This window comes from Hyperolius riggenbachi, chromosome 3 (genome assembly GCF_040937935.1).
Source record: "Hyperolius riggenbachi isolate aHypRig1 chromosome 3, aHypRig1.pri, whole genome shotgun sequence".
Lineage (NCBI taxonomy): Eukaryota > Metazoa > Chordata > Amphibia > Anura > Hyperoliidae > Hyperolius > Hyperolius riggenbachi.
Window position 1 is genome coordinate 317,582,942 of NC_090648.1, and position 144,179 is coordinate 317,727,120.

The 144,179-nt window shown below is 44.1% G+C and overlaps 3 protein-coding genes across 3 annotated transcripts in view; 2 read left to right on the forward strand and 1 right to left on the reverse strand.

The window, feature by feature from the left end:
• Positions 1-26,042: 26,042 nt before the first annotated feature.
• LLPH (LLP homolog, long-term synaptic facilitation factor) lies at positions 26,043-50,947 on the reverse strand. The gene is made up of 3 exons (XM_068276765.1): positions 50,774-50,947; positions 38,803-39,024; positions 26,043-26,558 (listed from the first exon to the last, which is right to left on the reverse strand). The coding sequence occupies exons 2-3, from the start codon at positions 39,014-39,016 to the stop codon at positions 26,392-26,394; spliced, it is 381 nt and encodes a 126-aa protein (XP_068132866.1). The 5' UTR covers positions 39,017-39,024; positions 50,774-50,947; the 3' UTR covers positions 26,043-26,391.
• Positions 50,893-81,682, forward strand: TMBIM4 (transmembrane BAX inhibitor motif containing 4). Its single transcript, XM_068276764.1, has 7 exons — positions 50,893-51,346; positions 58,674-58,782; positions 59,703-59,808; positions 63,702-63,735; positions 64,585-64,702; positions 65,531-65,576; positions 79,635-81,682. The coding sequence occupies exons 1-7, from the start codon at positions 51,070-51,072 to the stop codon at positions 79,839-79,841; spliced, it is 897 nt and encodes a 298-aa protein (XP_068132865.1). The 5' UTR covers positions 50,893-51,069; the 3' UTR covers positions 79,842-81,682.
• A 9,204-nt stretch (positions 81,683-90,886) lies between these two features.
• Positions 90,887-144,179, forward strand: part of XPOT (exportin for tRNA) — an 80,200-nt gene continuing 26,907 nt past the window's right edge. Inside the window, 17 exon segments of the mRNA XM_068276766.1 lie at positions 90,887-91,084; positions 97,130-97,266; positions 98,908-98,990; positions 106,034-106,090; positions 107,410-107,479; positions 110,081-110,299; positions 112,130-112,314; positions 115,362-115,530; positions 119,635-119,871; positions 120,459-120,497; positions 122,038-122,100; positions 124,824-124,948; positions 125,928-126,072; positions 127,612-127,731; positions 131,682-131,776; positions 139,567-139,636; positions 141,373-141,611. Coding sequence (XP_068132867.1) covers positions 97,207-97,266; positions 98,908-98,990; positions 106,034-106,090; positions 107,410-107,479; positions 110,081-110,299; positions 112,130-112,314; positions 115,362-115,530; positions 119,635-119,871; positions 120,459-120,497; positions 122,038-122,100; positions 124,824-124,948; positions 125,928-126,072; positions 127,612-127,731; positions 131,682-131,776; positions 139,567-139,636; positions 141,373-141,611 — 1,976 coding nt within the window. The 5' untranslated portion in view covers positions 90,887-91,084; positions 97,130-97,206.

Here is a 144,179-nt window from a genome sequence, read left to right on the forward strand (position 1 = left end):
AAAGCCAACGCTGCCACCTTCTGGCTCTATGTGAAATTTACTTTGTCTAGTTTCTCTACACTGTAAATGGGGATTTAAAAGAAAAAAAAAATCACACATTGTGCAAATACATCATTTTTTTTAAATCCCATTCTTATGTAGTGTATATTTGATAGTGTAATGATGCATGACATACACATACAGTAGCAAGAAAAAGTATGTTAACCCTTTGGAATAATATGGATGTCTGCACAATTTGGTCATAAAATGTGGTTGTTCTTCATCTAAGCCACAACAATAGACAATCACAGTCTGCTTAAACTACTACCACACAAATAATGAAATGTTTCCATGTTTTTATTGAACACACCATGTAAACATTCACAATGCAGGTGGAAAAAGTATGTGAAGCCCTAGACTAATGACATCTCCCAACAGCTAATTGGAGTGAGACAGCAATCAATCAATCAATGAGGTAAAATTGGAGGTGTTGGTTACAGCTGATCTGCCCTATAAAAACACACAGCACCCGCTGGCAATGCATCTGCACCGCAACAACAGCAGAAATTACATTCACACACATTGATACATTGATGCAGTTGTACCACTGATGTCTAACCATGACCCTCCCCCCCATGATGCCTAACCCTAGCTGGCTGACCCCCCCAACCAATGCCTAACCCTTACTGACCCCCCCCCCCCCCCACCCCAGCTCAAAGCCTAACCCTAACTGTCCCGATGCACCACCTTCACAAATAAATAAATTACATGCTTCAATAAGTTTGACTGACTTTGTAACCACAAGAGTATGATTTTCCAAATCTGGCATAGATGAAGGCAAGAAAGCAGACTCTTGTAAAATACATGTAACTTATTTCTCACATTTCACACACAAAAGTTTAAAAATGTTATGGACACATCAACTTGGATCTGATACATATATGTGTGCTCAATATATTTGACCAACCATAAATATAGGCCCGTTAGAGAGGCAATGGATAATTTTTGGCAAAGTTTCAATAACGAATGCAGGATCAATTTGACTCATGGCAATGTTGGGATTGCAACAGTCCGGTATATTCCAAAGTTGACAACACTAGCATTGATGTGAACCTCATAAGGACAAATAATACCAAGAATTCTCCACATTTTTCTAAAATGCATTAATGTCTAGTACATTGTTACTGATAATGTTGTGTTTTCAATTATCATCATACAGATATTAAAATATAATATGCACATTTATCAAAGTATAATTTCCAAATCTGCATATTACATTTTAGTACAGGATTGCACCTTCTATTTAAGTATTTCTCACTACGTTGGTAAACAAAAGTTTGCTTTCTTAAAACAGAAAGAATTTGCGATAATTCAGGTTGGAGTGAGCTTGAGATGTCTCCCAGTGCATCACTGCTGAATATATGCAAATTAACCATTGTTGCCCTTAGAAGCTAAACACACCTCCAGAACCACTGGAATGCAATGATGTGTCAACTTGTTAATTTGTGCAGAGCCAAAATAATCCAACATGCATACAGACTTTGGGCCCCTTAGCGCAGTTAGGCTGCAAAAAAGTGCCACACGTGGTACTGCCGTGCTCAGAAGAAGTAGTATAATGTGTTTTGTGGTGTATTTTTACATATACCCATGCTGGGTGGGAGAAATATCTCTGTAATTGACATATATTAGATTTTTTTTTACACACAATTGTCCATTTACAGAGAGATTTCTCCCACCCAGCATGGGTATGTGTAAAAATACACCCCAAAACACATTATACTACTTCTCCTGAGTACGGTGATATGACATGTGTGACACATTTTATTGCAGCCTAGGTGCGCTAAGGGGCCCATTTTGAGGCATTTGTTTTCTAGACTGCTCCTCACGGTTTAGGGCCCCTAAAATGCCAGGGCAGTATAGCAACGCCACAAGTGACCCCATTTTAGAAAGAAGACACCCCAAGGTATTCCGTTAGGTGTATGGTGAGTTCATAGAAGATCTTATTTTTTGTCACAAGTTAGTGAAAAATTAAACGTTGTGAAAAAACAATAAAAATCAATTTCCGCTAACTTTTGACAAAAAATAAAATCTTCTATGAACGCTTCATACACCTAACAGAATACATTGGGGTGTCTTTTTTCTAAAAAGGGGTCACTTGTGGAGTTCCTATACTGCCCTGGCATTTTACGGGCCCAAAATCGTGAGTAGTCTGGAAACCAAATGTCTCAAAATGACTGTTCAGGGGTATAAGCATCTGCAAATTTTGATGGCAGTCGGTCTATGAGGGGGCGAATTTTGTGGAACCGGTCATAAGCAGGGTGGCCTCTTACATGACAGGTTGTATTGGGCCTGATCTGATGGATAGGAGTGCTAGGGGGGGTGACAGGAGGTGATTGATGGGTGTCTCAGGGGGTGGTTAGAGGGGAAAATAGATGCAATCAATGCACTGGGGAGGTGATCGGAAGGGGGTCTGAGGGGGATCTGAGGGTTTGGCCGAGTGATCAGGAGCCCACACGGGGCAAATTAGGGCCTGATTTGATGGGTAGGTGTGTTAGGGGGTGACAGGAGGTGATTGATGGGTGTCTCAAGGTGTGATTAGTGGGGGGAATAGATGCAAGCAATGCACTGGCGAGGTGATCAGGGCTGGGGTCTGAGGGCGTTCTGAGGTCTGGGCGGGTGATTGGGTGCCCTAGGGGCAGATAGGGGTCTAATCTGATGGGTAGCAGTGACAGGTGGTGACAGGGGGTGATTGATGGGTAATTAGTGGGTGTTTAGAGGAGAGAACAGATGTAAACAGCGCCCTTTGGAGGTGATCTGACATCGGGTCTGCAGGCGATCTAATGGTGTGGGTGGGTGATCAGATTGCCCGCAAGGGGCAGGTTAGGGGCTGATTGATGGGTGGCAGTGACAGGGGGTGATTGATAGGTGATTGACAGGTGATCAGTGGGTTATTACAGGGAAGAACAGATGTAAATAATGCACTGGCGAATTGATAAGGGGGGAGGTCTGAGGGCAATCTGAGCGTTTGGGCAGGTTATTGGGTGCCCGGAAGGGGCAGATTAGGGTCTAATCTGATGGGTAACAGTGACAGGTGGTGATAGGGGGTGATTGATAGGTAATTAGTGGGTGTTTAGAGGAGAAAACAGATGTAAACAGTGCACTTGGGAGGTGATCTGACGTCGGGTCTGCAGGCGATCTAATGGTGTGGGTGGGTGATCAGATTGCCCGCAAGGGGCAGGTTAGGGGCTGATTGATGGGTGGCAGTGACAGGGGGTGATTGACAGGTGATCAGGGGAGATAGATGCATACAGTACACAGGGGTGGGGGGGTGATCAGGAGTCCCCAGATGGCAGTTTAGGGACTAAAAAAAAATAGTGTTGACAGATAGTGACAGGGAGTGATTGATGGGTGATTGGGTGCAAACAGTGGTCTGGGGGGTGGGCAGGGGGGGGTCTGAGGGGTGCTGTGGGTGATCAGGGGGCAGGCAGATCAGTGTGTTTGGGTGCAGACTAGGACACTGGGACCACCAGGGCAGGAGGCAGCCTGTATAATACACTTTGTAAACATTACAAAGCATATTATACTCTTCCTATGCGGCGATCGTCGGGTTAACAACCCGCCGGCGCTTCCGATTGGCCGGCGGGTTGACGCCGCGGGTGGGCGGAGCCTATTGCCGGTGGATGCGCGCGCATCCCAGCGTGCGATCCCCGGCAAAACAGTGCCCCAGGACCTGACGCCATTCTGCGTTACGTGGTCCTGGGGCTGCCACTTTGCCGCCGCCAATATGCAGTAGGCGGTCGGCAGTGGTTAAGGGGTGAAAAGACTGCGGTCCTTAAGTGGTTAAATACAATAAATAAATAAAGTAGATTTTAGCAATAGGAAGGTGGTGGTAGGCAATACATATGATCAATAATTTTGCAGATTAAAAGTAGACCTATCAAAATCCTCTGCAATGGCATGTGATTGGTCCAATTTCAATCTGTTGTTGGAGAAGAGGTAAATGACATTGTGGTACAAAATCAAAAGCACAGGTAGCTTTAGGGACTATACCATTACTTTGCATGGTACAGAAAGAGAGCAACCAAAATTGCCTTTGAGCCCTCTCACCCAGCTCACTCCATCTTATGCCATCAGGAGTAAGATTCCAGTCAAACGCAACTAAAACCTCCAGACACAGGCACAGCTTTTTTCCTCAGGTGGTAGCCATACTTAATGCTGAACCACGCTAGAGCTGCTAGGACTTGAAAGTAATCAGCACAGAATTGAAAATGATCGATTCTCACCTTGCTTACTGACACTATACTCACATACTGTCTTTGACTTGTAATATAAATACTGTCTGTCCTTGTATTTTTTTTGTTTGTTTGTTAAGCAACTGCCAGAACAAATTCCTTGTAGGTGCAAACTTACTTGGTGAAATAAATAAAGACAGCTTATAACTACTTACCTGACTTGATTACCTTAATTAATCAGCTATTCTAATGAAGGCTGGTAGTGATTGGTTGATTCTTGTGGCAGGCAGACAGTGATCAGTCAATTCTAGTGGCAGGTGGGAAATGATCATAATCACTCATTACTTCCCCTTTGCGTAGTAATACTACGCATGCATAAGTGAGCTGCGAGGGCATCTTGTGGCCAAATAGTAAAATTACATCTGGAATTTTTTTTTTTCCAGATTACATTTTTTTATTTTAAAATTAGTCCCTTACCTCCCACACTCCCAAATAGCTACACAACATTTTTTTTTTGTAATAAAAAAAAATAAAAAAAATAGTAACCTTAGGGACTGCACTTTAATATGTATGCAGTAAATTATGGGCTTGTAATAAGTGATGGACGCACAACTGAAAAAATGCACATTTATTTCCAAATAAAATATTGGTGCCATACATTGTGATAGGGACATAATTTAAAAGGTGTAATAACCGTGACAAATGGGCAAATAAAATAAATGGGTTTTAACTACAGCGGCATGTATTATTTTGAAACAACAAAATAATGGCTAAAAACTAAGAAATATACAAAAAAAGACACAGAGAGCCCAATATAGTGTATGTACTGCAACAAGAAGGATAAGTGAAAGAGTACAATAGATATACTCACAAAACAGGGTTACCTCCAAGGCAACCACAGTATAAGCAGGTGAGGAGATTGTCCTGTCCCCACTCAGGAATAAGAAGTCACTCTCTGTAGATAGGAAAAAAAGGGTATCCCCCTCCACCAAGGGTGGATATAAGAACTATGTAGGAGAACAGAGGCGCCAAAATAACAATGATAAAAGGTTTAAAAATGATTAGGAGGCAGTGGTGGGCTTACCTCCTGCAAGCAGACACTGGAAACTGTCAACTTACGTAGATACAAATTTTATTGGCATACTCCAAAGGGGGTTGCAACGCGTTTCACAGGTGTAAACCTGCTTCCTCAGGCAATAAAATATAGGAGCACACAACAGTAACAAGTCCGGGTGACACCAGGCGCCTTTGGCAGAGGCGCCTGGTGTCAACCGGTCTCGTTACTGTTGTGTGCTACTATATTTTATTGCCTGAGGAAGCAAGTTTACACCTGTGAAACGTGTTGCAACCCCCTTTTGGAGTATGCCAATAAAATGTGTTTCTACGTAAGTTGACAGTTTCCAGTGTCTTCTTGCAGGAGGTAAGCCCACCACTGCCTCCTAAGCATTTATTAAACCTTTTATCATTGTTATTTTATTCCTTTGGCACCTCTGTTCTCCTACATAATAAAAACTAAGAAATAATGAATTTTTTCCATTTTTTCTTAATCTTACTATTAAAATGGATTTAGAAATAATTCTTAGCAAAATGTACCACCTAAATAAAGCCTAAATGGTGGCGGAAAAAACAAGATATAGATCATTTCAGTGTGATAAGTAGTGATAAAGTTATTGGCGAATGAATGAAATGTGAAAGTTGCTCGGATGCATAAGGTGAAGCAGCACTGAAGGCTGAAGTGGTTAAAGGGAACTTAAACCGAGAAGGATATGGACGTTTCCTTTTAAAATAATACCAGTTGCCTGACTCTCCTCCTGATCCTGTGTCTCTAATACTTTTAGCCACCACCCCTCAACAAGCATCCAGATCAGGTGCTCTAAATGAAATCAGACTGGATTAGCTGCATGCTTGTTTCAGGTGTGTGTTTCATCCACTACTGCAGAAACAGAGATCAGCAGGACTGACAAGCAACTGGTATTGTTTAAAAGTTAACATCCATATCCCTCTCAGTTAAGGTTTCCTTTAAAGGGGAACTGAAGTAAGAGGTATATGGAGGCTGCCATATTTATTTCCTTTTAATCAATACCAGTTGCCTGGCAGCCCTGCTGGTCTATTTCTCTGCAGTAGTACCTGAATAACACCAGAAACAAGCATGCAGCTAGTCTTGTCAAATCTGACTTTAAAGTCTGAAACACCTGATCTGCTGCATGCTTGTTCAGGGGCTATGGCTAATAGTATTAGAGGCAGAGGATCAGCAGGGCTGCCAGGCAATTGGTATTGCTTAAAAGGAAATAAACATGGCAGCCTCCATATACCTCTCTCTTCAGTTGTCCTTTAAGGAAGCTAGAGGTGTGTCCCCCAGTATAGGTAGCCAGCTTTCCCCTCAGTATAGGTAGCTATAGGTCCCTGAGTATATGTAGTCAGTGACTACCTGACTACATGTAGTCAGGTAGGTAAGGATAGTGGCCGGTAGGTAGGTAGGTATAGTGGCCTGTAGGTAGGTATAGTGTCCGGTAGGTAGGTAGGTATAGGTGCCTTTAGGTAGGTAGGTATGTATAGGGGGCCTGTAGGTAGGTAGGTAGGTATTGAGGCCTGTAGGTAGGTATAGTGGCCTGTAGGTAGGTAGGTATAGGGGCCATTAGGTAGGTAGGTAGGTAGGTATAGGGGCCTTTAGGTAGGTATAGGGGCCTTTAGGTAGGTATAGGGGCCTTTAGGTAGGCAGGTAGGTTCGTATAGGGGGCCTTTAGGTAGGTATAGGGGCCTGTAGGTAGGTAGGGATAGTGGTAGGTAGGTAGATAGAACCCCCCTCCCCCGCCAACCCCCCCACGGCCCCCTCCGTCCCCCGTGCCTCCTCCGCTCACCCCTGCATAATCTACTCACCTTTCCCGTGGAGCGCAGAGCGGCAGACCTCTTCGTTACTTCCCTGTTCCCTCTAGTGGCCGGACCGGCTCTTACTGATGACGTCATTGTAAGAGCCGGTCACTAGGGGGAACCAGGAAGTCGGCAAGAGGTCTGCCGCTCTGCGCTCCGCTATGGATAGGTGAGTGGATGCGGGCAGGGGGGGCGAGCGGAGGAGGCGCGGGGGGGTCGGAGGAGGACGAGTGCGAGCGGCGGATGCGCGGCGATGCGGCGTCGGGATTCGGCGGATTCGTATAGTGGAAAATGGCGTCGGGATTCGAATCCACGAATCTCGAATATTTCCTAATATTCGAGGGATTCGTGGATTCGTCGTCCCACCCCTAGAATTAATAAATCCGATTCTGCTAAGGTAAAATTCAATTGGTCCATTTTCAAGTTGCATAAATATGCATACAACATTTGTATAATCCTGCATCAACTCGAAATTATTTGCATCTCATTGACCATCCATATTGTTCACCTAGTTGGCTGTGAATGATTCTGTGATCATTCACCACTGTTGTCTTCCATGGACATCCAAGTTCTTTTTGCGTTGTGGAGTTCACACCAGGTCTTGCTTTCTTTCTCATGATGTATCAAACCGTTTTTGCCACTCATAATGTTGTAGCAATTTCTTGGGTGTGTTTTTTCTGTTTTTACAGGTTAAGGATGGCTTCTTTCTCCTGTATAGAGAGCTACTTTGACCTCATGTTGTCTGTGCACAACAAACTCTTCCCCATGCAAGCACCACACATCAAATCAACTCCAGGGGCCATATGCAATTCATTTTTTCACCTGAGTTTTCTCCTAGGAGATCATTTTCATATTCTATTTAAAATAACTTTTAAGGATTTTCCAATTGAAAAAGTACCTAAAAGTAGGTGAAAAAGTACTATGAAAATTATTTTGAGTATTTTCTTGCTTGTTGGTTGTTTAAAAATCATTTTATGACGAGGTGTAAAAATATCACCTGGGAGAAAACTCAGGAGAAAAATTGAATTGCATATGGGCCCAGGCCTTTTATCTGCTTAATTGATGATGACATAACAATGAACTTGCCCACACCTGCCCCTGAAATTGCCTTTGAGTCAATTGTCCAATTACTTTTGAGCCCCTGAAATGAAGGGATTGTTTTAAGAACTGCTTTAGTTGCCTCACATTTTTATGCAATCATTTTGTTCAGCCCACTGAATTATAGTTAAAAGTCTGCACTTTTCAAACGGCATCTGAGTTGTTTCATTTAAATTTTATTGTGATGATGTACAGAACCAAAATGTGGGAGTAAACTGGAGTGCCCGGAGGAAACACACACAGACACAAGGAGAACATACAAACTCCTTTCAGATGTGCCCCATTATAAAGTAGACCCCCATATAGCTAGCCAGATGTGCCCCATTATAAAGTAGCACCCTCCATCTATCTAGCCAGATGTGACCTATTATAAAGTAGGAAGAATCAGCTAACAGTCACACATCTCCTAACATCTGTGAAGAGATTGTGAAAATAACACATGGGAATCTTACCTAATACAGTTGGTTATTCCCTCAAATCAGCAGGTCTTCTTTCCACTCGGAGTGCTTCAAAAAACATTTACAACTGGTCAAGGAGCAAAATTATATAGGGCTACTAAGACCGAGGAGCTTGATTAAAAGCATCCTCCACAAATTGAACTTAAAATAAAAAGCATATGGAACCCCAGCAAATAAACATTAAGTACCACACTGTCTCTAAAATAAAGATCAATAAAATGTCATAGACATGCTGAGAAAAGTAATGAAATTTCAAGGCAGAGAAATCAAAACATCTGAACAGCATTAACATATTTCCTTAGTTTTCTAACTTCAATGAAAATGTATAGGCGACATATGATAGCAGACATTGTTTTTAACTAGAGCTTACATTTAAGAAGTGTGCTGTATTTTGAAACTTTTTAAGTTGTGTTTGTCTTTGTTTAGTATTTAAAAGTAGCTATGAAACAAAAAGAAGAAAGAAGTACCAAAATATATCTGGGTGTATAACTGTTTTGCATTCCCAGAATCTGAGATCTGCAGTCAGGAAATGTTCATCAGAAGCTAAATCTATTGGAATAGTATTAGTTTTGTAACATATGAAGACTTCTGCCAAGTTAAATATACGGTGTGTGAACAGCACAAACCATACAATATATAAACCATACAATTAAATAATGTATTCACGTGGCAATGGAGTTCCCCTCACCACCTACCATGAATCCAGAGATCTCAGTCAGGGCTAGTTCACACCAAAAATCGCTATCGCTCTGGTGTGAACAAGCCCACACAAACACATTATCCAATCACCTTTTGAAGCCCCATTAAAAAAGATATACCATAAAGTGAAGAAGCTTTTTTTTTTTTTTTTGCCACGTTAGTGTAGGACTCACCAAATGAGGGCCACTTTGGCATAGTCAGTGAGTTTGAGCGCATTCACTAATGCTGTAAAGTGTGACCAAGAGCCCCTGTTATTTTTGATATGCATATGAAATTAAAAAAACATTATATACAGGATCTTCTAAAAAAAAATTAGCATATTGTGATAAAGTTCATTATTTTCTGTAATGTACTGATAAACATTAGACTTTCATATATTTTAGATTCATTACTAACAACTGAAGTAGTTCAAGCCTTTTATTGGTTTTCTTATTGATGATTTTGGCATACAGCTCATGAAAACCCAAATTTCCTATCTCAAAAAATTAGCATATTTCATCTGACAAATAAAAGTGTTTTTAAAACAAAAAAAGTCAACCTTCAAATAATTATGTTCAGTTATGCACTCAATACTTGGTCGGGAATCCTTTTGCAGAAATGACTGCTTCAATGCGGCGTGGCATGGAGGCAATCACTCAGGTGTTATGGAGGCCCAGGATGCTTCGATAGCGGCCTTAAAGAGAATCTGTATTGTTAAAATCACACAAAAGTAAACATACCAGTGCATTAGGGGACATCTCCTATTACCCTCTGTCACAATTTCGCCGCTCCCCGCCGCATTAAAAGTGGTTAAAAACAGTTTTTAAAAGTTTGTTTATAAACAAACAAAATGGCCACCAAAACAGGAAGTAGGTTGATGTACAGTATGTCCACACATAGAAAATACATCCATACACAAGCAGGCTGTATACAGCCTTCCTTTTGAATCTCAAGAGATCATTTGTGTGTTTCTTTCCCCCTGTTCTCAAGCACTGAAGTTTCAGGCAGCTCGTTTCTTCCTCCAAACAGCTTTGCCCTTGTCTGTAATTCTTCAGTATGTGAAAGCCCAGCCAGCTCAGAGGATGATTTATCCAGCTTGTAAAAGATAAGAGAGAAGAGAGAAGCTGCCCTAAATAAATAACACACAGGCAGTGTGCAGAGAGGGGCCTGGAAGGGGGAGTTCATAGCAGAACCACAACACTGAAAAACTTGGCAGCCTTCCAGACACAGGCTATCAAGTCTGACAAGAGAGAGATAAGTTGATTTATTACAGAGACTGTGATAGTACAAAGTGCTGCAGTAAGCCAGAACACATTAGAATAGCTTTTGGAACTTGTAGGATGATAAAAAACAGGATGCAATTTTTGTTACGGAGTCTCTTTAAGCTCATCCAGAGTGTTGGGTCTTGCGGCTTTCGACTTTCTCTTCACAATATCCCACAGATTCTCTATGGGGTTCAGGTCAGGAGAGTTGGCAGGCCAATTGAGCACAGTAATACCATGGTCAATAAACCATTTACCAGTGGTTTTGGCACTGTGAGCACGTGCCAGGTCGTGCTGAAAAATGAAATCTTCATCTCCATAAAGCTTTTCAGCAGAGAGATTAGCCAGGGACGGGGAGAATTTTGCTCCCATGGAGGCCCCACACCTCTGGAGGTAGAAGACGCGTCTTGCGTCTTCTACCTCCAGAGGTGTGGGGCCTCCATGGGAGCAAAATTCTCCCCGTCCCTGGCTAATCTCTACATGGGATGGTGGGAGGAGTTCCACATCTTTGGCGGTGGGGGACGCCTTCGGGACAGAGTTGCGTGGTACGGGAGGTTCATTGATGACATCCTGGTTATCTGGCGGGGAGACCAATCCTCGGTAGATGCCTTTGTGACATCTCTAAACAATAACCGTTGTAATTTGAGATTCACACGTATTTGGCAATGGAATCGTATTGATTATTTAGATCTCACTTTAGTGGGTGATACTGATTCTGGGGGGGATTCACACCAGAACCTTCAGAAAGACATGCGCGGGCAATTCCACCCTCCAGGCCAATAGTTGCCATCCGAGCCATACCGTCCGGGCAATTCCGGTGGGTGAATTTATTTGAGCCTGCCGGAATTGCTCGGACGAGGGAACCCTGACACGCGAGTTCTCTGTGGTGGAGGGTCGCTTGCGGGGCAGAGGTTATCCCAAGTGGATGATAGATAAGGGCAAACGACGAGCCCTTTCAATCCCTAGGAGCAATTTAGTACGTGGTTCTGCTCTAGGTGCGAAACCCATGGAAAGACCTGTTTTTGTCACCAATTATAGTGTTGAGTTTTGAGATATAAAGGGTATTATTGAGAACTTTTTACCCATCTTGGAAGGGGACAGTGATATACGACCCTTTTTGCAGCAAGGCATAAGCTTTGCTAGTAGACGTGCCCCTACATTGGGTAACATTTTGTCCCCCAGCCTTTTCAACACCAATACGGACACCACCACCTGGCTCTCCAGCAAAGGGTCATACAGGTGTGCATTTTCCACTTGTCATTATTGTACAGTACATACTAATACTCAAACAGTCAGGTCACTTACGACTGGCTATGGGTCCCCTCTCAAACACTTCATCAACTGCAATACTAAGAATGTCATCTATCTGGTTACCTGCACTTCATGCTCTTTACAATATGTGGGATGTACCACCAGACCCCTAAAAGCCAGGATAGCGGAATATTATTTAGGAGCTTCCTGGTCCACTAGGAACATCTCTAATGTAGCTAAGCACTTTCGGGAGGTACATGGTGGTGATATGTCCGGTTTTGTATTCCAGGGCATTGAGAGGGTCTTTTTTACCTAAGAGAGGTGGTGACCTACTATCAATCACTCGAAAAAGGGAGGCTCTATGGATATTCCGCCTTGGAACCAGAGTCCCTAAAGGTCTGAATGCAAGGTGGGACTTTGCTCTGGTGACATCATAAATACATTGGCAATTTTATTAACTATTTTTCACTGTTGCACTATAGTGTGTATTTGAGTCCTCACGTGTGGATTCTCTCAGATATGATTATATTATATCCTTCCATATGTTGTTCCTTTTCTTGTTTTTAATTTTATGCTTCATTTTGTATGGTTCTTAGATACAAACTCATGCATGTACAGGTGGTGACTGCCGTGTGTGTGGAGGCTGACACTTGTTCTGACTCCTCCTCTAGTAGGAGTGGTCTGTGCCCCACCCCAGTTGGTAACCACCTATTTAAAAACAGATGAGACCATTTGTGATTTTTAACTATGATTAAGGGCAAACTTGGCCCGAAACAGCTGTGCTATCACTGATATGAGGATATGTCCTAAATAAAGAATTTGAGCTTTCCTAAGAGACATCGTTGCGGACCCCTCCTTTCTATTGTTTATCTTGTTTGGACTGAGCAACCAAGGTTTCAGCACTGTCTCTACCAGTCTGCAGTGCAGCGGTGTACCCCTTCTTCTATCCATCTTGAACTTTATCACAATATACTAATTTTTTGAGAAGATCCTGTACATATATATGTCAATCAAAAGATTTACAGAGTACTCAGCGAGTGTTTGCTTTCTTACAATAGAAAGTATTTGCCATAATTCAGGTTGGAGTGAGCCTCAAGATGTCTCCCAATGCATCACTGCTGAAATATGCAAATTAACCATTGCTGTCCCTGTGAGCACATTCCCTTTGTAGCTGCTGGACTATTCGTATACCTGTCTGTGGGATAGTGTATGTGCAGCCGGTTGGTCGGATGCCTACTTCATTTTGTCTTGTGTTTATCTGGTTCTTTTGGACAATCTGGCCCAATAGATAATTATATACAATGAAGCTTGATGAATGGTACTGTATACCCGAAACGAACATGTCGTTGCCACTAGAAATGTATTTTTGCGAACGTCAACAGAAAAATAAGTATTCTTAACTTCGTCAAGCCAGATTATTGATCTCGCCAGTCCAATGAAAATATTTGACGAGCTTCAATGCTCTCTTTGGAAACAGAATTTCTTTGGATAAGAATTTTTATGAATATTCACCTTTTGTATTTTTGAATAAAGTTATATCAATTTTTTGCTAGATTTTGATGTGCTATGATGTTATTTTTGACATTCTTGTCCTTTTAATAATCAAGTGTCCCTGTGAGCTAGCTAAACCTCCAGATCCGTTTTTTTTTGCATAGCATTTTAGTAACGGCTTTTTGGTCCATTGTAGCCCCTTACACACTCCTAGTTCTGGTTCACCATGAGCTTGCTGGGTACTCTGTAACTTTGGGTGTTTCAAGTCCTACCCCATAGAGCCACATTAATCCATGTCATGCACTGATGAGGATCAATCAATCCGAAACAGTCTGTATGCATGTTGGATTATTGTGGCTCTGTATTTTTAACAAGCTGATACATCATTGCATTCCAGCGGATCTGGAGGTGTGGCTAGCTCATAGGGACAACAATGGATAATTTGCATATTTCAGCAGTGGTGCACTGGGAGACATCTCGGAGCTCACTTAAACCTGAATTGTTGCAAATACTTTCGATCTTAGGCAAAACTTTTGTAATCAAAAGATTTGAGAATGGCACAAATACTGATTTTCACAAAGTTTTCCCCTTCAGTTTTTATAGTGGCAATTTGCATATACTCAAGAACGTTATGTATAGTGCTCAGATGAATTGCAAAGTCATTATTTGCTATGAAAATGTACTTAATCTAAAAAGAAAAAATCTACTGAATTTCAGTAATGCAGCCCTGCCACAAAATGACCCGCTGAGATAATTTAAGTACCTAATCTTCTTATTAACACAGATGGGAGTGTTAACAAGCACAAGACTGGAGATCATTCTATTATGTGGATTGAAATAGAAAATTTAACAGAATGCTTTAAAAGGAGAGCGATGCTTGAAATCATTGTTCTTCCTTTGTTAACCATGGTTATCTGCAATGAAACGTGCAGTCATTATTGTGTTCCATAAAAGGGGCTTCACAGACAAGGATATTGCTGCTTAATTAACTATTTATTGGATCATCAAGAACAGAGGTTTAAATTGTGCACAAGGCTTCAAGGTGCATAAGTCCAGCAAACCCCAGGAACAACACTTAACCACTTGAGGACCGCAGCCCCCCCCCCCCCCCCTAAAGACCAGGCCATTTTTACCTAAATTGGCCACTGCAGCCTTAAAGGATACCACAACTGACATGTGGCATAATGAGATAGACATGGGTATGTACAGTGCCTAGCACACAAATAACTATGCTGTGTTCCTTTTTTTCTTTCTCTGCCTGAAAGAGGTAAATATCAGGTATGTAAGTGGCTGACTCAGTCCTGACTCAGACAGGAAGTGACTACAGTGTGACCTTCACTGATAAGAAATTCCAACTATAAAACACTTTCCTAGAAGAAAATGGCTTCTGTGAGCAAGAAAGAGATAAAAAAGGGGGAAATTCTTATCAGTGAGGGTCACACTGTAGTCACTTCCTGTCTGAGTCAGGACTGAGTCAGCCACTTACATACCTGATATTTACCTCTTTCAGGCAGAGAAAGAAAAAAAGGAACACAGCAATTATTTGTGTGCTAGGCACTGTACATACCCATGTCTATCTCATTATGCCACATGTCAGTTGTGGTATCCTTTAAGGCCTCGCTGCAGGGCCGTCCAACTCAGCACACAAGTGATTCTCCGCCCTTTTCTCAGAAAGCTCTGTTGGTGGGGTCTGATCCCCCCCCCCCCCCAGACATTTATTTTTTTATAAATATTTGTTTCATTATTTTTCTGTGTGTTTTTTTTCCCCCTGTAGCTCCCTCCCATCCCCCCCACCCCCGCCAGCCAGCCAATCACTGTGATCGGCTGTCATAGGCTTCAACCTATGACAGCGGATCACCCCTGAGCCAATGGAGGGGACAGCCATGTCACACAGCTGTCCCCAGTACAGCACTGCCTTATATCGCAGAGCTGTAAAGGCATAAAAGACAGCGGTTTCACCATCTAACAGTCTCCTAGCGGCGATCGCCGCTGGAAAACTGAAGGCGAAGCTAAGCTCCGTCATCCGAGCGGGGATGTGTGCGCCATCCCCTGCAAAACACTTCCCCTGGACTTTACACCGATCAGCGTTAGGCGGTCCTGGGAGAGCCACCAAGGTCACGCCCATCGGCGTGATGCAGTCTTAAAGTGGTTAAAGTTGATTCAGCTGCAGGATCAAGGTGCCACCAATGCAGAGCTTGCTCAGAAATGGCAGAAGGCAGGTGTGAGTGCATCTGCAAGCACAGTAAATCGAAGAGGTTTGGAGGATAGCCTGGTGTCAAGAAGGGTAGCAAAGAAGCCACTTCTCTCCAAGAAAAACATCAGGGACTGGCTGATGTTCTGCAAATGGTACAGGGATTTGACTACTGAGGACTGGTTGGTTTGGCATCTGCCAAAATGATTGTTCGGAGAAGAAAGGGTGCTACCATCAGTTCTGTCTTAAAGAGAACCCGAGGTGTGTTTAAAGAATGTTATCTGCATACAGAGGCTGGATCTGCCTATACAGCCCAGCCTCTGTTGCTATCCCAAACCCCACTAAGGTCCCCCTGCACTCTGCAATCCCTCATAAATCACAGTCGTGCTGTGAGGCTGTGTTTACATCTGTAGTGTCAGTCTCAGCTGCTCCCCCGCCTCCTGCATAGCTCCAGTCACTATAGAGATAAACACTGCCAGCTCTGACAAGCTGTTTGTCAGCAGGGTGGCTGTGATTTATGAGGGATTGCAGAGTGCAGGGGGACCTTAGGGGGGTTTGGGATAGCAACAGAGGCTGGGCTGTATAGGCAGATCCAGCCTCTGTATGCAGATAATATTCTTCAAAACCAACAGTAAAGCATTCGGAGAACTTTCATGTGTAAGGCTGCTTCTAATCCAAGTGAGTGGGCTCACTCACAATTTTGCCTAAGAATACAGCCATGAATAAAGAATGGTACCAAGACATGTTCTGACAGCAACTTCTTCCAACCATCCAAGAACAGATTAGTGAAGAACAAAGCCTTTTTCAGCATAATGGAGCACTTTGCCATAAGGCCAAAGTGCTAACTAATGGCTCAGGGAAGCAAACATTGACATTTTCGGTCTATGGCCAGGAAAATCCTCAGATCATAATCCAATTGAGAACTTGTGGTCAATCCTCAAGAGGCTGCTGGACAAACAAAAACCCACAAATTCTCCAAGCATTAACTATGAAAGAATGGGTTGCCATCAGTCGAGATTTGGTCCAGAAGTTGATTGACAGCATGCCAGGGCGATTTGCAGAGATCTTGGGAAAAAAAAAAAAAAAAGACCAACACTTGAAATATTAAGGCTGGTTTCACATTGCATACTGGCTTTTGGAGCACCCACCGCACCTCCAAAAACAGGCCTTTAAAGAGACACTGAAGCGAAAAAAAAACTATGATATTGTGATTTATATGTGTAGTACAGCTAAGAAATAAAACATTAAGATCAGATACATCAGTCTAATTGTTTCCAGTACAGGAAGAGTTAAGAAACTCCAGTTGTTATCTCTATACAAAAAAGCCATTATCTCTACGACTTTCAAAAGTCGTGGAGAGGGCTGTTTTCTGACTTTTATTATCTCAACTGTAATTGAACTATTTACTTTTCCTCTGCTAGAGGAGAGTTCATTAGTTCACAGACTGCTCTGAAAGAATCATTTTGAATGCTGAGTGTTGTGTAATCTGCACATATTAGAGAATCATGCAATGTTAGAAAAAACACTATATACTTGAAAATAAAAATATAAGAATATTTTCTTTGCTGCTAATCTTCTAGTAATTATTCATAGTACACAACCCATTCATTATATCAAATATTTTTTTTCGCTTCAGTGTCTCTTTAAGCAATACTGAGTTAGTACACGGTATTCCCTGTCTGGCATTAGGCCAAGCAGGAAGTGACACGCGTTTGTGGTCACTTCCTGCTTCGTGTATGCAGAAGTGCATGGAAGCGTATTGTAAAAAATATGCTTCCATCCATGGGCGACATTGCAACGCCGTCATTAAAGAACCCTGCATCACGATAGACTAACATGACTTTGGGCTGACGCAGATCACTACAGGAGCCGCACACTTACATAGGTATGTGCTAGCGTTAAATTGGGCACTTCCGGCGCAGTGTACCGCAACGTGGGAAGTATAGACTTCCCCATAAATTTGACGCACCACACCAGTGTGAAGGGCCCTGATTCCTTGCAAAACTTGATGGAATTGTCAAAAGCCTTTGAAACTTCTGAAATGTTTGTAGTTATACGACAATACACTATAGAAACAACTGACAAGATTTAAAAACTCAGCAGCGAACGTTGTGAAAACCAGTATTTGCCCAACTCTCAAAACTTTTAGCTACGACTGTAGAATTTTTTATAGATAATTAGACACACTGCCCCCCCCTCCGGCCTGCATTCAGTTACATTTTTCTGCTACGTTTTCTCCTAGTTGATATCTTAACAACTCATCAATAAAATGCCCTTTAAGGAACCAGCAATCAAGAAAATGATCAGAATGGTTTTGATAGTACTGTCCACCTACTCGGACACGGTTAATTGCAGAGTGCTGAAAAGTAATTTTGCAGAGAAGATGAAAAATGATCTCCTAGGAGAAAGTTTAGGTGAAAAGGTGAATTAAATAAGGGCCACTGGCCCTGGTTTTCTGGGAATTTAAAAAAAATCCCTACTTCAGGTAGCTTTCTAGCACATCAGAAATGGAGATGTTAAGATTGGTTTCCTCACAAATTTTTCCTGAACACATATGTACGATGCCATTATTTCAGAAAATGCAGAGTCACCGCTGACCAGGGCTGAATTTATCACTAGGCCCAAGCCTGGAGGTGCCTGTGTGCTGAGAGGCGGCTGTCACGGGTTCATCACCTGTGCTCGCCATCCAGCTTTGTGCATGTAGTTTAGAGAGCTGAATGGGCAGGCTGGATAGGCAGTCCCATTCAGTCCACTCATCCAGCCCTCTATACTCCTTGGTGGCCTATTCAACGCTGATGGATAAGTGCAAAAAGGGCTTGTAGAACAGTAATATTATGGCTTCAGGAGCACTTTGTTACATTTTTTTTTTCAACCAGTTTTCTTTCAATGTGAATTTTTGCATTATTTATATAGCACCATCATCTTCCGCAGCGCTTAACAGAATATATAGTCTTGTCACCACCTGTCCCTCAGAGGGGCTCACAATCTACTCCCTACCATAGTCACAGGTCTATCATAGTCTAGGGCCAATATTAGGGGGAAGCCAATTAACTTGTGTATTTTGGGGATGTGGAGGAAACTGGAGTGCCCGGAGGAAAAGCATACAAACTCTGTGCAGATAGTACCCTAGGTGGGATTTGCACCAGGGACCTAGCGCTGCAAGGCGAGAGTGATATCTACTACACTACCGTGTTGGCCAGCAGGAAAGGAGAAGACACAGCACCAGACATAATCTCAAGGTTTGTTTCGTGCCATCTGCTCCAAAGGCTTCCCCTCAATGGAGTCCAGAAGAGGAAGTTGTGATTGATGTCTGATGCAAAGACACCAGTCTTGAACTAATACTGACCTGAAAGAGACACCAGACTTGGACTACTGGTTGGAAGGCTGAAAGGTGTAGGAACCACTTACTCAGCGGAAACTTCTTGTGAGTTAACCTTCCTACATATTGAAATCCAAGAGGCTCTCAGACAGACCAAATAGTGTTCTGCCCTTTCGTGGAGGGGTCACCTCCACGAAAAGGGAGACTGTGCATGTATCCTATGTTGACAAGCAAAACTTCTGCCCTTTGTCTTCAATATCACAGAATTGCTTTTTGCTCTACAACATTCAACACAATCACTGATTTAAAACTTTGTCAGTGAGCTCCCCATTCTATCAGTCTGGCATCTATTGTAAATGTTCTCCAATTTACTGGCCTAACTGCTGTGTGCCACAAACTGAAACAGAGTTATATAGCTTGGAAATAGGCTAATCAGATGCAGCAGCTGCTGCATTTTGGATGGTCCAATCAATTGCAGTAAATTATCATAACATTGTGCATCGGGGCATGTTGCCCTGCTGAGATTCTAGGATCTCACCACTAGGGATAGCACACAAGATGCTAAATAGTGGACAGAAAAGACTAGAGGGGAACACCAGATAATAGAATATTGCAACAGCCAAAATGAGTGTTTGTAGTTGTGTTAGACATTTGTTGGGTTTTGGGGGGAAAAAGGCCATGTTTTTTCTTTCAGATGTTGTGAAGTTGTACGTGGTAGAATCTAAATATGTTTTGGATAGGAGAAGTAAAAAAAAAAAGTGCTGAGTGAAAAGCAACTTGAAGACAGTGTACTTGTACAATTAGAAGAATAACTGTACTATTTACACTTAATAGCTTTCACAGGCTGAATTTTCAGGTAAGGGAAGAACTCTGCTCTTCTCAAAGTAAACAGGTTCGACGTCCAGCTTCACAGAAGGAGGCACAGCACTGGCATGAACATATGTTTAATAAATTAGATGTTAACAGCACACAACGAGTTATGAGGCAAACTCTCCATCAGGTGGCGAAGAGCTTGTCCCGTATCATGAAGTCTACTGTGCACATGCAATAAACACAACTCCATGCTAGTGGTGTGCCTCTTCCTGTTTGAAACTGTAGTGCTTGGGGTAATATTTGACTCCTTTCTCTCTCTCTCTCTCTCTCTCTTTTGTTCCTCAAATTCACTCCCTATACAGCTCCTGTCATCTCCACTTCAAAAAACATCTCGCATCCAACCTTTTCTTACGGAGGACATGACTAAAATGTTAATACATGCTCCTATAGTATCTTGTCTGGACAATTATAAAATACTACTTTGTAGACCAGGGTTTCTCAACTTTTTTTAACCAAGTACCCCTTGTTGCTACTTCATCTCCCTGAAGTACCCCCAGCGACTGCGCAAGCTATATGATGAAAACAAACACACATGTTTGGGAGGATAAGGGTGCTGGATGAGTCTGGCTGAGGGTGCTAAATGTGGAGAGACTGGTGAAGGTGCTGGCTGAGGGTGATGGGTGGTCAGAGACAGGTGAGGTGGCTGGCAGAGAGTGATGGGTGGTCAGAGAAAGGGGAGGGTACTGGCTGAGGCTGATGGGTGGTGAGGAACAGGTAAATGTGCTGGCTGCGGCTGGCAGAGGGTGATGGATGGTGAGAGACAGGTTAGGGTGCTGACTGAGGCTGGGCCTTACCATTTTGCTGCTGACAGCACTGCTGAGTCCGGGCTACACACAAGAAATATTTGCGCTCCTGTGACCACTCTGCACAGTTCATTAAGACTGTACCTGCCCTTGTGCAGAAAGCTTCTGGCCTCTAAAGTGCGATCGGAGAGTGCGCACAGCTTGGACCATGCATGTGCAGTAGTCCATGACCCAGCTGGATCGCGTTCTTCACTGGAGAACAATAGAGGGGACCAGAAGGATGGCGAGGGACCCAACAGGAGACTGGAGGAAGACCCAGGGAACTAAAAAATCTCTTCTCCCCCCTTAAAGGAGTTATCAGGCATTCCAAAAGAAAATAAGTGCTACTTACCCCGGGCTTCCTCCAGCGCCAAGCTCCCAGCATGTCCCTCGCCGCAGCTCTCCCCGCAGCCGTTTGCTGCCTCTGCCTCCTGGTCCGCGGTGATGACGTCAGGCCGACCTGGAAGTCGGCCTGTGTAAATCACCGCCACGTGGACCGGAGCGTACTGCACAGGCGCAGTAGGTCTGCGCCTACGCAGTATGCTCCGGTCCACATGGTGATGATTGACAGCGCCGCTCGCGCAGGCGCAGTTGATGTCATCGCAGGGGACCGGGAGGCAGAGACGGTGAACGGCTGCGGGGCCACATGCCTGCATCTAGTGCTGTGCACGGAGGAGCAGGGAGACTGAGACTGCTAGGAATGTTTGAATGTAGCTTTAGACAATGGGGAGAGAACGATGCGTACCCCCTGCAGTGATCTTGCGTACCCCCAGGGGTACGCGTACCACGTGTTGAGAAACCCTGTTGTAGACTACCAACTAACACACTGGCACCAGTCATATTTTTACTGAATTTGGCTGCTCAACTCACTCATCTTACTTCTTGTTCTTCCTCCTCTCTGAGAAGCTCTTCATTGGCTACCAATTAACCAGAGGATCTAGTTCAAACTCTTAACCTCTTGACGACCAGCTAACGCCAATTGGCGTAAACTGGTCGTCTGCGGGTTACCATGGAAACCCGCTCGATCGAGCGGCCTTTCCATGTCAGTTCACGGAGGGTGTCTCCGTGAACAGCCGGAGAGCCGCCGATCGCGGCAAAATGTAAACAGGCGGGGAAGAAATCCCCGCTGTTTACATCATACGGCGCTGCTGCGCAGGCAGATCGGCGATCCCCGGCCTCTGATTGGCCGGGGATCGCCAGCATATGATAGGCTGAAGCCTATCCTTCAATGCGCAGGACGGAAATCCGTCCTGCGCAGCTCACAGGGGGAGGGGGAGGGAGGGAGCGGCGAGACGGCGGAGAACGCTGCGGAGGGGGGCTTTAAAGAGCCCCCCCCCCCGCTAAGCAAATGCAGCCGGCGGCGATCAGACCCCCCTAGCAGGACATCCCCCTAGTGGGGAAAAAAGGGGTGTAGTCTGATCGCCCTGCTGCACTCCTGATCGGTGCTGCGGGCTGTAGAGCCCACGCAGCACCGATCATTGAAAAATCCCCTGGTCGGTGCGTGGTTAAAGCGGTATTGTCACCATAAAAATCATATTTCAACAGTAACTGGTCTGAGTGTATTAAATGATAAAGATGCTAATCCTGCATTCAAAACTTGCAAAACGTTTTCTGCTGTTATGGTTTGGAGTTATCACATACTTTAGGAGCACTGGCCCTTTAGTAGTCAGTGCCAAACAGCTGAATGCTGGGGGTTCTTTTTATCTAGAATATATTCCTCCTCTTCCATTTATTTCCCTGCCTAGCCTATCTGAAACATAATCCTCTGCTCACTTGTGTTAACAAGCAAGGCTGAGGTGACTCAGTGATTGGAGGAGAAAAGAAAAAAAGGCAGTGCAGTTCCTAGTATACACCTCAGTGGGAGTGTCTGAAGACTCTGGGAGGAGGGCAGCTAATGATTACACAATGAGTAAGAGAAGGGAGGGGGGAGAAACAAGAGTCAGGGAGGATATGATGTCAGTGTTAGCTTAGCAAGATGGCCATTGCCTAGAATAGGATTTTCTGCTTTTCCTTTATAAAATTCACAGGGATCATTACGTAGCTCGCACAATACATCTGTCATGTAACCCTCCTTTGGAATCCCCTTCCACAACACATCCAGCACTCTCCAGCCTTTGATATCTCAAAACTCAAATTTTTCCCACAAGCATACGCGCTACCTTAGGCCATTCCCCCTTGACCTCTGTCCAAGTTGTACTCCTACTAGATAACCTAAAAACACATTGCCTCTACATATGAATATTGTATACTACACCCCCTTACCACCCCCCCCCCCTTTCGATTGTAAGCTTGCAATGGCAGGGCTCTCCCCCTCCACAAGATCTTGTACCAATTCTGTAGTTTGCATATTGCTGTATACCAATGTCTGTCTTATGTACCCCATGCGTGTTTCTTACTTTGCACAGCACCACGGAATATGTTGGCAATTTATAAATCGATAATAATAAAGGAGTGGTGTAACTTCAATGAAAGATTGGAAATGGCAACATGCTCCTAAATCAGGATTAAGTCGCATCAGAGACAGTGGGTGAGTTCCTTGATCAAATAGGTATGGCATCACTTCTGACCACTCTACAGTCAGTCAATAGAATGTGTACCCATACTCAACAGTATTTGTGGAAGAACAAGGATCCTGTAAATAAGGTAACAAGGAAAATAAGAAAATGTAACTGAATTTCATGTAAGAGAATGGCAGATATGTGGTCTCGAGTTGTGTGGTATTTATCCATCCTCCTATGCCTTGTACTGCAAGCAATACAATAAACAGCAATAGATGCAGCAGACTGACAACATATACATAAAAAGTATCATATGGCTTAATCTGAATGTAAGAGGTTGCAGGTGCTGCTTCACATGTGGATGCCATTTTACATGATGCAAGACTTAAGTGAGTAGGCAACATACTGCACTACTTCAGAAACTGAAGTAATATTAAATAATATGCCAAATTCAAACAAAACACAAGATACAGGACACAAGGGTACAGACATGTTAAAAGTATGGGGATAGAACATTTAATAATTAAATTAACACAGCCAGTGGCAGCTTCATACTACAGCACAAGTAGCACTTTGATGATTCTCAGTACAAGTTCACAGCACTATTTGTGCTGCAGAAAGTGAAAAAATACAGCACAAAAGTATGTTAACATTTTATTTCCCCATCACTGTACAATAAACAGCTGCATTTGGTTTACTGTATTTAAAGGACATCTGAAGTGAGAGGGGTATGGAAGCTGCCATATTGATTTCCTTTTAAACAATACTGGTTGCCTGGCTAATCCTGCTGATCATTCATGCATCAGAAGTGTCGGAATCACACACCTGAAACAAGCTAGCAGCAAATCCAGTCAAACTTCAGTTAAACATCTGATCTGCATGACTGTTCAGGGTCTATGGCTATAAGTATAATATATAATCTATCTATTGTTGGGCTCAGGCACTCAGGCAGGAATGTGCTGCTCTTCTTGTTATAGGATAGAAGCTATACACACACTCTCCACGCCCCCTGCAGGTTCTGAGTCACAGACTGAGCTCCTCTCAGCCTATCACAAGCTGGTTAAAAGCCATGTCTTGATTGTAAACACTGCCTAAAACTGGCAATTACAAGCCAGGATTGCAGCGGGGAGTAGCAGAAACAGCACAGAGGGGCCCAGGAGAACATAATGAATAGAATGGTATGCTTTTTATTGTAAGAATTTTAGAATACAGATTCTCTTTAAAGGACACCCAGGGTGAAAATAAAGTAATGAAATAAATTATTGTATCGGTCTTCCTTCTCCAAAAAATTACTTTTTAAGATAGTCCACAGGTATATTTTATGTTTAAATCTACTTTTTAAGTTTTAACTGTTTATTGTTTTTGCTCAATGACACATTCATTGAAGTATGCCAGAGCTAAAATCTATGAACTACTGACCCTTTTTATTTCTTCCCTGCTCTCAGAAGCCATTTTCTGCTAGGAAAGTGTTTTATAGCTGGAATTTAGGCACATTTTTACATTGGGGCAGCGGACGCGGCAGGTTCAGCCGATTCCCTGAAGATTTCATGCTGAAATCGGATGGGAATTGGCCTGCAGTATATGGGCAACTTCGACGAAGAGACAAATTTATCTCTAATCAGATTCGATTAGAGATAAATTTGTCTCTTTGTCCAATCTGCCCATATTCATCAGGAGTATGGCTAGCTTTGCACAGAAATGGACAGGGATAACGCCAACTGTGTTGTGCAGGGAAAGTGTGCAAAACGTCATTGCTTTTTGATGCTTTGTTGGGGCGGCATTTGCGTATGCTGAAAAACAGTTCTGTTTAATGAAGTAAAGCACTTTATATACAGCCAAGAGGGGAAGGAGAACACAGTTCCAAGCAGCAACTGAAGGAGGGAAAAACAGATCACTGCTAAGAACTGTCATCTTTATTATTGTTCATCATGTCATAATACATGGACTGTTACTGATAAAAGTGAGATACTGCAACTAAAATTTCTTCAGCACACAGTAAGAAACTGCAACACAAAGTATATGAACATATCCAGAACCATCCTGCCTACTGCACCGATTCCATTGCACAGCATGAAGGTAGGTTTGAACTTGGGGTGCAATGTCACCTGTGGCCAAGCCTCCTGCAAAGGGAGAACACAGTTGTTGATGAACCCTGACCATAGATCATGTGACCGCCAACACGAACTTGAAAATTCAGGTAAAGAGCCTCTTGTATATGGTGACTCCTTGGTGGGCTATGCAGTGGTGCTTTTACTTTAAATTTTACTTATGAGGAACTGAGGCCAGGCTCTAGGGGAGCAAAATAGCACATTAGGAACATTTGCATGTTTTTATGCCTTTGAAAACAGACTAGAATGCATTAGCCAGTAGGGATGCTTATTCAGAATTAGCAGAACTGAAATTTCAGCATTTCTGATCAGAAATTGGCATTTCTGTGGAAATACTGCAACTCTGTAATTTTAGCCCAGTCACAGAGCTTGAAAGCACTGGACCAATCAGAGAATGGATAGTCAACCCGGAAGTATTTGGCCCATCAGAGAATGCAAAAGGAAAAAAAAAAAGAGACCAAACACCCCCCCCCCCCCCCCCCACCGAATCAGAAATCGCATTGGTAGAAATTGGAAATTCCGCAGAATCAGCATTTCCGACCGTCCCTATTAGCCAGAACTTCAATGTAAATTAAAGTCATCACTTCACAATCGTTCTGCACACAAACCAAGAAAGAATAAAAAGACAGCAATTTAAAATGGGCAGATTTGATTTTCTCTTTAGCCCATTGAGATGCACCTAAATCTAATTTTTGCTTTGTAAAATATCAACCTGTAATGATGACACCAAACCCAGTGCCTGGAAACATGCCTCATAAGCTTTAGGGGTAAAACAAATTTTCATGATAAAAGTATAACAGCCCAAACTGACATGCAGGCAATAATCTATTGAACACAGTCAATGTAAGTGAAAGAAAAAGCGCATGCTTTCATTTGTTTCTTTTGACACAGAGGAAGGATGTTTCTTCAGTCCTGGTTTGTTACCTGAAACTGATTAACAATGCTGGAAGCAGATTTAAAAAAAGGGAACACTTGTAATTTTATTTCTGAAAGATGGAAGATCCAGTAGTCTGAGGAGGACTATAACATGCAGGAGTTTCAGCTCATTTCCCATACTTTAGCTGTACTTCCCTACAACATACCGTAGGAAGGTCAAATGGAAAACAACCCTATAGGAATCCATTCTTGTCTTGAAAAATAAAGAGTACAACTTCAAAAATAAGTATTCCTAATTCACTTAAAAATACTGGGAATTTGGGCTGGTTACTTTGCTTAAAATATATTCACAAGAATGCTGGAAAGCAGCTATTGCAGCTGCTATGTAGCAAGGGGGATGTGGGCATATTGAATATAAACCAAGTCTCTATGCTAACTTTTTGGGGGTTTTGGCCTTCCTTTTCTTTTTCCCACGTTGGGACTTGAGCTTCTTGGTTTGCCTTTGATTCATCCATACGGGATACTGACCATGCTGGTCCAGTAAAGTCTTCTTGCTACGTTTCAGGTCCATGTCCATCTTCAAGGAGGATGCATCTGACAGAGAAATATAGAGAAAAATAAGAACTAGTCAGGATAATGGCATCTGGCTTCAAGCATAGAAATTTTAAGTCTTGCTTTTCTTATAGCAAATTTTAATGAAAATATCTCCAGAAGACTGTATTACTAAGAGGAGCGGTTATGACAAAAATTCATGTCACATTTTTCACCCATTACCTTTCCGATGGCATGGTAACTAACATACAAAGAAAATGGCCACCATCCACCCGAATCCTCACAAGCAACCTGATTTCCTAAAGCATCTCCACAGATCTTGGAGCGTCTCTAAAGGGAATTTCATAAGGAATCTAACAAACATGGATGAGATTAACTAATGACCAGAGTGACACATCTGTATAGACTGCTTACTGCAGTGATGCCTGTAGGATAAAGCTTGTTGCATGGCTGGGAGCTGAACAGCATGTTTGTACGATTGCAAAACTTTCACCTTTCAGTCGATCTGGAATGATCATTTCCAGTGACAAATGTCCACAGTGTGTACCATGTTTAACACTTCTGGGCCCATATGTAATTCACTTTTTCTCCTGAGTTTTTTTCCTAGGAGATACCTTCTCATCTTTGATTTAGAATAACTTTTCAGGACTTTTAAATGGAAAAATGTAAGTGAAAAAGTACAATCAAAATTATTTTGAGAATTTTTTGCTTGCTGGTGGTTTAACCACTTGAGGACCCACCCTTTACCCCCCCTTAAGGACCAGCGCGGTTTTAACTGATCTGTGCTGGGTGGGCTCTGCAGCCCCCAGCACAGATCAGGGTGCAGGCAGAGCGACCAGATCGCCCCCCTTTTTTCCCCACTAGGGGGATGATGTGCTGGGGGGGGTCTGATTGCTCCTGCCTGCCGGGTGTTGCGGGGGGGCACCTCAAAGCCCCCCTCCGTGGCGAAATCCCCCCCTCCCTCTCCTACCTGGCCCCCCTGGTGATCCGACAGATAGCGTCCTGTGCAGCCAGTGACAGGTGCCGCTGATTGGCCGGGGATCGCCGATCTGCCTTACGGCGCTGCTGCGCAGCAGTGCCGTACAATGTAAACAAAGCGGATCATTTCCGCTTGTGTTTACATTTAGCCTGCGAGCCGCGATCGGCGGCCCGCAGGTTATTCACGGAGCCCCACGCCGTGAATTGACAGGAAGCAGCCGCTCGCGCGAGCGGCTGCTTCCTGATTAATTAGCCTGCAGCTGGCGACGCAGAGTCCTGCAGCTGCCACTTTGCCGACGCACGGTATAAGCGTGCGGTCGGCAAGTGGTTAAATAGCATTTTATTCACAATTTTGAATATATCACCTAGGAAACGTTAATTGCATATGGGCCCTTGTTTAAAGAATAAAATTAATCTTCTAACATTCTTATGCTACATCAAACTCAAATGTTCTCCTGACCATTTATTTAAAGCGGAACTGTTAAGCAAACCGTTTCACTTACCTGGGGCTTCCCCAAGCCCCCAGCAGCCATCCTGTCCCGCGTGGCGTTGGAGAACAGAAGCTCGTGCAGGACCAGCACGGGACAGGACGGATGCTTGGGGAAGCTCCAGGTAAGTGAAACCGTTTGCTTTACAGTAACTTTACAGTTCCACTTTAAAATTCAAAATCCGCTAGTGATTTATTTCAACTGCACAGATTTGAAGTCCTGCTGCTTGTTTATTGTTTACAGATGCTTATCTACTACCAGCAGTCCTTGTATACAAGAATGCTGTGCCAGCCTGCCCTGCCTGTCACTCTGTCCCCCAAAACTCATCAGTACTGGATTTTCAAGTATTGCTTTAATTTTTCTAGGTAGGCAATATGAATGGTTTAAACAAATAAATACCTCAGATTCCATATAACTCTGAGCATGAGTTAACTTTAATTTACACTAGATTGCTGTGCACCACACAGAGGATGAATGTTAACAGCATCACCCACCCAAATCACTTACAGGATATGGAAAGGGGAGGGTATTAGTACTCAGGATAAAGTGTTTCCTGCCGACTTCTCACCTTACTACAATGGAATGTATTGCGGGGAGGCCACTGGATGGATGCTGGGTGGTATTTAGGTCACTCTGGATTAAAGAGCGGCACTCATAGGACTGCATAATTTCCCATAATCCATTGCGATGGATAATGGGGTGAGTCCAGATGACAAAAACTGGAATTTTTCTAGCCCCCCTCCCCCCAACAGTTAGTTATTTACCTATGGACAGGGAAGGCTATGAATCCTATAGAGCCTTCCCTGTCCTCTCTTGTACCACTCGTTCCAGCACCATTATCCCCATTTTATTTGCCACCTTGGGCAGCAGTGTTCTCCCCAGAGCCATTTACCAGGGCGGGCCGCACGGCTGATCTCTTCTGAGCACCCGGCTGATCTCCTCTGAGCACCGGGGTGAAATTATCCCGTTCTGTGTGGCTCATTAGTGAGCAGCGGCGGCTGTATCATAGCAGCCAGCTGCTGTCACTCAGGGACGCTGCCTCTGCCCTCCTCCTCAGCTCCCGGCAGTTGTATGGAGGGGCGGGGAATGCAGGTGACATCACACGCAGCTTAGCTGAGCAGGAGATTGGAGAGGAAGCGCAGCTCAGTTCTCTGTGGAATGTTTAGCCAGACGCTCTCCTCCTCCTCTCGCTGTATTCATCCTGCTGCCAGCCGCTGTGCGTTTGTGAGTTTCACTATCTAACGCAGACCCTCCCGCCAGCTAGAACTCCAAGATGCTTAACCCTTTCACCCCCTGATTATCCTGTCCTGTAACTGTGTCTCTGATTCTTGCCAGACTAGACTGGTCTGAGGGGGGAGAGTGAGACGCTGTACTGACAGCCACGGACTCATACAGGGCAAAGGCAGGCAGACACAAAGTGATTAGTGAGGCACCCTGGCCCCTTGACAGCCACATAGCCAGCAATATCCCTTGTAACTGAGTGTTGTTACAACCAGCAGCCAGGTTTGAAAATGAAACTACTAAGATTTTTTCCCATGTTTCCTTTTTACATGGGTGGTGTAAGAGGGGATATCTGGTGCCATAGCATGATATGGATAAGCTGCCTGCTTATCAATATCATGCTATGGCCCAGAAATCCTCTTTCCCATACTGGGACCACCCATGTATATAGGAAAAGCTGCTAGTTTCATTGTCAAATCAGCAGAAGGGTAGTTAGAACTTTAAAGACACTTTACCTGTTAAAAGAAAATGGCCAGCTACTTACCTGGGGCTTCTTCCAGCCTCTTAAATTGTTCTAATCCCTTGCAGTCATTCCGCGCTGCTGCTTTGTACCTCTGTGATTCCCCTTTGAATGCTGCATGCATGGCCACAACGTGCCATTCGCCTCCTCCATCATCACGTTCCCGTGACCGGCAGTGTTCTGCACTTCGGGGTAAAGAAAAATTGCTACTGTGCATAGGCAAAGTGCTCCTGGCCATGGCAGCATGATCGCGTTGGTGCGAGGCTAAGGAACAGAGCAGCGTGGAATGGCGATGAGGACAACAGGAGGACTGTAAGGGGCTAGAAGAAGCCCCAGGTAAATAGCTAGCCTAATTTTACTTCAAGTAAGTATCCCTTTAAGAGATTCCAGTACGGAATCTAGCCTGTCAATTTTATGGGGGGGGGGGGGGGGGGTTGCGCGTTGGCGATAATCCACCTAGTGGCAATCAGCATGACCGTCCCCACCCGGCTGATTTTTCATGCCACCCGGCTGGAAAAAAATTCTGGGGAGAACACTGGGCAGCTTCAAAGCACACAGAATTATAATCGACCAATTACAATTTGAGTACACACAATGGTGGCGACAAGGCTGGAACAAGGTGAGCAAGAGAAGACAGGGAAGGCTCTATAGGATCCAGAACCTTCCCGATCCATAGGCAAGTATCTCTTTTTTTGGTTTTTTTTTGCCTTTACACTCACTTTAAATTCTGTTTCTAAAGAGGAAAAAAAAAGTGTGATGCTATAAAAACTAAGCTGTTAAGCCCCTTGTTTCCTATATCTGTTGGGCTCTCCAGTATTAGCATTTCCCTGCATTCATGGCTTACAGTGACCACTCTCTACTGCTTTATTATTTTAAGTTAGAAGTTCAACACAAGAATATAAATTATGTTAAATAGCACCTACTATCCTCTCAGTAAACAATAAACCTAATCTGAGCAGTCGGTCGCTGTGCAACACAGACCCCAACTCACATATCTCCAGAGTCCTATGCAGTCACATCTTCTCCTGGTGCATCTCCCATATGCTTGCTTGGTATAGTCCATTTCTGTCCACAGCCTGGGCACCAACCATAAGCACATCACGTGGCGAGGGGAAAGCGGACAGGCTAGTTTTGAGTAGGTATGTCCAATGAAATGAAAATAATTTCTACTTGCATTCAAATTTGATGTAAATTATATGCAGCTTTACACTAGAGCAATCAAACTCACTTCCTGTAAATTTCTCTTAGTCCAAGCTGCATAACATTTACATGAAATTTAAATGCAAGAAATTATTTGCATCTAATGGATTATCCCCTAGATCTGAGTACTAGCACTCTGGACATGGGGAAGGAGCCACAACAGGAAAAATGTACTTTGTAAAGCAAGTACTCTTTTCTTTCCTAGGTTTATTTTTTTAAACCTATAAACACTCTTCTTACTAGCCAACAAAGGCAGCAGGATGAGTGTACTCCTTAAGTCCAAGGCAGATACATGGAATTAGACCTTAAGCAACACGCTCTTGCCAATAAAGTAGCCAAAACACACAAGAAACTGTTAAGGAAATTCAACCCTCCAGTATCTACCAAAACCAAAAATACCAGTGTTGGTTGAACTGAACCTTTAAAAAGCCGATAACACTATTACAAAGTTTGTTTTGAGATTTGCAGTACTGCAGAATGCCCAGAAAATGTCAGCTGAAATTCTCCAGATGAGCAGTAAAATCATAAAATGCCCAGAGTCCACAGAGAAAAACAAATCATCCTTCTGTGGAAATGGATACCATAAAAGAAAATACCTCAGCTAGACACAGATTTGTATGGCAGGATCTCCGGCCACCCCCTTGTCTGAGAGAATCATGTGTGTTCATTAAAAAAAAAAAAAAAAAAAGGAAAGCATAACAGATATTAGAAGATTCATTGAATGTCACCAGTAAATTTAGATAATTACAGAAATGTACAACAACACTATATAGCAATTCTGCCAAAACAAAATTGTCTTGCTTAATTTTTTGTCTTTACCTCGACACCCTCATCCATCATTATTAGAATTATGTGTTGAGGGGCAGAGAGAAAGAGAATTATTCCCCCCCCCCCCACAGCAGAAATTGTGCTTTGGCCTTGAATAGACACTTCTTACAGATGAGAACAATGTTTTGTCCCGATTACTATTTTTTTCCACAGAAAGAGAAAAAAAAAAAAAAGGTCAACTGTGAGCCCGGTAAGATTGTTGCTCTTGCTCTATTGGCACAATCTCAGAGACTGCAAACATCTTGTTGATGCCTAAATACTGCATGATGAGAGGACTTGAGAAAAAGAACAAGCAAACCACAAACACTCATATTACAGGATACCACAATTGCAACACTGGTGGTCAATAAGAAGAGGAAACCGTTTTTCTAAAGCCTCGTACACATGCCTGACTTAAGTCGCCTGAGGTGGCCAATAACAACCGTCCCAGCCGGCAATCAGGTGTGTGTACAGCACCCAACGAAACCGGAGCGATCTACTCAACCCCATTCCCATTGTTCGTGCTGCTCCCCCGCCCTGCCGACACACATGCGTGCCGCTCATCGTCTCTCCATTGTCCCCCCCCCAAAGCAACAGCGTGTAGTCAGCTACACAGCTGACACGCATGTGTGGCACAGCCCAGCGATGTCACCCAAGGGGATCAGGACCCAATCTCCGATAGGCAACAAAACGTCAGAAATGTGTACGCACCTTAACTCAGCCTATAAAAATGGTGTAAAATGGGCTGTAGACAACATATGAATTAAAATTGAACAACACACCTGATTTATAATAATTCACAATTGATACCTTGTAGGAGGGCAATTAGGGATAAAATATAACTTTTAATTCATTAAGCTAAAATAGGACGGAATACAAATACTACTAATAGTGAACAAAGTGACCACAATTGGGTTGATAGGTATATGGTTATCAGTCATACGACAAACCTATCAATCTCCCATAATGGGAGATTGATAGGTTTGTCGTATGACTGATAACCATATACCTATCAACCCAATTGTGGTCACTTTGTTCACTATTAGTAGTATTTGTATTCCGTCCTATTTTAGCTTAATGAATTAAAAGTTATATTTTATCCCTAATTGCCCTCCTACAAGGTATCAATTGTGAATTAACATATGAATTACACTATCAGTTGGATTAAGGTCTTTAAAGAAAAATGATGAGCATGTACGTCTTGTTGGTATGTATTGTAATTGTCTTCTTACAGATGCTGAGTGCACAGACTACAGTTTTGAAGCATCTGCAGATGTAGACAAGACAAATAACATTTATATCGCGCTTTTCTCCTGGCGGACTCAAAGCGCCAGAGCAGCAGCCACCAGGGAGCGCTTTATAGGCAGTAGCAGTGTTAGGGAGACTTGCCAAAGGTCTCCTACTGAATAGGTGCTGGCTTACTGAACAGGCAGAGCCGAGATTTGAACCCTGGTCTCCTGTGTCAGAGGCAGAGCCCTTAACCATTACACCATCCAGCCACATAGGGTATCATTCATAAAGCATTTCCGCATGCGGAAATGCTAAAAACAGCTGACTTTACCGACCACTCGGCAAAGTCAGCATTCATAAAGGCTCTTTCCGCATGAAAAAAAGACATACCGAGCAGAGTGATAAATCACCGCCTTGTGCGGTGATTAACGGAACAAATGTAGCAAAATGTTAATTCATAAAGAATACCGCCAGCGGTGTCAGGTCGGAAAGTCCCGCTCCCTCTGATGTGGCGATACCAATGCAAGTGAATGGAGACACACAGACCTCCCAGGCAGCTGCAGCCGAGCGGAACACGGAGAAATGTATCAACTCGGCAGCTTCCGTGTCTCCGCCTGCCTAACGCCTGCCTACCGCCAGCCTAGTTCGGGGAATCTCCGCACTGCCACCGCACCTACACACTTCTTTATGAATGCCCCCCCAGAAGTCTAAAGTACCGGTTGCGGAGAAGAACGGTGTTTTCCCGCACTACCGACAGCCTCTTTATGAATGATACCCATAGTGTAGTGCCTGAACACACCATCGCATTTTACAGAAATGCACGAGACACGCGTTGCCACCCTAACCCCATTCAATTACACTGAGTGGGACAGCACTGTGATACGCACCAGAAATGGGTTATCAGAACAGTGCTGTACAGCGCATAAATGTGCCCATCACTCAGTGCTGCCTGCGTCTGATATCCTTGCAAACCCTGCACTGATGTGTGTTGCTGAAACCCACTCAGCAATGCAACAGTGTGCTAAGGTCCTAAATGCATTTATAAAGCACCTTTCTACATTTCAATCTCCAGTCAATTCACATAGGCTTCTTAGGAGAAGAAGAAAGACAGAACTGTGATTTACATTCATTTCAGAGATTACAAGATTGCCTCACTTCAACTTTCCCATTAAACCCTATGGAGCTTCATACTTTGCAGCGGTTAAAGCTGACAGGTTGGCCGATATTGAAAGGTGGTGAGGTTTTTTTTTGTGAAGGCCATTTTTTGACCTCCTTAGCAGTAATCCCGAGTCAGGCTCTGGATGGAAATCCGCAAGTCAGAGCGGTAATCCCGAGTGAGTTATATGCAGGGGCTGTTGCAGATCTCCCTGTGGTATGTTTTCTCTCCTTGTTTTTAGGGTCCAAAAGCTTTTCAAAAAAAATTGTGTGGCTTTTAGACCCGAAGGCTTCTTGCACACCAGGACGTTGCATTAGGTGGCACGTTAAGGTCGCATAACGTGCACCTAACACAACGTATGGTGCTGCAAGAGCCGACGATAGAGTGAGCCGCGTTAGGCGGCTCGAGTCCTATAATGTCTCCCAGAGTGGCGCTGATTGGCCAGCGGGACCACGTGATGCGGAGCGAGACACTCCGCATCACGTGGTCCCGCCGGCCAATCAGCGCCCGCCAGTGCAGTGATTATTAAGTAGCCATGTGCGCGGCTACTGTAGCTGGCTCTCCCCGCCTCCTCCGCCCCCCACTGCGCATGTGCAAACAGTCTAACGCGGCTATAGCCGCTCCAACGCCGTAGCATGCTGCACTTTGCACAGAACGTGCAGCGTTACATGTAACGCAACGTGGGCTGTGTGAACAGCCCACTTGTGTTACATTGCTGTGCGTTGGGGGAGCGTTACAGGCGCACTAACGTGCGCCTGTAACGTCTTGGTGTGTAAGCAGCCTAAATCTGGAAATAACTATAATGCCAACGAGGTTAAAAGGTGTGAATGTTAACTGAATAGTCAAAGACTGCCAATTTCTGTGTCACTGTTATACACTAAATACTGTCTATGGATAATACCATCCTGTTTCAGGGATCGGTGCAGGAATGATCCATCAATAAAGAAAATTTTTTTCTTTAAATCCATCCACCCCTGCAAAGCATCTTTGTTTGACAAAGGACTTATGCCTATCTTTGGTTCTCAGGAAGTATTGCTGGTAAGTCCTTGTTCTCTGTCACAGTGTTGACAGACCTTTACATTTGCTTCTTTTACAAATGATCAGTTTGAAAAAATTTGTTCAGAGACTCTACAGCAGCAAAAAATGACCGGTATGTGCCACAAATAACAGACAATTTGTATGATTCACAAAGCTTTTTCCTATGTTTTCACCTTACCTATGTTACATTTTTAAAAAGAGAGTCTGAAGCCATTTCAATTACCTGTTTTCTTGTCCCGCATTAAGATCAAAACTGATTCATTGCATCCCCGCGGCAGAAAGAGGTATGTATCCCCCCCCCGAAATCTTGGGGCAAAATTTCAAGACTTTCCAGATCATAGATTTTGATGCCAGGGGAGGCAGAGATTTGCTCAGTAGCTCTGCCTCTAATCCAGTCAATCTTCGAGAGGCGGAGGAGATTGACTGGAGCAGAGGCAGAGCTACTGTGCACAGCTCTGCCTCTTCCGGGAAGCAAAATTCTGAGAATTTTGCCCCGGGGATTTCGTGGGAATACCTCGTTCTGTTGCGGGAATGCGGCGAATCAGCTTTGATCTTAATGCTTAAAGGAGTTATCAAGGCTAATTTTAAGAAAATAAGTGCTACTTACCTGGGGCTTCCTCCAGACCCAATCTCCCGGCATGTCCCTCGCCGCAGCTCTGCCTTCAGCCGCCGCTGCCTACCGGCCCCGTCAATGACGTCCTGTACTGCGCGAGCGGCGCTGTCATTCACCGCCACGTGGACCGGGAGGCAGCGGCGGTGAACGTCTGACGGCAGAGCTGCGGCGAGGGACATGCTGGGAGATTGGGGCAGGAGGAAGCCCCGGGTAAGTAGCACTTATTTTCTTACAATTAGACCGATAACTCCTTTAAGAAAAAAGCGGAATAAAAACAGGCAATTGAAATGGCTTCAGACTCTTTAAGCTCCTGAAGAGCAAAAATATAATAAAATTAAGATAAGAAAAGTAATATTGAAATGAAGTTAATCGGGAACAACTTACTTTGACTGATGAGAAGATATCTAAAATAACACTAGCGTCACTTTGCCAAATTCTTAGCCACTTTCTTTGACTTTGAAGGCTGGTGCACGCCTAAAAGCGGTAGCGTAATTACAAAGTGATTTTTCTAAGCGATTCTAGGCATGTGCCTAGCGATTTTCTTGCTATGCCTAATGATTTTTGGAGTGTTTTGGTGTAGCAATTTTTTTATTTTTTTTGTACAGTAGAGCTGAAAGTGTACAGCTTTTGTAAAAAACAAACAAAAAAAAAAACCGCTTGGAAAATCGCTCGGTTCTGACGCTTTATAGAGCAATTTTCCACTTTCCTATAATTAAAGCGGAATATAACCCTGCATTTCAACTTTGCTCTAAAACATTATTTACAGAATATTATATGCAACCAGCATTTTTTTTTTTTTTTACTAGACCAGCATTGGAAGGGTTACACAGGGCTTTAAAGTCCCTGGAGATTTCTGCAGAGCATCCGAACTTGAGTTAGATACATTTATGTAAACAAAAGTATCTAAGTGTTGAATGTGACTCATCTCTCTCACTGAGAAGGAGTTGGAGGACAGCCAAAGAGTGTGTAACATTTCTAAATATATACATATAACTAAATAGAATGTAACTATCTGAATATCTGCACGGAGCTTAAAACCTCTGTGTTTAACCCTTCCAATGCTGGTCTAGTAAAAAAAAAAAATGCTTTTTGCATATAATATGCTGTAAATAATGTTTTAGAGCAAAGTTGAAATGCAGGGCTATATTCCGCTTTAACATTGAGGCTGAATCGCCTCAGAAATGCTGCAGAACCTGCGTTTGCCTTTGGGGAAAAAAAAAATAAAAAAAAAAAATCACAACGCTCTGGCGTGATCCATCCCAATCAAATACATTAGCCAAGCGCTTTTTAAAGCATGTGCACCAGCCCTAATTCTGCTTCATAAAAAGGTCACTGCTACAGTGCCACCTACTGTCAGCTAAGTATATCACCTCTAGCATAAGATGAAGCTGCACTTCAACAAAATCAATATTATACACTAGACACTTGACAGGTTGTAAATGTAACCCAATGGGTACTTTAGCTGGGCTCAGAGGGTGTTTAAACTTGTCATGGTGAAATCATTAAAGGAAGTTTTGACATTACAAAATTATGAATCATATGTTCTGAGACCTGACTAAGTAGTTTTGCTTAAAGAGAATCTGTATTGTTAAAATCGCACAAAAGTAAACATACCAGTGCGTTAGGGGACATCTCCTATTACCCTCTGTCACAATTTCGCCGCTCCTCGCCGCATTAAAAGTGGTTAAAAACAGTTTTAAAAAGTTTGTTTATAAACAAACAAAATGGCCACCAAAACAGGAAGTAGATTGATGTACAGTATGTCCACACATAGAAAATACATCCATACACAAGCAGGCTATATACAGCCATCCTTTTGAATCTCAAGAGATCATTTGTGTGTTTCTTTCCCCCTGCAGCTATCTTCCACTGAAGTGTCAGGCTATTTCTTCCCGCAGAGTGCAGACAGCTCTGCCTGTATGTAATTCCTCAGTATGTGAAAGCCCAGCCAGCTCAGAGGAGGATTTATCCAGCTTGTAAAAGATAATAGAACTGAGAGAAGCTGCACTAATCTAAATATCACACAGGCAGTGTGCAGAGAGGGGCCTGGATGGGGGAGTTCATAGCAGAACCACAACACTGAAGAACTTGGCAGCCTTCCAGACACAGGCCTGACAAGTCTGACAAGAGAGAGATAAGTTGATTTATTACAGAGATGGTGATAGTAGAACGTGCTGCAGTAAGCCAGAACACATTAGAATAGCTTTTGGAACTTGTAGGATGATAAAAAACAGGATGCAATTTTTGTTACGGAGTCTCTTTAATTAACCTACCAAGCGTTTAAAGGACTTCCAAGGCCAAATGATAAAAAAAGTTAACTACCGGCATCCTATTTTAAGGCACGGAGGAAGCCGTCCGCGCTGTTCCGCCGGGTCCCCGTCGCTCAATAGCCCTCTGGGCCGGCTCCCGACCTCACGGCCCGGCTCTCCTGCCTGCACAAAGGAGGATGTGAGGGGGGGGGGGGGGGGGAATGTGATCACTGGGGGACAAGAAGCGGATGAAGGAGGAAGAAGAGGAGATCAGACGCAGGGAAGCCACGAGGGATTCCTTGCGCAAGCTAGCGATGCCGCAAGTGAGTAATTGTAATAAGTAGACAAGCCCGACTCATCCTCACCGATAGTAGCCATTTTTTTTTAGGACAAGTCGTGCTCGTCCATAACGCTAGGGAGGTTAAATGCATAGAAGACTCTGTGGCATGCATTCTCCTCATCTTGGAGCCAATGGGACAAGGTCAATCATGAGAAGTTACCAGCAAGGGGGTGCATAGTAAAATCAACTTCCATAAAGAAGACGTTTTGAAATAATGCTGAAAAAACTGCTCTAGACTATGAGAAAATTCAACAACGCAAGGAAGCAATATAAGAGTAGATGCAAAATAGCAATTTACTACAAAAAAAATAGCAAAAATGGTTTCCATCTGATAAATAAGATATTACAAAAGAAACAGAGTTTTGTGAATGAGCAGATGCTTTCTGCAGATTGCTGTAGAAGACGTGATAACACTATGTCAATGGGCAACATAAGTCAGGTATTACCTTCTTCTGCCATTTCAATATCCATTTCAGCTTTCTTGTTCTTTATCTTCTCAGGAGTTACAACAGTGGCAATCTCTTTCACATCTTCCATTAATACATCTGTTTTTGCTTTGGACAATACATCTTTCAAGCGGGCCAATTCCTTTGGAGCATTTTTTTTCCTCTTTTCTGCCCTCATCTTTCTCTTCCATTTGCTTCTTAAGCTTTTAGCCATTTGACTTGCTGTAGGGGTAACACAAAAACAGCCATATTAGCAGAAAATAAACCATAAAAGCCAATGATGCTGTTCAAAAGCAGGATTTGGAGAAACACCACTATCAACAGGAGTACCATAACCTTCTTCTCTCTGGCTTCCCATTCACCTGTTTGTGTCTCCTCTCCCAATAACAAGTGACATTCTTCTATTGCTACAACACTCCTCCACCCCCCCCCCCTTGAATGCAGAGTTCAGCAGTTGAAGAGAAACATAACACAGCTACTAGCTCCAGCAGGCACAAGACGGCCTCCTCCGCATGCAGCCTCCCGTCAGATATGGCAGAAAAAGCAGAGTCCATTCAGCTCAGCGCAGGGAAGAGCTTCCTGTGAAGTACAGCCGTGCTTATTCAATGATCTTTGGGGAGTCCCAGCACTGGAATGGCTAGGATGAGGGGGGTGGGGGAAGCCTCTAGGTTAACCAGAGGCTTTCCCCTACAGAGGTAAGTACCTAAATTGGGGCCTTTGTTTCCCTTCAGGTACACTTTAAAGGTAACAAACCTGAAATTGCATCCTAGTCATGTCTAGATGCATAAAGCATCTGCTATCATGCTGATTGACGTGGGTTTGAGAAGAGACCCGCTCTAAGGAGGGCACCACAACAGCAGTGTATTTTTTGTTTTTAAATACCCTCCATTGTAACAGCTTTAGTAGTTTTTAGCACTGTCTGTATCAAAGGTTTGGTTGAGTTGATCATATTACTTCAGAAACTCAAAAAGGTTTGCAAGACAAAGGGATTCATTTCTTAATTTTAAACTTATCAAAACTAGTGGTAGAAAGCAGGGGCACACCCAGGATTTTTAAGGGGGGGGGGGGGGGATTCCTGAAAGGTTTCCCTCAGCCACGCACAATACAGTATAATAATATGGTAGGATATCATGCTGGGTACACATAATGCAATTTCCTGTCCGACCGACAGGATCTGACAATTATTTCTTAAATGTCAGATCTACTCCCTATCGACAATGGGATCGATCAAAAGCAGTTCACACAGTAGGCTTATACCTGACTGTTAAGTTCCCCAGAGCTGCTCCATGCTCTGTATACACACTGCTTCTCCATCCAAAGTCAACTGTAGCAAGGAAAGAAAGGGGACGGTGCTGTGAGCTGCAGGATACCTGCAGATATTCTGGTGTCAACTTGTGCCTGTCCCCAGACACTGCACTGGTCTGAGGGGAAATTCTGGACAGCTGTAATCTCCCCCTGCGTTTGCCTATGGAAAGACTAACAACACAGGTGCAAAAGTAGAGCAGCTACTTAAAGTAAACCCGAGGTGAGAGTGATATGGAGGCTGACATATTTATTTCCTTGTAAACAATACTAGTTGCCTGGCAGTCCTGCTGATCTATTTGGCTGCAGTAGTTAACTGAATTACACCAGAAACAAGCATGCAGCTAATCTTGTCAGTTCTGACAATATTGTTAGAAACCCCCAACCTGCTGCATGCTTGTTCAGTTGAAAGTGTTAGAGGCAGAGGACCAGCAGGGCAGCCATGCAACTGGTATTGCTCGAAAGGAAACAAATATGGCAGCCTCCATATTATCCTCACCTCGGGTTCCCTTTAAGCAAAACAATCAGAATCCTTGATTAGAATGTCTAATTGTACTGCCGATTTTTCTTGAGATGGATTTGATAAATATGCCATGCTGGCCCTATGGGCTCCTGTTCTGCCCATTAACAGTTGGGGAGACAGCGGTGTGAGGCTCAGACACATTCCTCACTTTTCCCAATATCGCCTGCCGTTATCGCCGGGCACCCAATCGACCACGTCAGTCCAAAATTTTCCAGCATGCTCGACTGATACATTGAACTGTCAATTGGACATGCTTGTTGCAGCATCGATTTTCATCCAATTCAATAAAATGATCAAATTAGATGGTCAATCAAGCCATATAATATCTAGATTTTATGGCCACCTTAATTAACTCTCTCTTTGGATCACTTACATCATCATATCGTCACATGTAGAGATGGCCCGAACCTCCGGTTTTTGGTTTGCGAACCTACCTTCGAAAGTTCGGTTTGCGCGAACTTTCGTGAACCGCAATAGACTTCAATGGGGAGGCGAACTTTGAAAACTAGAAAAAAATTATGCTGGCCACAAAAGTGATGGAAAAGATGTTTCAAGGGGTCTAACAAGTGTAGGAGAACATGGCGGAGTGGGATACATGCCAAAAGTCCCGGGGAAAAACCTGGATTTGACGCAAAGCAGCGTTTTAAGGGCAGAAATCACACTGAATGCTAAATTGCAGGCCTAAAGTGCTTTAAAACATCTTGCATGTGTATACATCAATCAGCGAGTGTAATTAGAGTACTGCTTCACACTGACACAAACTCACTTTGTAACGCACCGCAAACAGCGGTTTGCGTAGTGACGGTCGTGCTGGACTGGTGCGCACCATGGCGAGAGTGCAGGCCGTGGCGGTTTTCAAGCCCATATGCTGGGCTGTGGTAGCTCAATGATAGAACAACAGTGACTGTCCAGCTGATCAAATTTGGTCTGTCCACAATGTAGCAACAACCATATTATCTTTGGTGTGCCACCCCCCGAGACACTCATATAGCAGGCGGTTATTGCTACATTGTGATACGCAAGCCTACGCAAGCCCCTTCACCGCGGCAACGTAATGATCACGAAGGGAAATTGGCACATGTACATGCCTTTTGTTTAGTTGTTGCAGCTGCAGTGCAGTCCGAAAATTTAGGCAGGCGTGTACACGCACCAGAAAAATTAGTCTAGCAGCGGCCTTAAAGAGAGTCTGAAGTGAGTTGAAAAATGGCTTTTTAGCTTATATTCAACAGGGGCATGTTTACCCCTGCTAAAACGCCGCTATCCCGCGGCAGAACGAGGGGTCTTTACCTCCCAAATCCCCTCCGTGGTGTCCGGGGATCGCTTCCTGTTGAGGCAGGGCTAATGGCCGCAGCCCTGCCTCTCAGCGCGTCTATCAGTGCTGATCGCCCTCTCCCCTGCCTCTCTCAGTCTTCCTTCACTGAGAGGGGCGGGGGAGAGGTGTAGATCCGCCGCTGATAGACACGCATGGAAGCAGAGCTACAGCCGAAAGCTCTGCCTCCATGAGCAGCAAAATCTATGACCAAGTTGGTCGTGGATTTTGCAGGGGGGGTAAAGACCCCTCGTTCGGCTGCGGGATAGCGGCGTTTTAGCAGGAGCAAACATGCCCCTGTTGAATATAAGCTAAAAAGCCATTTTTTCAACTCACTTCAGAGTCTCTTTAAAAATTCATGAATCCGCCTGGAGTCCTGGACCCTGTTGGTGGTGCCGGAGAAGGCAGTCAAGCGGCCTGCGGGCAGAGGTGCTGTGTGGGGAGCGACTTAGTCTTGGGGCAAACAGCCAGTCACATGGCGTGCAGGCAGAGATGCTGTGTATGGGGACTGACTTAGTCTTGGGGCGGGCAGTAGCCCTCGGGGATCCATGCCTCATTAATTTTGATTAAGGTCAGGTACTGAACACTTGTGACTTAGGTGACTTTTCTTCTCAGTGACAATGCCTCCAGCGGCGCTGAAGGTCCTTTCTGACAGGACACTTGAGGCAGGGCAAGACAGAAGTTGGATGGTAAATTGGGACAGTTCTGGCCACAGGTCAAGTCTGCGCACCCAGTAGTCCAAGGGTTCATCGCTGCTCACAGTGTCTACATCCACACTTAAAGCCAGGTAGTCGGCTACCTGCCGGTCCAGTCGTTGGTGGAGGGTGGACCCGGAAGGGCTAAGGTGAGGTGTTGGATTAAAGAATGTCTGCATGTCCGACATCACCATGAAATCGCTGGCGCATCCTGTCCTTGCCTGCGTGGACATGGGAGAAGGATTACTGGCAGTGGTACCTTTATTGCATTGTGCTGAGACATCACCCTTATACGCATTGTAAAGCATAGTTGCCAGCTTGTTCTGCATGTGCTGCATCCTTTCTGCCTTCAGGTGACTTGGTAACATGTCCGCCACTTTGTGCCTATACCGAGGGTCTAGTAGCGTTGCCACCCAGTACTTGTCATTCCCCTTGAGTTTTTTATACGGGGGTCCCTCAACAGGCTGGACAGCATAAAAGACGCCATCTGCACAAAGTTGGATCCAGCCGTACTATCCATCTCCTTTTGCTCTTCCTCAGTGATGTCAGGTATGTCCTCCTCCTCCCCCCAGCCAAGAACAATACCACGGGAACGTTGAGCAGCACAAGCCCTCTGCGACGCCTGCTGTGGTTGTTCTTCTGCCACCGCCGCCTCCTCCTCCTCCTCCAAAGTAACACCTTCCTCATCATCAGAGTCTGACTCCTCTTCCCCACAAGACTCTTCCTCCTCCTCCCCTCTGTGCTGCCGCATTTGTTGAGGAAACATCTGGTTCTGATGTAAATTGCTCCCACAACTGTTCCTGCCGTAACTGTTCCTCTTCATGCTCCTCCACAGCTTGATCCACCACTCTATGCACGGCACGCTACAGGAAGTAAGCGTACGGGATCAAGTCGCTGATGGTGCCTTCACTGCGACTCACCAGGTTGGTCACCTCCTCAAACGGCCGCATGAGCCTGCATGCATTTCGCATCAGTGTCCAGTTGTTGGGCCACAACATCCCCATCTCCCCAGATTGTGTCCTTTTACTGTAATTGTACAGGTACTGAGTGACGGCTTTCTCCCGTTCTAGCAGGCAAGAGAACATGACCAGGGTCGAATTCCAGTGAGTCGGGCTATCGCATATCAAGCGTCTCACCGGCAAGTTGTTTCTCCACTGAATGTCCGCAAAAGCGTGCCATGGCCGTGTAAGACCGCCTGAAATGCCCACACAACTTCCTGGCCTGCTTCAGGATGTCATCTAAGCCTGGGTACTTTGACACAATTCTTTGAATGACTAGATTCAGCACATGTGCCATGCAGGGTACGTGTCAGCTTTCCCAAATTCAAAGCGGAGATTGCTGCCGCTGTCATACACCACGAGGCCTATCTCCAGCTGGTGTGGGGTCAGCCACTGATCCACCTGTTTTTTAGGAGCAGCCAGGAGAGCTGCTCCAGTGTGACTCTCCGCTTTGAGGCAAGACATGTCTAAGATGGCGTGACACCGTTATACCTGGCATGCAGCATAGGCCCTGGGGAGATGGGGCTGTGTAGCTGGAGAGGAGATCGCGGCACCAGCCGAGGAGGAGGAGGAGGATGACAGCGAAGAGGATGTAGCAGGCGGAGAGGAGGTGGCAGGAGGCCTGCCTGCAAGCCGTGGAGGGGTCACAAGTTGGTCCGCTGCACAGCCACGTACTTCCTGCTTGTCAGCGGTCACCAGGTTGACCCAATGGGCTATGTAAGTAATGTACCTGCACTGACCGTGCTTGGCAGACCAGGCATCTGTGGTCAGGTGGACCCTTGACCCAATGCTGTGTGCCAGAGATGACACCACTTGCCTCTCAACTTCACGGTACAGTTTTGGTATCGCCTTTTTAGAGAAATAATTGCGGCCTGGCATCTTCCACTGCGGTGTCCCAATGGCCACAAATTTACGGAAGGCCTCAGAGTCCACCCAGGGCCGGCCCTAGACTTTTTGCCGCCCGAGGCAAAATTAGAAAAAAAAAAAAAAAAAAAAAAAAAAAAAAAAAAAAAATCGCCGCCCACCCCCCACCCCAGCCGTGGGTGGGGGGCACCGAGCTGGAGGGGTAGCTGACAGAAAGGGGGTATTGGGACTAGCGGTGGGGAGGGGGTCGGACCCCCCCCCTCCCTCGCCAGGGTCCCCCGATCTGCGCTCCTCCTGAAGCGTTAAGTAACCAGCGTGCATAAAGATGAAGAGGCAACGGGGGGGGGGGGGGAGGAAATCACTCACCTCTTCCGCGTTCCATCGTGCGCTCCACTGACGTCACTTCCTGCAAGGCCGTCCACTTACAATACAGTGGGCGGCATTGCCGGAAGTGACGTCAGTAGAGCACACGATGGAACGCGGAAGAGGTGAATGATTCCCCCGCCCGTTGCCTCTTCATCTTTATGCACGCTGGTTACTTAACGCTGGAGGAGCGCAGATCGGGGGACCCAGGCGAGGGGGGGGGGGGGGGTTCCGACCTCCCTCCCCACCGCTAGGCCCAATACCCACTTTGTGCCAGCTACCCCTCCAGCTCGGCGGGCGGCACCCAGCATCCATGGACAGGTGGGTGCCGCCGCCCCTCCCAGATCTGCCGCCTGAGGCAAATTTTTCACCCCGCCGCATGAGCGGGCCGGCCCTGAGTCCACCAGCTTGTATGGTAACAGCTGGCGAGCTAACAGTTCTTAACAAAGAAATGAACAGCGCTATTTAAAAACAGGTAAGTGCCTACCTGCAAGAGAGTGCAAGCCCCACTTGTGGGATAAAATACACACCTAGCATACACATAACCTGTCTACCACTGGAGGATGTTGGTTTCCTGTAACAGCTTGCATGCAACTTAAGTACTCATCCCTCCCACTGGGGAGAAGTCATCCCCCTTTGGGAGGGGACCTAACACTAACTAAATCCTAACCTATGCACATGCATAGCCTGGGTGCGCTACCAAGTAAAATCGAAAATTGCGCAAAAAGTGGATCAGCGCATCACCAGGCCGCCTCCGAATGGCCTACAATCAAGGTGCGCTTTCTGGGGGGCTCAGCGCACCTTTGATTGTAGGCCATTCGAAGGCGGCCTGGTGATGCGCTGAGCTAACAGTTCCGACACACCAGCTGTCAGACACCGGGCAAGGGGGTGAGTGGCAGAAATTGTCTTCTTTCGCTCAAAGATTTCCTTCATGGACACCTGGCTGCTGTGGGCAGAGGAGCAGGAACTGCTCAAGGGCAGAGGCAGAGTGGAGGAGGATGGCTATGAAGGAGCAAGGGAGAAAGCGGCTGAAGATGCTGCACCTGAAGGAGGAAGAGGAGAAGGAGGGTGGCTTTTCTTTTGTGTGCTGCTTTTGCTCAGGTGCTCTTCCCATTGCAGTTTGTGCCTTTTCTCCATGTGCTTTCGTAAGGCACTTATCCCTATGTGAGTGTTGGCCTTTCCACGGCTCAATTTTTGGAGGCAGAGACAACAGATGGCATTGCTCCGATCCGAGGCAGACGCATGAAAGAATTTCCAAACAGCTGAGCTCCCCTGGGGTGATGGCACTATGGTGGCATCAGCAGCTGACATTGAAGGGCATGTTGGCTGGCTGTACATAGGTGGCGATACATGGCACCAGACACTGCCACCAACTGTTTCTGACGACGAGCTTTCCCTGCTTCTTTCAGGAACTCGTCTCCTCCTACTCCTCTCTGACTCCCCCTCTGAACTGTCCCCTTGGTCATCCGCCTGGAGTCCTGGACCCTGTCTCTTAGGAACCCATGTGGGATCTGTATCATAATCATCCTGCCCAGCTTCGCTTGCCTCAGACACCTCCAAAACTGCACCAACAGCAGGTACTTCATTATCCTCCTCCTCACACATTATGTCCATAGTGTCGCCTAACTCACACATATGAGGTGCTGTAACTTGCTTAGTTCGTTCATCTTGTTGTTGCAGTAGTGGCTGTGAATCAGGGATTTCACCACCAAATAACTCCTGTAAAGTGTCAAATGCAGCGGATGTGGTGCTTGTAGTAGCGCTGGTGGCTGCGGAAGATGAGGTGTTTTGTGTTAAATAGTCAACCACATCCAGACAATCTTGGGAGTTGATGGCACATGCCTTCTTCTGAGCACTGTACTTTGGGCCAGGGCCGCACGAAATCACATCAACACGACCTCGCACAGACCTCCCGGGTGGCCTTCCTCTGGGTCTGCCTCTACCTCTTCCCCTACCCGTTTTGTCCATATCGGGGGGGGGGGGGGGGGAGATGAAGTGAAAGGTATGCACTGAATTGACTAACACAATGTGCAGTCACACAGGTGCAGTTAACAGGTATGCACAGAGTGGTATATCACACTGCGTGCACTCACGTAGGTAGGTGTGTATCACACTGCGTGCACTCACGTAGGTAGGTGGGTGCACTGAACACAACAGGTAGGAATATGCAGTGATGAGGTGTGCACTGAACACAACAGGTAGGTATATGCAGTGATGAGGTGGATGTACTGAACACAACAGGTAGGTATATGCAGTGATGAAGTGGATGCAATGAACACAACAGGTAGGTATATGCAGTGATGAGGTGGATGCACTGAACACAACAGGTAGGTATATGCAGTGATGAGGTGAGTGCACTCAACACAACAGGTAGGTATATGCAGTGATGAGGTGGGAGCACTCAACACAACAGGTAGGTATATGCAGTGATGAGGTGGGAGCACTGAACACAACAGGTAGGTATATGCAGTGATGAGCTGGATGCACTGAACACAACAGGTAGGTATATGCAGTAATGAGGTGGATGCACTGAACACAACAGGTAGGTATATGCAGTAATGAGGTGGATGCACTGAACACAACAGGTAGGTATATGCAGTGATGAGGTGGATGCACTGAACACAACAGGTAGGTATATGCAGTGATGAGGTGGGTGCACTCAACACAACAGGTAGGTATATGCAGTGATGAGGTGGGAACACTCAACACAACAGGTAGGTATATGCAGTGATGAGGTGGATGCACTGAACACAACAGGTAGGCAGTGTTCTCCCCAGGGTCAAACAGGTGGGCGGGCCGCCCAGGTAAGATCAACTACCGCCCGGCTGGCTGCGTTCCCAGCTGTCATCATCGCGTGGCCGGCTATCGTGCTGCCACGCAAACACCAGCGCGGCTCCCGAATCTGCACAGCTCTGTGCAGAGTAACAAAGTTGCCGTTTACCCGCAGCGTGTCCATCCCCCTCCGGTGCAATCAGGCTCTATTAGCAGAGTGTACGGCGGAAGCTTTCACTCACCGCTTCTCGCCGTAAGGATTCCACTGCTTGCCTGTTACCGGCTCACATCTATGATTCCCTCTAGTGGCGAGGCACCACTGCATACTGCATAGCGTCATAGATGTGAGCCAGTAACAGGCAAGCAGGGGAATCCTAACGGCGAGGAGCGGTGAGTGAAAGCTTCCACCGTACACTCTGCTAATAGAGCCTGATTGCACCGGAGGGGGACGGACACGCTGCGGGTAAATGGCTACTTTGTTACTCTTCTCTGCCGGGGGATGTTTAGAAACTCGGGGGGATGAGTAGAGGGGGCGGGACATCTCATACATCAGCTCACTGAGCTGAGATTCTGCCCCGCATTTGGCAGAGGGGGCACTCGGGGATCAGGGTTGCACTGGAAATATGGCTGGGGTCACTTGTGGGGGTCCAGGCTGCCATGGATCTCATGGCTGGAGCAGCAGCAATGGTATTACCAGCAGGCGAGTTGTCAGGGGCTAGTTGGGACTGGGAGCCACATGGTATTGCAGCAAAAAAAAAAAAAAAAAAAAAAAATTACAGAACAATTAAAAAAAAAAAAAAAAAATACAGAATGATTTAAAAAAAAAAAAAAAAAAAAAAAAAAATACTGCAAAACCCCCCACCCACCCCCTCCTCTGAAAACAGCAAATGTACATGGATGAGACCTAAAGGACGAGGGGGTTGATTATTCAAAGGAAATAGCGCAAGCAACCTCCCGTTGTTTGCGCTAATAAATCGACGCAACTTCATTTTGTTTCCCTGTACGTGCACTAGTGGCAGCGTTGCGTGCGTAACCAAGCAACGGCCGCAGCTTTCAAAGGCCGCACAGTTGCTTAGTTATGCACACTACGCGAACACTAATGTGCGTAGCATGCAGGGAAACAAATTAAGTTGCGCTGATTTATTAGTTACTTGTGCTATTTCTTTTGATGAACTGGGACAATGTAAAAGGAGTGATGCTGTCACTGAGAATCAACCCCCTTCCCTTTGTAACAAACAGTAAAGGTGGCCATAGGCAATGATGGGCAGATTCGCCTAAGTGACAAATCTCTCTCTGACCGAATCTGATTAAAGATCTGTCAGCTACCCATACACTGCAGGCCAATTCCTGATCAATTTCATGCAGAACTCGATCAGGAATCGGCCTTGTGATGCCGCATCTGCCGCCTACCCTCCTAATGTGCAATGTGCCCCCACCCCTATAATTTACCTGACCGTGTGCACCGCTACCTCCAGGCTGCGTCATTCATCCATACACATGCCCCACGTGGTTGCCAGCGTACACATGGGCGCATGTGTGGGACATAATTAGTGCATATTTAATTTTCCACACCGCCAAATTTCCCCGTGCTGCCCCACCCGGCTACTTTTTCATGCCACCAGGCTGGGAGAAAATCCTGGGGAGATCACTGGGTAGGTATATGCAGTAATGAGGTGGATGCACTGAACACAACAGGTAGGTATATGCAGTGATGAGGTGGATGCACTGAACACAACAGGTAGGTATATGCAGTGATGAGGTAGGTGCACTCAACACAACAGGTAGGTATATGCAGTGATGAGGTGGATGCACTGAACACAACAGGTAGGTATATGCAATGATGAGATGGGTTCACTGAACACAACAGGTAGGTATATGCAGTGATGAGGTGGATGCACTGAACACAACAGGTAGGTATATGCAGTGATGAGGTGGATGCACTGAACACAACAGGTAGGTATATGCAGTGATGAGGTGGGTGCACTGAACACAACAGGTAGGTAGGTATATGCAGTAATGAGGTGGAGGCACTGAACACAACAGGTAGGTATATGCAGTGATGAGGTGGGTGCACTCAACACAACAGGTAGGTATTTGCAGTGATGAGGTGGGTGCACTCAACACAACAGGTAGGTATATGCAGTCATGAGGTGGGTGCACTGAACACAACAGGTAGGTATATGCAGTACTGGGTATTACAATGTGCACCTGTCACACACACAGGTAGTCACTGTGCTGGGCCTGGCTGGCAGTGGTACACACACAGTATGAATTAGCAAGGCTGTCTATGAAACACAAGTGTCAGTGGGACACACAGAAAAAAAATAGATCACAAGATTAGCTCTCAAAAGAGCTGTTGTGGTGTGCTATTTTAGCAATTGGAAATCAGCAAGGAGCAAACTAACAAGCCTACAAGAGCCTAACTAATCTTTCCCTATGAGAGAGTCTACAGCAGCTGTCCCTTCTTTAATTAGTGCAAGCACAAGAGTGAGTGTAATGGCCGGGTGTTCCGACGTTATAAGGGAGGAGTGGTTCCAGGAGGGAGTGTAGCCTGATTGGCTACAATGTGCCTGCTGACTGTGATGTAGAGGGTCAAAGTTGACCCTAATGGTGTATTATGGGGGCGAACCGAACTTCTGGAAAAGTTCGCCTTAGATGGCGACCGCGAACCACCGGAAGTTCGCCGGGAATCGTTCGGGCCATCTCTAGTCACATGCATATCATAAAAAAACCCTCACAACTTTCTTATAAAAGGAGGGGCACTTTTTGCAACCAACATATCTTAGCAAAAGTCCCCTGCATGTCACATCTCCATCACACTTCCTGTCAATAACAACTAATGTGCAATATGTATATATTTCTCATCGCATCCGGTAGGCAGTCAGGAGTCTGAACTACATTTATTTATACAGAGCAGTCCATCATGCCAAAATAGAGCAACATAAGAGAGGTAATCTGAGGCATTGGTATAGTTGCTAGTAGCACACTATGAATCGGTAACGACCTTCGTTTTATAATGATGTGCATAGCATTGCTCTCAACATATCGATGTAAAGTATGCGCTGTAAAGCGACCTGATATAAATACAAACATGAAGCACGCTATTTCTTTGTAATTCAATAATCAACTAAAACATCGAACTCACATTTCCACGCAAAACTCCCAAGAAGCACACGTTGTAGTGAAGCGCCCCTCGGACACACGTGCGTGCAGCGATGTGACGTAAAGAGAGCTCACTTGCTGAAGAACCAGCGCTAGAGGCAAAGTCCGTATCCATTCTGTAGCAGTAATTGCGTATCCCACTAAACTGAGACATGTGATTATCGCAACAATACAAATACATACAAATATATACATAGCACTGAGTCGTATCTGTCCTCACAGCTCCCACTTATAATTAGCGCCTTATGCAGACAGTACCGATTACCGAAAGCCCGTGTAATGATCTCCAACATGGCGGCTTACTGGAGACGGTTTCACTTCGTGCTCCAGCGTCTCTGTTTTCTACTGGCTTCCTATTACCACTGCGCTGGGCGGTGTGTTGGCAGATGGGAGGGGGAGCAGGAGGATGTAATTTCCTATCAGGAAGTAGTGTTTGTTGTTCATACAGCTGTGACACTGACTATGGAACCTGCGGATCGCTACCCCAAGTCCTCTATCGAGGACGATTTTAATTATGGTTCCAATGTGGCCTCAGCCAGTATTCATATCCGTATGGGTGAGTATTGTGCCTGTCCCATGCAATATATATATATATATATATATATATATATATATATATATCTATATATCTATATCCAACCTGTTGAGGTGCTTATTAAGAGTGCAATTTTTCCTCAAATGTGATCATCCAATAATATTTTTTAAATCGAATTCCACAGAAATGTGACTGTATGTGGAGGAAAATGACGTTACACTGTCCACCAACCGAATAGGTTTAGTTACGTTTTGGAGGTGTTAGACGAAGAGCACTGTGCCTGAAGCTTAGAGGTGTGGTGACATTTTTTGCAACTTTATCAGATTTTACAACAGGTTGCACTTATTTATAGGTATAGCTATCAGAAAGTGCAACCTAACCATTGACTTCAACCTATCTGTATCAGAAAATGCAACCCAACCAAACCCTATTCTCACACAGAACCCTCCCCTCTTGCTCAACTAATAACCCCCCCTGGAGGGAACAGTCATCCCTCTTGCTCAACTAATAACCCCCCCCCCCCTCCCCTGGAGGGAACAATGCCCCCTCTTGCTCAACCAATAACCCCCCCCCCCCCCCTCAGGGAACAATCCCCCCTCTTGCTCAACTAATAACCCCCCTGGAGGGAACAAACCCCCCTCTTGCTCAACTAATAACCCCCCCTGGAGGGAACAAACCCCCCTCTTGCTCAACTAATAACCCCCCTGGAGGGAACAATCCCCCCTCCTGCTCAACTAATAACCCCCCCTGGAGGGAACAATCCCCCCCCCCCTCTTGCTCAACTAATAACCCCCCCTGGAGTGAACAATCCCCCCCCTCTTGCTCAACTAATAACCCCCCCTGGAGGGAACAACCCCCCCCCCTCTTCCTCAACTAACCCCCCCCCCCCCCCAGGGAACAATCCCCCCTCTTGCTCAACTAATAACCCCCCCTGGAGGGAACAATCCCCCTTCTAGCTCAATGGGATCTGTGGTTGCAAAAAATTACAGGCGTGTTAACAGAGAGGAGTCACGCCTACACAGTCATACACTGTCCTCTATGGCAAGTTGCAAAATATGATGGGTAGCAAAATTTTTCACTACAGCGGCCTAAGGTCCTGGGGGGCAATTTTAGAATTTGGTAGTCTATGATATATGTATGTGTGGGCATTTTGTATGTATGTTGTTGGGCAGTATGATTTTTAGCAGCAGAAAGTGTACTGCAGTGTATTGCAGTGAGTGTCAGTTGGAATGGCAGTTGCCTATGGGTGTAAAGGTCCCCGTCCATCTAAAAATGCCCATTAACTGTACAATTTTTTTCACCAAATGCGATCTTTCGATGTGATTTTTACGATCGAATTGTACAGAAAATTTGCCATTTTTGAAGGCAATTGATAGTGAACCACTCTTTGGTTAATTGCTAAATAGGATAAAATTGATCAGAAAGTTGGATTTTATGATTGAATTTGAAGAAAGAATCGTTCAGTAAATGTGAACAATCGATTATTGCCTTCCGATTAGTTATGATCGTTCAAATCACAATGAAAGATGCATTTAGTGAAAAATTGTAACGATGATGGGCAATTCAACTAAGAAACAGTTCTCACTCTGAATCTGATCAGAGAGAGATTTGTTGGCTGTCCATACACCACAGGAAGATTCCTGATCGATTTCAGTATGATATCTCCCTGGAATTGGCTTTATGATGCTACCTGTACAGTTGTCCCCCTCCCCCAAATGTTAATGTGCTCCCCCCACCCTTCCCCCAGTGCTCATGCATTAAATCAACCCTGTTCCAGCTGCCACTACTGTCCAGCTGCTCCTGCATTCGCATCCCATGTGAGTGAGGTGCAGAAGGTGGATGGGCACTGCGGCAGGCGACAGCAGGCAGGTAAAGTATAAATGCATAGTCAGGGAGGCACGTCTTTCATTTGGTGAAAACCCCGGGGGACTCCATTGCGTTGTCGCTCATCCCTAAATATCACACATTGTTACCACAGCAATGTTTGATCAATACAGGTGTATGGCCACCTTTATAAAATCTCATTTGGACTATTGTAATATACTACTTTGTGGACTACCAACTAACAGACTGACACCCCTTTAATTTGTGCTGAACTCAGCAGCTCGAGTCATCTTTCTTCTCGCTCTTTTTCTGCTGCTCTTCTCTGTCAAGCTCTTCATTGGCTGCCAAGTAACTATAGGATCCATTTCAAACTCTTAACCCTAACCTACAAAGCTCTCCACAATCTCTCTCCCCTCTACGTCTCTTTACTAATTCCCAGATACCAACCCAACCGCAATCTCAGATCTGCGCACAACCTTCTTTTATTCTGTAGAATCACCTCCTTGCTTTCATGCATACAAGATTTATCACGAGCTTTACTCCTCCTTTGGAATCCCCTTCCACAAAACATCTGTCACTCTCCAACCTTTGAAATCTTTAAACGCTCCCTCAAAATTCACTTTCTCTGACAAGCATACACTCTAGCTTAGGCCATTCTCCCTTTGATACCCCATTCCTTTATATTGCAAGCTGACAAGGGCAGGGCTCTCCCAACCTTTTTTTGTCTTGGAATTTGCTATTCATTTTATGTCTTGCAATTTGTTATACATTTTATGAATTATGTTACTTTTGTCACTGTAACTGCCAATTCTATATTTTGTACCAGTGTCTATATTTGGTGTACATCATTGTCTGTATTATTATGTACCCCATGTTTGTTTCTAAGGGCCCTTTTCCACTAGAAAATCGCTAGAGCTTGTGCTAAACGCCAGCGATTGCGATCAGCAAGTCCCAAACTAAAAGCGGTAAAATGGTTAAAATCTATTTGCGGTAGTGGAAAATGCCTACCGCGATTCCTATGTTATTTAGCAGATCCTAGTGATTTATTTTTGCGATGCAGCATCACAAACGCTCCTAGTGGAAAAGGGCCCTTACTCTGTACAGTGCCACGGAATATGTTGGTGCTTTATAAATCATGTACTGTATATATAATGATATGATCATGGGCAGCACAGTGGCGTAGTGGTTAGCTCTCTCGCCTTGCAGCGCTGGGTCCCCGGTTCGAATCCCATCCAGTGCACTATCTGCAAGGAGTTTGTATGTTCTCCCTGTGTCTGCGTGGGTTACCTCTGGGCACTCCGGTTTCCTCCTACACCCCAAAAACATACAGATACGTGAATTAGCTCCCCCCTAAATTGGCCCTAGAATACAATACATTCACTACACAATGCAGACATATGACTATGGTAGGGATTAGATTGTGAGCTCCTTTGAGGGACAGTTAGGGACAAGACAATATATATACTGTACAGTGCTGCGTAAGATGTTGGCGCTATATAAATACATAATAATAATTACTGCTGGAGATATGATCGCAAGTTGTATTCTTTAGGCCAGTTCACATTAGCAAACGTGGATGGCTGTGCGTTCGGGACGCAACACATACGAATGCACGCCATCCGCATTTGAATGTGTTACGTGGCTGATCCCATTCACTGAAGTGAACGGGTCAGCCGAGAGTTTCTGCAAAAAATGCGCGCAGCATGCGTTCCCAGACCGCACTGGTCCGGAACGCATGCAGTGTGAGCATCAGACAGTGCAGTCTATGCTGTGCGTGTCTGCCTCCTGCACACATTCCCGAAACACGGATGGGAATGCCTGCAGTGTGAGCATCAGACAGTGCAGTCTATGCTGTGCGTGTCTGCCTCCTGCACACATTCCCGAAACACGGATGGGAATGCCTGCAGTGTGAGCATCAGACAGTGCAGTCTATGCTGTGCGTGTCTGCCTCCTGCACACATTCCCGAAACACGGATGGGAATGCCTGCAGTGTGAGCATCAGACAGTGCAGTCTATGCTGTGCGTGTCTGCCTCCTGCACACATTCCCGAAACACGGATGGGAATGCCTGCAGTGTGAGCATCAGACAGTGCAGTCTATGCTGTGCGTGTCTGCCTCCTGCACACATTCCCGAAACACGGATGGGAATGCCTGCAGTGTGAGCATCAGACAGTGCAGTCTATGCTGTGCGTGTCTGCCTCCTGCACACATTCCCAAAACACGGATGGGAATGCCTGCAGTGTGAGCATCAGACAGTGCAGTCTATGCTGTGCGTGTCTGCCTCCTGCACACATTCCCAAAACACGGATGGGAATGCCTGCAGTGTGAGCATCAGACAGTGCAGTCTATGCTGTGCGTGTCTGCCTCCTGCACACATTCCCGAAACACGGATGGGAATGCCTGCAGTGTGAGCATCAGACAGTGCAGTCTATGCTGTGCGTGTCTGCCTCCTGCACACATTCCCGAAACACGGATGGGAATGCCTGCAGTGTGAGCATCAGACAGTGCAGTCTATGCTGTGCGTGTCTGCCTCCTGCACACATTCCCAAAACACGGATGGGAATGCCTGCAGTGTGAGCATCAGACAGTGCAGTCTATGCTGTGCGTGTCTGCCTCCTGCACACATTCCCGAAACACGGATGGGAATGCCTGCAGTGTGAGCATCAGACAGTGCAGTCTATGCTGTGCGTGTCTGCCTCCTGCACACATTCCCGAAACACGGATGGGAATGCCTGCAGTGTGAGCATCAGACAGTGCAGTCTATGCTGTGCGTGTCTGCCTCCTGCACACATTCCCAAAACACGGATGGGAATGCCTGCAGTGTGAGCATCAGACAGTGCAGTCTATGCTGTGCGTGTCTGCCTCCTGCACACATTCCCGAAACACGGATGGGAATGCCTGCAGTGTGAGCATCAGACAGTGCAGTCTATGCTGTGCGTGTCTGCCTCCTGCACACATTCCCGAAACACGGATGGGAATGCCTGCAGTGTGAGCATCAGACAGTGCAGTCTATGCTGTGCGTGTCTGCCTCCTGCACACATTCCCAAAACACGGATGGGAATGCCTGCAGTGTGAGCATCAGACAGTGCAGTCTATGCTGTGCGTGTCTGCCTCCTGCACACATTCCCGAAACACGGATGGGAATGCCTGCAGTGTGAGCATCAGACAGTGCAGTCTATGCTGTGCGTGTCTGCCTCCTGCACACATTCCCGAAACACGGATGGGAATGCCTGCAGTGTGAGCATCAGACAGTGCAGTCTATGCTGTGCGTGTCTGCCTCCTGCACACATTCCCGAAACACGGATGGGAATGCCTGCAGTGTGAGCATCAGACAGTGCAGTCTATGCTGTGCGTGTCTGCCTCCTGCACACATTCCCGAAACACGGATGGGAATGCCTGCAGTGTGAGCATCAGACAGTGCAGTCTATGCTGTGCGTGTCTGCCTCCTGCACACATTCCCAAAACACGGATGGGAATGCCTGCAGTGTGAGCATCAGACAGTGCAGTCTATGCTGTGCGTGTCTGCCTCCTGCACACATTCCCAAAACACGGATGGGAATGCCTGCAGTGTGAACATCAGACAGTGCAGTCTATGCACTGTCTGATGTCGTGCGTGTCTGCCTGTTTTAAGTATCTGAGATGGGGACTTAAAGCGGGACTGAAGTAGCATTAAAAAAAAAAAAAAGAGTTCCACTTACCCGAGGCTTCTACCAGCCCCCTGCAGCCGACCTGTGCCTGTGCCGTCCTGGACTGATCCTCCGTCCCCCGCCGCGGCTCACTTTTCTTCACGCAGTGAAGCTGACTTCTAAGTCGACCTCCACTGCTCCCTGGACATCTGTATCCTCGTACATGTTCCTGTTGCCAGGAGCGTCCTGCGCAGTACGAGAAAATCTCTACTGCGCCTGCGCAGCACTAGACGGGTGCGTGAACGAGGATGCGTGTGGCCGGGGCCAAGCAGGTGCAGTGCACTCTAACTGCGTGAAGTGAAAGCGAGCCACAGCGGGGGACTGGAGCATTGGTGGGTGGCAGGCACAGGCCGGCTGGCAGAAGCCCCAGGTAAGTGAAACTCCTTTTTTTTTTTTCGTTTATTTCAGTTCCGCTTTAAAAATAAAATATACATACCTGAGGCTTCCTCCAGCCCTCTCCGGCCTGATCGCTCCCTCCTCGTCCTCAGTCACCGCTTGGTTCGTCTGAAACTGGCCCTGGTAAGTTGTCCAGTCGGCGCAGGTGCTGTCCGGCAGTGCATGCTCCCTCGCTGTGCTCCCAATGCCGGGAGCATCCTGCGCAATAGTATTGTGCAGGCACAACGCTCCTGGCAATGGGAGCATGCTGCCCTGGACCAGAGGACTTTTCAGGCCAATTGCTGAAGAATGAGAAGACGTAGGAGGGTGCTGATGAGGGAGCAATCAGACTGGAGAAAGCCCCAGGTACATATACTTTCTTTTTATTGCCCCATCCCAGGTTCCCCTTAAGTAGAAAATGTGGTTCAATAACATTCACACAGTCACAGCTACTAGCTTTATTCTGCTTCATGTAGTAAAAAACACTGCACATGTCACATACTTCTCCTACCCAATTGGGAAAAGAATACCGTAGTCATGTCCATTCAATATTTTGAGTAAATATCAGTTATCTACTTTTTATAACATTTAAGATTCAGTGTTTTCATTGAATGGTATGAGTTTGCCTTTAGGGCTTGTTCACACCTAGGGAGTTTTCTGTTTTGTTCTGGGTCAAATATTTCATTTCCTGACTTGCGTCAGGAGGTGGAAAAAGAAATCTCTCTGCTAAAGCGCTTTGAAAAGTGCTTTACACAAAATCTTAGCGTGCAGGTAAGCACCAGGAGGGGAAAAAAATGACTCTCAAAATCGCAAAACGAAGCCGTCAGTGATTCCGATTTTAGATGTGAACAAAGCCTTAAAGAACAACCGAGTTGAAACTTCAGAGTGTTCTTTTACTTACTTGGTGCTTCTCCCAGCCCTTGTAGTCCTGTAGGTCCCTCACTGTCCTCCCGGTCCTCATCTTAAAGCCGCTGATAAAGTGCGCAACCTAACTAAAGGGGCCCATACACTCAGCCGATTTTCCGGCCTACCGATCGATCCCGATCGATCGATTGCAAATCGGTTGGCCAATCGACCGATCGATGATCGATTTCGATGGATTTCCATCGAACTGGCAGGGTGGAAAATTTAGGTCGATCTGATGAGATTGCTTAGCAGTTTGCATTGGCCTTAATGGAAATCTGATGGCAAAAAAATGCCATCAGATCGAATTTCAATAGATTTCAAACTGAAATCTATTGGAATTCTATCCTGGTAAAAAATGTTCTAAAAACGCATCAGATAGATCATCAGATGCATTTCTTATCTATCTGCTGCCAATCTGACGAGTGTATGGGCACCTTAAGTCATGCACTACTGTGCCTATAGACTGTAAACCTTTGTAATATTTTGAATGGTGTAAATGTTAGTGTCTTCCCCCTTAAAATTCTTTCTTTCTCTAACTACATTTTATCCCACAAACAGGTTTCCTGCGGAAGGTCTACTCCATTTTGTCTGTGCAAGTTCTGCTGACCACCTTGACAGCTGCAGTCTTCCTCTATTTTGAATCTGTAAAGAACTTTGTTCATGAAAGGTAGGACATTTCCTTTTTAAATTTATAATATATACCGAAGTATAAGTTGCTCCCCCCCCCCAAAAAAAAGCCAAATGAGTGACCCAAAATATAAGCGAAACCTCAAATGTCTCCCCCTAGCCTTCCTCTGTGTATGTATGTGCTGCAGAGTGCCTCTCCCTGTGCATGATGAGTTTGATGCCCAGTGTATGCATGTTCAGCAGAGTGTATGTATGTGATGCAAAGTGTATGCATGCTCAGCATAGTGTATGTACTGTATGTGATGCCCAGTGTATGCATGTTCAGCAGAGTGTATGTATGTGATGCCAAGTGTATGCATGCTCAGCATAGTGTATGTACTGTATGTGATGCCCAGTGTATGCGTGTTCAGCAGAGTGTATGTGATGCCCAGTGTATGCGTGTTCAGCAGAGTGTATGTGATGCCCAGTGTATGCGTGTTCAGCAGAGTGTATGTGATGCCCAGTGTATGCATGCTCAGCAGAGTTTGTTTGTTATACCCAGTGTATGCATGCTCAGCAAAGTGTATATATGTGATGCCCAGTGTATGTATCTTCAGCAGGGTGTATGTAAGCGATGCACAATGAATGTATGTTCAGCAGAGCGTATGTATGTGATGCCAGGGAGGATTTTCATTGGTTTACGACTCAGTGAACCAATGACAATCTTCCCTGGTGCTCAGAGAGGATTCCAATTGGTCTTTTGCAAACCAGTGATAACCTGATGCTCCTGATGGGGCTTTGGGATACCGGCGTGAATTGGCAGTGGCAAAGAAGGAATGCAGCGTCAGGCACTGAGCGGTGGCAACGCAAAAATGGATCCAAAAAAGCAAAGTCAACAAACATTATCAGCTTGTTCTACTGTTAATATTAGAAATGTCTATTGACTTTTTTCCCCCATGTCTTGTCTCTTTTCTTTTCTAGCCCTGCTTTAGTTTTGGTTAGTGGTATTGGATCATTAGGTACCATCATTGCCCTGACCATCTATAGGCATCAGTATCCAGTCAACTTGTACCTGTTATTTGGATTTGTAAGCATTTTATTTTATTCCATATATGTCGTAATTAGATTGTTTTTAGTAAATTGAAAAGGCTACCTACTTCTAAATTTTTTTTGTTTGTTTGTTTTTTTAGATTTTTGTCAGAAGTTAATTAGCCAAAGGTTTGAGCCAATCAGAATTGTGCATTCCTCATCAACCCGCTAATATAAGTAGCAGCCAGGGCTGTGGCGACGGAGTCCGAGCAATTTTTTGGGTACCTGGAGTCAGTCTAAGGCCACATACACACATCAGACCATAGTCTTTTGAAAATGAAAGATCACAGACCAAATTTACTCCAATCCATGTAGTATGAGAGCCATACCTACACAGTCTATTCTATGGAGCTGAACTCCCCATCAGATAGAAATCTTTGCAAGATGCTCCACACACAGATGCTGTACAGACACAAAAGATCAGTATCTGCAAAAGATCTGTTCCTGCCAAAAATCCATTCCTGCAAATTGCAATGATAGTCTATGAGATCTGCAGATCATCATACACACATGATTTAACTGACATTCATCTGCAGATCAGATCCACCAGGATGGATTTTCAGATCTGCGGATGATTGCTTGATCTGAAGATGAATGTCAGTTAAATCATGTGTGTATGAGGATCTGCAGATCTCATAGACTTTCATTGCAATTTGCAGGAATGGATTTTTGGCAGGAACAGATCTTTTGCAGATACTGATCTTTTGTGTCTGTACAGCATCTGTGTGTGCAGCATCTTGCAAAGATTTTTTTCTGATGTGGAGTTCAGCTCCATAGAAAAGACTGTGTAGAGTATGGCTCTCATATTACATGAAGGGTGGTAAGATTGGTCTGTGATCTTTCATTTTCCAAAGACTATAGTCTGATGTGTGTATGAGCCTTAAGTCTTTGGTTTCATAAACTGAGGAGTCGGATGATGATTTTTTTTCTTTTCTTTTTTTTTTTTTTTTTTTGTACCAACTCCACAGCCCTGGTATGCATTAGACATCGGAGTAGAGGAGTCGGAGCAATTTTGGGTAGCTGAAGTCGGAGTGATACATTTTGTACCCACTCCACAGCCCTGGTAGCAGCGATGTGAAACTGGATAGACTAAACTAGAATTTGGTGGTAGGGGCTCCATCCAGACACTGAATACCTTGCTCCAAATCTGAAAATGAATCTATCAGATTTAATTCTTACTGTATTGTGTGCTCCCTTTTTGACAAAAATATAAGCAAAAGGAAAACATTTACTTTCACATTAATCTCCAGCCCCCTGTTCTTCCCTAGCTTGGCTGAAGCTTAATGGGAATTGTTAAGCTGAATAATGGTTGAAGGAACTGATAGGCTGCATACTATGCTCTCTGTGTAAATAAACTTTGTGTGTCTTGGCATATTTAGTCCTGCAACCATTATCACATGCAGTGTAGCTACGTGGCAAAGGTGATGTCGTTCAACTACTGTTTGTATTACACTAACTACAACTTAAATGTCAAGGCCAAATAAAGAGTCCTTGTCATGGGTATCACATTGTACCCTGTTTTTAAATTAACAGGTATCTTAAAGGGTTCTGATGAATGATGAGATTTATGATCTATGGTTTCGATTACAGAATATGCACAGATAAGCTGATGAGTGTGATGTGTGAACATAAAATAGTCTATACATCTGATTTAGGAAGTGTGGGCAAAAACGTTAGCTTTGGCAGATGTTCTATGATGTAATTGAAAATAAAGCACAAGGTTAAGCTAACTACTCACATTAGATAAATGATAGGGTGTGCAAACCACTATGGAGAGGGGAAAGGGAAGTGGAGCAGGAAGCCTTTTACTGCGTTAAAAGACTAATAAACCTAAAAACATAGCCATTTGCCACTTCTCCAATTGAGAACCCTAGCAGACGATGGATTGGCCTGTAAAGATATCAGATTGTTGCTCGGTGTGATAATAAACAGTCATTTTAGGTGAGGTCAGTCTAGTGCAAGGGTAGAGAACCTTTTGCTCTCCATCTGTTAAGGAACTACAAGTACCACAATGCATTGCTGGAGTCTGACAGCCACAGTCATGGTTAATAAAGACAAATGCATGCTGGGATTTATTTTATCACAGCTGGAGAGCCAAGGTTCCCTACCGCTGGTCTAGTGTCTCTACAAGGTTTAATTGGAAGCTCTGTAACATTTGTAGAGCTATAAAGACACTGTATAAGTTTGTGTTTAAAAATTTGCAGTTGTGTTTCCATTTGCAGCTAGCTATGATTGTCTAACATTTCCTAGACATTAAAATTTCACTCCCTTGCAACCATGGCAACATGATTCTGAGGGGAACATTTTGGATAACTACTCAATAACAATCGTTTCCTTTAAATTTGTGCTATGCAGCCTTACCATCTTACATTTAAAACTATTCCCCACTATTAGCCAGACTTTTCGGTATGGATTATGGTTGAGCAAAAAGTGCAAATATCCTGCAGTGGGTGAGAGAGAGGTATGCAGGGATTAAAGTGAACCTCCAGACTAAAAATCTACTCAGCAGGACTGAAAAGGCTTGGTGTTTCATTAAGTTTCACAGCATCAGAACTTTGTTTTTGTTACCCAGGTCTCATTTTAGCCGCACAGAAGAAAACTGCCCGGGCATTTTTCCCCTGATGCTGTGCAAAGCACGATGGGATTTCTGATGTTGTTCTCGTTCTGCTGTTTTTTAGTGCAATCCTTTTTTCAAATTTTTTTTATTTGAGATTTGAAGCTTAGCTGGCGCGGCTGGGATGGGTGATCAGGACACAGGACAGTTGGAACTGTGTCTCATGTTCCATGTCACCTCCTTTCAACCAAAAGGATGGCTGCCCCATAACAAAGATGGCTGCCCCTATGAAATCACAAACATTTGCCTGTTCTTTTAAAACAGGGTGGGTAAGAGATTATATCACCTATCTAATTAATTAACATAACTAATGTAACTTAATGACAGTATGTTTATTTAGGCTGAAGTTCCCCTTCAACTCACCTAGCTAGTGCCTGCATTCTATGCTGCATTCCATCTTCTTACACTTCTCCTTCTAAACTGGATAATCCTCTCTGGAGGCAGAAGTGTAGGGAGATGAAACTCAGAAAACAACAGATTGGAAATTGGTTGTAGCTAGATGAGTTAATCCTTGCATACCCTGCTCTTGCCTCCTGCACACTGCAGGTTATTCTCAGTCATCTCTAGAATGGAAGTCCATTCAAACCTGGAATATGGTCTGTTTGAGGAGAGCAGCATGTCTGTGGCCAGAGGGGTGGATTATCATACAGCAGAGACCTGCATAGTTAGGAACCTGCTGGAGTTTTTTTTATAGCCTCATTTCCTATACAACCAAGCTGCCAAAATCGTTCTTGTTTTTTAATTTAAAAAAAAAATAATAACAAAGCAGGTTTCCTATAAGCTTGACTATGGTCAAAATTCACTGTATACCATAAAAAAAAATATTTTGTGAATCCTGCAAAGCCAGGATTTTTTTTCTGGTTGCTTGAGAGTTCTGGATAACTGAGAGTCTACCATATAAATAATCATAAGCATTCTGTCAGTAGCTTGGACCACTTTTAGTGGCAATCCTGGCTCCCTGAGACTAGTATTAGGCTCTGTGTTCTTGCCTCTTAACCTTTGCTTGTGAGAGCTTAAACCTGGCCAGATCTAAGCACCAGCATCCTGATCCTAGCTACCAGCAGAATGGCAGGCTACATAACCATTGCACTACTGGCATTTACTGTTTAGGCAAGTAGCGTAGGCAGGGCAGTGCTGTACTCGCACACTTCCGTGTGATTTCTAATTTTGACTGAAGCTGGGCTTTATTGCTAAGGATATTTTCTATACCACACAATATTCTTATTACTAACTGGAAGCTCTTGAATTTACTGACACTATGTATATATTTTTTTCAGACCATTTTAGAAGCCATAACTGTTGCTACTGTAGGTAATTATCTCCTGTCTTTCTAATACTATACATGATGATCAAATATTTGTGATTATATCTGTATTTTTCAGCATATGAGGCGCTCTGGACTATAAAACACATAGGTTTAGAGGGCAAAAACCAGGGAAGAAGAAAGTATACTAAACCTGGTGTGCCGATGGTAAAGGATCGTCTTGGTAATGTTTCCTCCCCCCCCCCCCCCCCCCAAGTCTGGCGTTCCCTTCCGTCCCCCATGTGTCCCCTACTTTTCCCTTATGTGTCCCATCCTGCACCACATATGTCTCCATGCTTCCCATGTATAAATGTTAGCAGCAGCACGGCTAATGCAATCCATTGGTCAGAGACTTCTCTTCTACTTAACGAGACTTCTCCCTCCCATCCACAGAAGCTGGCACTAGGGGGAGCAGTGAAGGAGAGTAGAGGTCACTGGTCCCCCGCTGGAGTTGATTGATGAAGTGAGCTGTACTGTCGCTGGTTTACATTTGTTTAGAGGGAGTGGAGAAGGACACAAGGTGGTAGAAGAGGAGACACGGGGACAGTGCAGGGATTCCCTGTATTAGCATATAAGACAGACACAGCAACTTTTTCTCTCCAGTTTTGGGGGAGAAAAAGTGCGTCTTAAGGCGCGTACACACGCTGGACTTCTTCAAACTACGGTCGTCAGACCCACCTGTGGGGCAGTCGTTCTGATGACAGTTGCACGTGAGTACAGGCTGTTGTCAGACTGATAGTTTGAAAAAGTCCAGCGTGTCTACGCGCCTTTTATATGTTGAAAAATTTGGTATTTGTACTTTGCTTACTACCAATGTGTTCCTACTATGTATTAACTCATTTGTTTTAAATCTTTAGTAACCTTCTACGATGTTGCTGTGGTTCTACAAGCTTTTATACTGACCACTGCGGTATTCTTTGGCCTTACTGCTTTCACATTCCAAACCAAGAAGGACTTCAGCAAGTATGGGGCTGGGTAGGTTGTCAGACTATCTCAGCAATACAACGTGTGGTTTTGTGTACTGATAATATGTAGTCAACCCAAAGCACGAAAAGCTGGTTTTGCAACGTTCATGCTGGGAAGCATTCGTTTACAGAACTACATGCTGTCAACCATTAAAACATATCTACTATTAACTATATAGATGATGGCTTCTGTAATTATAATGAGCATGTATTCATACTAAACATGCTAAATAAAGGTAAAATGGCAAGCATTGTGACCAAATAGTACTTTGCTTATGTGGCCCTCAAGGCTAGGGTTGGTTAGAACAATGCTACAATGTACAGTGATACTCAGTTTTGTAATAAAGGTATATTTTTATGCATTATGTAATTTTTTTTCTAGTACTGCAATGATAATAAAACCATATCTAAAAGGTAAATGGGGGAATAAAAGGTGTATAGAAAGCGTAATTTGTTGCCTTATATACAGAAGGTGTAGTTTCAAAAGTGGTGCTATAAGATGGAGCTAAATGGATTTTTTAAGTAAATCCCCTTCCCCTTTAAGGATTTTCTAGTGGTCTAGTGGTACCAGCCGCTTCCTCTTTTAGGGTCCCCTGGTAGTTTAGTAGCACCCCTCCCCTTTTAGGGTCCCCTGATAAATTGTGGATCGCCTTCCCCATTAAGCATTCCCTAGTAGTCTAGTTGTGCCACCTTCCCTTTTAGAGGACCCTTAGTGGCATAATACTGTCTCCCCCCCCCCCCCCCCCCCCTTTCCCTTCCAGAGATCAAAGCAGGAAACATTTGTGTAAGGATACATTTTCAAAATCTACTTTTTTTTTTTTCTTCTTGCTTTTTACAGGCTTTTTGCAGGCTTGTGGATCTTAATCCTTGCTGGATTTCTCAGGGTAAGTTGTTTTTGTTTTGTTTTTTGTTTTTGTTATCTTAATCTGGACGCAACAAATAACAAACTTTTTTATAGCAGAAATTTCACCTGTCCACGGTGAATTAAAGGACCACTGTCACGTAAATCTTAAAATGTAAAATATATGTAAACATCTAAAGATAAGTACGTTTCTTCCAGACTAAAATGAGCTGTAATTACTTTTCTCCTATGTTGCTGTCGCTTACAGTAAGTAGTAGAAATCTGACAGAACTGACAGGTTTTGGACTAGCCCATCTCCTCATGGGGGATTCTCCAGAGTTTTCTTTATTTTCAAAAGCACTTAGTGAATGGCAGTTGTGCTGTCCAAATGCTAAAAAAGTTTGCAGCGAGCACAGAAGCTGGTCAGAATCTTTGTATAAACCTTTTTTCAAGGAGTGTCTTTATAAAGAATAAAGGCCATGCTGAGAATTCCATATGAAGAGATAGACTAGCCCAAAACCTGTTGGTAATGTCAGATTTCTACCGCTTACTGTAAGTGACTGCAACATATGAGAAAAGTTATTTATGGCTCATTTTAATCTGGAAGAAACATGCTTTTTATTTGTATGTTTACATATATTTTAACAATGTGCCCGATCCAAACTCTGCGTTCTGCGGCACACGGATCGGTATACAATCTGTGTTTTTCTAAGTGGAAGTGGGTCCTATTTTTAACATGGGCTCTGCTTCCTGTGTTTTCGAGGAGCTTTAAAAATGTATCTCGCGGAACCGACCCTATCACTTGTCAAAGTTATTCAGCTTGCCAGTTTTTCCTGTTACTAACACAGCACACCTTTACCTGAACTGACCACTCACTTTCTACTTAATACATCACCCTCTTGGTGCCGTTTGTAATGAGATAATAATTTAAATCCATTTTCAGATAAAGTTAATAATAATATTGGTGTGTGAGATATGTGTATGTATACATATATTTCTGCACACACTACCTTGCTTTTAACAACAATATTGGCATGCAGGTATGACAAATTTTTCTAATCTTACTAACGGAATGACCAAAAGTTATGGTACTTTCCAGCGATATTGTTTATGAATTTACAGGAATTTATTTTCAGTTGGCCTCCACCTTTCCTATTAACTGCATACGAAGTCTTATTTTTTTAAACGTTTTTGAAATAAGAAAGGTATTCGTTATCTTAACGTCTTCCCCTCTGCGGGTTATTTTCCCCTTAAAAACCAGAGCCATTTTCACATTTCACGCTCTTCCCATTCATTCGGCTGTAACTTTTTTTTTTTTTTTTCGCTACTTTTCACACAACTTAGTAATTTTTTTTTGGGCCAAATTAGGTCTTTTGTGGGTGGTATTTATTTGTGTAATTAATTACATTGCATTTTAAAATTAAAAAAATACACAATTTCTCCATTTTCATCCGCTAACGTTTTAAAATAAACAATGCTACTGTAGATATAACACACATATTGTAATTGCCCATTTTGTCCTTGCTATCAACATTTAAATTATGTCCCTGGTACAATGTATGGTGACAGTATATTATTTAGAAATAAAGGTGTGTTTTTTTTCTCATTGTACTCTATCAATAATTACATGCCTAATTTGCAAAAATAACAGTAAAAGTATACTGTCATAGCATACAATTTCGCGCCGTATAAGACGCTCCGGAATATAAGACGCACCCAGGTTTAGAGGGCAAAAACCAGAGAAAAAATAAATATACTAAACCTGGTGCGTCCATATTCCAGGAGCGTCTTGTACATGTTATCCCTCAAATGGTGTCCTCATGTCTCCAACATTGTTTCCCATGTCTGCCCTGTGTCCTCCTGTGTCCGATTGTCTCCCCATGTGTCATCTGTGTCCCTCATACATGCCCCATGTGTCACCCGTGCCTGCCCTATGTGTCCCTCATGCAAGCTCTGTGTCCCCCATACCTGCCCCATGTGTCCTCTGTGGAAACCCTGCGTGCCCCATGTGTCCTCTGTGTGTCCCTCATGCCTGCCCGATGTGCCTGTGTCCCCTTGTGTCCTCTGTGTCACCTATGAATGCCTCGTGTCCCTCATGCCTGCCATATGCGCGTGTGTTTCCCCGTGTGCGTGTCAACTGTGGCTGCAAGTGACGTGTGCCTCTGCCCTCTCCAGATGCCTGTTAAGTGTTTGGCTGCGTGTCCCCCGCGAGTGTATACTATGCCCGCTCCCGCCGTGTGCCTCATCTCCCTCCCTCATGTGGTTGCTTGCCCCCCCGGGTGTTAATCTGCAACGGGCTTACCTCTCTGCCATGCCCGCGAGGATTGGAGACTTCCTTCACAGCCGCGCATCTCGCTCTAGTGATCGGCATGTGATAATGACGCAATCATCACATGCCGATCACTAGAGCGAGATGCGCGGCTGTGAAGGAAGTCTCCAATCCTCGCGGGCATGGCGGAGAGGTAAGCCCGCTGCAGATTAACACCCGGGGGGGCCAGCAACCACATGGGGGAGGGAGATAAGGCACACGGCAGGAGCGGGCATAGTATACACGCGGGGGACACGCAGCCAAACACTTAACAGGCATCGGGAGAGGGCAGAGGCACACGTCACTTGCAGCCACAGTTTACACGCACAGGCAGGGAATTCCCGACGTGGCGGTGGGTCGCGGTCCGTATCAGCGGGCGTTTATATGTCGGGGATTCCCTGCCTTTGCCGTATAAGACGCAGGGACTTTTTTCCCCTATTTTTTGGGGAGAAAAAGTGTGTCTTATACGGCAACAAATACGGTACATATTTACAATGCTGAGACCCCAAGGTAACAAGTTTATGTATTCTCTTTTAAATTCTGTTACTTTGTTTTCTTTTTACACATTTTTTTTTCTTTTGGTACAGAATACATGAAAATAACAATTTTATTGCTTTTGGTTCAGTTTGTCACTACTGTAGAAAGATTTCACAAAACATAGGCCTCAACACTAAAATACCCTAAAATCTATTCTACAACTTATCGCGGTTAAAATAATACCACATAGGTCTCAGTTGATAGCTAACTGGGCATTTAGCAAGCCATTCTCTCTGAAGTGTGCATGTGGCTTTCTACAGGTCAAATCTTTGGCAATTTTTTTTTTTTTTGGCAGTTAAAAGGTTAAAGCCTATCTCCAGGCAAGAACTAAAATCTTTCAGCAGATAGTATAATTATAGATAATTAATCATTTGAATGTGCTGTAGTTTGATAAGCCCCGTCTACACGGGGAGATGTTGTGGCGATCCGGCGGCTCGATTAGCTGCCGGATCGCCTCTTCCGCGTCACTGCTCGCCGCGCGTGCGCCGCATTCGATTTCCCCCGCTCGTCCCCGCCGATGCCGCTTATCTTCCGCTCGATTCCCTGCCATTGTCCCCTCGCGGGGAGCGAGCAGGGAATCGGCGGAAGCAAGATCCGTCCTGTCGGATCTTATCAATCGAGCCGCATCAGCGGCTCGATTGATAAGGAGCATCGCGGCCGCATCTACGCGTGTAGATGCGGCTTAATACAACAGTGAAAGATTTACAATCTATTCACCTTAGTACTTATCTGATCAGCAAGTGCTGTCACGGTGACTCAGGGCACAGACTGCAGGCCACCAGTCAGGCTAATTAGGAAAGGGGAGAGGGAGTAGCAATGAGAGGACAGAAACTATCACTGCTCTCCTTGCATAATGTGTACTGAAGGGAGTGCAGCCAGTAGATCAGGAAAGCACACCTTCTACATTCATATAAGCTTTCATAAGGGTTTAGGCCAGGCATGGGCAAACTTGGCCCTCCAGCTGTTGAGGAACTACAAGTCCCTTTTGTTTTCTTTTTTTTTTTTTTTTTTTATATTATGTAGCTAGCACTGCGGTGTCCCTCCCTGCCCTCCGATCGCTGCCGGCGCAAAGACCCGTCTGGAAATCCCGTTCTGAACGGGATTTCCTGGAGGGCTTCCCCCGTCGCCATGGCGCCTAACGTTGTGACGTCATCGACGTTGTGACGTCACAGGGAGTCCCGATCCACCCTTCAGCGCTGCCTGGCACTGATTGGCCAGGCAGCGCACGGGGTCTCGGGGGGGGGGGGGGCTGTATCGCAACAGATCGGTGGCGGCAGCGATCAGGTAGGACACACAGCAAGCAAAGTGCTTGCTGCGTGTTAAAAAAAAAAAATATTCAAATCGGCCCCGCGGTGCCTGATCGGTGACCTCCGGCGTCTCTGGACGAGCCTAGCTCGTCCAGGACGCCAGGGAGGTTAAACTGTAATTGATCATATATAAAAAGCCTGAATAAGCATTTTTAGTTACCGTATATACTCGCATACAAGCCGAATTTTTGACCCCCAAAATGGGGGTCAAAAGTTGGGGGGTCGGCTTGTATGCGAGTCTTCCCTGGTGGTCTAGTGGTGGGTGGGTGGGTGGGTGGTCCGCGCCCCGCTCCCCGCTCCCCCCCGGCCGCCGCTGCTAATACCTGTTTAGGCAGCGGCCGCTTCCTAATCCGCGTTCCTCTTCTTAAGTGTCTTCTCAGAGTATCACAGCAGCGCGCCCGGCGCTGCTGCTGTGACGATGCAGGGGGCAGGAAAGAGCGGTTCCCTTGGCAACGGCGATACAGATCGCCGCTATAGGGAGCCGCGCTCTTTCCTGCACTCTACATCGTCACAGCAGCAGCGCCGGGCGCGCTGCTGTGATACTCTGAGAAGAAACTTAAGAAGAGGAACGCGGATTAGGAAGCGGCCGCTTCCTAAACAGGTAATAGCAGCAGCGGGGGGCGGGGGGGCGGAGCACTACCTACCTATGCTGGGCACTAAACTGGGCACTATACTGGCTAAACTGGGCACTATACTGGCTAAACTGGGCACTATACTGGCTAAACTGGGCACTATACTAGCTAAACTGGGCACTATACTGGCTAAACTGGGCACTATACTGGCTAAACTGGGCACTATACTAGCTAAACTGGGCACTATACTGGCTAAACTGGGCACTTTACTAGCTAAACTGGGCACTATACTGGCTAAACTGGGCACTATACTAGCTAAACTGGGCACTATACTGGCTAAACTGGGCACTTTACTAGCTAAACTGGGCACTATACTGGCTAAACTGGGCACTTTACTAGCTAAACTGGGCACTATACTAGCTAAACTGGGCACTATACTGGCTAAACTGGGCACTATACTGGCTAAACTTGGCACTATACTAACTAAACTGGGCACTTTACTAGCCATACTGGGGCACTATACTAGCTAAACTGGGCACTATACTAGCTAAACTGAGGCACTACCTACCCATACTGGGCGCTATACTGGCTATACTGGGCACTATACTGGCAATACTGGGCACTTTACTAGCTATACTGGACACTACCTACCTATACTGGGCACTATACTAGCTATACTGGGACACACTGGGGGGCTGCACCAATCCAGCATTTCCTACCCCCGGCTTATATGGGGGTCAATCATTTTTCCCTGTTTTTTCAGGGAAAAGTTGGGGGGTCGGCTTATATGCGGGTCGGCTTATATGCGAGTATATACGGTAATTAAAAGCATAAAAGAATGTACTCTGCAAATTTCTGCTTTCATAAAGAGGTACATTATACTTTTGATATAAACTAATGGGTTTGATATAAACTAATTGTTTATATCAGTTTCTATATAAGACCCTTTGATATTACACATATATTTTTATTAGTGTACTTCCCAGTATATTGCCAAGATTATTTTCCTTTGTTATAATCTGCTTTAAAGCTCAACTAAGTCCAAAATTGACCAAGACAAAAATTTTAAAGTGGACCTGAACTCAGAACTCTGCTCTAAAAGATACACAGCATAATAACCTTTTAAACAAAAAAAAACATGCGTTTGTTACAGCTGATGCAAATCCCAAAAAATACATGTGCACAGTTTCTACTTCCTTATTCATGGAAGCAGACATATTGTTTACAGCCTATACTTTCAAATTGGCTTATCTGCCATCTCTGTCATAGGCAGTCATGTGACACGAGAGGATCAAATTGCAACTAGTGATTAGACACAAATTAGGGGGGATTAAACAGGCTAAACTCTCTAAATACATACAGGGTGCATTTCTCTCTGTTTTCCTTCTGTCGTGTGCAAGAGTTCAGGTCCACTTTAAAGCTGTTATGATTAGTGTTGCTGTTTTCATTCTGCAAAACCGATTTGAAACTCCTGAAGTCATCTGACGACTGCTCTTCAGCACTGAGCGAGCGGACCGGGTCCGGAGAAATTCCCTGTCTGTGTGACATGTTGTGATTCATGACGTGACTCCGCAGCTTCCTTCTTCCGGTTCAAATACTAGTTATGATGACTAGTGTAAATTGTGAGAGGGATGTGGAGACTGCCATATTTATTTCCTCTCAAATAATACCAGTTGCCTGTCAGTCCTGCTGATCTCTTTGGCTTCAGTATAGTCTGTATCACACACCTGAAACAAGCATGCAGCTAGGGCAGTGCACTTCTACTGATCAAGGGGTTATCCCCGAAACAGTGCTGTTGGAGATTATGGGTGCTGTTAGGATCACACTTTACCTTTTGGTTAATTAGCTTTTTCTCTGTTTTTGGACATTTACTACCCATTCCTTGCTGACCCGAATATTGAGGGACAACTGAAGGCGGCTTGTTTAGCCAATGCTAAACACTTTTTTCTGAACGTAAAAGGGCCACGGAATCGGTTACCGCCATTTCGATGTCACGTTCTGGGCTCCTGGGGAAACACGGAAATGCTGAACCACGCCAACACTGGATGCTACATGTAGCGTTAAAGACGAGACAACAGTATTTCCTGCAACATTTACACGAACAACGCAAAAAGCTTTAACCGTCACTTAAAAACTTCTTCCATTCATTGCAATAAAACTGCGATTAATCCCTTTCAAATTATGTTTGTGTCACCCATTGAAAACGCTGAATTTACAGTCCATCTGAACCAGCCCTTAGGACCTGAAAAACATTTAAAATCGCTAAGCTCAATCACAAATTCTATGTGTCTTTATCAAATTTCTACTTTTAGTGTGTTTGGGATTTTCATTTTTTGTACCCGAGTTTCCAATGTAAATTTGCTGAGGCCATCTTCCTTGAAGTAGGTATCGCAATTACATGGTGTTGTGATCGCAGTACCTTTAGCTTCCAGTACTGTGATTTTGCCAAAATCGGGTATACAAGTGCAACTGCAACAAAAATCATGCTGGCCGGCGATTGCATTTTAGGGCGGAAAAAAAAATCGCACTAGTGGAAAACCAACGCTGAAATTCACATGTTGATGGCAGTACAGTTGCGATCAGGAGAAGGCTGTGCTACGCTTTTTGAAGTCTCTCTGCTAAACTGTCAGACTTATTTAGATGCCATGAGTCAGACAGCTGACTAAAGAGGTGGTTTCAACGCACGGTGCCTACCATTGGGCACCGAAACCAGGTGCCCCATAGCAGCAATGTTATGCTGCGCAGGGTACCTAAGAGTGATTCTTAGCTCCGGTGATCGCTGGACCTCAAAATACACCTCCCTCCGAGTTGCAATGTCTGAGGGGGAATAGTATTTGTCATTCGCTCTCCCGGCGCCCAACTCACTGAAGGCGTACTAACACGTACGCCTAAAGAGTGATTTTGAAGGTTGTTAAACTTTTCCCCACAATCCTTCAGGGCAAAGGTGAGACGTAGCTCCTCCCAGGAACAGGAACAGACAGCACTTCCCCTATAAAAAAGTCACATGGTTAGTCCACCCTCAGTGCTGTTTGTTCCTGCGTCCAGGCAGGTCGGCATCTCCCCTTTGGGTGAAGCCTGTGTGCTGGGCTGCAGGTGGATCTCTCTGGGTGGCTGAGACTGTGGTACTGAGGCAGTCTGGCCATGCGCCCCAGGCTGGAGCTTTCCTGGGGTTTGCCTACCTTTCTCTCCCGCTTCCAGGGAGAGCAAGAGTGGAAGGCGTGGGTTCCCCTTGGCGGCCTTGCGGCGGAGTGAGCAGGACGGAGGTAAGCCGGCGGCCATGTGCAGCGTGGAGCGCATTGCGGCCATTAGGACGCTTGGCCGCGTCCGGATGCGTACTTTCCGGCGGGTATGCCGAAAGTAACAATTTGTAGTGCCGGCTCATTACTCTCTCTGCAGCTTCCGGGCCGCCACTCATCCATTCGCGGCAGGCCAGATATGTTTCAAGGGGAAGCTGCGCGGGCCTGTAGCACTGTTGCTCAGAGAGAGTATGTCCTGCGCTGGATGTGTCAGCTGGAAGCATGTCAGACGCTGAGAGGATTGAGAGCAACCAGGCCGCCCAAAAGGTGAGATAATGGTTTCTCTTTCTGGGCTGATTGTGCTATATGTGTGAGCAGAGTTACATGCCTTGTTGTGTTGTTGTTTATGCCAATACTAAGGCTTCTGCTAAATCTGCTGCTGCTGCAGATAAGCATAGGCATCCTCCTAGTGATAAAACATGCCCTTTGTGCAATTTTTATGTTGCCCTATGCAAAAACTCTGTCAGTTGTGCATACAGAGGCTTGTAGGGGAGGAGCCGGGTCACTCTGTTCAGGATACATTGAATCCTTTAGAGAGGTGATTAATGCTTCATTGGAATCAATTAAGTCCTCATTATTGAATGCTAATCCATCCACTTCTCAGGTTGCTGTATCTGGAGTATCTGTGACTGAAGTTGATAGTTTCAGACACTAGAGAAATAGAATCTGAATCTGTTTCAAAGTTTAAATTCTGTATTGAGGATGTGGTAGCTGTTTTGTTTATTCATAATCAATTATACAAAGCTGAAGGATCCACTTAATTAAAAGGTGGATGTTTATTTGAAAAGGTCTTGGGAGGCTAGTGCGGCTATGTTTAGGCCGGCTTTTACCTCTACATGTGTGGCCACAACTTTGGAGCTGTGGATTAATCAGCTCAAAGCTAACATACTGGCTGGTGCACCTGTTTTGCAATTGTTTAATTCTATTGCTATTTTCATTTAAACTGCTGCATATTTATCAGATGCTTCTGCTGAAGCAATTAGGTTTACTGCCAGGTCCATTGCTCTGTTTCTATTAGAGCCTTGTGGCTTAAAATATGGGATGGTAATATCTCATCCAAAAACAGGCTGTGTGGTGTCCCTTTTTCAGGTGAATTGTTGTTTGGTCCAGAACTGGATTCAGCTTTGGAAAAAACATTGAATAAAAATAAAAGTTTTGCTTAAGAAACAGAAGACTGGTAGCAATATTTTTCGTAAGCCAAGGAGTGATCAAAAGGATGCCTCTAAGGATCAAAGTAAAGGCAGGAGGTGGACTTTTGACAAGTCCAGGAAAGGGGGCTTTAAGTCTAAAGCTCTAGAGTCCCAGTCAGAATCCCAATGACTCGTGTCAGGCGGTGGGGGGAAGGCTAAGATACTTTCTCTTAGGTGGGCAAAAGTGTCAAAAAATCCATTTATTCGCCAGACAATAATGTTTGGTTTCCAAATAGTTTGCCCTTCCTCCACCATCAAGATTTGTGATCTCAAAGGCCCTAAGAGATCCCACTCTGGTTCCAGAGATTTTGAGCATATTGCAGAACATGCTAAGACAGAATTATTATTATTATTGATTTATAAAGCGCCAACATATTCCGTGGAGCTGTACAAGGTAATGGAATTCATCCTGTGCCTGATTCTGCACCTAACAAACCTGAGTCGGTTTATGAAAAATTTTCGGATGGAATCAGTAAGGGAGTTATTGTTTCCAGAGGCCTTTATGGCATCTCTGGATCTAAGAGATGCATATTGGCATATGCCGATTCACCAAAAATCACAAAAATTCTTAAGTTTTGCAGTGAGAATAAATGGGATGGTAGAACACTACCAGTTTGTTTGCCTCCTGTTTGGGATCACTTCTGCCCCAAGAATGTTCACAAAAATTCTGGGAGAAGCATTAATTCCGTTAAGGGAACAATCGATTTTAATCATTCCGTATTTAGACGACTTGCTTATTCTAGGAAGTTCAGCAAAACAGCTGAAAATCCATTTGAATCTGGTATCGGAACATCTCCGATCCCTAGGTTGGATCATCAACCTGGAGAAGTCCTCTCTAATTCCAAGTCAGAGAACTCAGTTTCTTGGCATGCTAGTGGATTCAGTAAAACAGATGATTTTCCTTCCTCCCAAGAAGATTCTGAAGATAAGTTTGGCAGTGAAATCATTACAAGGGGAAGACAAAGTTTCCCTAAGAACGATTTTGTCGGTGTTTGGGTTAATGTCATCCACGATGGTGGCAGTTCCCTGGGCATTAGTGCATATCAGGAAGATACAGAGGTTCCTCCTAGAAAATTGGGACGGTCGTCCACAAACATTAGATTTCAAAGTCAAAATCCCTCAAACTGTGTGTCTCTGCAACGGTGGTTGGAGGAATCCTACCTTATGAAGGGCAGGCCTTGGAAGGGGCCTGTAGACAACGTAATAACTACGGATACAAGCGCCTGGGGCTGAGGAGCTCATATAGCTCACAGAGCCTTTCAGGGGAAATGGACAAAATCAGTCTCAAAGGTTATCCAATTGAAAGGAATTAACAGTAGTAAGGCTGGCTTTATTTCAGGTGCAATCGATACTGTTGCAGTCCAATGTTCTGATCCAGTCGAACAACGTTACGGCAGTAGCGTTTATCAACAAACAGAGGCACGCGATTCCTGTTGTTGCAGGAGGAAGCGGAGGACATCTTGTCTTGGGCAGAAAAGAATGTGTCATCCTTGAGAGCTGTTCATCTCAAGGGAACACTCAATATACATGCAGACAAACTGAACAGAAGCAGGATTCTGTCATCAGAATGGTCTCTAAACAAGGAGGTGTTTTCGCAGACATCATAAAACGATGGGGAACACCGTCAATCGATCTGTTTGCAACAGAAGACAATACCCAGATTCAGACTTTTTTCTCTCTCAATCCAAGAGATCAAAGCAGGGGGGTGAATGCATTCATTCAAGAGTAGAACTTTCCACTTCTGTATGCATTTCCTCCTCTCAATTTGATTCCCGCGGTCATCAGCAAATGGAGAGGTTGTCAAAATTGGATGATTTTGATAGCACCTTGGTGACCGAGAAGGAGCTGGTTTTCAGCTCTCAGGTTAGCATCAGAAGACCCTTGGAGACTTCCTTGCAGGCCGGATCTACTGCTACAAGGGAACCTGTGGCATCCGCATCCAGGAAAATTGAATCTGTTAGTCTGGATCTTAAATTAGCCTTACTCAAAAAGTTGGGAGTATCTGAGAAGGCAGCCTCTACATTTGTTACTAGCTGTAAGGAAGTTACTAGGAAGATCTATCTGAAATACTGGAAGACTTTCCATCTTTGGTTATCTGGCTCTAAGTTTGATAGCTTGTCAGTCCCAGCAGTCCTGGTTTCTCCAGGACGGTTGGGATAAAAATATTTGTGAGTACGCTTAAGGTGCAGATTGCTACCTTATCTGCTTTTTCAGGTATCCCCTTGTCTTCCTCTCCAATACTGAGATTTCGGAAGGCTCTATCTAGGAAACTGCCAGTTTACAAGCCATACGTTTCTCCTTGGGATTTATCGTTAGTATTAGAGGGGCTGTCCAAAGGTCCTTTTGAGCCGCTAGGGGACAGTTCTTTTAAATTTCTTACATTAAAGACGGTATTTTTAGTAGCCATCACTACAGCCAGAAGGGTTAGTGAGCTACAGGCCTTGTCTATGAAAAGTCCTTATTTTCAGGATAGGTTAGTATTACAGACGGATCCAAAGTTTTGTCCAAAAGTTATGTCTAGGTTTCACAGGTCGCAGGATATTATTTTGCCTACCCTCTGTGAATCCAAGTTGTGGAAAAGAGAGGATTTTTCACTCATTAGATGTAAGAAGATGTGTTCTGGAATACTTGAACAGAGCTGCAGATGTCTGGAAGACCGATTCCTTATCTGTTTTATTTCAGGGAAAACTGTAGGTCAGATAGCTTCTAAATATACTATAGCTAATTGGATTAGGTTAGCTATTATAGAAGCTTTCAGAGTTATGGGAAGTGAGGCTCCGGCTTCATTTAAAGCTCACTTTTCTAGAGCTATGGCAGCTTCTTGGGCTAATAATGAAGGGGCTTCGCCTGAGCAAATATGTAAGGCAGCAACGTGGCCAAGCTTTTCTACGTTCATCTGTCATTACCGAATTGATGCAATGTCTGCACACGACCAAGCGTTTGGTAGAAACGTTCTCCAAGCATTGGTCCCACCCTGAGGTTGTATTACTTGTTAATCGTCTCACCTTTGCCCTGAAGGATTGTGGGGAAAAAGCAGAGTTAGTACCTGCTAACGATGTTTTCAACAATCCTTCAGGGCAACGATCCCACCCGGGTGTTAATTGTCTGTGTCTGATAGTTGCACGGTTATGGGTAGTGGAATGTTAACCTGTCGGGTACTTGGCTAAACGCACTGAGGGTGGACTAACCATGTGACTTTTTTATAGGGGAAGTGCTGTCTGTTCCTGTTCCTGGGAGGAGCTACGTCTCACCTTTGCCCTGAAGGATTGTTGAAAACATCGTTAGCAGGTACTAACTCTGCTTTTTTACATTTACAGTTACAGATGTTACTGTTATCCAGTGCCCAGGGCCGGGCCGAGGCATAGGCTGGAGAGGCTCCAGCCTCAGGGCGCAGTGTAGGAGGGGGCGCAGAATTCATTCAGCTGTCATTCCTAATTGTGTTTGAAGCAGAAAGAAATAAGAAAAGGGGATACATAGCAGTGACTGCAAGCCAGATAACTAGATATTAAGGTGTTGGGGAGGTTGTGGGCCCTGTGGCACCTCTTAGTCTAATAGCAATCAGTGTGTGATGGCTGGGGTGGCAGGGATGGAGGGGCGCACTTTGGTGTCTCAGCCTTGGGTGCTGGAGGACCTTGTCCCGGCTCTGCCAGTGCCTAATCCAATAGCTCTTCACAGAGTTCTCCTGTAAAGGCCCACTAAGCCCAAATTTCCCTCCAGTAACCTTGTATACTAAAGCAGGTGTTAACTAGTAAAGATCATTCTTACTGCTATAGAATATCATAATGCAGAGCTGTCGAGCGTTTAGCTGGGCTTTAATTAAACAAACCTAATCCAATTGTTATTTTCTACTGCTTCATCATAGGCTTGTAAAAATCTGGTAGGTGTACTTAATGCTGATCTGCAGAGCTGAAATATACTGTACGTGAAATGACTTGCAGTGCATGCCTGCTAGACTGGTTATATGGGTCTACATTTCTTATGCAGAGAGCACAACCAGCAACCATATTTTTCCTGTGGGCACTCCAGTAAACCTAGACAGAGTAGGATGTGCTGACTGCTCTCTGCAGACCAGTGGCTCAGTGATGAATCATAACTCCTAACTCTGATCTCTCATCCTGTAAAGAAGCTCAGTCTGTAGGCTTCTTTACATTATATTATTGGAGAATGAATTAGAATTGTGTTTTAACATTTTATTTTAATGTCTTTAGTACTAAAATCGCATTTAAAAACAAAAACTAATGGAAGCCCCAGCATGATGTCATCGCTTGAACTTCAGGGGGCTGCTTAAAGTATAAAGAAGGATGTGGGGGCGGAAGGGCCTTTCTTATTTTTAAAGGGAGACAAATTAGTGTAGAGGCTTTAAAGGAAACCTGATATGATTAATAAGAAAAAAAAAAGTTATACATACCTGGGGCTTTCTCCAGCCCCCTTCAGGCCAATTGCAACCTTGCTGTCTTCCAAGGCTGCCTCGATCCTCTTCTAGGTGGTCCAGTAAGTCCACCAGTTGCCGTGTAGTGTGCATGCCAAGCCACAGTACTACTGATGCACAGAACACTCCTGGTGTGCAGCCGGACTGTGCATGCGCCCACTCACCCCAACTGGTGCATTTACGAGGCAGCCCCAGAGGACGGCGAGGAAGCAATCGGCTTGAAGGGGGCTGGAGGAAGCACCAGGTATTTATAACTTTTTTTTTTTAAATAATTATTATTCATCTCCGGTACATTTTTTTTTTTAAGTGTATACAGCTGGTATTTCTATGTTTGCTTTTTGTTCAGCTTTAAAACTACTTCCCTGGTTTTTAAACATGTAACTATTTATTGTTTGAACATGTTATGTGAATTTTAATTCTATTGTTATTCTAACATGCACTGTGTATATGTTTTTTTGGCAGCTCTTCTTTTATAGTGAAACTCTAGAGCTACTTCTAGCTGCTGGCGGAGCATTGCTGTTCTGTGGATTCATCATCTATGACACACATTTGCTTATGCACAAACTGTCGCCAGAGGAGCACATCCTTGCTTCAATCAACCTTTACCTCGACATTATCAATCTCTTCCTCCACCTTCTACGCTTACTAGAAGCCATCAACCGCAAATAAATTTCTGTATTCTGAGTCTTAAAACTCCACCAGAGTTTCGCCAATTGTCATTCAGACTAGTATTTTTTACTGTTTTGGGCAGTAATTGTATGAGTAAACCAAGCACCACTCACATTCATAAAGAGGCTCTGTAGTGGCATATAGTAGAATGCAGTCAGTTATTTAGGATACCCATATTAAGTTAAATATCCTGGTATCAGCACCAGAAACACTTCCTTATATCTATGAATTGCTGTATAATGAATGCAGCTCTGCCCTTCCAGTGATAAGACTAGGCTCATCAGTTATGTGGACCCCCCCCCCCCCCCCCCCAATCCTGGCTTCAGAGCTATCGGTAAACAAATATTCCGTAGCGCTGCACCTTACTAGCAGCAAAGATTTCGCCACCCACCTGTTATACATTTCAGAATGTAAATCTGGGTAAGGAAAGCTTTTACAATGGGCAAACACTAAGTATTTATACATTCTCATTGTAAAAAACGGTATTCATTGCATTCATTTTCACTACAGTTCCTCTTTAAAAAAAGTGCTTACAGTCTAGATAAAAACTCATTCCTATCACTTAGCACTTTGTCAGTCAGGGCTGTATTGCAACCCAAGTGTTTTAATGTGAAGAATATTATTGTTTTATAACAATTTTCTAATGTTTGAAAATAGTAATATATTTGAGCATTTGTGCGATATAACTACTGTGCGTTAAAAGAGTAATAATTTCCCAAAGTATTTCATTTCTCTATTAAAGTGTAAGCCTGTCCACTAACTACATGATGTATGAATGGTAACGGAATCGGTTCTATGCTGCAATGGCCAGCTCTGTGGGTTACAGTATACATGAGGTACAACATTAAAGTAGAACTCTAGCCAGAATATGTACACAAATGCTATAGAACAGTGAGGATACACACAACGATGCATCTTCCCTATGGAGGCTTCAGACACCACAGCTTCCGGTATGTCACCAGAACACCCAGCATGCCTCATAGAGGCACCACAGCACCCAGCATGGCACCACGCAGCTCCCAGCAAGCCCCATAGAGGTACCACAGCACCCAGCATGACCCCATACAGGAAACAAAGCACCCAGCATGCCCTCATAGAGGCACCCTGAATGCTAACCCCCCCCCCCCAGTGATGCACCATAGCTCCCAGCATGCCCCCACTGAGGCACCAGAGCTCAACAGGATATCGCCATAGAGGCACTGCAGCTCCCAGCATACCCCCATAGAGCTGTGGTTCTTCTATGGGGGCATGCTTGGGGAATTCTAACTTGAGCTAATAGTTTTCCAACCACAGACTGGTTTTTACCCCAATTAAATTCCCATGATATAGATTTCCCCTCACTTCCTTTTCTAGGTGACTATTGTTAACAGGTAATTTAAAATTAATTATGTCTATCTCTGGAAAGGCAATCTGTGTAGTATTTGCAGTGTAAGGTAGAGCTGCCCATTAAGACTACATTGAGCACCATTGTGTGTAAAACAAGACCACGCAGCTGGCTGTACCTGCATCACACTGGGGACAGTGACATGGGCAAGAGTGTTGTCATTAGAATTGCAGAGATGCTGACTAAAAGAATCCGCAGACACCAACATGAAGAAGGATATCCCTCGTCGTTATAAACTAAATACAAGGCATGTATTAGTCAGTTGCTAGAGAGTTACACTTCTGTTATTAATGAGATGGATTATCCTAACTACAGTAAGTCGTGATGGATGAGGTGAACCAAATTGCCACCAATCAGAACACACATAGAAAAGGTTACTAAATTAAAACTGAAGCCTGTAAAAAAAATTCTGATAAGATGATTTAAAAATGTAATAAATGTTTTTTTTCCCTGAAAACTGTGTTGACTGGTATCCTATGTGATAATCTGTTTAATGCTGAATACACACTGTGCGTTCCCGCCCTCTATTTCCTGCTCGATTCCCGTCGATTCGTTTGTTTCTAACATGTCCGAATTGCATTTCGATGGATCGTTAGGTCGATTCGCATGCAAAGTATGCCAAATCGACCTAACGATCCATCGCAATGCAAATTGGACATGTTGGAAATAAACGAATCGACGGAAATCGAGCAGGGAATCGAGTGCGGGAACGCACCGTGTGTATCCAGCATAAGTCAACAGTAGGGGCTTTAGCAGACGCCTATGTTAACAGTGGGGCTTTGCAGAAAACAATATAATTTGTATTGCTGACGCGATGGAATTATACTGTAATGGTATGTTTACATTGGTGTGTTAGCACTGCTTTTGAATTTTTTATTTTTTTTTAAGTAAATTTTTTTTATTAGAAAATTTTTCACATATACAGAAGATAAACCACAAACAGTATGGAGAAGGGCACAATCTTCCCAATACAGGCATGGATAAGAGTTTGATAACAGCAAACATTGTAATACATTCAGTTACATTGTCTGTAGGAGATGATATATTGTGATCAAAGTGGCATTTAAGTTCCTCGAAGGGCAATATAGCATGGTTGCCTTGTATATGTGACAGGTTTTTAATACCATATTTTGCCCATATTATTGGGTCGAGAATGGTAAGAAAATGGGGTAGGTGAGGATTACCCCACAATGGAGTATATGGTGATAATGTATGTTCTGTTTGTAATGGAGCTCTGGCCGTCCTCCATGCTTTCCACGTCGTCATGGCTGTTGTAGCATCTGGGTTAGATTTGGGACCTCTATAGGGAAAGTTAGTGAGCTGCTCGTAGGAGCCCAGTATTGCTGCCTCCACATTTACCGCTGGATTATGGTGATCTTGCGAGAACCACCAACGTGTAGTGACCAGGACCGAAGCCCAGTAGTATTTCTGTAAATTAGGCATCGCCAGACCACCTCTGTTTTTTGGGAGTTGAAGCGTCTCTAATGAAATCCTATGTTGTTTCCCTGCCCAAACAAATTTGAGCATGATGGAGTCAAGTTTATGAAAGAAAGTCTTGGGAAGCCAGACTGGGCACTGTCTGAAGAAGTATGTAAACTTAGGTAGAAATATCATTTTTAGGAGGTTGATTCTTCCTATTAGTGTGAGTGGTAACTTATTCCATGTTTTGCATTTGTCCTCAAGATTACAGATTAAAGGGTCGATCTTTAGGTTTTTATATGAGTTAAGGTTTTTTATTTGAATCCCTAGATACTTGAATTGGGATACTATCTGTAGCTGCATATTGGAGATTACAGTAAATTGGGGGTTGTCATCCAGTAAAAATAGAAGAGATTTGGCCCAATTTATTTTGATGCCGGAATGAGAGCTAAATAATGTAAAGAGCCGAAGGGCCTCTTGCAATGATTGTGTCGGGTCATTGAGGTAAAGTAGTATGTCATCGGCATATAAGGAGATTTTCTCCTCTAAATTCCCTATTTTTAATCCTTGTATAGCTTGGGATTCCCTAATGTAAGCTGCAATTGGTTCCATTGCCAGGGCGAATAATGATGGGGACAGGGGGCAGCCCTGTCTGGTTCCTCTCCCTAATGTAAAAGAGCGCGAGATAACGTTACCTGTTTTAACACGGGCACTAGGATTAGCATACAAGAGGCGAATCCAGGTTAAAAAGTTTTTACCAAAGCCGAATTTTTTTAGGACAGTCAACAAATATCCCCACTCCACAGAATCAAATGCTTTCTCAGCACCTAATGAAGCAATTGCTCTTTGGCCTGTATTAGAATGTGACTGCTTTTGAATTTAATGGCACAATTTGATGCATACAGTGGACTACCACATAGGGTGCACATTAACAGTTACGGAGAAGTATTGTCTGTACCACAACCCTGCCCCCGCTGTAAAAGCAGCTTAAAGTATACCTACTATGCAGCCTTCAAAATGTGTCCGTAATGGTGATTGGGGGAAAGAAAAATTGGAAGCGGTGACCTCACTCAGATCCAGCAGACTTCCCAGCATGGAAGTCCAACTATAGTTACTGTATCCACTCCCCATCTAACTATTAACACTGATGCAGCAGAGTCAGAAAGGGGGCACAACTTCAACTGCTGCATTTGACAGCAGGACATGACAAGACTCTGCAATCTAATTTCTAACAAACAATGCAAATGCAATCTTGGTTTCTAAAAGAACAAGTACAAAGCCATAGAATTCTTCTGTGAGGAGTGCACTGCCTAGAGAATGGGATACATTTTTGGTCACCACTTTCTCTAAGAGTGACATTGACATTTTATAACTGGTAAAAAAAAATGGGCAACCAAATTAATCAAAAGGATGTAACATCTCGGCAATAAAGGTTAGACTAAGGCCATGTTCACCGTGAGATTGTTGCGTGCCCTGTAACAGCAGGGATGCAACACAACGGATCAGAAAACCCATGCCGCATGTTCCCTGTGTGTTGCATCGGATACAGTGAAGAATACAGTTCAATAAAACGTATGATTCACTGTAACCCTTAAAGGGACTCCGAGCTCTGAAAAAAAAGGAAAGTTGTACTCACCAGGGGCTTTTTCCAGCCCAGTGCTGGTCGGGAGGTCCCACGCCGGCGTCCTGGCTCCTCTCCTTCTCCCCGCTCCGGAATGCTGGCAGGACGCAGCCCGGGCGACACTCTCCCGAGTGTCGGGCTGCTTCTTCCGCATATGACGGATTACGTCACACGCCGGCCGCCTCGCGTCATCACGGCGGCCGGCGTGAAAGTACTGCGCATGCGCGAACAAAGCGCGCATGCGCAGTACTTTCACGCCGGCCGCCGTGATGACGCGAGGCGGCCGGCGTGTGACGTAATCCGCGTCATATGCGGAAGAAGCAGCCCGACACTCGGGAGAGTGTCGCCCGGGCTTCGGCCTGCCAGCCATTCCGGAGCGGGGAGAAGGAGAGGAGCCAGGACGCCGGCGTGGGACCTCCCGACCAGCACTGGGCTGGAAAAAGCCCCTGGTGAGTACAACTTTCCTTTTTTTTCAGAGCTCGGAGTCCCTTTAAAGAGACTGAAGCGAGTGTAAATTCACTTTTTTAACTTGTAGCCATGTTAAGCGCTATAAGCCCTGCTAAACCGCCGATATCCTGCGGCAAAACGAGGGGTTTATACCCCCCAAATCCCCTCTGCAAAATTCATGACTTTCTTGGTTGTGGATTTTGCTGCTCATGGAGGCAGAGCTTTCAGCTGCAGCTCTGCCTCCATGCATGTCAATCGTTGCGCGGATCTCCCCCGCCCCTCTCTGTGAAGGAAGGGAGAGCGCTCCCCGTGCACAGCGGAGGGGATTTGGGGGGTATAAACCCATCGTTATGCCGCGGGATAGCCGCGGTTTAGCAGGGCTTATAGTGCTTAACATGGCTACAAGTTAAAAAAGTGAATTTAGACTCACTTCAGAGTCTCTTTAAAGAGAACCTGAGGTGGATTTGAAAAATCCTATCAGGACACAGGCAAGTGCTGTATACAGTGAGCAGCCTCTGTGTCCTTACAGACTGTCTCCAGGCTCCCCCTGGGCTCTGCTGTCCCCCATAAAAAAAACTGCCAGGCTAGTAAGCTTCCTCCAATCGGCTTACAGAGGCGGGGAGGGAAGGGACACAGGTGGGGAGCCGCACTATACAGGAGGCGGGGGAGTGGCAGTGACTGACAGCCTTAGGAAAACAGACGGCTAGCGACAATCTGCGCAGCACTAGCCTTGTGTTTTTGTTTTGTTTTTTTATGGGGGACAGCAGAGCTCAGGGAGAGCCTGGAGACAGTCTGTAAGGACACAGAGGCTGCTTATTGTATACAGCACTTGCCTCTGTGTCCTAATAGGATTTTTCAAACCCACCTTGGGATATCTTTAACGTGCGCATTTTGCGGTACCATACTACAGACAGTGCGTTACATTCCCCCCATCCCATTATACCACAACGCTTCTGCCACACTGTGAACATTGCATAGATGAAGCATTGCAGAGCAGTAAGCTGCGCAAGAAGCTGCTGTTACACTGCACAGCACCACTGTAAGTGTGCTTATTTAGCTTTCAAAAGAGATGACCTAGAAGTTATTTACTTAACCTGTATAAATACATTCAAGGGTAATTGTTATCAAGAAGAATAAAAGCATTTTCTCCTTAAAGAAAACTTGAACTGAAAATTAAAAGTCAAAATAGGCATACACAAGTCATACTTACCTTCCATGTAGTCTACTCCTCAGTGTCTTTCTCCTGTCCCGCGTCCTGTTTGTTCACTGTGATCAAGGGAATTTTCCGTCCTCCATTTTGAAAATGGCCATTACCCATAACAGCTTTCTGGTCAGCACACTGTTAAACTGTAACATTATCCACTAGAGCAATAGGGAACATGGACATTACCTGCTGCTACATCAGCTTTCCTCTCAGCTATAACTGACAGCAACTGATATATTTCAGATCTGACAAAATGTTGTCAGAACTGGAAGGGATCATTGTCAGAAGAAAATGGTGAGCTTCTGAGAGGAACTGATGGCAAGGTAACTATGTAATGTTCATTTGAAGTTACCGCATGTGTTTATTTTAAATATTTTTACTCAGTACAGGTTCTCTTTAAGGGCATGTTTCCACTAGTGTGGAAATCGGGCCGAATCCGCAGAGTTTCCCTGCAGGCAAATTGTGCAGGGAAAATCTGCCATAGGGGATAATGCAGCGGCCGTCCGAATCACTTTCCATATTGATTCGGATGACATTGCAGCATTTTTCTGCACGAGTGGCAGCCGGGATTCGGCTGTGTACTCGCACACCCGGAAACGCCGCCACGCAACTCGTAGGACATGCGGCAACTAGTGGAAACGAGCCCTTAAAGTGAATGGTAGCTGCTTTTAAAAAAAAAAAAAATTAACCAGATACGCACCTAAGGAGAGGAAAGGCTCTAGGTATTAGGCCTGGTGCACACCAAAAAACGCTAGCAGATCCGCAAAATGCTAGCAGATTTTGAAACAGTTTTTCTTCTTTTTCTGTAGCGTTTCAGCTAGCATTTTGCGGTTTTGTGAAGCGTTTTTGGTGTAGTAGATTTCATGTATTGTTACAGTAAAGCTGTTACTGAACAGCTACTGTAACAAAAAACTGTGCCGTTTTTCAGAGCGGTTTGCGTTTTTCCTATACTTAGCATTGAGGCAGAAACGCTTTCGCAATCCAAAATCTGCAGCAGCCCGGGAGTATGCGTTTCTGCAAAACGCCTCCCGCTCTGGTGTGCACCAGCCCATTGAAATACATTACCCTAGCGGATCCCCACCCGCAAGCGGATCGCAAACCGCAGCAGAACCGCTCTGGTGTGCACTAGGCCTTATAGAGCTTTCTCGCTCTTCTCAAGGATCCCTCGTTCCAGCACTGGCTACCCCGGTACCAGTATTCGACCAAATTTGTTAAATGCTGCTTTCCACCGCCAAAGGAAGACCAATTGCTCTTGAAGACAGGCGGCTCCATACTGCACCAGTACAGAGCTGCCCATCTTCTGGAGCACTCATCTCCCGAAGCCTCCTCCAGCAGGGGATTCTGACTTAGGGAGCCAGCCATGCAACAAGGGCACCGTGAGAGGAGCGGTAAAGCCTCCCCTCTCCTTAGGTGAGTATCTGGCTCTTTTTTTTTTTTTTTTTAATTCCCATTAGCTTTAACCACTTAAAGAGACACTGAAGCGAGACTAAATCTCGCTTCAGGTCTTATATATAGACGCGCATCGCCGCCTCTCCCCCGCCCCTCTCAGTGAAGGAAGACTGAGAGGGGCGGGGGAGAGGCGGAGGTACGCGTCTGACAGACGCGCATGGGGCAGGGCTGCGGCGGTTAGCCCTGCCCCAACCAGGAAGCGCTCCCCCGCTGCTCGGAGGGGGTTTGGGGGGACAGGGACCCCCGTTAAGCCGCGCTATAGCGGCGTTTTAGCAGGGGCACGCATGCCCCTGCTAGCTATGAGGTCTGAAGCGAGATCTATTCTCGCTTCAGACTCTCTTTAAGCTCTCAGTCGATTTCACTTTATGCATCCGAGCAATGTTCACCTCCCATTCATTAGCCTATAACTTTATCACTACTTATCACAATGAACTGATCTATATCTTGTTTTTTCCTCCACCAATTAGGCTAATGAAAAAAATCATTATTTGTCAGTTTTCGGCCATTATAGTTTTAAAATAATACATGCCTCCATAATTAAAACCCACGTATTGTATTTGCCCATTTGTCACGGTTATTTCACCGTTTAAATTAAGTCACTATCGCAATGTATCGCTACAATATTTTATTTGGAAATAAAAGAGCATTTTTTCCGTTTTGCATCCATCACTATTTACAAGCTTATAAAAAAAAAATAGAGAGAAATATTTCATCTTTACATAGATATTTAAAAAGTTTAGACCCTTAGGTAAATATTTGTGTTTTTTTTTTTATAGTAATGTTTTTTTTTTTTATTAAACATTTTATGTGAGCATTTTTGGAAGGGTGGGATATAAATAGTGTTTTATTTGGGGAAATATTTGTGTATTGTAATGTTTTTTTACTTTTACTTGTAGTTTTACTTTTGGGCCACAAGATGGCAATCTTGATTTTGTTTACATGACGTCACTCTAAGCGTACAATGTACGCTTAGAGGGACATAGCTTCAGAAAAAGCGTAGCTTCCGAGAGAAGTTGTCACTTTTTCAGCGGGGGAGAGGAATCAGTGATTGGGCACCATAGCCCGATACATTGATTCCTGGGCTACCGCATCGGCCGCGGGAGCGCGCATGTCCTCCTTGACGTTTTATACGTCAAGGACAAAGTGGTTAAGGAAAGGCTGGATTAACACTTTTTTTTTTTTGCGCGATGCCATGCTTTTACTGCATCCCACCGCAACAAAAAAAAATGACAAACATATGACCCTGCGGCAGAGTGCACTGACTGTCATATGCATAGCACCACCCCTCGCTCAGTGCTGTACTCTATGCTAGACAGGAAGTATGGCACTGTCTGTGATACTCGTCTGTCCACACATGCGTGCTGTGTCACCTTACTGTGTCGCCCATAGACATTCCCCCAAGCAGTCTGCATTAAGTGTGGTGCTTGCTGTAACGCACTGCAGGCTGAGAGGCAATGCAAGTGTAAAAGGGGCCTAAAGTGAAAGCAATGTGCCCAGTTTAACTTATCTGGGACTTTTTCCAGTCACCTGTAGTCTTTCTGGTCCCTCACCATAGTTCCGCTCTGTTTAGCAACTGTCTTTTCCAAATCTCCTGGATTGCACGCCTATGGCTGGGGGCGTTCTGCACATGCACAGTTCATAAAAATTGCTACTGTGCATGCTCAAAATGCTCTCGGCTATGGGAGCATGATGAAGGAGGTGTGGGGCTTTGCATGGACTGTAAACCTAGCTTAGTCTGCCAACAGGGTGGGTTCTAGACTTTTTGCTGCCTGAGGCAAACTTGTGATTTGGAATGATCACACAGCACTCGACAATTACTCTGCTTCAATGCTGCTCTGCTTTAATGTTCTCACATGATATGCTGCAGCTTAACACAGTAGCACACTGGCTTGCTGTGAGTCTGTGACAAACATACTGCTCATCCTCAGCCAGTCAGCCATCCTCCATCCCCTATCCTCCTCAGTCAGGACAGCAGTGCCACCTCCTCCCTTCTGCTGTGCAAGTCAAATTAAACACTGCTGCTCTCTTGCCTTCCCCCTGCTCACTCACTGTCAGACTCCTCACACAGCACAACAAGCTGTTTTTCCCCAATGATGACCTCTTCACCTCGCTCTCCTCTCACTTCTCCTCCTACTCTGACTGCATGCTGTTAGTGTAAACACACAGTACAAACATGCTGCCTCTGCAATCTCTGTGCCTGATGCAAATGTTTCACCTTGCTTCATGAGAGATCCAGCCCTGTCTGCCAACTTTATGGGAGCACAGCTGCTGAATGGAATAGAGCACGACTGCAATGGTGGAGCAGTGCTTTTAAGCGCTGCTAGATTTGGGCGAAGCCAGCGCTGCCATAAACTATAATGGAAATCAGTCTATAGCGGCGCTCAGTGAGTAACGACGGAGCTGAAGTTGTTTAAAAAACACAATAATTCGGCCTCCAGCAATCGCTGCAAGTCAAATTATATCATTACTCCACTATCCATGGCGGCCTGGAGGGGGAATAGTAATTAACACGGCCAGGACTTGTGCAGAAGCAGGATCAGCCATGTACTGGCTATATCCTGCGCCCAAGTCTACGGTGCCGTTTTCATATGTATGCCTGCAATGGACCAGAAGGTCTACAGAGGTGCCTGTTGAAGCCCAAGGTAAGCTAAACTGGGCACATTGCTTTCATTTCCATCCAGCCTGAGACGTAACCTAAGTACACATATGTAATTGGTGCTTTTTGTTGATTGACAGTTCGGGTACCATGCTGTACAGACACATCGCAGGCCTTCAGACTAGCAATGCTTTCTGCTTTTTTTTGTCTGCATGGCTAAACCTTAAAGTGACCCAGAGATCACAAATTACAATGTTTTTTACTTACCTGGGGCTTCCTCCAGCCCCAAAAGCATGGATGCGTCCCTCGCTGTCCTCCTGTAGCCCTCCGTTCAGCAGTAATCAGCCCAGGTAACTGGCTCTGTCAGCTCCAGTCTGAGTCAGCCGGGGTCTTCTGCGCATGCGCGGACCTTCTGCGCTTGCCCAGAAGACCCCGGCGGAAGTCACTGAGACGAATACTGGAGCTGATTACTGCTAAACGGAGGACGGCGAGGGACGCATCCATGCTTATGGGGCTGGAGGAAACCCCGGGTAAGTACAAAAAAACTTTGTAATGCGTGATCTCTGGTACACGTCCCAGCAGGATTGATTGTTGGCCGCTGCACACAAAGAATGTTTCTCAGCTGAAATGAACCTTCCGTTTTCTTTGCTCTGGACTGAGGTGCAGTGAGACTCAAAAGGTTGATCTTTGAACATGTCTTTATGTACCCTAGAGAGCAATGCAACAATGAAAAGAGTGGCACTTTATATATTATGGCACTACTACTAGTATATTACTAATTGAATCGGTGGTGATGGTTTGATTGAACAGTCTAGCTTAGCATCAGCTTGTGTAGTCCCGGAAAGCTCTCACTAGATGGCACTAGGCTTTCCAATTGTCGCGTCAGCTCATGCAATCCACTAGCAACACACAGGCAGCGAGCCCGTCGCTGCGTCATGACGACAAGCACCGGAGCGCGCTGGCAATCGGAACGTGTTATTGGAGTGCACGATAGTACCAGCCCCGCCGCTGCCTGCAGTTTCACCGACGCCGTGACGTCACACGCGGTTTTATAGGTTTCACGTAGGAAAACACCGGTGTGGAGGGGTAATCGCTGCTGCATGGAGTGGTGATTGTGGAGAAGGTGAGAGAAGTGGGGGCATGCTGTGTGCGCCATGTGGTTCCGGGCAATTGCTGAAAGTGCCCTATAGCTATGTACAGTGGTATTATCCGCACATGGGAATGGCCTGCAGTCACCCGAGTAGTGTAGCCAAGTCATCCTGAAAGCAACGTGTCGCGCTGGGGATGGGAGGACCCCAGCTACATGTCATGCGATTGAGCTGTGCGCCTCACACGTGTCCTCCTATGTGGCCACCTACACCTTCATATCCAACAAGTGCCGCCTGGCAAGAGTAATATAGCACCGTCTGCTCACTAGCACTTCCCAACTACCAGATTACAGTCCACTGCAGCATATTGCATCATGGTGCCCATGTCCAGCAGCAGTTTAGCAAGTTATAGGGCGCTGCCTGTCCCCTATTCATTCCTTAGTCTTCTATTTACTTCCCCATCCCTGTTTATTGTGAGTGTGCATTAAATGAGAGTTTAATTAAACCGTAATAATCATTTGCTCCCTCAATCTTAGTCCTGTCCAAAGTTCTGGTTTATCATCTGTTTATTCTTGCAGGTCTCAAATACTTGGAAATCTTAATTTGTAATACAGTAGTATGGTTAGCTTGTGCATAAGTGCAGCAAATATTATGGTGTCCAGCAGATCCCCTGGAAGGGTTCAGCACTCCTCTGTTATCTCTGACCCCTACACAAACATACACACCAGGGGTTCCCAAACGTTTTGGATCGAGGGACGGGTCAACATACTTCAGACTGCTAAGGGGCGGAGTATACATAAAATGATGTCTTTATGGGCCAGACAGTAAAGCATAACCCGGGTGACAACCAGGAGACCAATTGGACAGCAGTGTCACCTGATGTGGAATTTGATTGGAAACCAGCAAATTACTGCTTTCTGTCTTCCATGTGGCTGGGTGGTGCCAGCACTGCTAATCTATATGTGGACCACCAATATTTTATTATTATTATTTATTGAAGATGTAGCTGACCGCATCTATAAGTAATACATTTTTTGTGTGGGGGGCCGATAAAAAAGCCTCAGGGGGCCACATTTGGCCCGCGGGCCTTAGTTTGAGGACCACTGATACACACAAATGTTTTACTTTTAAATACATGTACTGTATAATGTTCTGTTTAAAAGATCTTTTGAGAAGTAACACAAAGTAGATTGTTTCATGTAATTTTTAATGTGATCTGTGTTGTAGTTCAGAATTTTGTTGTATGAGTTGAGTTGATCAGAATTTGCCAGATGCTAGGTTACCTCTATGGCTGTAAGTTTTACAATTGTATTTTTTTTTTTCTGTATATAAATGAGCATTGTAACCATTTCTGTTAAAGAAGGGCCCTGATGGTATCAAAACACATGTATTTTTTGTACATTTGCTGTGTAATGTAAGGGCCCTTAGTGTGATTGCAAAATGCCATTCTGTTGTACTAAATAAGACGGAAATGCAATCACACGAAAAATTCAGTATGCAGTGCATTTGCCAATTTACCAGAATCGCATAGTGGGAGCACCACACCACCATTTACATTTTTAAACTGAATACTTGTGCTCTGAGAGCAATTTGAAAATTGTATCAATGCATGTTCAGTAGAAATGAGCCCTAGAGATTTGTTTTTGTCTGTTGTGGTTATGTAAAGAGGTTTCAGGGAGCATGATGATCTTGGGTACAGTAAGGGTTTTGGTTCTAGAAGCTGACACACTAGTATAAAACTCCTATACACATCGAATCAATAATGAAATACGTAACATTCAGTTTGGACCTACAAAGATCTATGAGGAATTATCCCTTTGTTTGCACACAGCAGCTGAACAGAACTCTTTGTACCCTCTGCTTCTCAAATGCACTACATAATGTACAGCATGTATACTCTGAGAGGTTTATTTAGAAATTAGCTTGGAGACAGGTTTCTTTCCCCCCCCTTCTTTTGTGCCTTAAAGGACAACTGAAGTCAGAGGGAAATGGAGGCTGCCATATTTATTTCCCTTTTAAACACTACCAGTTGCTTGACAGCCTTGCTGAACTATCCCTTTTGCTTCAGTTGTCCTTTTAAAGGAAACCTGATATAAGACTAACTGCATGATTTATACTTACCTGGGGCTTCCTCCAACACCATAAGGATTGTGGGCTCCATCGTTGTCTTCCCTGGTTGCTCCCTTTTCCCACTCTTAGCTCTGTTAATTTCTATACAGGAAGTACGTCACTGAGATGTAGTCGTTCCACACATGCCCACTGCAACGCCGCTTCCAACCTTTCTAAAAGGTTTTCATCGCCCATTGACTTAAATTACTTCTGCTTCTGTGGTAGTTTGGCGGTAAATTGCTGTTGACTTAGTCCCAGAACTACGGCAGATCAGGCATTTCCGGCACAATGCAGTAAGTGTGCTAGGTCCTATTGCCTTGCATTGTCTTCGAGTTACCCTGCAGTAAAACAAGTAACAAACACTTGCCATGCAAGAGTGAAAGGGGCCTTAAAGGGACACTGTAGGGGCGTCAGGGGAAAATAAGTTGAAGTTACCCGGGGCTTCTAATGGTCCCACACAGACATCCTGTGCCTGCGCAGCCACTCACCGATGCTCCAGCCCTGCCTTTGGTTCACTTCTGGAATTTCAGACTTTAAAGTCTGAAAACCACTGCGCCTGCGCTGCCGTGTCCTCACTCCCGCTGATGGCACCAGGAGCGTACTGCGCACACCCAGTATGGTCTGTGCCTGCGCCGTGCGCTCCTGGTGACATCAGAGGAAGCGAGGACACGGCAGCGCAGGCGCAGTGGTTTTTTTAGACTTTAAAGTCTGAAATTCCAGAAGTGTTTCCCGGAGGCCGGGCCAGGGCATCGGTGAGTGGCTGCGCGGGCACAGGATGCCTGCGGAGGACCATTAGAAGCCCCGGGTAACTTCAACTCATTTCCCCCCCCCCCTACAGTATCCCTTTAAATAGTATTAAAGAGTAACTGTCAGGCTGCAGAAGCTAATTTAAACCTCTATTCTCCTGTGTTAAACAGTTTAGAAGGAAGCTCAAAAGCCATTAGTGAAGATAAACATTTCAGTTACCTTTGATGTGTGCTTATCAGCAAGTCTGTTATAGACCCATAAAGACGCAAGCCGCAGCTAAACTGCAAAGCATTCTGGGGCACTCCCCTCGGCTGCTAATGAGACGTTACAGAAGCTTGTAATCAGTCTAGCTGTGTAGCACTGATAAATCTCGGGGCAGAGTACTCTGCAGGAGTCAGCTATTGTTCCTAGCCACATGGCTCATTAATATTCACTGCACACCGTGTTGTTCAAGAACGAGCTTATCTGTGATCAGGAATCAGGCAGGACATGAAGACACATTTGACAGAAAAACATGGAGCCTGCCATGAGCTGTCAGGAGCATCTATCTCTGCATATACTATATACAAATTCTGTGAAGTACAAACGTGGACAGTGAAATGCATATGTAATGTAAGTACAGGCAATCTTTAGCTACTGATATATGTGTTTATTTTCTCTGAGACCTTATACCTAACAGCTCCTCTTTAAAGAGGAACTGTAACGCCAAAACGGCCCCTGGGGGGTACTCACCTCGGGTGGGGGAAGCCTCAGGATCCTAATGAGGCTTCCCACGCCGTCCTGCGTCCCTCGGGGGTCTCGCTGTAGCCCTCCGTGCAGTCCGGGCAGCGGTGACGTCATTATTTACCTTCCTGGCTCCTGCGCAGGCGCTCTGATGCCTCTCGGCGCCGAAGTAGGCGGAAATACCCGATCGCCATCGGGTCTGCTCTACTGCGCAGGCGCAAGTTTCCGGCGCCTGCGCAGTAGAGCGGACCCGACGGAGATCGGGTATTTCCGTCTATTTCCGTGCAAAAAGTCGCCACAGCGCCCCCGCTGGAGCCAGCAAAGGTAAATATTGAAATGACAGTCGGCACAGTCGCCGGCTGTTCGGAGGGCTGCGGCGAGACCCCCGTGGGACAGAGGACGGTGTGGGAAGCCTCATTAGGATCCGGAGGCTTCCCCCACCCGAGGTGAGTACCCCCCAGGGGAGGTTTTTGTTGTTACAGAGTCTCTTTAAGTAAAAATTATTAGCTAGCATGGGGCTTCTTCCTGGTCCCTCGCCGTTATTCAGTGCATCTCTGTTCTTCTGATGTCCCTTTCCATAAGCTGGGTGAGAGTCTCCAGCCACCGCTCATGAACAGTGCCAGTTGTGTGCCTCCAAATTGCATATGCGCTGTAGCAAATTTTGACTTCTTTCACAGAACACCCCCAGCTGCGGGAGCACAATACAGGAGGCAATAGGGCAGGACCTCCGAGAGGGGAGGAGTAATCACCTGCCTGGAGGGATGACATCAGAACAGGTAACTTTAACCCTACAACAACAACCCCCCCCCCCCCATCCTCCACCATTAATACAGAGCCTTCCAAAGCAGACTCTGTCATTTTTACATGAGGTGCACTTTAAGTTCTGGGGAGTTTGCTGACCATGGACTGGAAATTTCAAGAGCCACTTAATCCTTTTGGCCTTATGGCACGGTGCTCGAACGATAGATAAATTCCGACATGTCCGATCTGATTTTCGATTGTTTTTCTGATTTTCTTATAGAAGTGAATGGAAATCGATCAGAAAAAGATCAAAAAATCGATTGGACAGTAAAGCTGTTGAAAAATCTTATCGTGTATTCCCAGCATTCGATAGAATTGTGAGTGAGCTTACTCCCTTGGATGAGAAGCAGCCCCACGGAAATGTCTCTGGATGCTTTACTGTTGGCAAGAGACAAGTCTGATTGTTGCGCTCACCTTTTCTTCTGTGGACAATCATTTTGCCAGATGCTCCAAACATTCAAAAAGAGGCTTCATGAGAGAAAATGTCTTCCCCAGACCTCTTTACCTTCTGCAAAACTTAGCAGTATGAGGCCAGGCCTAGACTTTGGAGAGCCATCTAGGAGTTGTCACATGACTGTATCATGAAAACTTGTAATAGGTATTTACCTTTTTTTTTTTTTTGTTTCTGGAGGTAGGAAGGTGGAATAGTATTCTGCTCCTACAGTGTGCTTGTGGATGGATCGCTCACACCTCAGTATTTTTATTGAAGGAAGTTCTCTTAGTTTCTGCATGAAAATGCTGTGAACATACTGAAAATTAGAGATCTTTTCAGATTGTTACTTCTAGAAAAGTGGAGAACAGAAGAGTGCTATAGTCAGAAGAATAGTAGCACTTCTGGGAGAAGGCTGTTCCCTGTTATAAAGAATCCCTGAAAAGTAATGACAAGGCTACCTTTTAGTGCTGTCATTTTCTGTTGTGAATCTTATTGGATCTCCCACAGTTTGCCTAGTCAGTCTTTGGGCACTGCTCATGGCTCGTTAGTGCAGTGCGATGTCCACAGATGATGTACCTAAACTTTCTAGTGCATAGACGTGTAGGCAGTGACGGTAATTATGGGGCTCCGAATGTACAAGACTAATCTATGCTGTTTAGCAGGCAACGTTTACCTTATCCATATTTCAGGTACACTTTAATTATAATTTTGATAGTTGTTGATTCGTATGGCAATTTTTTTTTTCTTAATGAAAGTTATTGAATCTGTTTGCATTAATGTGGATGCACATTCTGCTGTAGTGGTCAAACATAACTCATGTGGTTGCAAGCTGTAGAATGCATTCTTACGTTTCCAATTACTGACTTCAGATTTTTATATTGGTCTTCCTAAAAATACGGTAATTCTGAACCCCTTTTTTTCATGATTTTATTCACGCTTTCCTCACAATGAAAACAATGGAAAGCAGCATTGTTTACATTATTGGGGAAATCATTTAGGCTGTATCACAACTCATCAGGCTTACATGTATACAAAACCGTTGTTTATAATTTATAAATAAAAGTGGTTTTGATTGAAATGCCTATTTTACAGAATTTGCTGAGGACCTGTAGAACAGTGTGATTGTACACTTAATGTAACGGGAGTAATGCTGTGCAGGATGTTGTCGCCTGTCTTGATTATCTGTGGGATTTGCTGAGACAAGCAGCACCATTGTGTTTGCAAATACCGTGTTTGTCCTAACTTTGCTTTTTTCATTCTTTGGCAGATGTTGGTGGACTCTGCTGTGCCAGAAAGGGGCAAACCTAATGTGAGAAATAGGGAGCTCGAAGTATAGCAGCAGACATGGATGAACAAGCCCTACTTGGACTGAACCCAAATGCCAATGCTAACTTCAGAGAGAGAGTAAGTTTGTGTTTTTTTTTTTTTTTTGTCATTATGGTAATATAGGTAGAAAAAAACAACGTTTTGTAAAAAATGATACCTTTTTGTCATTATGGTAACAAATTGAACATACATGTCTGCATTTACTAATGCTGGATAGACAAGATGCAATTTTTGTATCCGATAGACTGGTCGCTCCATAATTCCCAGCATGTTTGATCGCCTTCTGATCGAGAAAGGGATAGATTTTGTGCAGTACTGATCTGAAGCAGATTCGATGTGCTGAAAATTGTCGAGCAGTCAATTTTTCTGATGCCTAAATTGCATTGTGCGTGATTAGCCTTAAAGGGAATGCCCGAGGTCTTGAAGAAAAAAAATTACTTACCCAGGACTTCCTCCAGCCCCTGGCAGCCGACATGTCTCACGCCGAAGCTTCGTTCTTATCTGATGGCCTGGGGTCCCCGCCGGTGCAGACGACAACCTTGTGCAGTCCTCTACTGTGCCTGTGCGAGCACTGCTGTCAATCAAGTCCACGTTGTCCAGAGTTTACTGCGCAGGCTCAGTATACTCCGAACAATGTGGATTGATTGACAGCGGTGCTCGCTCAGGTGCAGTAGAGGTCGTCCTCTACACCGGCGAGGACCCCGGGCCGGCGGCTGAGAGCGGAGCTGCGGTGTGGGATATGTGTGCTGCAAGGGGCTGGAGGAAGTAAGTAGATTCCTCCCGGGGGGGGGGTGTGAAATCAGGCAACTGGATATTCTGTAAGTACACTCATCTTATTATGTTTAAAGAATATTTGTAGTGAGCTTAGTATTAAGACAGCCATCTTTAGTCTTTTAAATTGCCTGCTGTTTAGCTGTAGTACTGATGGTATGCTTTCATTATTGTCTGCAGAAAATTAATGGGCACCATATCTGATCTGAGTACTTATTCTAGACCAGTTATTTAGTATATAATAGTCAGCCAGGCATACAAAGTTTTGGAAAAAGGAATAAACCTGTTTTGTTTAACATGCCTGACTCCCTTTAGGCCTGGGACTCACTAGAGCACTTTCAGCAGCGATTTATGCTTTCTAGGAATTGCCGGCAATTCAAAAAGTGTTTCTCTGCTCAAGGCCTAAACCCACTAATGTAGAATGAATGGCCATAATCCCGCAGGAGTGGCTGCAATTTGCTGGAACCGCGGTCACTCTGTATGCAGCATTTTCGGAATGATTTCATAACAGGAAGCAGGGCCCAAAATCGCTTTCCGTAATATCACTCCGGAAATGGCTCTGCTTTCAAGGGGGAAAATCTCTCTAAACCACACTAACGTTTGCAATCTCCAGTGTGTCTCAGGGCTCTCTTGTCTGTATGTAGTAGCCATGCTAGTCCTTTATTCCTGCAGCTGCTTGGCGCTGCAATAGCTTTTGATTTTACAGGCCTTTAATCGAGCGTACAGACAGTTATTTAGTAGTGCAGCGTATTGATGTTTTGCAGCCTTTTGTTACTGGATTTTGTTTAATTACTTTGCGCCTGCGTTGCCGTGTCCTCGCTCCCGCTGATGTCACCAGGAGCGTACTGCGCAGGCACAGACTATACTGGATTTATTAGTTGTTAATTTGCTTTGTACATGGAGTATTATTTTGTCAGTGATATTTAAACATTTTATGTTTTATTCCAGGCATTAGCTTATTTTGAGCAACTAAAAGTTTCACCTGATGCATGGCAGGTCTGTGCTGAAGCCTTGGCCAAACACATATATAGGTAAGGATTAATTGCATGGTGCAATTAGATAATTTATTACTAATGTCCCCTCGATGAAGGCATGGATATTGTACTGTGACTCAAATAAAATGATCTTTCAGCAGAATTGGCATTTTATAGGATTCCAGAGCATTGCTGTGGTTAAAAACTGAAGCTGTAATGGGTGGGGGGGGGTAATAATTAATCACTGCACCTCCCGTTCACCTCCATCCCCGCCGCTCTTCTCTGGTCAGTCCTATTCTCCTGGGTGACTTCAGGCACACTGGGCGCGGCCACAGGGGATCGGAACGGACATACTGCACAGCACAGTATGTCCAGGGTTGAGGTCACTGAGGAGAATGGGACTGGGCAGAGGTGAACGGGAGGTGCGGTGAGTATTTGATTATTGCCCACCACAGCTTTAATTTCTTTGAAGCGGATATGAGATGAAAAACTAACTAACAAGTAACTTGTCTATATATCTTATCTAAAGTTTAGATAGTTTACACAGCATATCTAGCTGCAAACAGCTTCAACAGAATGATTATTTCTTCCTGTGATACAATGACAGCGGCCATGTTCTGTTTGTAAATATTACACACAGGCAAGCTGATCTGCATCTCCAGCCCTCAGACTGTGAAAACCTAATTCCCCCTCCTTCCTCCTCCCCTCTGCTTCTGAAATCTCTGGCTAGTAACACCTCCTCCTGCCCAGACTGAGTTCCCATAAGCCCTTGCTACTGTCTGAAAATGCTAAGGCACTGTGAAAAGCTGTGGGCGAGGCTTGTTTAGTCTATAGGGAATTAGAGTATTAAAACAAAAAAGTATTTGGCTTGAGGATGCCCTATAAACTATATGAAAGGAACACCATTATGCAAGGAGAAAAAGTTTATCTCGGGTCCACTTAAATGAAAAAAAACTCTTCTTTGAGAGTATGTATTGACTTTTTAGGTTACAGCCATCTTTATGGTGCCAGAACTACCATCATGCTTCAAAGGTGAGGCTCCATGACGTGCAACAGGCCATAACCTGTTATTGGCTTAGACCTGATGCCTGAGCAGATAGTGCAAGTGCAGTATGTTAAAGCGTAAGTCCAGGCAGAAAGAATCCATGAAATTTTACATCTGTCAACATTAAGGGTCTGTTTTGTCTTATAAAGTACAATAATTTCATTAGATTGGACAAACTGCAAATTATTTGTACCTTCTTATATTTTAAGATTGAAGTTTAGCATTTCAAAAAACTATTCAGATTTGCCGTGAACTAGCCTTTCTCTAAAGTAATTCCCACTTTAATCGTCATCCATTTAGTAACCTGGTCCTGTATGAGCAGTCTTCTTCTCACAGCAGTACAGTGAAATGCATAGAATCTCATAGGCATTTTGTGCACTATTGATGCGGGCAGTGAACGTTGTAATTCTTTTTGTAACTTGCTTTGCATTATTACATTAAATGTGCAAATTAATGATACAATTTTAGCTATAGACCTTCCAATCTGATAGTGATGTAAAGGAAAAAAATCAACCAATCTGATCATTTCAGATGAAATCAATCTGAAAAATTGGTCAATGAAGCAATTGATAAATCAGTTTGTTGATTGGCACCGTTACCACTAACTGAGTTAACCACTTGCCGACCGCACACTCATACCGTGCGGCGGCAAAGTGGTAGCTGGAGGACCAGCGCCGCAGATCTGCGTCGCCAGGTGCCTCCCTAATTAATCAGGAAAGGCCGCTCGCGCGAGCGGCCGTTTCCTGTTAGATCACGGAGCGGGTCTCCGTCAATAGCCTGCGAGCCGCTGATCGCGGCTCGCAGACTAAATGTAAACGCAGGAGATGTATGTCTCCTTTGTTTACATTGAACGGCGCTGCTGCGCAGCAGCGCCGCAAGGCAGATCGGCGATCCCCGGCCAATCAGCGGCCGGGGATCGCCGCCATGTGACAGAGGACATCCTGTCACAGGCTGCACAGGACGGATAGTGTCCTGTGCAGCCCCGATGACCAGGGGGGACAGGTAGGAGAGGGAGGGGGGGAATTTCGCCGCGGAGAGGGGCTTTGAGGTGCCCCCCCCCCCGCAACATGCCTGCCGACCGGAGCGATCAGACCCCCCCTGCACATCATCCCCATAGGGGGGAAAAAAGGGAGGCGATCTGATCGCTCAGCGTGCACCCTGATCTGTGCTGGGGGCTGCAGAGCCCACCCAGCACAGATCACAACAAACAGCGCTGGTCCTTAAGGGGGGGGGGGGGTTAAAGGCTGGGTCCTCAAGTGGTTGATTGATCGGAAGGTCAATAACTTGCTAAATTGTATCGTTAAGGGGCACCTTAGATCCACACTATTTTTTTTTATTTTTTTATTTTTTATTTTTTTAGTATGTTTGATGTTCCTTTTAAAGCAAACATGAAGTAAAAATAAATGTATGAGATAATGTATATGTGTAGTGGGGATAATAAATAGAACAGAAGTAGCAAAGAAAAGCGTTTCATGATGTTTTCCAGTGCAGGAAGCGTTATCTAAGCAAAAGATCTTCTCTGATCTATTCAACCAACTTGGTCAAACTCAGTCCTGTTTTCTGAACAGCTAAAAGTGTACCTGTAGTGCAAAAGAATGCTCCTGTGGGGGTACTTGAGGGGGAAGCTTCTGTATCCTAAAGAAGATCCCCCCCCTTCCTCAGCAGAGGGGATCCAGCGCTGGGACCCGAAAATCCGCTTGTTGGAAACCTCGTGCAGGCACACTAGCGGCTCTCCGTTCAGGAAATAGCTGAGCCCAATGAGGTTTGCTCTGCTGTGCAGGTGCAAGCCGTCTGTGCAGTAGAGTGGACCTGATCAGGCTTGTCTATTTCTGCTAGTATGCCTGCGCAAGGCAAGTGATTTGGCACAAGTGAGAACCAAGCCTAACATACTCTAATCACACTGAATAAAAGTGTTCTTCAGTATACTATTCCTAGGAAAATCACTACAGTGTCTTGGAATGTTTTGTAATAACAAGGGTTGGTTGTTGGCTTGATAACTGTCTTTTTGTATCTTATCTTCTATGACTAATCCCATTTATTTTCCCAGCCCAGAACAAATGTGCCATGGCTAGTTTCTTTACTACACTGTTAAAAAATTATATAATATAATAATTATATATCTATATATATAATAGACTAAGTGCCTCAACCTTCAAACAAGAAGAAGAAGTACTTTGCATGAGAAAATGTATGCGTGCTCAAACACCAAGTTTAAGGCCTCTTTTCCACGGACTGTTGAGCTGTGTGCTCAGCAAGCAGTTACCAGGCAGCAGTGAGCAGATACCAGGCAGCAACAAGCAGTTACCAGGCAGCAGCGAGCAGTTACCAGGCAGCAGCGAGCAGTTACCAGGCAGCAGCGAGCAGTTACCAGGCAGCAGCGAGCAGTTACCAGGCAGCAGCGAGCAGTTACCAGGCAGCAGCGAGCAGTTACCAGGCAGCAGCGAGCAGTTACCAGGCAGCAGCGAGCAGTTACCAGGCAGCAGCGAGCAGTTACCAGGCAGCAGCGAGCAGTTACCAGGCAGCAGCGAGCAGTTACCGAGCCATTTCACTGCCTATTCACAGTCCATGGAAAAGAGGCCTTACCCTAGCAAGTCTGACATTGCAAATCTGGCCTAATTGGCTATTCATGAGGCAATGCTCATGCAAATGCATGCACAAACCAATACCACAAAGCAGTCACCCTGCTACATGCTACATTAGCACTATCCGGCTTAGTGCACACCAGAGCGGTTCGGCAGCGTTTTGCGATCCACTTGCGGCTGCGGATACGCTTGGGTAATGTATTTCAATGGGCTGGTGCACACCAGAGCGGGAGGCGTTTTGCTGAAACGCATACTCCCGAGGTGAGGCATTTTTTGGATTGTGGAGGCGTTTCTGCCTCCAATGTAAAGTATAGGAAAAACGCAAACCGCTCTGAAAAACGGCAGTTCAGAGCGGTTTTGCAGGCGTTTTTGTTACAGAAGCTGTTCAGTAACAGCTTTACTGTAACAATATATGAAATCTACTACACCAAAAACGCTTTACAAAACCGCAAAATGCTAGGTGAAATGCTACAGAAAAATAAGAAAAAGCGTTTCAAAATCTGCTAGCATTTTGCGGATCTGCTAGCAGTTTTTGGTGTGCTCCAGGCCTCCAGGAGTGCCACGGGGAGGATTCCCAATGCCCCCTTTTTATACAACTGGGGGGACCGCAGGGTCCCAGGCTCTCTCACTGCCTGGAAACCACAGCGGCACCCCGGATAAGGAGGCTGGGTGGCGTGGACGACCCCCCCCCCCCCCCCCCCAAGTGTGGCCAGCGCCGAGGAGAGCCGTCTGCACCCACCTCCCAATATTAAAAACGGGCACTTACCTTAACGTCCATTGCGTTCTGCTACATGCGCATTAATTTGGGGGCACCACATGAGAAAGGAGAGAAGCATGGGTCACCCCGAGCTTTAGAGCTCAGGGCTGGCTCACATCCAGCACTCCAGAGGGGGGGGGGGGGGGGGGGAGGACAGGCGCACTCACTCCAGGGTTCACACCACCGGAGCAAGCCATCCACCACCTGCCTCCAAAGGATACAAACTGCACAAAATGCTTTCCATGAGAAAATTAATGCGCATGTAGCAGAACCCAATTAAGGTAAGTGGCTGTTTTTAATATTAGGAGGTGGGTGCGGACGGCTCTCCCCAGCGCTGGCCACGCTTGGGGGGGGGGGGGGGGGGGGGTTTGGCTGCGCCACCCAGCCTCCCACTCAGGGGTGCCGCTTTGGTTCCCAGGGAGCGAGAGAGCACTTTGCAGTATTGTTTTTTTGACCCTGCATAGTTTGGCATGCGAAAGCAAATGCATATTTGCATGAGCATTGCCTCATAAATAGCCAATTAGGCCAGATTTGGAAAGCCAGACTTGCTAGGGTTAAACTTGGTGTTTGAGCACGCATACATTTTCTCATGGAAAGCCTACTTCTTCTTGCTTCAAGGTTGAGGCACGTACTCTATTAGATAGATAGATGCGGCGTATGCTACGACGCGGGTTGGCTAGTATATATTCAAGCAGCGATGTGTAACACTGTGTCAGTGACGTCACCACGTGCAGTCACGTTGTTCTGTAGCTCCGCCCTACGCATTGCCCTAGCAACTCATCAGGGGATACGGGGTTGATGAGCAGCGTGCATTTATGTTGTTTATTGCATATGACAACTACTCCTCCTGGGCTTCGGCTTGCTGGCTCACATACCTTATATACAGAGGCCATTCAAAGTCAGTGCATTACATACATTTGCATTGAATACGAAAAAACTCTAGCATAATACATACAATCAATTAATCAAATAGCATAAAAAATACACTTCCCTTAATATTTTGAGGAAGTAAACAGTAAAAACCCAATCTGAATGGCTGATATTGTGGTGAGACCCCTCTCACAGCTTGATGTCAGTTTCCTGTCTGAGCCTTGTTGCATTGTGGGAAAGATTTACAGCTGTTTCCAACTGCCAAGCAACCAGTGTTTCCCTCCCTTGTGCATGTGTGTTTTAAAAAACAAAACAAAAAAAAAACCACCTTTTAACCTAATGCAATGTTAGAAAGGGTGTGGTTAGATAACAGCTGTTGGTGCTGTGCTGTTAGTGTTTTTCATATCTGCCAGTAGGAAATATGATTACCTGCAAGCTGATTGTGGATCAATCAATATGAACAAATTACAAAGCGAATATCAATCATTTCTGGATCTACTTTATATTTTTTTAATCTTCTCACTTTGCAATGTATTGATTTTTTTTTTTTCTCCTTTTCACTAAAGTTTCTCTTTAACCCCTTTGGGACTGAGGACGTTAGTTACGTCCTCTGTGTGGCTGTCTGCTGCAGACAGGATGTAACTAACATTCTTGAAGTCCCGACGCGATCGAACGCAGCCGAATGGGGAGATTCAGCTGTCTCATGACAGCTGACATCTCCCCTTACTGATCAGGAGCCATGGAGATTGGTTTCTGATCATGTGATCACTACGATCACCGCTAATCGTAGTGATCACTAAGCGGCAGCAGGAAGGAAGAAAAGGACCCACTCGCCTCTCCTGACATTCCTCCGGTGATCGTCACTCTGCCTAGCATCCAGTCTCGCACTGCCTCTAGTGTCGAGTCCTGGCTTTCATGAAGCCGGGGCACAGAACTTAGCAGCAGTGTAAGGCTGGATGGAGAGGAGGCGTGGAGAACTGCTCCTCGCTGGACCTGGGGAGTTGAGTAATGGCTGCTACCTATACCCGGGACACCTATCCATACTGGGCATACCAATGCCTGGCTATCTGTACTGGGGAAACCTATGTCTGGCTATCTATACTGGCGGCACCTTGCATGCAAAAATTTGCTCTGGTCCTTAAGGGGGAATAATATGCCGGTCCTCAAGGGGTTAAAATCTAAATGGTAATAAGTGACATCTATTTTATTTAATGCATTTTGGTAGATTGGATTTTTGTCCGTGATAAATAAGTGCCCTCTATTTAAAGTGGCTTTCAGTTAAAGGGGATCCGAGATTAAAAATTAACTATAACAAGTAACTTGTCTATATATCTTATGTAAAGTTTAGATAGTTTACACAGCAAATCTATCTGCAAACAGCTTTAATAGAATGATTATTTCTTCCTGTGATACAATGACAGCAGCCATGTTGTTTGTAAACATTACACAGAGGCAGGCTTATCTGCATCTTGAGCAAAAAACCTACCCCCCCCCTCTCCTTCTCCTCCCCCCTGCCTCTGAAATCTCTGGCTAGTAATTCCTCCCCCTCCTCCTGCCCAGACGGAGCTCCTATGAGCCCTTGCTACTGTTTGACAGTGTCTTGGCTCTCTGAAAACCTGTGGGCGTGGCTTGTTTAGTTTATAGGGAATTAGAGTATTAAAACAAAAAAAAAGTATTTGGCTTGAGGAATGCCCTATAAACAATAGGAAAGGAACACAATTATGCAATGAGTAAAAGTTCATCTGGGATCCACTTTAAATTACTGTGGTGTGACTGCTTTTGAAAACTGTTTAAAAACAAATTTGCAGCAGGTATATGCTAACATTTAACTTGATTTTTTTTCCAGTGATGATCATGTCAAGTTTTTCTGCTTTCAAGTTTTGGAACATCAAATAAAATTCAAGTGAGTTTCATTTACTTTTTCCACTACTAGATGCCTTTTCTCTTCTAATATCAAAACGTTATTTATTTTTATCTAAAGCCCCATACACACGCTCAACAGCGGTCTTTTATGCAGCACAATTATCAACACAACTTTTTGTTTTGAAACGACCAGAAAAAGTTGCTTGCTATTGTTCAAGCGACTGATAAGATGTCAATCCAATAGTTGTATTGGATTCTTATCAATCTTATCAGTTGTTTGAACAATAGCAAGCAACTTTTTCTGGTTGTATCAACTAGTTTCTCAACAAAAGTTGTTTGATAATTGTGCTGCATAAAAGACTGCTGTTTAGCGTGTGTATGGGGCTTAACTTAAGCGGGGATTTATAAACTAGAAAATTGGCCAATGAATAGCTATTCAAAATTGGATGTGTGTATGCAACCCTAAGCTGGCCATACAATGGTCAATGTTGCCAGCAGATAGATCCCTCTCAGATCATTCTCGGATCAGAGAGGCATCTGTCTGAACAAATTCCTCTTCACACTGTGTGTACACAGATTCACAATAGATTTCCGCATGAATTCCATTGAAAATGTGAGCTCACTGTTTGCCGTATCTGCCCCTGGCCTTGCAGAGTGTTGGGGCAGCTAGTGTGGGGGCTTCACTGACCTGTCCGCTGGCGCTTCCTCCCATTTCTTCTCTCCACCGCTTGGGCTTCTTTATGTCTCTTTACTCTTGGGGGCTGTGTCCTTGTCGCTACAATATGAGCACCGTGGCACGTACCTTACAAGACCAACAGAGGCCAAATACTGTGACACACAGCTCCCCAGGAGTAAGGAGACAGGAAAAGTTTTTATTTATTTTTTATATGTGATAGCATGGAGATGGGTTAGGACCTCTTGCAGGCTTTTACTATGGTTTAAGCCCCCATTGGGGAGAGACAAACTCTCTTTTCTTTTTGACAGATAGCATGAGGACAGAGTGAGTTTATTACTTACAGTATATTTTACACTTTCCACGTTGGCATGGTGTAGGAATAAATCAATGGGACCAACTGTTTCCTTGACAACAGTCAAGGTTGCTTTTTACCTTTCATCTTCTCCCAGAGGCAACTGAGAGTAAAGCCTCATGCAGACATGTGAGAGGCATGTTGCCTATGTCGGGTATCTGGACGTGATCCCTCGATCGACATTGCAGGTCCCAGGCTGTACAGACTCATCGCTAGCCTGGAGGCTGGCAACGTGTTCGGTTGATATGTTGGGGAGGTTAGGGAGCGGTGGAGTGTCAAATTGTCTGTCTTTTAAAACATTCTGTGTTCAGTTTGTCTTTTTATTTTGTAGGTATTCTGAACTGACTGCATTGCAGCAGCAGTTGATAAGGGAAACTCTAATAGCATGGCTTCAAGCTCAGGTAAAGAGTGATCTAAGTACATAATAAACCAAATTAATGGTAGAGTTTAATGTGCAAGAAACTTTTCTACACTATAGTTTGTTTGGAATTGTGATTTCAAGCATACACAACTGTGATGTATTTCTATAAAACAGTAATCCTATTTTGTTTCATATGGGCAGCACGGTGGCGTAGTGGTTAGCTCTCTCGCCTTGCAGCGCTGGGTCCCTGGTTCGAATCCCAGCCAGGGCACAATCTGCAAAGAGTTTGTATGTTCTCTCCGTGTCTGCGTGGGTTTCCTCCGGGCACTCCGGTTTCCTCCCACATTCCAAAAACATACGGATAAGTTAATTGGCTCCCCCTAAAAAAATTGGCCCTAGACTACAGTACTTACACTACATAATATAGACATATGGCAATGGTAGGGATTAGATTGTGAGCTCCTTTGAGGGACAGTGTATATATATATATATATATATATATATATATATATATATATATATATATATATATATATATATATATATATATATATATATATATATATATATATATATATATATATATATATATATATATATATATATATATATATATATATATATATATACACACACACACACACTGTACAGCGCTGCGTAATATGTCGGCGCTATATAAATACTAAATAATAATAATAATAATATGATATGCAAAGCGGGAACAAGATGACAATATTTGTATATCAATCCAATGAGTAGGTTAGGGCCTTTTTCACTATGAAAGCTGAACTGCACGCTTGTCAGGCAGTTCAGCTTCCCATCTGCTGGCCACCAAGTGCCTCCGCAGTGCAATTTAATGCAGCTGAGTGGCAATGTTTGTAACCCCACACGTGTCAATGCTTGACGTGTGGTTACTTGGCAGTGGATGGAAACTGAGGTTGGTTTGTTCATTTTTTTTTTTTTTTTTAATTATTTATATTTAACAAGTGAAATGACTCTGGTAAACATTGTGGTGCGATGTTTGATGCAAATTATCAGGCAAACACTGTATTTTACGTACCATGAGAGCTCCGGACCATAACGCACCTAGATTTAGAGGACAAAAATCTGGGGAACAAAATGTACTAAATGTGGTGCTTCCATGGAGCAAGGGGCATCTTGTGGACCTTTTCCCCCTGACCTGTCTCTGACCTACTGTAAGCTACACTGCCCAGCTACACTACCCTAATCACTGCTGCCCCATCAGCTACACTATACACTAACTACTGCTGCCACACCAGCTAAGCTACACTGCTCTACACTAACCCTTGCTGCCCCACCGTGCTACACTAACCACTGCTGCCCCACCAGCTAAGCTACACTGCTCTACACTAACCCCTGCTGCCCCACCATGCTACACTACAGTAACCACTGCTGCCACACCAGCTACACTAACCCCTGCTGCCCCACCATGCTACACTACACTAACCACTGCTGCCCCACCAGCTAAGCTACACTGCTCTACACTAACCCCTGCTGCCCCACCATGCTACACTACATTACACTGCTGCCCCACCAACTAAGCTGCACTGCTCTACACTAATTCCTGCTGCCCCACCATGCTACACTACCGTAACCACTGCTGCCACACCAGCTACACTAACCCCTGCTGCCACACCAGCTACACTAACCCCTGCTGCCCCACCATGCTACACTACACTAACCACTGCTGCCCCACCAGCTAAGCTACACTGCTCTACACTAACCCCTGCTGCCCCACCATGCTACACTACACTAACCACTGCTGCCCCACCAACTAAGCTGCACTGCTCTACACTAATTCCTGCTGCCCCACCATGCTACACTACCGTAACCACTGCTGCCCCACCATGCTACACTACCGTAACCACTGCTGCCCCACCATGCTACACTACAGTAACCACTGCTACCCCACTGTGCTACACTACAGTAACCACTGCTGTCCCACCAGCTAAGCTACACTGCTCTACACTACCACTTCAGTGTATGATCTCACCTGTTCCAGCTGCTGTGTTCCTCTCCCCTTAGCTCTGAACCTGTCGCTGTACACACGCTCCTCTCCTCCTCTGTCTGCATCTGCTGATATACACTGCGGCCGCCTGCCTCTCAACATGCTGTGGTCCTCATACTTCCTGGTGGGCTCCATACTGCCTGTTGGTTGCCTCTTACTGCATGACCCCAGCGGCACGTGTGCCGTGGCATTTATGACTTGTTGCACATATGCACCACTGGAGTTACACAGTAAAAGAGAACCACTGACGAAGTACTGAGCCCACCAGGTAGAATGAGGACCGAAGCATGTATAGCGGCAGGCGGTTGCAGTGTATATCGGCAGCTGCAGGCGGAGGAGAGGAGCGCGTGTAGAGTGGCAGAACTGGATCGAGGGGGAGAGGAATGCAGCAGCTGGATGATGTGGTAAGAGCTTCCCTACGGTACTTTTTACCAGATGCCCTCCCTCCCCAATGGGCAAACACTGACTAAATCATTTTATTAATGAATATTGTAAAAAAAAACAAAAAATTGTATTCATTATTTTCACTGCAGCTCTTCTTTAACGGGAAATGTTTTGTTTGCAGGTTTATAATACAATAAATAAAAAAGGGCTTTTCTTTTTTTCTTCCAGTTGCTCAATGCTCAGCCAGAGAAGACCTTTATTCGCAACAAAGCTGCACAGGTGTTTGCTTTGGTTTTTGTTACAGAATACCTCACGGCTTGGCCTAAATTCTTCTTTGATATTTTATCTGTTGTGGGACTCAACCCCCGTGGTGTTGACCTGTATCTTAGAATTCTTATGGCCATTGATGCAGAGGTTGTGGACCGTGACATCATTCACACCCCTGAGGTAACCAGTGTGCTTCTAGAATTGCATTTCTGTCTAGGTCATTACTCAGAAAAATGCTGGAAATGCCTTTAACACAAAAAAATGGATCCAAACCATTTTTTTTTTTGTTTTTTTTTTGTTATATGACCAACATCAAGGTTTTGGTCAACATGGTCTGCCAAAAGAGTGGATTTCTGATTAGGAAATATTTCTTTTGAGAAATAAACCTCGGTAAAATAATTTTGTAATTGTCATTTTTGTTTTGTTTTTTTCTATTTGTAAGGTATTTATCATCTTTCTGTGTGTGTAGGGTTCATAAACCAAAGTAAAACAAATATGACATGTTTTAACTAAGCTTATTTAATTAGAAACAATATCTGGTAGTTGCTAGCAGTATTATAGACAGCTACAGACCTCTGCTGCAAGGTTGCTGAGTGACATGGCCCCGAGTGCACGTCTAAATTGTCATAAGAAAAGTACCTAATGGATCATGCCGTTAAGGGGGTAACCATGTCTCTACTTAGGAGTGCTGCTGCTCTGGCTCCTCCATCCATAAGAGTAACCCCCATCTTTTCCAGGGAGAGCCCGCAGGTGCTGCATTTTCAACATCATGGCAAAGACATCCGTACCTGGTGCAATGCGTGCCGGGAGATGAAGTCCGTGGATGCAAGTTCATGGACTACATCTCCCATCATGCATTGCGGAGGGTGTATGCGCAACTTCATTGTGAAGTTGAAAATGCGACTGCAGTGGGCTCTCCCTGCCTTCTGCATGGTACCTTCCGCTGGCTGTGTGTGGCTTCACTTTCAAGTCCAGGCATTGATGGATTTATTTTTAATGCATATACATAGACCATTATATTACGCTTGAGGTTTTTGCAAAACTTGGCACTTTTTAAAGTATAAGTGCTAATTTACAGCATTCCAGTTCACTGCTCCTACAATACTGTTAGCCTTTTCACGTAAATTTTTACGCATTGCACCCGTTACGTGTAAAAATGTACTTGTTTATGTCCGCGATAGCTTTCTGCACCAGCGGGAAATCGTAAAAAGGTACGCATGGTGGCCGGCCGACTCCCAGTTGGCAAAAACGAAACTAGCTGGCAGCGGGGGACCGGAGGAGCCATGAGTGACTGCGAGGGCACAGGATGGCTGCAGGGAGCTGGTAGTTGCCCCAAGTAAGTAAAACTCATGTTTTTTTTTTTTTTTTGTTGAAGTGAACCTTAAGCCTAAAAAAAAAAATTGAGTTTTACTCACCTGGGGCTTCCCTCAGCCCCCGCAGCTGATCGGTGCCCACGTAGAGTCGCTCCGATCCTCCTGTCCCCACCGGCGGCTACTTCCGGTTTCGCCGTCAGGCTGGGAACGCGAGTGATTCTTTTGCGTTCCCAGCCACAATATCTCCCCCTATGCTGCTATTGTGGCCTTCCTTGCTTACAATTTCCTTTTTCCTGCAGAAACTTCTAAGTATGTTCCTGCCTCATGGTTCTTCTTGTGCATTTTGCCTTCTTCATATAGCAGTTCAGGCTGGGAGCCAGAGAGCATTTCTGTACAGTGAGTGTTCCAAATGGGCCACTGGTAACAATCTGTAAAGATTGTTCAGGCAACAAAGTGTGTGTGTGTGTGTGTGTGTGTGTGTGTGTGTGTGTGTGTGTGTGTGTGTGTGTGTGTGTGTGTGTATATATGTGTGTGTGTGTGTGTGTGTGTGTGTGTGTGTGTGTGTGTGTGTGTACAGCTTATATAAAGGGAGGAATATAATGTGAGTTATTAATTGGAGAGAACCCACTAGCAGTAGACAAGCTGTTCTGTACTTTTTTTTTTTTTTTAATATATATCCTAAATGTCTCCTTTCTAGGAAGCACGTAGAAACACATTGTTAAAGGATAGCATGCGGGAGCAATGTATCCCAAGTTTGGTGGAATCTTGGTACCAAATACTACAGAATTATCAGCACACAAACTCTGAACAGACTTGCCAGTGCCTTGAAGTGATTGGAGCATATGTCTCATGGATAGATCTGACATTAATTGCAAATGACAGGTAACTCCTATATGCTTGCAAGTAAAACCTTGTGCAGAAACCTCCTTACAATGTCATCAGGGGGTAGGAATGAAGGTTCTTATTCTTGACTAATGTATATTGTGACAGCGCATAACATTGTGTCAGCTGTGACATTGAGGTAAAATTGCTTGGTGATTAGGTGGTAGGAATCTATTGTAGACTTCTTGGGAATTCTTTTTTTGACACTTTAAAATTTGTGAGGAGGTTTTCCCTAAAGCAAATCATTTGCAGTAGTAAAGGTGCGTACACACATGCGACTATAGTCATTTGAAACGATCGTTCCCCGATCATTTCAAACGACTATCGTTTAAAAAAAAAGAAAAAACTCCAACGATCATTGAGCCAAACGATGGACGAGCTAGATCATTAAAAACGAAAGATGTGCCTTGGTAGATTTTTTTTTTAACTACCAACGTTTGCAAAACGAGTTCATCGTTAGAAAACGGTCGTTCGTACTAGGCTTGACATGCGCATTTCATTATATATCCACAGAAGTTTTCATCTTAATGCGCAAGGACAACACGTGGTTTTCGTTATTTAATGTTCGTTCTATGATTGTGTCCTGTGACACGTTAATTGCTCCATGGTTATGCCACAATTATAATTTTCATGGACACTAAAACAGTGAGTGTTTTTTTTTTTTTTTTTTTTTTTTATGTGTTTTCAATGCTGTATTATCTAAATGCTCTACCTACATACCTACAGTATGAGTTCTCATACTGTAATGTAATATATGTAACGTTAGTTTTATAGTGTAACGTACGTTTTGAACAGTTCGTTACGTGCGGGCGGAACTTCCTATGATGTCACTTCCAGGAACAGTATGTGACATCTTCGCTGTACAGAAGATATAATAGTTAAACGTGAGCCAACCGTTCGTTGGCATCACATCCATCACAGAAAACACGCATTTTCCTGTATTCTACTGTGACGTTGTTCCGGATCGTTCGTTAACAAACGATCAGATCATTGCACACTTTTAAAAGCTACTTTTGCTTAAAGAGGAGCTGTTAGGTATAAGGTCTCAGAGAAAATAAACACATATATCAGTAGCTAAAGATTGGCTGTACTTACATTACATATGCATTTCACTGTCCACGTTTGGATTTCACAGAATTTGTATATAGTATATGCAGAGATAGATGCTCCTGACAGCTCATGGCAGGCTCCATGTTTGTGAAGCCAAATGTGTCGTCATGTCCTGCCTGCTTCTGATCACAGATACACTCGTTCTTGAACAACACGGTGTGCAGTGAATATTAATGAGCCATGTGGCTAGGAACAATAGCTGACTCCTGCAGTGTAGTCTGCCCGGAGATTTATCAGTGCTTCGCTCTGGACTGATTACACAAGCTGCTGTACCGTCTCATTAGCAGCCGAGGGGAGGGCCCCAGAATGCTTTGCAGTTTAGCTGCGGCTTGCGTCTTTATGGGTCTATAACAGAGGTTAAGATAAGCACACATCAAAGGTAACTGAAATGTTTATCTTCACTAATGGCTTTTGAGCTTCCTTCTAAACTGTTTAACACAGGAGAATAGAGGTTTAAATTAGCTTCTGCAGCCTGACAGTTACTCTTTAAGTCATTCTTTCATCAATTAAAAGATCATTCGTCGTTCACAACGAACGATCATTGTCGTATGTGTGTACGTAGCTTCAGAGGTATTCATTTTGATTCTGTAGACCTTGAAATTTACTGAGCTGAAGCTAGAGTACAAAATCACATGCTTGCCTTAGAGGGAATCCTCTTGATCCAATTGAGGCTTTCCTCTGCTCTCCTGTTGCCACTTTCGAATCCTCCAAAAATTACCAACAAGGGTTTGCCGGTAATCCGTACGGCACCTGCGCGAGTCTGGGCGTGCCTGCGCAGTAAGCCGGAGCTGCTCTTGCGGCCCCTTGCTATTGCAAATGTGCGGCTGTGCTCACATGACTGCAGCAGTGTTCTTGTGTCAGGTGAGGAGTTTGGTCCTGGGCAGTGGTAGAGGACGGAGTGGGGGGGGGGGGGGGGGGGAGTATTTCTGTAGGCCTCGGGTTCTCTTAAATATCAGTGCCTAAAAGCAGATTGTCTCGGCACCAATTTACTACAGGCTGGCGTTCAGTCACAGGATGTTTATGCTTCTTGAGGGGAGGAGGCCTTGTTGGATCAGTGAGTGGGTTGGGTATAGTTGCATTCAATGGAGCAACAGTAGCAAAGCTTGGCTGAAATTCACTAGTCTGTTGGACTATTCATTTACTGTATATTTTTACTCCTATCTGATGCTTTCCATAGTGTTTTTGGGGCAGTTTGATTTGTATTCTCATGTCTAAACTGTTAGATTCTCAGATTTGTTTTATTTATATTGTACTAGAATCTTCCACCGCGTTTTACAGAGTATGTTGTTAACTGTCCCTTAGAGGGGCTCAAAATCTAATCTGATTTGGCGGTTCCAATGTAATGCACTTGGCTGCCCCAATTTTCATCAGAATCCAATTATAACAACAGAATTGGATGGCTGATCGGTCGCCAGGTCGCCTGATGTATGGCCACCTTTATGTCTAAATAGTAAGGATGGACAATGACATGCAAATAATGAATCGATGTAGAATGGAATTTGTTTATGAAAATGTATGCAGCTTGTAAATGGACCAAATAAACCCTCGCTTTGCTCAGTTGGTCCATTTTCAAGCTGCATCAATTTGCAATAAAATTTATAATTCTGCATTGTCAAAATTATTCACAATCTCATTGACCATCTGTAATTAGCTTGGGAATGGGGCTTTCTAATTGAGTGAGTATTCATAACTTTCCCATACAAAGTTTAGATGATTTGTATGAGATCTTAAAATGGGGATTTTTAGCAAACCTGTTCAGGTTTGACATCAAATTTTAAATGTCTGTACATATTTGGAAGGTATGTTGATACCCAGAAGAGTGCATCTTAACCATTAAGAACTGTATGCTTTCATTACTCTGATTTTCTACAAATTTTAGGGTTTTTTTGTGCATGCAAAGTTGTTCTTTATTAAATAATTTTTCCCTGATCTCCCAGATTCATTAACATGCTGCTTGGTCACATGTCAGTGGAAGTTCTCCGAGAGGAAGCATGTGACTGTCTGTATGAAATTGTAAATAAAGGAATGGATCCCAACGATAAAACCAAATTGGTAGAATCTTTGTGTCAAGTATTACAGTCTGCTGGGTTCTTCAGCATTGAGCAGGTTTGTGACTGTGCTGTCATGTCTAATCATTTATTCATTGTATTATTTTAGCTTGTTTCCAATAGCAAAGGTTTTTTTGTCATTGCATATAATATTGGTTTGTAACAAGTAACCTCTATTGTACTACAAGAACTGTTTCATGGCCTTGATAGACTATTGCCTTATAGTTAAACTTACATCTAACAATAAGTAGTTGTAAAATAAAAAAGTCAAATACTTGGACAGATAACTGCACCAACAGTTTAGACTAATCATTTATCTTTCATCTTCGGTCCTCTGAACAGTGATGTAGTAATCATTTGTTTTATGAAACCTCATTCAATTCATTAGAGTGCATTTGAAGAATAGAAGATCACAACTTGATTTAACGGTCTACTGTCTCAAGGGACAGGGGAAAAGGCTGTCCAGCTCCATGTCAGTCCACCCACAAATAGCTAATTTATGGAGTCTTATGATCAACATCTACAGTCTGTTAAGCTCAGTACACACTAGGCATGGGTCACGCAAGAATCATATGGGTAAAAGAAAAAGTGTCCCAACCACAGTATAAGAGCGATTGTCTATAGGCTGATCTGTCCTGGTGGAGTGCCATATAAGATCAGAAGTAGATATGCATGGGAAGAGTACATATGCAGCTATGACTGTAGGCTAATAAGACTCAGCTTGGGTGAGGAGGGTAGTGATGTGGATGAGTATTTTAGTGAGCCTTCAGGATTGGTTGGTGGTTGGGAAAAGTGATACACACTGGGTTTAGCCAGGAGGAGAGCAGGGTAGGTGTGGCGAGCTTGTAACATCTTTCCTAGGATTAGGAGAAACAGCTGCAGGCAAGTACAGACTCATTTTAAATCTGAAAATGAGGTGCCAGAATGATCATTTTCACGAAATGTGCGCTTTCAGAATTTAACTACTACAGTTTTCATCTCCAGCATGTTTTCTATTATGTTTATGCAACCTCAAAGTATTGAAGTGTGTAAAAAAAAAAAAAAAAAAGTCCTGATCACCATGGCCAAAAATGTAAAGTGTACAGAGTTTAAAGTTTGTAAAAAATAAGTAAACCCTAACTGTAACATACTTCAGTAGTGGGATGATCCAGGATCCTGCTGCAGCCCACTGATAGTGTAGGGGCTTGAGGCAAATTGGGGCATGCACATGCCCAGTACATGGGCACTCGTCCACAGCCAGAAGCGTGGTCAGAAGATACCCATTTAACTTGCACTTAGTCAAATAGTTAAAGTGAATGTGTACCCCTTTAAAAATAAAAGTGTCAGATACTCACCTAAGGAGAGGGAAGGCTCGGTCCTAATGAGCCTTCCCTCTCCTCTCCCGGTGCCCGGTCCCGCACAGGATCCCCCGTAGCAGTATTCGACCAGTTCGGTCAAATACTGCCACTTCCGCTGCCGAAGGGATGTTTTGGAAGCCTTCGGGAGCACTCGGGCTCCTGAAGACGGGCCGCTCCATACTATGCATTCGTGAGCGCCCTCTGACGCAATCGCGCGTGCGTAGTATGGAGCGACCCGTCTTCGGAAGCCCGAGTGCTCCCGAAGACCTCCGAAGTCCCTGCAGCGGCGGACGCCAACGGGGGAGCCAGCGCAGCACCGAGGGCACCGGGAGAGGAGAGGGAAGGCTCATTAGGACCGAGCCTTCCCTCTCCTTAGGTGAGTATCTGACTTTTTTATTTTTACAGCGGTACCCATTGGCTTTAAAGAGACTCTGTAACAAATTTTTCAGCCTTAGTTCTTCTATCCTATAAGTTCCTATGCCTGTTCTAATGTGCTCTGGCTTACTGCAGCCTTTCCTAATTGCACTGTCTCTGTAATAAATCTTATCTCCTTTCCTCTTTTGTGTTTGTCGGGCTAAGGCTTGAATGTGTGGAATGTGCAGGGCTGCTTGTGATTGGATAGAAGCGATACACACTCTCTGCAGGCCCCCTGCACACTCTGTATGACTCACACACTGTTTATGTGAGCCTATCACAAGCTGGTTAGTTTGTTTGTTTGTAAACACTACCTAAAACTGTTAATTACAAGCCAGGATTGCAGCAGAGTGTGGCAGAAACAGCACAGAGGGGCACAGGAGAAAATAAGGAATAGAATGGTATGCTTTTTAGTGTAAGAATATTAGAGTACAGATTCTCTTTAAAGAATGGTCCCTATGCTGCATCAGTCAGCTGCAGGAGGATCCAGGAGGCCTGCGGACCATCCAGAGGCTTTTTACATTTCAGGTGTACTTTTAAGCTTTGTACATACTTTAGATTTTTGGCCATGATGATCAGGAATGATTGCTTCAGCCAAGTAAAATGTAAAAAGTATGCAAGATGTTTCCCTGATATCGCTGGCTTCCATCTGTGGCTAGCTTAACTCTGAAAATTTTACTGAGACTGAAAGGTAAAATCTATCTATCATAAATGACAGTATAATACAGGTTGTAGGACTTCTCTATGGCGTGAAATGTTTAGAGTTGGTGTTCTTAGTTATATGGAGTTAGATTCTTACTGAAAAAGTCATTCAAATTCTTATTGTCCAGAACTGTGTGCTTTTTTTTTTTTTTTTTTTTTTTTTTTTTTTTTTTTTAAACCGTTTTCTTGTTTGCAAATGGAATAATCTTGCCACATACACCAGTGTTTTCTGTTTTCAAAATGTTCCTACATCAAATTTATATCCTGGTTATGCACAGTTATACCATAGAGTACGTGATCTGTGATCAGACCTCAAAAGCAGCATATCCCTGGCAGGAAGTGCTAGCCTTTATCGTAGGGGTGGAGCATAGAAAGGAGAGCTTTTACTAAAGAAGTGTAGCTATCCCAAAGTATATCTCATATCTATGAAACTTCAGTATGTATGACAGAATCAGTTTTTCCAACAGCCGAGACCATCCGCTTACAATATAGAATATTGTAGGCTGTGTACTGTCTCCGATCCTGTTTTCCCTGTATACAAACAGATGCACCTCAACCGCTGACTGCGTTAAGGTAATTAAATTTGCGGACGACACCACCATCCTTGGTCTCATCAGTGGAGAGGACGAACGCACCTATCGCAGTGAGATTGAGCGAATCTGCAACTGGTGTAAGGACAACATGCTTGTCCTAAACGCTGCAAAGACAGTTGAGTTGGTTATCGACTTCAGGAAATGCCCCTCCCCACTCAGCCCGGTATTCATCGAAGGCACTGAAGTCACCAGAGTATCAAGTGTTCGGTTTCTGGGCACTACCATCACCAACGACCTGAGATGGAGTGAAAACACCACTAAATGCCAAAAGAAGGCGCAGCAACGGCTGTTCTTCCTAAGACAACTCAGGAAGTTTGGCATGCCGCAGGAACTGTTATCAAGCTTCTACACTGCCACCATTGAGTCAATCCTGTGCTCATCTATCATCGTGTGGTATGGTGGAGCCACCACGAGTGACAGGTACAGACTTCAAAGAGTAATCAAGGCAGCGGAAAGAATCATTGGGTCACCCCTGCCACCTCTGGACCTCCTCCACGCATCCAGATTGAAAACAAGGGCATACAGGATCACGAATGCCCTGCACCATCCCGGCAGCTGCTTCTTCAACCGCATGCGCTCGGACCATCGTTACAGGGCTATCTCCACCAAAACCTCCAGGCACAGGAACTCTTTCTTCCCCCAAGCAGTGCACCTTCTGAATTCAAGTCACACACATAGAAAAACTAAATGGCACATCTGTGACCCAGGCCTAAATAAATATGTACTTTTTCCGAGGTTCCGTGCGTAGTTTTGCACTACAACACCTTAAATTCTTTTGTCTGTTTACAATTTTTTTTTTTCTTGCACTAAGTTGTTTTAATGTCTTTGTCTGTTCGTCATTGCATGCGTTGCACTACTATGTTTTTGCTGCTTTGTACTATGCTCTATGCCGATGTGTACCACAAACAATTCCGAGTGTAGCAACTGCTGCACTTGGCGAAATAAATCTGATTCTGAGAATATGCACTAGTCTGGTGGCAGACAGTAACCATCATGCATAGCTTTTGCTGGAACTTTCACATTGTTAATGCTTGTATTTCCTGACCTAGCAAGGAACTTGCATTGGCTCTGTTTATGCTTGGCTGTCTCACAAATGCTTTGAATGATTTGTGCTAGGAGGAAGATGTGGATTTCCTTGCCAGGTTCTCAAAGCTGGTGAACGGAATGGGACAGTCTCTCATTGTTAGCTGGACTAAACTAGTAAAATCTGGTGATATGAAGAATGCACAGGACACTCTGCAGTCAATTGAATCCAAAGTGCCTCTGATGTTGCAACTGCTTGTCCATGAAGATGATGACATTTCTTCCAACATCATTGGATTTTGTTATGAATATCTGCATATCTTAAAACAAGTAAGAAGGGATAAAAGAGGGTTTTAATAATTTTTTTTTAGGAATGTTTAGTAAAGATTTAATTATATTCAATCATTTATTGTCTGTACCAGGAACTAGAAGATAATGTAGGGTCGTGATGGCTCTTTACAGGCTTATTTGTTTTTCCAAGCGATCACTATACAGAGTCAGAAAAGTTTTTGTATATACAATACAACATGACCTATAGCAGACGTAGTATCACATCTCACACATTTGCAAAAATATACCCACCTTGTTCATAACTGGTAGAACTCATGAGAATTCCAGGGCTTTATACCACTACAGAAAAATAAGCATTGGCTTATTTGTCATTTTTGATTTTTTTAAAAATTATTTTCCCTTTAAAAAAAAAAAGAAGTATGTCATACAATATGGACAGCACAGCAATCTTAGTCATTCAGTTGATATGCTTTGTTTCTGTAACCTCCTTGATGGAATTGCATACTACACAAGTGGCTCACCAAACTGATCCATAGGGCGGACATGATCATGTGCTAAACATGTATACTGTTATTTTCTATTCCTGCACTGTTGTGACATTTGGCTTTCATGTTTTGATTTTTCAGTTGGTTTTGCTTTCTGATCAGCAGAAGACTAATGTGGAGGTGAGTGCTTTTACCTATCTGTAGTATTCTTCATGTATGTCCATGTCTACCAGTTGAACAAATGTAATTCAAAATGTACCTGTAGTAGAAAAAAAAAGTGCACCAAATGGGCAGTTGCCACCAACCTCCTGCTCCTTGCTGTTCCATCGCGGAAACTGTCCAGAGGCAGATGGGACACAGAGGCATGTCCTTGCTCTGACATGCGTCTGTGTCATCTCTGCGCTGCTCTCTTGGGCCTTTCCGTCTTCGAAAGATCGTTTAACCCAGGCGGTGCTACGCAAGGAGAACTGCATAGGTGTGGTTCCCGAATAGCGCAAGCATTGTGGAATGGACAGATTTTGTTTGAATGAGTGTGAAAATGTATATCTATTGTATTTGGGTTATTTGTAGCAGTGTGGTGTTTAGGGGTAGTGGTAATGGTAAACAGCAAATGATGATGATCACATGAGATATTGATGGATCATCAATGATGGAAAATGCTGATCTATAAATATACGAAATGAGCAAAAGTTGATTGATTAAAAGGTTGCCATGGAGGAAGGGTTTTCTATGCTACCAACTTTTTCAACATTTTTGATCTTTTTTTCCCCCAAAATTGCAGCAATATCGAACACGTGTGTTAAATTTAACAGGTTTTTCAAAATTTCCAGTCAACTGAAAAATTTAATCAGATTGGTCGATATGAATCAAAATAAAACTGTAACTTGTGCGCCACGTCTTTAAATCGTAGCCTCAACCACTACGATTGCATTTAAAGAGACACTGAAGCGAAAAAAAATATTATGATTTGTATGTGTAGTACAGCTAAGGAAAAAAACATTAAGATCAGATACATCAGTCTAATTGTTTCCAGTACAGGAAGAGTTGAGAAACTCCAGTTATCTCTATGCAAAAAAGCTATTAAGCTCTCCGACTAACTTAGTCGTGGAGAGGGCTGTTATCTGACTTTTATTATCTCAACTGTAATTGAACTGTTTACTTTTCCTCTGCTAGAGGAGAGTTCATTACTTCACAGACTGCTCTGAAAGACTCATTTTGAATGCTGAGTGTTGTGTAATCTGCACATATTATAAAATGATGCAATGTTAGAAAAAACACTATATACCTGAAAATAAAAATGAGAATATTTTCTTTGCTGCTAATCTTCTAGTAATTATTCATAGTACACAACCAATTCATTATATCATATATTTTTTTTCGCTTCAGTGTCTCTTTAAGCTTTGACAGATTTTCTTAGTAAGGCCTCGTTTACACTTCTCAGCGCAGTAGGCAGTGCGATCTGAATGCAACATCTGCGATCATACGCTGCCTGTCATGCCCTGCTGCTGTGCAGCGCATGTAGCGTGAACATTACACAGTGCAGTCTATGCACTTCTGATATTCCTGTGTTTCAAATGCGTATAGTGTGAACGAGGCCAAAGCTGGTAATTTTCAGGTTTGCATCTGGTATCATTTGCCAACCCTGCAACAATGTAACTGTTAAGCTTCTGAACAAAGTGTAACAAAGTTTATTAACCTTTTCCGTACCATTTACTTGTAGGCAGTAATGCTGGCGGTTATGAAGAAATTAACTTATGATGATGAATATAACTTTGAAAATGAGGTATGCTTTTTTGATTAACCTGTGGTATTGTGCACGCTGGAAAGGATACCAGAGCCAAAGCACATATAAGAAACAGGGAGAGCAGACATGTATGGTGAGCTGCCATGATGCCCACCGTTCCCCTTATTCTTCATTCTGCCCCTCATGTCATGCGCACATCGCTGTGTCACGTGCTGTAGGGCGTGTGCAGCTGGGCCAGTGCAGGCGCAGTGATGCTCGACTCTGGCTACCGGGAAGACGGTGCATTGAGGGCATTTAGAAGCAACGGAGAAGCAGAATGGAGAACGGGGGAAGCGTTGGGCATCAGGACAGCTCACCATACATGCTTGCTCCTCCCATTTCTCATATGTGCTTCGGCTGTGGTATCCTTTTAGGCTAATGTTTGGGCATACGTTCGTATATGTATGTATGTATGTATATATATGTATATGTATGTGTATATATATATATATATGTGTATAGGATATGATTCAATATAAATATAAAGTATGAAAATGTGTTCAATATACAAATATGTGTTCAGAAAAGGAGATCCAGGTGATCATCTTTTTGATAAAATACTGATATTTTTCCTCCTCTATGGAGAGCGGCTTCCTGAGTGGGGTCAGGTCTACTCTCCCCACCTGCCTATACAGTGGTTGCCTTTGAGGTAACCCTGCTTTGTGAGTATAGCTTATTACTCGAACATATTTAATTTCAGCCACCAGTACCTACTACACTATATTTGGCTCTTGGTGTCCTTACTCTGTGTTAAATATTGATGAGAGGCAGTTCTGAGATAATAGGACTGAGGGACCTGGGTTGAAGTGGCATGAGAGCAAGGCACCATCATTTTGTAGTGCAGTAAAAAGCCCATGGCAGGGAGTAGGGTTGATCAATGAGATGCAAATATTTTCAAGTTCATGCAGTATTTACATTTTGCATGCAAATTTATGCAGCTTGAAAATGGACCAATCCGTTTAACCACTTGCCGACCAGGGGATTTTTCTGTGATCGGTGCTGCGTGGGCTCTACAGCCCGCAGCACTGATCAGGAGTGCAGCAGGGCGATCAGACTACCCCCCTTTTTTCCCCACTAGGGGATGTCCTGCTGGGGGGGTCTGCCCTCTCCCTCCCCCTGTGAGCTGCGCAGGACGGATTTCCGTCCTGCGCATTGAAGGATAGGCTTCAGCCTATCATATGCCGGCGATCCCCGTCCAATCAGAGGCTGGGGATCGCCGATCTGCCTTACGGCGCTGCTGCGCAGCAGCGCCGTATGATGTAAACAGCGGGGATTTCTTCCCCGCCTGTTTACATTTTGCCGGCGAGCCGCGATCGGCGGCTCTCCGGCTGTTCACGGAGACACCCTCCGTGAACTGACATGGAAAGTCCGCTCGATCGAGCGGCCGTTTCCATGGTAACCCGCAGACGACCAGTTTACGTCAATCTGCGTTAGCTGGTCGTCAAGAGGTTAAACTTTAGTGGAATTTGATTGGTACATTTTCAAGGTGCATAAATTTGTATGCAAATTTACATAATTCTGCATGAACTCTAAGATATGTGCTTCTCGTCGATCATCCCTAGCAGGAGAGGGATATTTGCTCTAGCACAAAGCTGTGGAGCATCATCCTTTTGCCTCACCTTCCTAGGGCCCCAACCCAACTCTCCCTTCTCCATACTGTTGCCTGTTTGATCTCCCACAGAGTGGCCTTTCCTAGAACCTGCCTGTTGGGGGAAAAATACACAGGTATCTGGAGTCCTGGCCAGCTGCATGCTGTCCTGAAAATAAATCTTTATAAGGCAGGCCATACACAATACAATCTTAGTTGTGCAAATTTACCACTTTCATGTAGTATCAAGTTTATCAAAACAATGTTTTCAAAGCATTTTCAATCTGTTGGCCCTTTTACTACATAGATTTGGAAAATATGTACAATCAAGATAATATGGTCACTCCTAGTGTAAACTACTTCTGAAGGGGGAAGTTGATCCTGAATAGTTAATTCTGTCCCCTGTGAAGAGCGTGCATCTGTTTTTATAAAAATCACCTTGCTGCCAAATACAAGAAGCTGACTGACATTTTGCTAGTCCTGTCAAGACATTTGGCTTTTATTTCATATATTCAAAACTCCATATTTGATGTTACCCCTGTACTGTATCCTTTTAGTTCCCATCTCTTCCTTTTTATCCTACACAACAGATGTTTATTTGTGCCCCATATGCTTGAATGCAATGTTCTTTCCCCCTCTCCTCTTTACTCCTGTATTGTTAGTGCCAGTAACCCTCTTCTGAATACCTTGTACACATGTCTCTGTCTTGGCTAATCGCATGTCCACTGGATCCAATATGGCTGCAGGAAGTACCTGCCTGTGTGACAATAGTTATTTCAGCATTGCCATAATGCAAAATGCATGCAACACATTCTTTGGGAAATGCCACACAGTACACAGCCATTTATATGTAGTGGCCATCTTGAAAAGACTGGTTTATTATTCCTGCAAATGTTTTGCCAACTGCTTGCTGTGAGAACAAACACTAAAACAAGCTGGTCGGTTGGTGTTTTATTTATAGAAACCGAATTATTTTTTTCATGTTTTGTGGCGGATAGTTATATGATTTTATTGCTTTTCTATTTTAAATTTATTTAGGAATAATTTTGATGTGCATCTCTTCCAGTAGTGTTCCAAATTAAGGTGTCAATTTACTGCTGCACAATGATAATTAAAACCATCTGTTTCAAAACAGGGTGAAGATGAAGCTATGTTTGTTGAATATAGAAAGCAGCTGAAACTGTTATTGGACCGTCTTGCACAAGTGTCACCTGAATTACTGTTGGCTTCTGTCCGCAGAGTTTTTAATACTACACTGCAGTAAGTGTTTTTATAGTGTGCTACATGGCATACTTGTATGGAGTGGGCACCGCTACATCCCACCAAAATCCACGACAGTGCACGACCTGGTTAGCAAGTCCAAAGGTCACAAGAAGGAGAAATGGTCCGCACTTGTCAGTGAAGATTTCCTTTATTAATGGACATATCCAAGAACATCCAGGGCAAACATCACATAGCTGACATGTTTCGGACTAACCGTCCTTAATCATAGCTCAGCTATGATTAAGGACGGTTAGTCCGAAACATGTCAGCTATGTGATGTTTGCCCTGGATGTTCTTGGATATGTCCATTAATAAAGGAAATCTTCACTGACAAGTGCGGACCATTTCTCCTTCTTGTGCTACATGGCACACATGCAGTATCCTACCCAACATGCTTCATTGCATCGTTTCTTTACTTGGCTTTTTTTATTTTGCCCATCTGAGGTTAAACATAACCAAACTCCACAAGAGAGTAAAACATAAATCAATACACTAACAATAGTAGACAGTTGTGAACGTAATTGATTTGCTATTGGCTTAAAACTCCTCAGCCCACCATCAAACAATTTAAAGTAGAGAAACCACAAGATCTTCATTTGTGCACTCACTCTTCAGACACTCTACTTGGCTTCCATTGGATGGTCTCTCCCCTCCAAGTGATCTTGCAAACATGGACTGGTTTTGAGTTTCCTATTGGTTGAGGAAACTTTGAATGGCTTGTGTTAGGCAAGTGACTCAGCCTGTGCCATAGCGGCCTCATGCGCACACAGAGCAGATGGCCTGACATAAAATAAATCTCACTGCTTCTGCAGCAGTCGTACAACCGCTTAACCATCTTTTGAAATACTTAACTGCATTTTGATATAATACAGGATGAAACTGCAACTTTGTGCTACTTTAGCCACAGACAATTAAGAAATCACCTCAGAAAAACCTTAATAAACATCCCTTTTGATTTTTCATTTCTCTACTGTAGAAACTGGCAGACCGCTTCCTTTATGGAAGTGGAAGTTGCTATCCGGCTGCTTTACATGTTGGGAGAGGCTATTCCAGCTTCCCATGGGGCTCATTTCGTTGGCGATACCGCAAAAGCAAGTGCACTGCAGGATATGATGAGAACAGTAAGTCTTTCTCCATGACAATATGGAAGCACCTGTTATTACTTTATTGTGTAGATAAGCAGACTAGTATGTAATGGAGGTAACATTTAAACAGAAATCAGCCGGCATTCATACATTCATAGGATAATAAATGTGCAGAAGGGGCAGGTAGTCCACTTGAATGTAGCTAAGTAAAGCTCTCCAGATAACCACTGTGGTAAGATGTATTCCAAACATGGTGTACAACCAATGTTTTGGGAATATCAAGGCAAGAGAGCAGTCTCCTGTATTCCTGAAACATTCGCTGTAGAATGACACATTAGGATTGGACCTTGTTGTATCAGCTTTATGGAGTGCTGGCTTTTTGCTATGCTACTATAGACTAGGGCTGTTAACTGTTTTGTATTTAAAGGGCAACTGTAGTGAGAAGAATATGGAGGCTGACATATTTATTTTCTGTTAAACAATACCAGTTTCCTGGCATCAAACTGATTGTTTTGGCTGCAGTAGTGTCTGAATAACACCAGATACAAGCATGCAGCTAATCTTGTCAGGTCTGACCTTAATGTCAGAAACACCTGACCTGTTGCATGCTTGTTCAGGGTCTATGGCTAAAAGTATTAAGCTACATACACACATCGGACTTTTACAAGCTACCAGTCGTCAGACTTGCCCGCGGGGCAGTCGTTCTGATAAGTTTGCCGGTGTGTACAGCCTGTCGTCAGGCTGAAAAGGCTGTTTTTGACTGATCCGCTCAGCGGGCCGGTCAAAAACAGCCTTATCAGCATGACGACAGACTGTACACACCGGCAAACTGTCATCAGAAAGACTGCCCTGCGGGCGCGTCTGACGACTGGTAGCTTGTAAAAGTCCAATGTATGTAAAAAACTTTGAGGCATAGGACCAGCAGGATAGCCAGGCAACTGGTATTTCTTAAAGGGAAATAAATATGGCAGCTTCCATATCCCTCTCGCTTCAGTTGTTCTTTAATTGTGAACCTATATGATAGGGGGTGATGTTCTTAGTTTGATTTCAGCATAGTTGTTAAAGGAGTTCTTTCGCGAAAAAAGTACGCAGTTAAAAAATGTGACAGATGACAGGTTTTGGGCCAGTCCATCTTTTTAAGGGGGATTCTCAGGGTTTTCTTTGTTTTCAACAGCATTTCCTGAACAACAGTTGCAAAATTTAACTGACATAATAGTGTGCAAGTGATTAGGGAGGCCGGCTGGTATCTTGCTATTTTGGCAGTTAAACTGTTGTTCAGGAAATGCTGTTGAAAACAAAGAAAGCCCTGAGAATCCCCCTTAAAAAGATGGACTGGCCCAAAACCTGTCATCTGTCACATTTTTTAACTGCCTACTTTTTTCGCGAAAGAACCCCTTTAAATACAGTTTTATTACTTTACAGTAACTTTTTATGCTCTCCTTGCCTTGTCTCCTGTATTTGCGTAGTAAGGAGATTCGTTTGTCACTACTGGTACTCGCATATGACCTAGATGGTTCTCTGTGTTGAAGGAACTTATTACGTCTGTTATGATCAAATCTGTTTTTGTCTTCTCAGCTGGTGACCTCAGGTGTGAGTGCCTACCGTCACACGTCCGTCACATTAGAATTTTTTGAAACCGTGGTTAGGTATGAAAAGTTCTTCTCAGTTGAACCCATGCACATTCCCAATGTTTTGGTAAGCCTTCATAATGTGCTACTGTGTTTCTGTGCTTGCACTGTATGCTGCATGTTTATTTGTGTAGTATAGTTGTGACAGCAAAATAGTCTTACCAGGCATCTTATCTGTGCACTTTGGAATAAAAATGGCAGCATTGCTGTTGTGAAATACTTGAACATTAAGCAGCACATTTTAAAGATGTCTAATACTCTTGCAGTAGTAGAGTTAATTAAAAATACTGCATTTATGCATTAATATAAAGGCATATTTTCAGTATTTGTCATCCTAGTCACTGATAAACTATAATTCCCTAATCTAAATGAGACATATTCAGCACTGGGATTCCAAACATGTAAGTAGACAGAGTATGCCTCTTGTATACATTAACAAGACACCTTTAGTGAAATATTGACGCTGCCATTTTTATTTACCTTTAAGTGTCAGTTCCCTGGCTTTCATGCTGATGTGTTGACTTTAGAAATGTCAGTCCTACAAGCAGTGGAGTCAGGTTTAAGTTAGGAGCACATCCCTGCCCTTGCGAGCTTACAATTTTAGAGGGTAGATCAGGATAGAGCCAGACCAGACTCTTTCCCCCCCCCCCCCTTTTCCACACTAGGGGGATGTCCTGCGGGGGGGTCTGTTCGCCGCTGGCTATTTTCGCCTTGCGGCGGGGCTCCTCAAAGCCCCCCTCCGCAGCGATTTTCGGCCTCCCTGTCCTTCCCTCCCTCCCCTCCTTCCCCTGGGCGGCGCAGGACTGAGATCCATCCTGCACCGCCTCTAATAGGCTTCAGCCTATCGGACTGCGACGATCCCCGGCCAATCAGAGGCTGGGGATCGCCGATCTCCTTTACGGCGCTGCTGCGCAGCTGCGCCGTATGATGTAAACATGGTTTCAATTTAGCCTGCGAGCCGCAATCGGAGGCTCGCAGGCTGTTCACGGAGACACCCTCCGGGAACTAACATGGAACGGCCACTCGAACGAGCGGCCGTTTCCATGGGAAACCACTTGCGACCTGCCGACTCCTATCGGCGTTAGGCGGTCGTTAAGTGATTAAAGTGGATCCGAAATTAACTTTTACTCATTGCATAATTGTGTTCCTTTCCTATTGTTTATTGGGCATTCCTCAAGCCAAATACTTTTTTTTGTTTTAATACTCTAATTCCCTATAAACTAAACAAGCCTCGCCCACAGCATTTCAGAGAGCCTTGGCATTTTCAGACAGTAGCAAGGGCTTATGGGAGCTCAGTCTGGGCAGGAGGAAGGTGAGGTATTACTAGCCAGAGATTTGAGAGGCGGAGGAGGGGGGGGGGGGATTAGATTTTTTTTCACAGGCTGAGTGCTTAAGATGCAGATAAGCTTGCTGTGTATCATGTTTACAAACAACATGGCTGCTGTCATTGTATCACAGGAAGAAATAATCATATTCTATTGATGCTGTTCGCAGCTAGATTTGCTGTGTAAACTATCTAAACTTTAGATAAGATATATATAGACAAGTTACTTGTTATAGTTAGTTTTTCATCTTGGATCCGCTTTAAAGGACTTCCGAGGCCAAAAACAAGAAAATGACACTATACCTTTTTAATATCAGAATCCACGGAGGACGTCCAGCGCGTCCCCCGCACCGTTCCGCCGTCATTGCAGCCCTTTTCGTTCCCCCATGGCTCGGCCCGACCCCACTGAACGCGTCGCATGTATGCCACAAGTAAGATGTCCGCCGCCTTGAGCCACGGCTGCGCAGTACGCTTTGCCGCGAGTGCGACTGCGCAGCCTTTAGCCCGCCTCCCGCCGCGTACAGAGTCCCGTAATGCTGCCCAAGGCTGCGCAGTCGCACTCGCGGCAAAGCGTACTGCGCAGCCGCGGCTCAAGGCGGCGGCCATCTTACTTGTGGCATACATGCGACCCGTTCAGTGGGGTCGGGCCGAGCCATGAGGGAACGAAAAGGGCTGCAATGACGGCAGAACGGTGCGGGGGACGCGCTGGACGTCGTCTGTGGATTCTGATATTAAAAAGGTATAGTGTCATTTTCTTGTTTTTGGCCTCGGAAGTCCTTTAACCTTCCCAGCGTTCAATTTCCCCAGGATTTCTGTGCAAACAGTGATAAAATTTATTTTTAAAACTTTTTTTTTCCTGTAACTTGCCAAAATGTGTCAAGCAAGGGTCTAGTATACAGTGCAGGAGAGTATTGATGTGTATGCATGTTTATACTGTTCACAGCATGTTTTTTTGAACGGACATTTCTGTCCATACCGCTAGGAGGGTTAAGCTGCAAAAAAGAAGTTAGATACTCACCTATGGAGAGTGAAGGCTCTAGGTCCTATAGATCCTTCCTGCTGGTCCTTGCGTTCCAACGATGTTACCCCGGTTTGAATCCCCCACCGCGGAAGTCTTTGGGAGCCCGAGTGCTGCCGAAGATGGGCAGCTCTGTACTGTGCATTCGTGAGCACGCAAGAGAGCGCGTTCGTGCATGCGCTGTACAGAGCCGTCTGTCTTCCGGAGTACTCAGGCTCCCAAAGACATCCAAGGCCTCCTGCGGTGGCAGAGAGCATTATTCAATCGATCGGTTGGATACTGCTTACTTGTAACAGCTCTCAAACAATGGGGCCAGGAGGAGGAAGAATGCTCTATAGGACCCAGAGCCATCCCTCTCCATAGGTGAGTATGTGTTTTTTTTGTAGATTTTTTTTTTTTTATCTTTTTTTTTCTTTCAGCTTAGAATTCACTTTAGTGAGAATGTATGAAGGTGAAAACTTATAGAGTTTTTTTTTTTTGTATGATCGTGTGAGGACTTTTGGGTAATTGGTAACCAATGGCTAGATTGACAGAGAGAGGCAGCCTTATGCTACGTACACACATGCGACAACGATCGTTCGTTGAGAACGACGAACGAGCTTTTAATTGATGAAAGAATGACCTGAGTAAAGTTAGTTTTTAAATGTGTGTAACGATCTGATCGTTAGAATGAACGTTACATCACGTAAAGCAACTATTGCGCCTGCGCATAAAAATGAGAAGTTTCAGGGAGAAATAGTGAAATGCGCATGTCAAGCCTAGTACGAACCACCATTTGCAACGATGTACTACTTTTGCAAACGATCGTCGTTGGTTAAAATCCGCCGAGACAGAACTTTCTTTTGTAGCGATTTGGCTCGTTCGTCGTTTGCCTTAATAGTCGGTGGTTCGTTTTTTGTAACGATCGTCGTTAGTAAAGATCGAGGAACGATCGTTACAAACGACTATAGTCGCATGTGTGTACGCACCTTTAGAGGAGCAGGAGAAGGGGTGGATGAGATGCGCAGCAGAGTTTAGTAGGGACTGGAGAGGGGTCTGCTTTTTGGTAGACTGCAAAGGTAGGGTGTTACAGTAGTTAAACGTTTGTTCCACATCTTGTGTACCTGAGTAGTAGATAAAAATATTCAATAAAATATTTTTTTTTCCGCTCTTAAGTTTTGTTTAAATGGTTTAGGAATTCAGGTTGACAGTATGTATTAGCATTGCAGCTATTGTCTGTTTTCACACTGTGATTTGCCGTCAGTTTTAATGTACATCCATGTTAATCATTTGACTTGTACACATTCAATGTGTTTTTATATGCATATCTGTTTTTTTTGTTTAAGTGGCCGCAGAGCCTCACATTTTAGCACTTATAAATGTGTATCTTATGCATCAGAAACTTGCACATAAAAATGCATATACTAATGTATGTTAAGTTTTGCTAGTCATGTGCCTGAAAAAAAAAAAGGTCCAGAGGCTTCCTGGATCCTTTTACAGCCTGCCAATCCAGCGAAGGGACCTTCTCAACCTATGTGACTTGCACCAGTTGTGTAAGTTTCTTCAGGTCTCTCTATTGGCCATGTCCAGACAAATTCCCACTGTTTGTGGCCTATTGTGTCCAGAATCGTAGCAACTGCAGTACTATATACACCCAGCCTGTCGTTGTGTGGACGCTAACAGTTGTACTTTTCAGATGGCGTTTCTGGATCACAGAGGCCTACGCCACACAAGTCCTAAAGTTCGCAGTAGGACTGCTTACCTGTTTTCAAGATTTGTGAAGTCACTTCAGTAAGTAAAGCTTTCAAATTAGTCATGTATATTGATTCACATAGCCCTGAATAACAGAATTTATAGTGCAAGGTCAACTAAGGACAAATCTGCAGTGATTCCCCACTTGTGAGCTGCACAAGGAAACCCTGCTTATCCTTCTAGTGCCTTGCCCTCCAGATGGCACTTCGGTGGAAATCTAGACGGCTTGCTCAGATTTTTCGAACACACAGCCAAATCACTATAGCCTTGCACGGCTTAGCGAGTCACGCTGCGGCTATGCAGCAGAACAGCAGCCACGGCCAAATCGGAAATGTCCATGGATCCCAGTGAAAGCTCAAGCTGAGTACGCAGTTAAAATGCATTTCTGAATGTGCCCATATTAAATTAGATTGAGCTCTGCTTGCCCTGTGCTTTTGTTGCTGTACACATACACTTGGGTCACTATATTCTACACTTTGCGGGTCTGATAGCTTTCCTGTGTCTCCCCTTGCATAACCCATCACAGCAGTCACTAGCTTTTTGTGGAAGCATTATTAAACACTTTTTCCAGGACTCCAGGACGTCTCAGGACAGCAACCCTGAGACTTGTCTCCTTCCATTCGAGATTGGACAGGACGCTAGTTAAAACATTAACATAATGTGATTAGGCAGACACAGGCATCATATATAAGCCAGCATTCCCTTACCCTCCTCAGTTGTTTCCTGTCTAGCAGGATGCTGGTTTGTAGGAGGGGCTGGCTATCCATGAGGGAGCTTCAGGGGCCGCGACTGCCACGTTGCGCTGGTCAGTCTGAGCTAAGCGCGGGTGCTGGCTGCTCGCATCTGCCTCTCCCCGCATAGTGCGCATTACGCTGAACGGACTTCCGCCGAAGAACTTCCGCCGGAAGTTCGCGCGGATCACATGACTGAGGCATCAAGTGACCGGCTGAGGAGGAAGCAGGAAATCAGCCCGGCGTGCGCTCCAACAGTTTCTTCGCCGCAGTGAGAGCTAGTCTGCTCTGCATCAGGTAAATACTTATGCATATACTTTTATATGTTTGGGCGGAGTACCTTGATAACTGTGGTATTTTTTTGAGGATTGTCAGGCTTCAGCTATTTCCTTTTGTCTGTGTCTTACAGCCAAAGAATGTTAAATCAGATTCTAGACACGGCAGACAGGATAAGTCTGCGAAGACTGATCAGCCTGATAAATCGACATCCTCTGAGTCTAAAGCTGTGGCTAAATCAAAGAAATGTGCAGTGTGTGGTAATCGTATGCCTGACTCAGCAAAGCATCTGTGTCAATCTTGCACTGAAAAAGTTGTTAAAGATGAATCCCCTACTTTATTGAAAGATCTAATGGGTTGGATGAAGTCAGAAATGTCATCAGCTATACAGGAGATTAAAAGATCTGCTATATCCCCTGATGTTCCCTCAAGTACCCCCTCTGTTAATCTATCCTCTGATGCACCTATTGCTGGTACTTCCCAGTCACCTGACAGACCACCCAAGAGGAGGAGGTTGAGGTAGACTCAGAAAAGTCTGAGATGTCAGAAGGCGAAATAGATATTTCCTCTTTGGAAAATTTGCCTCAATCCGAAGTAGACGCATCTGAGGGTATAAGTATAAAACCACAGACGTTTGCTTTTTCCACTGATTTTATGAAAGAACTAATTGAAGCTATGCATTGTGCAATGGGCATTACTAGAGAACAAAAGACTTTAACACCTCTAGACCAGATGTATGAAAGTCTTTCGGATACTCAAACATCTTTTATTTCGGTGCATTCCAGTCTAAAAGACATCATCAAGAAAGAATGGTATAATCCGGAAAGAAGAGCTTTCTGGCCTAAATCCTTATCAAAGAGCTATCCGTATAGTCCTGAGGATCAAATTCTGGGGACATTCTCCAAAATTGGATCCAGCCCTGTCCAGGGTCTCCAGAAGGTCTGAACTTCAGTTTGAAGATTTCGGCAATCTCAGGGACCCCATAGATAAAAAGATGGACAATATTTTAAGACGAGGGTGGGAAGCTGTTACACTAAACTTTAAGCCATCCATAGCTTCTACCGCAGACTCTAGATCTCTAAAATCTGGTTGTCTGACGTACAAACTCAGATTGCAACAGGAATCCCTAGGGAAGAGATCCTTAACTCCTTTCCAAAAATTCTACATGCCACCAACTATCTAACCGATGCCGCGGACGATTCAGTCCGCCTTACCGCCAGAGCCTCTGCTTTAGTAAATACAGCCAGACGAGGCATTTGGGTTAAGACCTGGCAAGGAGATACATCATCAAAATCTAAACTATGTGGGGTCCCCTGTGAGGGTAATCTTCTCTTTGGTTCTAAACTAGACTAAATTTTAGAAAGGTCCTCAGATAGGAAAAAGAACTTTCCCGTCAAAAGACGTAACTTTCGAACAAACCGTTACTTTCGTGACTCAGGTGAAACAGAAAATAGAACAGGCCCCAGAAGAAGATGGCCTTCCAATAGAATGCAGCGTTCAAAACCCGGCCTACCTTATACACCTTCCAATCAACAGCCTAAACAATGACGCCAGGATTCCAGTGGGAGGCAGGGCATCTCACTTCTTCGAACACTGGCAGGAACAGTTTCACAAAATATGGCTACTAAACATCATACTCCAAGGTTACAAGATAGTTTGCATATTCCCCACCAAGCCAATTCTTGGTAACCCCCCCCCTCCCCCCCCCAAAGAGATCAAGTACAAAATCCAGCTCTACAAAACGAGGTAGCATCACTCATATCCAAGAGGGTAATTCGCCAGCATCCAAAGTGTCAGGAAGGACAAGGTTTTTACTCTCCTGTTTTCCTAGTAACAAAGCCGCAGGGAACCTATCGATTCATCCTCAACTTAAGGCGGTTGAACAAGTTGATTCGATACAGGAAATTCCGTATGGACAACATCCACTCAGTCCTGAACCTGCTACAGGAAAATTGTTTTCTAGCGTCCATGGATCTAAAAGACGCCTATCTGCATCTTCCTATACATCTAAGCTCCCAGTGTTACCTGAGGTTTGCGGTGGTGTTACAAGGAGAGGTAAGACATTTGCAGTTTAAATCCTCGTTGATGTTGAATTCTGTTCTTTCTTTTCAGAGCTCAAGCACCATCTCTCTGAGGAAAGCTATGGCTCTACTGGGTACCTTGACAGCAGCCTTCCCGGCCGTACAATGGGGTCAGTTCCACTCCAGAACTTTACAGAACTGGATCCTATCAAAATGGGACAGGCGACAAACCTCTTTGGACAAGAAAGTAATAATCCCCTGGAGTGTAAAACAGTCGCTAGACTGGTGGTTAGATCACGATCATCTGTGTGTAGGGAATCTCTGGAAATGTCCGCAACAAACACTAATCACAACAGACGCAAGCTCATGGAGATGGGGAGTTTACCTGGGACAGATACCAGCTCAGGGTCAGTGGTCAACACTGATTCAGAGGAGATCCTCGAATTACAGGGAACTGCGGGCTGTTTGGGAAGCTCTTCAGTCTTTCAGCCTTCTTATCCACCATCATGATGTGATAATCAGGACGGACAACATCACAGTGGTGGCTTACCTCAACTGGCAAGGAGGTACAAGGAGTGAATCATTATGGAGTCTAACCTCAAAAATACTATTCTGGGCAGAAAGGAATCTAAATTCCCTAAGAGCTATCCACCTGAAAGGAACTCTGAATTGTATAACGGACTATCTGAGCAGGAGAAAAATCTATCAGGACGAATGGTCCCTAAACGGCCAAGTCTTCAATCAGATCACGCACCGTTGGGGAACACCAGAAGTGGACATGTTCGCAAGGAGAAGCAATGCCAAATGTCCTCAGTTCGGCTCCCTGTGTCCTCAGGACAATCCCTGGGTCCTGGACGCCTTCTCGGTCAAGTGGAACAGTCATCATCTATACCTATTTCCTCCTTTGGGACTGATTTCAAAGGTACTGAGCAAGATTCAGCGAGACCGGGCCCAAGAAATCTTGGTGGTTCCATTCTGGCCCAAAAGATCCTGGTTTGTTCTACTACAGAGTTTAGCATCAGATCATCTGACCCTGCCAGATCGACCACACCTGTTGAGCCAGGGTCCGATTCTTCATCACAATCCAGGGATCCTTCATCTTTCTGCTTGGAGCCTGAATGGCAATTATTGAAAAAGGGGTTTTCTAACAAGTTATCTGAAACACTTATCCAGAGCAGGAAGAAAGTGACAAGATTTATGCTAAAGCTTGGAATATCTACAACAACTGGTGTGCTATTAAAGCTAAAGATCCAGCCCTCTCTTCTTCAGTTCTTGAGTTTTTGCAAGAGGGATTCCAAAAAGGCCTCAGCGCAAGTACTCTGAAAGTTCAAACCTCAGCACTGAGTGTGTTCTTAGAGAGAAGACTGGCGGAAGAGGAATATGTTATTCGTTTCTTCAGGGCACTTAAGAGACTAAGACCTGTGGTGCATATAAAGGTACCTACATGGGACTTAAACACAGTATTACAAGCTTTGTGTGATCCTCCCTTTGAACCTATCGCTGATATCTCGGAAAAACATCTCACCTTGAAGACTGCTTTTCTTCTGGCTATAACCTCAGCACGAAGAGTAGGAGAGTTACAGGCATTATCGATCAATGAACCATACTGTGTCATTTCGGAGGATCGAATCCCTCTTCGTTTAGACATCTCTTTTTTGCCTAAGATTGTCTCCAAATTTCATACATCTCAGGAGATCCTGTTACCAACTTTCTGCAGTAACCCATCAAACCAGAAAGAGGAGAAGATGCACTGTTTAGATGTGAAAAGGTGTTTAATACAATATATTCAGCGATCCAAATCTTGGAGGAAATCCAACGCTTTGTTGGTTCTCTTTGCTGGAAAATGTCGTGGAAAACGAGCTTCTAAATCATCCATAGCAAGATGGATCAGACAGGCCATTACTTTATCCTATCTGCAACAAGGAAAACTATTACCAGGTCCAGTGAAGGCACATTCGACCAGAGCAGTCTCAACGTCATGGGCAGAGAGGGCAGGAGCTACTATAGAGCAAATTTGTAAAGTGGCTACCTGGTCAAGCCACAATACAGGGAGTGCAGAATTATTAGGCAAATGAGTATTTTGACCACATCATCCTCTCTATGCATGTTGTCTTACTCCAAGCTGTATAGGCTCAAAAGCCTACTACCAATTAAGCATATTAGGTGATGGGCATCTCTGTAATGAGAAGGGGTGTGGTCTAATGACATCAACACCCTATATCAGGTGTGTATAATTATTAGGCAACTTCCTTTCCTTTGGCAAAATGGGTCAAAAGGAGGACTTGACAGGCTCAGAAAAGTCAGAAATAGTGAGATATCTTGCAAAGGGATGCAGCACTCTTAAAATTGCAAAGCTTCTGAAGCGTGATCATCGAACAATCAAGCGTTTCATTCAAAATAGTCAACAGGGTCGCAAGAAGCGTGTGGAAAAGCCAAGGCACAAAATAACTGCCCATGAACTGAGAAAAGTCAAGCGTACAGCTGCCAAGATGCCAGTTGCCACCAGTTTGGCCATATTTCAGAGCTGCAAAATCGCTGGAGTGCCCAAAAGCACAAGGTGTGCAATACTCAAAGACATGGCCAAGGTAAGAAAGGCTGAAAGACGACCACCACTGAACAAGACACAGAAGCTGAAATGTCAAGACTGGGCCAAGAAATATCTCAAGACGATTTTTCTAAGGTTTTATGGACTGATGAAATGAGTGAGTCTTGATGGGCCAGATGGATGGGCCAGTGGCTGGATTGGTAAAGGGCAGAGAGCTCCAGTCCGACTCAGAGGCCAGCAAGGTGGAGGCGGAGTACTGGTTTGGGCTGGTATCATCAAAGATGAGCTTGTGGGGCCTTTTGGGGTTGAGGATGGAGTCAAGCTCAACTCCCAGTCCTACTGCCAGTTTCTGGAAGGCACCTTCTTCAAGCAGTACAGGAAGAAGTCTGCATCCTTCAAGAAAAACATGATTTTCATGCAGGACAATGCTCCATCACACGCGTCCAAGTACTCCACAGCGTGGCTGGCAAGAAAGGGTATAAAAGAAGACAAACTAATGACATGGCCTCCTAGTTCACCTGATCTGAACCCCATTGAGAACCTGTGGTCCATCATAAAATGTGAGATTTACAAGGAGGGAAAACCGTACACCTCTCTGAACAGTGTCTGGGAGGCTGTGGTTGCTGCTGCACGCAATGTTGATGGTGAACAGATCAAAACACTGACAGAATGCATGGATGGCAGGCTTTTGAGTGTCCTTGCAAAGAAAGGTGGCTATATTGTTCACTGATTTGTTTTTGTTTTGTTTTTGAAGGTCAGAAATGTATATTTGTGAATGTTGAGATGTTATATTGCTTTCACTGGTAAAAATAAATAATTGAAATGGGTATATATTTGTTTTTTGTTAAGTTGCCTAATAATCATGCACAGTAATAGTCACCTGCACACACAGATATCCCCCTAAAATAGCTAAAACTAAAAACAAACTAAAAACTACTTTCAAAAATATTCAGCTTTGATATTGAGTTTTTTGGGTTCACTGAGAACATGGTTGTTGTTCAATAATAAAATTATTCCTCAAAAATACAACTTGCCTAATAATTCTGCACTCCCTGTACGTTTGTTAAACATTATAGACTGGATTTAACCTCTAATTCTGATTTATGTTTTGGTAGACGAGTTCTGCAGGCTGTAATCCCTCCCTGATAAAGTTCTTGTTTATCATCTCAGGGTTGCTGTCCTGAGACGTCCTGGAAAGACAAACTTACTTGTGGTAACGTCTTTTCCAGGAGTCGGAAGGACAGCACCCTAACTACCCACCCGGATGTTGTAAAATATTAAAATTTATTGTTGAAGCATCATTCTGTGTGGAGTCTTTTTTTTATTACTGAGGGTAAGGGAATGCTGGCTTATATATGATGCCTGTGCCTGCCTAATCACATTATGTTAATGTTTTAACTAGCATCCTGTCCAATCTCGAATGGAAGGAGACAAGTCTCAGGGTTGCTGTCCTTCCGACTCCTGGAAAAGACGTTACCACAAGTAAGTTTGTCTTTTATGTTTGTTTGTTTTTTTCCTGTACCTCAAGTTGAAATTAGAAATTAAGACGCATGAAGAGAATGGATTGCAAAAAGAACTGATCCTTTAGCGTCAAAAATCTGTAATGAGTAAATTGAATAAACATGCCAACTTTTATTGCAATTTTGGCAACACAACACTGCTTTCTTCTGTTCTACCAGCATGTCAGTGAGAGTATGCACATTGGCAGTTGCTTGTGTGTAAGCCAAGCATTTACTGCAAGAACGAAAATTATTGCATGCAACATCACTTTGCTCAACAGCTGTCCTAGAGTGGTATCAGTTGGGTACAGTGCTTTGCAAGCGATGGACATGGAAGGTCTGCAATGGCTAATCGGCAGTAAATGGCAGTGATGTCTACCATAAACTGATATGAAATCTGTGAAAAGGCTGTTACTGGAAGATGAATTTTGGGTCCAGCCAGATTCACATGAGTATAGTACCTGAGGGAAGGAGGGGCGGCATTGGTAAATGCCATTTCGTGGAATACACTGCTCAATGAGTGATTATGAAAACAAAACCTTGATTCTGTCCCCAAAATTGCAGTAAAAACATTCTCACTATTTGGTTTATACTGAAGTTTAAATAAAAAAAAAAATAAAAAAAAAGTTGTCTGTGGAAATTGGTATAAGTTTTTTGTTTCTCCTTTGTGTATTTTGGTGAGGCGTTCGTTTGGGACTTGTAAGTGGTTTGAATAGCATGATCTTGCTCATTATCTTTATGTGCTTCTTTTTCTTAGTAAACACATGAATGCTTTTGTAGAAGATATTCTGAGTAGGATTCAAGACCTTCTTGCACTGTCTCCACCTGTAAGTCTATGCATTCATTCTTCATGTATCAGTAATCTTTTTCTAAATTGTATAGACATGGCAGAAAGTCTAATGAATTGGCACAAAGAAATTAAACATTTTAGTAAAAAAATTTTTATATCAGACCAAATAAAAATTTCATTGGAGTAATGTTCCTGAAAACGATAGTTTGGTTCTTAGAGCGTCAAGAATGCATATTATGTGGAAACATTTTCCTTTATGGCCCAGGTATCCAGTAGATCCAGATCCAAATAGAGTAAACTGGCTACATACAGTTTCATAGGTGCATGATTTCACTTGTCACAGCATAGGTTGCTGAGGGAGATTCTGCAGAAAGTTTTTCTTTAAGTTGGCCAAGTATCAAATTAAAGGTGGCCATACAATAAAATATCCAATTGTGCAGCAATTCTATAAACGATCCCTTGTACAGAATCTCAAAACCCATGTCTGTTTTCTTATTGGAGTGAGAAATCTGATCGATTTTTCCAATGTTTTTCAATAACACAATGTGGAGTGACAAACTTCTGTACATTTTCTTTCAGATAATTGAATGATGTAGGATAGATTGTTAATTTCTCAATTTATAAACCCAAGCAAACTTTCCTGTTTTCAAACATTTTTTTTTTCATTTACACCAGTATAATTGCAAAAAAAGTTGTTCTTTTTTCTTTTCATAATGGGGGGGGGGGGTCATTTTTCAAACACAACACTATCAGTCAGAAAAATTGACTGTAGTTCTCGAATTAGAGAGGAATATAAAAATTATGTTTGAAAAGACTTTGAGCTAGTAAAAATAGTATAGGTAACAAAAGTACTATTTAATAAAAATGAATGCTTTTTAGAAACATTTTCATCATTTTAAATAATGGCTTACTAAAGTTAAGACTGGATCCAACAAAAAGCACTGTTGCAGACAGATCCTGTTAATTGTCATCGTTCTTTGTATGTGTCTGGGGCACAGACACAGCGCTGACGTTTGTGCCGTGGATGGCGGCCGTGCATGGCAGGAAACCTATACATTGTGGTCCCAGTCTTAGCCTCCTTGGTGGTGTTATTAGTTCTGAATTTTAGGGTCTAAAAGCTGTAAGATTTCTTTCCAGTTTTAGACCCTAAAATGCAAAACTAAGCACACGCCCAGAAACTGCTCTGTGTTTACTGCAGCATTTTTATGATTTTGGATCTCGAAGGGGTCTCGCAAAGCTTTTGCAGAAAGTGATATGAAGTTACTTAATGGGAACCCAAGGTGGGACATATGGAGGCTGACCTATTTATTTCCAATTAAACAAAGCATATTGCCTGCCTTTCCTGCTAATCCTCTGCTTCTAATACATTTTGCCATAAACACTGAACAAGCATGCACATCAGATGTTTGGCTGTATAATTGTTTCAGGTTTGTGATTCGGACACTACTTCAGCCAAATAGATCAGTAGGGCTGCCAGGCAACTGGTATTGTTCAAATGGAAATGAATATGGTCGCCTCCATATGTCACCTCAGGTTCCTTTTAACAGCAATGTGAAAAACATGGAATGTGGTGAGCATTCCAAAAGGCCTGAGAGCTGTGATTAATTTGGATTATTTCACTAAATACTGATTTCTGAGCATTCTTTAGTCAACACTGTATTGTTGTTGTTTTTTTCATAGTGTGTGTGGGAGGGGGGTAGAGGATTTAGTTTCTTCAAACATTGCATCATTTCTCTTACTTTGACATATTTTCATTTCCTTTCCTTTGTTCAGGAAAATGGTTTTCAGATGCTGCTGAGTAGCGATGATCAGCTTTTCATATACGAGACTGCTGGTGTACTCATAGTAAATAGTGATTATCCAGCTGAGAGAAAAAATATTCTAATGAGGAATCTGCTCAATCCACTAATGCAAAAGTTCAAAATTTTACTAGGAAAGTTAATGGTGGAGCAAGATGAAAATCAACAGACGGCTCTAGCAGATTGCCTCAATCATGCTGTGGGATTTGCCAGGTGGGTTTAAAATTGTTTGAAATATAGGTTGATCTTAATCATCAAAGATTTAACCCCACATTGAAAGTGTTACACAAATAGGTGATTAGCGGATATCAAGCCTATAGAACAAATGTACAGAATCCTCTTCTCCTGTAAATTTAGAATGACCTGCCCAGTCATCTTCTTGGAAATGATTCCCGGGGTCCCTGTCCAGAGCATTGCTTTGAGTTGTTTTGACTTAGAGAAACTGTGACCAAGAATTGATCTTCATCCCAATCAGTAGCTGACAGCCCCTTTCCCGTGAGAAATATTTTCCTTTTCAAAAACAGATCATCAGGGGGCTCTGGCTGATATTGTGGTGAAACCCCTCCCACAGTTTCTTGTCTGTGAACCTCATTGCATTGTGGGAAATAACCGCTGTTTACAGCTGGGTCCAACTGCCAAAAAAAACAGCATCTCCTTCCACTGACATCACCAGCCAGCATTAAAAATGTCACCATGTGGTAAATGTTAGAATGTAAATCAGGGGGAGGAAAGATTTTACAACAGGGAAACACTGACTAAATCATTTATACATAATTATTGTAAGAATTAAGCACTTTTTTATTACATTATTTTCACTGGAGTTCCTCTTTAAAGGGAACCTTACCTGAGAGGGATATGGATGTTTCCTTTTTAAAGTCAAAAAGTGTAAATACCACCGACACTCCGGGATTCCTAGCCGTATCACTGGGGGTAGGAAATGACAGATTCTCAAACGCCACCTTGATTAATTATTTAGATACTGCGTGCTCATGATTAATAGGCTAGTGTATACATAAAGGATCAGCATCATGAAGAAAAAAGAAGAAAATTGCATCAGGCACTGCAGTTGATTGTTTTAAAAGTGTTTTCAGTGTGATTGAAATCACCACTTGTATAAAAATCTTGCGTTCAAAGAGGTAGGTACAAAAATCATGTGCAGACAACTTGTGCTTTCAAATATTGGCATGAGATGGATGTCCTACCATATCAGAGGGTGGCGGTGGTGGGTGCAGGGCAAAAACGATAGCCAATATTTGAAAGCACAAGTTGTCTGCACATGATTTTTGTACCTACCTCTTTGAACGCAATATTTTTATACAAGTGGTGATTTCAATCACACTGAAAACACTTTTAAAACATAATCAACTGCAGTGCCTGATGCAATTTTCTTCTTTTTTCTTCATGATACTAAACTACCAGTTACTTGGCACTCCTGCTGATCTATTTGGCTGCAGTAGTGGCTGAATCACACACCTGAAACAAGCATGCAGCTAATCCAGTCCGACTTCAGTCACCTGATCTGCATGCTTGTTGAGTGAGCTGTGGCTAAAAGTATTAGAGACACAGGATCAGCAGGAGTGTCAGGCAACTGGTATTATTTTAAAAGGAAAAATCCATAACATTCTTAGTTTAGGATCCCTTTACATTTCTTAATCCCTTTCACATTTACATTAACTAAGATTCTTTAGTTGCGTCTAAAATGTCCTATCTCTCTGCAAAAAAGTGAGTTTAACCCCTTTCCCCTATTAGCTATACCTGGTTGTGATAATTTTCTGATTTACTCTTTAGCCTAATTGTTCGCAACCGTCATTTTAAGTATCTTTTAGCCAATAGCACTAGAATTTGTCAGAGTAGTGGTATGAGCAAGTGCTGAATTCCTTGGGAGACCAGGGCCTGCAGGGAAGCTTTTTGGTGCTGGAGCATGTTTCCTGATGAGAATGGTTGTGGCTCCAGTATGTTCATCAGTATAGCCAAGAAAAAAAAACATTCCTCCATCTTCCCTCCAGGCTCCAGGAGTACAGAATATTCAGGGAAGGGAGGAATTAATCTTTGTCCTTGTGGTGTTTTATAGAGATTGTACCACATCCTGGAGGGCATTAAAGAGACACTAAAGCGAAAAAAATTGAGGATTTGTTTGTGTAGTACGGCTAAGAAATAAAGGAGCAGAGACATGAGTCTAAAATTGTTTCCAGGACAGGAAGAGTTAAGAAACTCCAGTTTTTATCTATGCAAAAGAGCCATTAAGCTCCACGACTTTCAAAGTCGCAGAGAGCTCTGTTTTCTGAAGCTTTTTATCTGAAGTATCAGTCACTGTATTTAACATTTCACTAGCCTGCTCTGTAAAATCATTTAAAATGCTGAGTAGTGTGTAAACTGCAAATATTAGAGAATGATGCAATGTTGTAAAAAAAAAAAAAAACCTATATAAATGAAAAATAAAAATGAGAATATTTTCTTTGCTACTAATATTCTAGTAATTATCCGTACTACACAACCAATTTATTAGATCATATTTTTTTTTTTTCACTTCAGTGTCTCTTTAAACCCTGTAATTTGTAGTTGGGTCTCCTTTTAAAATAAAAGATCTGTACCCGAATTTTTTTTTCCTGTTTGAAGCAAGTTAAATTGGGTTTTAAATGCAGATTTTGTAGTTTTAATAGAGACCTATGTCCATACAATGATTTCCATGTTTACAAGCATGCAATTGTTGTTGTTTTTTTTGTTTGTTTTGCTCTTTAGATAAACACAAATATATTGAATCCCTTTTCTAAATTTTTAGTG

What these genes read in the sequence shown, in the direction of transcription:
- LLPH (XM_068276765.1), bottom strand. Translation starts at nt 39,016, where the DNA reads ATGGCTAAAAGCTTAAGAAGCAAATGGAAGAGAAAGATGAGGGCAGAA. An exon ending in TATTGAAATGGCAGAAGAAG is followed by an intron (nt 26,559 to 38,802) that starts GTAATACCTGAC and finishes TTTCTCTGTCAG; the next exon opens with ATGCATCCTCCTTGAAGATG.
- TMBIM4 (XM_068276764.1), top strand. Translation starts at nt 51,070, where the DNA reads ATGATCTCCAACATGGCGGCTTACTGGAGACGGTTTCACTTCGTGCTC. An exon ending in CATAACTGTTGCTACTGTAG is followed by an intron (nt 63,736 to 64,584) that starts GTAATTATCTCC and finishes TTAAATCTTTAG; the next exon opens with TAACCTTCTACGATGTTGCT. An exon ending in TTCAGCAAGTATGGGGCTGG is followed by an intron (nt 64,703 to 65,530) that starts GTAGGTTGTCAG and finishes TGCTTTTTACAG; the next exon opens with GCTTTTTGCAGGCTTGTGGA.